The sequence below is a fragment of the Helicoverpa zea genome, chromosome 12 (assembly GCF_022581195.2).
Source record: "Helicoverpa zea isolate HzStark_Cry1AcR chromosome 12, ilHelZeax1.1, whole genome shotgun sequence".
Taxonomy (NCBI): domain Eukaryota; kingdom Metazoa; phylum Arthropoda; class Insecta; order Lepidoptera; family Noctuidae; genus Helicoverpa; species Helicoverpa zea.
The window spans coordinates 2671617-2815795 of NC_061463.1; the positions used below are offsets into that span (position 1 = coordinate 2671617).

At 34.7% G+C, this 144179-nt stretch overlaps 1 protein-coding gene across 1 annotated transcript; it reads left to right on the forward strand.

Moving 5' to 3' along the window:
- Positions 1–32066: 32066 nt before the first annotated feature.
- On the forward strand, positions 32067–117362 carry LOC124635245 (prolactin-releasing peptide receptor-like). The gene is made up of 4 exons (XM_047171102.1): positions 32067–32451; positions 67609–67645; positions 112778–114227; positions 116935–117362. Exon 3 carries the CDS (start codon positions 112827–112829, stop codon positions 114222–114224), a length of 1398 nt encoding a protein of 465 aa, XP_047027058.1. The 5' UTR covers positions 32067–32451; positions 67609–67645; positions 112778–112826; the 3' UTR covers positions 114225–114227; positions 116935–117362.
- The last annotated feature ends 26817 nt before the right edge of the window (positions 117363–144179 follow it).

Below are 144179 nucleotides of genomic sequence, written 5' to 3' on the forward strand. Positions count from 1 at the left end.
CAACATAATTTTGGGAAACGCCTTTGTACTTACGATAATTTCTGAAGTTATTTGTGTAAACGTTGTTCGTGTAAACATGTATTATTACCTGGCTTTAGGGCAGTAGAAGGGGAAACATAGCTTTTGTGTGATGTTTGTGTAGTATTTAGAATTGCGTGTTTGTGCTAAGAGGTGCATGTGGTCGTGGCTAAGTAACAATATGGGCCAATCGATCGAGTTAAGCAACGCTTGGTTCGGTCGTTTCGTGCATCTATCCGCGCATTCCAATACTCCGTGGTAAGGGCTGGATTTTGACCATCTGAAAGAAAGAAAGAAAGAAAGAAAGAAAAACCATTTATTTTACACACAAATGAGAACTGAATATCTGGCATCAGTCTTGCTTGATGTGCCTTTCAAGGTATGTCAGTAGTCTCGCTATGACTTCATTTATCAAGGTACCAAGAGTAGCAAGTGCAATTAGTTTTTTTATTTTATTACCATCTATCTATCTGTACAACAGATTACAGGAGTATCAATTATAAACAAAGTTGTGCAAACAGAAATCATTCTCAAATCATCAACATTATACAACATGAGTTTCTTTTATGTGTGTGTATTTTGACGGTTTGTTAGGTCCTTTCTGTGCTGCCTTCTTTTACCTAGAAGCTTAATATCCAAATGACATGTGTATTTTAAATCGGCACCTACAGTTGCCAGCAGAAAAAATATGGCCAATGAATCGAGTTCAAGGCTGATCTAAAAAAAATCTTTCTCTGCCATATGTTTGAATGATTTAAAAGCTCATAAAGTACACGTGAATATTTCACGACCTGAAAATGTTTAGTTTTGCTTTGTAAACAAACATGGTGGACCACTTACGATTTGTTTGTGAATGTAACGCCTTGCCTTATGACTGTTTGTTTGGAGAAAATGTACGTATTTCTATGAGAGAGGATAATCCGATTTGTCATGAGAAGTACGAGTATTTTTGCCTGCGATGGTATGGCAAAGGTATACGCTTTGGAAAAGAAGTGTTAGTCTCTGCAATCACTGCAGACAGCTCGCTAAGTCTATTTTTATAAAGGGAATTATTGTTTTACCATTTTACAATAAGGTTTTAATGAGCGTAGGTTTTTTGTGTAAAAGATATCTTTCGTTTTTACATAGTATCGCGTTTAAGTCCCGATTATTTATAAATATTTGTGTGTTATAAAATTTTGTACATATTGCCAGATACTTAACTTTTACCTTGCTGCTTTTAATCTGAATAATAGTTAAAGGTAACTGAAATAAAAATATTTCATGCTATCAAAATCTCTTGAGGTATTTTAATTACATATTTAAATGAAAACAAAGGTCTATTTTTGGTTCCCGAACAGTCCACACAAAAGATTCACTGTTATTGAGGAATGAAAACAGATATGAAGATACAAAAATCGTTACACAAAAGTTTTGTAGCTGTTTTCATTGTTTTACTGTTTGGAAATAAATATTTTAGTCATACAAAAGTAGTGGAATTGATAACAATTTATTATTTTTATTTCTGTATCTCTTTAATTTCTAGGAAGTATTGTTATTGTTTTGTTTTCACCGGGATTTTACCAAACCATTCGTCAATGTGAGTATCTACACGCCCCTTTAGATACAAAATATTATTATGCTTTTCAACGCTATCGTCGGTTAATAACCGAATGAGTCAGAGATAAATTGTATGTTTGTAAACATTTTCTGTTCCTTGACTGCCACGATGTGATAAAGTGTGAGTACTATGCACGCGGTCACAGGTTCAATTCCCGGGGAAGGTTGAAATCTCTTCATCATCATCATCTTTCTGCCCTGTTCCTAAGTCATTTAGAGTCGGCGCAACATGTCTTTTTCTTCCATTCCTCTCTGTCAGACGTCATACTTACATCCACTCCCTTCTTCTCTCTTCAGGTCGAAATCTCTTCGTGTGTTTTAGGTATATAACTTTCATAAAGCAACGCGAAGTCTGGAAGTTACGTCATAATGTCAATATAATTTTTCGCCGTTTCACATACATCGCAGGAGAACCATTTCCCACAACCGCGTAAAACGAGACTCCTTTCCCAGGCTCTGGACTCTGTTTACCAAAAAAGACTGTAGTTTTCAACAGAAAGATGAACACATTTCACATTTACATATTAAGTTCATATGTGTATCTATTTTACATATTAATTACGTGCCTAAATAATGAAATATCCATCTCTTACAAGAAAATTGTAATTAAAATGGAAACGTGACCAATTTCTATAGAAAATCATTCAAGTAGATATAATTTTATCTTTATCATAATATTTCATTGAAAAGTAGATACGTTTCTTAAATATATAATTTTCTTGAATTTCAAACCTAAGTTGAGTTCACTGTTTTGTATAAAATTGATAAATATGAATAAAATATTTGAAGAAGAAACCTTTTAAAACTAAAAGTGACGGGTCGTTGAACTTTTTTAACCAATTATCATCCGATAAAAAAAACATTTATTTACATACATAGTAGGAAAAAGCCTAGGCAGATGATGAAATAAGATTATTAGCTGCGCGCGATTATTATTATGAAGCGGCTGAAACTATAAAGCTTTGTTCTTTATTTTTGCTCATAATTTCTGAACTGGCTTAAGCATCATCTAGCTAGGGAAATCACTTGAAACCTTATTCCAAGGTGCCAATTAAAAATTGCAAAAAGCTGGTTCTATTCAAATAACTATCACCAATACCCTATATTTCAAACCAAAGGCGATGGAGATTAATATAAAAAATAATAAATAACTACAAGATCAAAGTTTCAGCCACAGGAGCTAGGCGATCGGAAATTGCTGCATATTTTTAATCAGCTCTCTTCAGGATTGCAAGTTTTGTAATGCATACCAAGTAACAAATAGGCTAGGTGCTAGGGAACTTGCCTTTAGAAATATTCTTAGTGAAATATTTTCTTGTAAAATTTTGTTGCTTACGCTTAAACGCTTCGTAAAAGGTACTAACTACATAAATCTCATGTCTTTTACGCAAATTATGGTCGGCGCAGCATTTTTTTCTTCTTGTATATTTCTCTTTCTGACATCATTATACAAGTAACATTTCTAGCGGATATCGTCATCCACGCAATCCGTACATTGTTTTATCAGTTGCCCATCTCTTATCCATCCAAAAATAATGCAGGTTCTTATGTATTTTCAACCTGCCAGCTAATAATGGTCACGTTTTCGTCTATTTTATCACCATATTCTTAGACATAGTTAAATAGCATATAGATATGTGCTCTTTACATATAGGAAATTATGATTTGAATCTGTCGTTCCAAATTAAGGCTTTAATTTATCGTTTCAAATCGAATCTCTCTCAACTGTAACTCAAGTACGGAACCAAATGAACCAAATTCACAGATATTTACTGGAAATGTCTAGAATATCGGGCTTAAAGCCTGTACGTGAATGCGTATGCAGGCCGGTTGACACGAGGCGACTAATGTGCGCTTCATGTTTAGTGCGATCCGTTTAACGCAGTAGTTCTTATAGTTCGGCCATTCAGAGAATGCGTTCCTGACACGTCGCGATTGAACTGACGACGTAACTACATTCATTGATTATTGATATAATAATGTTGTTTTAATGCTCCTCAATTGTTAAAACGGTAAACAACCAGCAAAAATATTTTTATCGTAACTGCAACGCCATTGCAAAGTTACGTCGTCAGTTCAATCGCGACGTGTCAGGAACGCATTCTCTGAATGGCCGAACTATAGTGAGCAATGTTTGAGCAGGCATGAAAAAGGGGATTTTGTTGATCAAAAAATCTAATAAGAATTTGATGAAATTGGTATAAGCGATTTGAAGCTAACAGTGACATCCTTACTATTATTCTGATGAAAAGTTTGTTTTTCTGGTAAAAGATCGATTTATAAAAATATCTCAATGTACGATAGCCCATTCATCAAGAAAGGATATTTTGCTTACTTTTCTTGGTATTCAAAGAGGTCCCTTAGAAACAGCAATAATAATCAGTTAACATACATATTATTATGAGACTTCAAAACATTAGCACATAAAATAGAATGGCATAGATACCTACGCCGTTTCACTAAACAACCCTTTTATTGACAAAAAAAAATAACATCACAATGTTCCAATTTCAAAATGTTCCGTTACAAAATAAAACAGTAATGGCGGTAATAAATTCAAATACCAGACTTTACTTGAAACCGTAGCTTCATTAATCATGATTTTAAAACCAATGGTGGCGGGAAACCTGTCTCCTATTTCGCTATTAATTACCAACAATATTCCTGTAAGTAATTGATAGATTGATGTTTATATTCTTCTCAACCGTTGGAAAGAATGAATTAAATTAATTTGTTGTTTGGTTAATGCGCTTTTCTTTTTTTGAAGGAAAGAAATCTAGAAACATTTTGTTCATTTTCCAAGTCGCTTTAGATGGAGGGAAACGTGTTAAAAAATAAATAAATATACAATCGTTGCGATAAATAGTCTAAAGTGTCATACATTTCTCCATATCACATTTAATAGGTATTAATCGAATGATTAACATCTCATGATGACCCTATTATTCGAAAACAAGAATTTAAAAATTAACTTTATTATGTAACGAAAACATCTCGAGGAAACCTGGACTATAAAGTCTGAAATCACCAATCCGCATTGAGCAAGCGTGGTGATTAATGCTCAATCCTTCTCCCTGTGAGAGGAGGCCTGTGCCCAGCAGTGGGACGTTAAAAAGGCTCTAACATTAACATGTAACGAATCCCACTTGATAAATAGATTAACGGACCTAGACCATTTCTACCTCAAAATTAATTTCACATATTATTTAAACCATGTTACTAGTGGGTTGGAATTCAAACAATATTCATGAAATGCTTTATGAATAACCGCTATTAAATAAAATCAGACTCATTAAGGTAATGTGACAATAATCGTAACAGTAAAACAATAAACCACAATTAACTATTATTTAGTTAATTTAATACATTTTAATCAGTAGTCATAGTAATTAAGTATTGTCATACATGATTATTCAGGTGGTTGTTTAATTTTGATGGAGTTTTACAATCAAAATATGACTTTGGTTGAATCGTCATTTTCAGTTGCCTTATGTAAACAAACCATTCTGTATCTACGCACTATGCTATTTGAAAAAAGTTTGCTAATAACTCTCTCTAAGGAGATCAGTCAGCGGCGCAGTTCATATAACACTGCACAAGCATTTGCGCAGACACAGGTGCACTCAGCATTCCCTCACGCGAATCTTTCATTATTTACCTAATGATGACAAATCTAGAGTGCATTTTATCGTCAAAATGTTTTGATCAAAGATGCAGATTTACGTTCCCAATATTCTAATGTTTTGCTTACTGCTTACTAGAGATAGGAATGTGTAATTACTTGTATGAAGGAGCTATTTTAAAAGTTTTATCCCTAAGTTCTTGTATAAAAGGAAATCAACAGATAGATTAAGTATTAGGTACGTAAGTTAGAAGTAGAGCCTCTACTACAGTTCTGTACCTATGTCCGTACGAATAAAGTGTACCTTAATATAGCACCTGCTTGTTATTCTGTGGGAACTGTCAACTGAGTGGAAACATTTGTAATGGTGTTGGCGCCTGAAGGCAAAGTATATTGACAATATATGTACTTGAGTTATTATAGCACGTGTTATTCTTAGGTTATGTCGTAGAAAGTTGAAAAGTTACTGTGTTTTTTGGTGATGATTAGGTACTGTTACTAGGGGTTCAAACTTAGGCTGTGGGATTGTTCGAAAGTTCGAACATGATGGGTTTTAGTCAGTGAGAGTCTGACACTCTCTCACGCTGCTAACCCACAGGAGTCATTTGATGATTTCCCATAAAAAATATATAGGTAAGAGGGATGCATAAGTATTGTACAATTTATCCTCAAAACATACTTAAGTGCTCAACCAACCATGAATTTCTAAAAAGCAGTAGACCGCACCAAACCAGTAACAATTTTATCAAACTCCGTTCGGAAAATTTGCACGATTACCATAGATAACTCAATTATCATCTAAATCCTTGCTTTCTAGACAGTTATCGGTGCCTTTAATCTCCCGTATAAAACGTTTACTGCATGGATTGTTTAGCCATATAGTAATAAAACGGTATAACAAGGCGACCTCCCTTTATAATCAGCGCAATATTTGCACACTCTACGAACCACTTGTTGATAGCAGTCTCGAAGCGCGATAATAATGGCGCCCATCACTCATGCCTGTACTTAGTAGTACAGCTGCTTATCAATAGATGGCGCTGTTTCTAATGTTCTATTTTATTCTCAGGAGGCATCTTTCAATTATAGTTCAGAGAATGCGTTCCTGACACGTCGCGATTGAACTGACGACGTAACTACATTCATTGATTATTGATATAATAATGTTGTTTTAATGCTCCTCAATTGTTAAAACGGTAAACAACCAGCAAAAATATTTTTATCGTAACTGCAACGCCATTGCAAAGTTACGTCGTCAGTTCAATCGCGACGTGTCAGGAACGCATTCTCTGAATGGCCGAACTATAGTGTGAAAATTCTTCAGTAAGTAGTTAAACTTAAAATTAGCAAACAATTTAGGCTACCTAAAGATAAATCGAAAATGCATTTGTGTTATTATCAAATTAGGCAAGGTTCTTACAAAGCATTTTCTCGTATACTTGCCTACTAGCTTAAAATATATACTAAAAATGCATTTTATAAAATACTAACTAGAATCTACAATATACAAGAAAATATATCAGACAAACAAGCTTAGTGACTTACAAGCAACTTAACAGTTTTGGAACACGAAACAAAATTAATAACTAAGGTGCTCTTCACACTGCCCCGCATCACGCTGCATCTTGCGTGTCGACGCACCTACGCGCGTTCCTGCGGGAGTGCAGATCTGCATCATCGTGCGGGTTTTTCACGCACTCACGCGCGTAGGTGCGTTTTGTAAATTCACGCACAGCGAGTTCCATTTTCAAATATACACGTCATGCCCATTCAAAATCACGCGCGGCATTGCGGAATTCAGTGTGTCATACCTTGCGTCTCGCCCCGCACCTACGCATGTATGTGCGTGATCCGCATGAACGCGCGTGGATGCATTTTCAGTGTGTTGGACTATGTGTGTTTTCCATACAAACGGAGATATTTCCATACAACGAAAAAAAACGCATCCACGCACTACGCTGCATCATGCGGGGCACTGGGCAGTGTGATAATCGCCTAAGTAAGTACAAAACAGCGACGAAGTAGCTCAGGTTTCCAACCTCCTTAGTGTTACTCTGCAACTTAGAGTACCCACACACTACAAACTTTTAGTCGGCCGATAGTTTTTGGGGTCATAAATCAATATGAAGATTAATGGTAGTACACACATTACAAAGACCACGTATTTGAAAATACCTTGAAAATTGATTGGTATCAATTTTTTTTTTTTAATATAAATTTAGGTAATCTGTCGCCCGACAGTGTAGTCTGTAGTGTGCCTAAGAGTAATCTGCAACTTAATATACCAACCTCTTTAAAAGGCAAGCCATGCAATCACAGGCAGGAGCAAGTTTCTAAGCTTTTCAACAAATCGTTTGAAGTACAAACCGGGACAATCCTGTGTTGATTGCTTTACGAGAGTACTACTTATTGTTCAGAACTCGTATAAGTTTAATACGTTCATGTGGTTATAAAACTGGCTGCGAAGATATGCTGCGTTAGAAATGAGTTTGTGGTGTTATGCAATTTGCAGCTTTAGGCTGATGGTTTTAAAGTTGAGAGTTTAAAATTAATTAGGTTGCGAGAAATGTTAGTACTTACTTATGTTGGAGCCTTGCCTATGTTTTGTTTTTCTCACTCTGAGTATGGGTAAAGTCAAAGCATAAGGTATCTGTTAAGCAGGTTTGAGCTGACTCCCCGAAGCGCCTGTTTGCGAAACCTATGCAGTTATGCAGCACCTCTTTTTTACCCGACGAGTAGGAAAGGAGTCAGTACAAAACCTCTAACTGAAGACTTAGTAAGGTTTTGTGTAAATAGGTATAACCTTGCCTTTCTGAAGATAAATATCTACCTACATTACTCTACTATACCTATATATAATATGCTATAGGTAAGACAAAAGTTTCTTCTAAATTCCAACAATTTATTCCACGCAAATACATTCGTAAACTTAGAAGAACTTTTCAAAAAATAAAATATATAGTTTGGACACGTACTATTTCTGTAGTCCTTTACGTCAAAATTATGGAGGCACGTATCTCTATTTACCAAATTGCCGAAATGTAACATGTTTACAGCCGGGTTTTATTGGTAGAAAACTACGAGAAATTGGCCATCAGTACTGCAAATGTTGAGGGACAGTAAAAACTACATTTTACTCTCTTTTGATGTTTTTTTCATGTTTTCTCTGTACATATCTTGGCCCTTCGTACATTTTGCTAGTTTGCTTGAATTTTCTAATACATGTTTCTATAAAATTCTTGATAGATCCATATTTACACCAAATAAGTGCTTACCAGGCAGGTAAACACTTATTTACCTGGTTCAACACGTTTTTTTTTCTTTAGTGGCAGTAGTCCATTTCATATAAAAATATTTTACCTTTATTTTACGCTACATCAAACCTCATGGAAAAACAATTGTTACGTACAACTTGGGAACATAAATATGCTTGCACGGACAATCTCAACTACAAAATATTAACCGATGTAAAGGGCTCCAATACAAGCCTGAAACTCCCTTCCCCAGCAACCATAGCGGCAAGGCACCATTTGACGCTTCCCTATTTCCACTAAATAAAAAGCCCCCAAAATAATCTCTAAAGAAAACTCAAGGTAACTAAACAAACCTTATTCCCTCACAATCAGGTAAAACAGGAATTAAAATAAACAGCCAAAGCCGGGTGAAGCAGTGACGTAAAACTAACGAATCCTTCGCGCGCACCCGTGCGTTATGAGCGCTTGACAACGTGTTAACCGGGAACCAGAGGGGTAGCCATGAAATTATGGTTAAAGAAGGATTTTATTTGTATAAAGAATTTTGCAAAAAAACGTCTGTTTTAGAGGACTTTATGTAAGTTTCAAAGGCTTGGCTTTACATGTTTCGATGATTTGCAGATAAAACGGGCACTTTTTAGTAAATAATAGTTTAAGGCTTTAATTGTGTAAATTATTTGGTGGTAAAAACAGCAGTAATTTTTGGACAATTTCAAAAACTTAAACGTGTTTGCGCAATGTAAGAGTTGTATTCATGATAAATCGGAATAGTTCGGTAGATAATAAGACTGTCATTTCAGCTATTATTACAAACCACTGTTGTTTACGTCTTTTTTAAAGGTTAATGAGGAATACATACTATCTGCGATTTACCAAACTCATGGCCACCGTAACTTACAAAAGTAAAATGAAATAATATTGAACATACTCGGATACGTCACTAATGCGTTTGACATCACGTGTAACAGACGCATTTTATTATTATTAGACAATTCTTATGATTTACGTCAATTAATACGCACAAGCTTATGTGTGCCTTTTTCAGGAGATCTTATTATGAACAAGTATGAACCTAAAATTGACGGAAAGGATGACACGAACTTTCTATTCTATTTTTGGCTGATGGCAAGCGAATCGTCAATTTCAATGTTAGATGTAAGATAAGAAAGCAAGTAATTTTTATAATCCACGACAAGCAAAAAATAAACTAGGTATCTTTAAAATAAAGAAGAAAGAACTGAAATTGCTGAATTCCTTGTGGAACTTGTCGACACGAACCTCGTAAATGGAAATACGGATATAGATGAGCATGGCATGTTGACAGACACGTGATGTGAAATTAAGTTATTAATGGGTACAAAGGGGTATTAATAGAGTCATTAAGAATTTAATGAAGAAGTTATGAACTGTTGGAAAGTTTCAAAGTAGAAGACAATAATAATTTGAACTTTTTAATGGATCCTAAAAACAGAAACGATTAGTTCTGCTCACGGGTAGTTTTTAACTTTTGCCTTTCATATTCTGCTATTGCTGACTTTGATGTCTTGCGGCTTTTGTAGTTTTCTTCCTGTGTGCAATTTCATTCCCTGTCTTCACCAGAAACAATTTTCAGTTCGTTTTTTTTTAAACTACAATTTAGAATTTTATGTTAGACTTTTTACTTCATTGCTGTAGCCCGCGATTATACATTAATCCCGAGGGAACTGCTTCCCGAACATGGCTGAAAAGTAGTCTGCCTACATGCTATTCGGACATAAAAAACTGTAAAACGTAACTATATAATAAATTAATTTTACTTGATACGTATTAAAGTATGTATGTAAGGTCACTTCTAAGAGACGCTACTCCTAGCGCGGTAATTGTGTCATAGTAATTACTTCCAGCCTGTTGACTCTAACAAATTCAGCTGAAAATTAAGTTTTATGCACTGCCTTACGAGTTTATTTTCTTTGCTAGTTTTGTTTTTGTTATTCTATTATTTTGTTATTTTTTTATGGAATTAAACATTTGTGCGAGAGCGTTAATAGTCTTCCTTTTGTGGTTACTGTTCATATTTATATGCTTTATTTGCTTAACACAAGTTTTAACAGGTGTTACATATGCCTTAAACCTGTGAACAATAAAATTTTGGAATTGTCCCAACAGGGTAGGACACAGCAATAGTAGTATTAATTTTATTTGTGTTCATTTTCATCGTATGATAAATGCATTTAATTCGATGGTACACCTATTAGTAAATTAATTTTTCCCCCACTATGTAAGTGGAATAAAAACAGCTTTATTTTTGTCTCCCTTTTCCAACTTTTTGATCTCAGCACATTCTGTTTTTTCTCCATTCTTATTTTTCTCACAGCAATTTATAGGCCCAAAAATAAAAAGAATCGAGTCAATTTTCATTCAAACAACTAGGTCAGCACACAATCGATTGAATCGTTCGAAAATAAAATCATAATCGAATGGAACCGATTTATATAACCTGGTGTGGCCCTGGAGAACAAAATTACTACCGGAGATGTCATAATGCCAAATCTCTTCGCTGCAAAACAGCACTTTTTGGACGTGTAAAAATTACAAAAGACAGCTCCTAAGTCGCTCTTTCACCACTTCCTATGTGTTTTAAAATGCTGGGACGAGGAACATTACTAGCTCCACCTTCATAGACCCTCTGTGGAATCCGCCTATTATTTTCAAAATAAAATTACGAATCAAACACGACCAATCTTTGACAGATTGTTCTTGATTAGACAAGAAACTGATCTGACAAGATACTGATCACGCTAACCGTTTGTTACTTGACCTACAAGAAGGCGCCTGACCTACCTGCTTTATGGTATCTCCGTTCCTCTTTCCTTTCTCCGTGTTCACAATCGATTTGCAAGTCACGGGATAGAGAACGTGATTGTGAATAATTTTGTTCAAGCGATACTTTTCCTGTTGTATAGGATTTTTATGGTATTATGATGGTGACTGAATTTGCATATTTAAAAGCGATAATACTGGTCGGTAATGTTAACTGGGGCAATTATTATGATTATTTTAATAGATAAAAATATTATTCATTGTTAAGTGTTTTGCCTCGATTTAAATTATAACTGCAGAACTTAGACATAACGTAGGATCCCAATACTTAAGGATTTATTGCCATTTAATAATTCCATAGATTATATTTTTTGTCACTACTATACATGTACATGCCTACTTTTGCCTTTTTAATACTAAAAGTTAGAGATAATGCTTTAATCCAAACTGGGAAGTTTAATCCATTACGTCAAAGAGTTTGCGGTCTGTCTGATGCATTTGCACAGTGTGACCACCCTTACCGCAACACTATCTGTTACTGAACGCAATGTTTACCCAAAAATGCATCTAAAAATGCTCGTACCTAGTATTTACACAAGATAAATTTTAAAAAGGCAAACTAACTAAATATTGTGTCAGAAGCAGAAAATAGATCAAAGAATAGGGCTGATTAGGAATCTATTAACTTTGACTTAATAATTTCCTTCTTCAGTAAATTGCGCCCTTTATTAAATTTTTAATCTGGATATAAAAAATATGTAGGATCAGGTGAGCCGAGCGATACACCATCAGGGTTTGGAGTCCCCATTTTATTGGAATGGACAAGACTTGAATACAAAATAACAATGTTTAATTACACAAAATAATAAAGTTGTATAACATAAAATAAATAAAAACCTACTAAAAAAATAAAGCACAAATACAGATGGATTCCACATTCAAACCATCCACTACTTCGTAGGATTTAAAACCACATTATGAAGTTGGCCGTACATTCGCATTGCTGGAACACTTTTTATAAGCACATTTTTAGTTTATAAGCACATTTTTAGTTCTATAAGTTCATACTTAACCATTTCCCACAGCTGCGCTTTTAACTACTCGAGAACTCGATTTTTAGAATCGCTCGACTGAAACGGGGAATCTTCAACTCAACATTTTTAATTTTTAAAAGTTCCGCACTTATAGTCTAGTCTAGTTATTATAAAATAAGTTACTATAAAAATAGTCATTGTACTTTCGAGATTCTGTCTATTGTTTTTTGATAAACGAAATTAACAACACGTTGGATGCTGTGGTCTCCTATAAGTGAAGGAGTTCACCGACAATATTCCCATTGTTTCATCATACCTATGTCATGTTATGTAAACATCTTTTGTTGGAGATCTATACATATAATAAATCTGTAAAAAAACTTGGTCTGTACATTGAATATAATAAAAAAAAAAAATAATTGAGTGAGATTTAGAAACAGTAATAGAACACAAATCCAAAAAAAAATTCTGTCTGTATGTCTGTTTGTTCGTACACGCTAATCTTCGGAACTACTGGACTGATTTCAATGATTTTTTCTTTGTTGTATCGGTATAAAGTCTGGGCAACATATAGGCTATAATTTATCTTTGAAACTTGAAGACCTGGTGCAGAACTGCAACAGATCAACAAAACTATAAGAGATACAAAAATGGTGCCATAGCAAAAATTGTTCCACGTGATGAGCATTTTCGGCTGAGAGAATAAATTTGAAGATCTGGAACACCTGATGTGGAACCCCAAGAGCCCAGCTACACTGTAGCATATATGGGTATGACGTTTTAGCAAAAGTTGTTCAATCTGATAAGCACTCTCTGTTGACTTATAAAAAATGAAGATCTAAAACACCTGATGTGGAACCCCAAGAGCCCAGCTACTCTGTAGCATATACGGGTATGACGTTTTAGCAAAAGTTGTTCAATCTGATAAGCACTCTCTGTTGACTTATAAAAATGGAAGATCTAAAACACCTAATGTGGAACTCCAGAAGCCCAGCTAGACTATAGCATATAATATAAAGGTATGACGTTTTAGCAAAAGTTGTTCAATCTGATGAGCACTCTCTGTTGACTTACAAAAATCGAAGATCTAAAACATCTGAAGTTGAACTCCAAGTGTCCGTCATTGGCATATTTACGCATCTACATCCATATCTCTAGCTAGAGAACTTCTCAAGTAAAGAATATGCTACTCATTGTCTCGCGAGTCGGAGACGTTCACTCATACAAATCATACAAAATGAGCATGGTGAATCAAAGAAAGTAATAGTCCGTCTTTTAGATAGCCCTAAAATAATGGACAAGTATTTTTTCTTTTCTTTCACAAACAAAGAACAACGAAGATACAAAACGCTTGAATTTTGTGTTAAGTCACTTCTTAGTACAAATTTTACATAGACGTGACATCACGAGCCCCCACTGTCCGACTTTGTTGCGTTAAATCTCATTGTTATTATTGTTATTACCTCAAGAGCCTTTTCCCCTACTATGTTAAGGTCGGCTTCGATGCAACTGAGTACCAGTGTTTTACAAGAAACGACTGCCTATATTGACCTCCACAACCCGGTTACCCGCTCAACCCAATACCTCTTGGTAAAACTGGTCACACTTACTGGCTTCTGACTGCCCATAACGACTGCCAAGGATGTTCATTGACAGCCGGGACACACTAGCAATGACAGCTCCTCCAAAAACCGGTCATTGGTGTCCAAAATATTCTTAGAAAGTACATACGAACTAAGAAAAGTTGCATTGGCAAGTACTTGCCAGACCTGGAATCACAGTCACACACTCATACTTGAGAGATTGGTTCTCTAAACACTAGGTCACCACTACTTTGTTATTTAAGGGTCCGTTCAGAAAAACCACTTAAATGCGGACTAATTAGAATCACTACTTTTATCCCTATGGTCACGCCTATTGCGCTTTAGTTCTTAGCGTTTTGTTTAGTCTGCTGTGCTTTTGCCGTTGACGTACAAAAGTTAAATGTATGGAACGTTTCGAATGATTTTGCGTATCCCGTTGTTTTCCCGTCAACGGGCCCTTAAAATTCAACATTAGACGATTCATCATCCTCCGAGCCTTTTTCCCAAACTATGTTGGGGTCGGCTTCCAGTCTAACCGGATTCAGCTGAGTACCAGTGCTTTACAAGAAGCGACTGCCTATCTGACCTCCTCAACCCAGTTACCCGGGCAACCCGATACCCCTTGGTTAGACTGGTGTCAGACTTACTGGCTTCTGACTACCCGTAACGACTGCCAAGGATGTTCAATGACAGCCGGGACCTACAGTTTAACGTGCCATCCGAAACACAGTCATTGGTGTCTAAGATATACTTAGAAAGTACATACAAACTTAGAAAAGTTGCATTGGTACTTGCCTGACCTGGAATCGAACCCGCGCCCTCATACTCGAGAGGTTGGTTCTTTGCCCACTAGGCCACCACGACTTGACATTAGACGATTCAGATCAGTAAATAAAATAAATAAATAAAATAAAAGTCTAATAACAGCCTTACTTATAAACGTGAATTAAATAATAAGTAATACTTAAGGGCTGTTTAAGAAAATTCTTATTTATAAACGTTGCTTAAGCATGTCTTAACTAACATTTAATCACTACTTAAGACCTTAAGTAGTGATTAGTTAAAATGTTGCTTAGAAGGTGATTAGAGATTTTTATAAGTAAGGCTGATTCAGCCTTACTAAATAATATTTAAAAGGTTAAAGGACAGCATCTTTAATCTAACCACGTGTCTAAGTTAAACAAAACACAAAAGATAAATAGAAAGTGAATCTTAAGAGCTTTGGTTTTCATACAAACACACAAATAAATATCCATAATTAAGTATTCGTTTATCCTTTTAATATAAACCCATGTACTTTATCAATGTCTTCAGAGAACAATAGGCCTGCTTAGTCAACCCCTTGAAAGAAGTAAAATGCACTTAACAAATGTAAATATTCCATTTGTAAGGAATATTTTAAAGGTTTTTCGTGATGTACTGATAAAGAAAGAAAAACACTTACTTTAGAAAAACACGTGACTGTCATCAAAGAAACCGTGGATTGTGATAAGGCCTCCCATTGACGTTTGTAAAAGCCTTTCTGATTTCTGATCATCATCATACTGCAGCGTGATTATCAGCTTTTTTATTTGCATGTTTGTCAAAAAATATAGACAGGTTTGGTTGTACATGGAGATAAAAATGCGAGCCTTTAGTAGAATCAGTCCTGGTGAGCCTTAATATCCAAGCTGATGAAAAAATAAGTTATCTAATCAGATTTTTACTTTTATTTCTAGAACAATTACCTCATTTTCATGGTAAATCAACAGAATAAATAATTTGTTTTTATATATTTTGCTAAACTGCCTTTTGCCTCAGAGGTTATGATTTTAGGTGTCAGAAATCTGACGTCACACGACAATCAAGAAATGATTTAAAACCGTAGCCAATATTTGATGCCATGGATTGATAAGTGGCCTTAATGCTTAATTGCTGCTGCTGTAATTTATTAGAAATTCCTTCAAAAACAATACCGATAAAACTAAAAACACCAGACATTTTCAAATGTTCAACAAATCCAAGCGTACTAGTTTTTTTTTGAATTTTTTGCTAACGCCTATCGGAGCGCTATGTCAACATGGGAGAGTGCTAACGTGCGTGCTACATATGGGGCTCGTCACACGGAGTAAGGAATGAGCGGAGATGCCATAATGCAGGTAGGTCAGGCGCCTTCTTGTAGGTCAAACAGTCAAAAAACTTATGCCAAAAAATTTTGGTATTATGTACAAAAAATGTACGGGTCCAAAGAAAGTTGAGACAGAAACGTTCCTCGTCCCTCGTACACCCACATTTTGGCGCGGTTCTTAAGAGATTTTCCGTTATGGCACCTTCGCTAGTAATTTCTAGCTCCACGGGTACACATCACATATCACACGGATGGTGTTTTCAGCATAAATCTACATACATTGGAGACCTAGATCGAGTGAACTGAGCTTTTGTGCAAACGCTGAATTTCATGGTTTCTACACGTGCTTGAGTTTTGTTAGAATTTTTTGGGATTGAACGTATTGTTTGATATGAGAGAAAATAAATTTTATTGCGCAACAATAGACGCATACATACACTTAAAATTAGGAACATTATACAGAAAGCCGTTTACTTACCTTTCCAAAAGAGTATCTAAGCAATTTCTTGATCATTAAAAATTGTATACAGGCATCTAGCTCTATTTTATTTAACTTTATTTAGCCATTTTACTTAGTGTTATTCTAAGTACTATATTTATTTACTTAAAGTGCCCGTTTATAAGTGGCTTAGCGTTTTAGATGTAAAATGGCATTTGAAAGCTTAAGCTGCATTTGCAATGGAAGTAGTTCAGATTTGTAGAGGTTCAATACAAGACTGAACTCGGTAAAATATGGCCAGAATTACTGAGTTAATGTACTGCTGGCTCCCATTATAGTTTTCTGTTCTCCAAAGCGTTTACCTCTGGTATTTCCTACGTGAGAAAATAATCTGTATAATATAATCTTGGATGTAACATGCCTAAAGATTCCTAGAATTGTATGAGACGAATTTTTTAATATATTTTTAAAATATTTATAGTAAGTGTACATAATAGGTGATAAGTTGTGAATATATAATTTCATTATTAAGATTATGTAAAAAGTTATTTATGAATAAATGACTTATCTTTACAAAAAAAAAAAAACTCTTCGATATCCTTTTTTTCTCTGATGACATTATTGTAAAACTGCGATAAAATACTCTTTTCGATTTTATCCATGAAAAGCAAATAACCTAGTTATTCGGCGAAAATTTCCGGAGTAAATCAAAAGAACGCATGCATTCATAAAGGAATGTCATTAATTTTCGACTTTCATTGTTATCTGGTACAAAACTCTCGGAAATTACATGTTCTAGTGAAAACCTTTAAATAGCGTTTCTGCAAAATATTAAAAGTGCACATACTACGAATATGTGCAATTTGGTTATTTCGACAGCATGAAAAGATTTGTATAGCTTCATTGGCGTGCTTTCAAAATAGTTATTACCTAAAAGTCTGTTTCGGTAAATTAAGTCTTTTGAATAGCTTTTGGAAATCTATTTTTTGGTTACCAAATTATTGGCTAAAGAACTAGGAAATACTTATTGCCAACCTTATAAAAATGCGATACTTATTTAATCTTGAATATTCGAGTCAGTTTTTCATCTTACGTCTTCCATTTCTTGTAAAATCGTAGCTATCTATAATTTACATACCCAGAAAAATATCTCACATAAAGAATATGATTTAATATTACATGAATATTGTCTTAAAATAAGTAACCTATACGAACCTTAGTTTTATCACGAAGTTGCGTAGTATGGTCACGTTTTAGAGACGGCTACAGAAAAAGAGTTCTGAGAATTCGTGGTTTCTAGGAAAGCGAAGAAATGAAGCCTTCCCAAGCAGCAAAATAGTCGAGTAAGAATTTGTTTACTTAGCCTTTAATTGTATAAGAGCCGAGTAACCGTTCTTAAAACACTCATTTATCGTATGATAGCGGTAATCTCGACTATTTGGCAACAACTGCTAATGTGTGCTTTATGGACGTTGAATAAACGTTTACAGCACTATGTTTTAGCACTTTTACTCCACCTTTTAGCAGATGCTGAATTAAAGTGTCTAAAATACTCGTTACTCGATCGTTTGATCTATAGCAGTCGTATAATAGCTGCAGAATAGCTGATTCGCTGAATTGGGTGCTTTTATACAGCCACTACTCAGCTCTCTTTTATGTTTCTATAAGAGCTCTATAAACGTAATCAAAATGCTTATGGCAAGATTGCTGCTGTTACTGCACACTTATAGATTACCTCGTATAAAAGCTTTTATACGATATTTACTCAGCTTAAAGTAGAATTGTAAAGTTCTGAGAAACAGTAACACCACAAGTCCGTCCATTGTGAATTTCCAAGCGCGAGTCCGAGTACTTTAAGTGGTTCCGTAGACTCAAGTAACAATAATTTACAATTTAAATGACGACGGACAACATTAAGAACTAGGGCCGAGTCATACAAGTGATGTTGGAATAAGTTCAGATATTGAATGTACTGAAATCAGTTCTGATTCAGAAAGCAGTGAAAATGACAGTTTCGAAGATAATAATTTTCAGATGAATTTAAGAGAATGGGCTCTTCAATTAAATATATCTCTTGCGACATTTAGACACCTGGCAACTGTTTTAAATAAACGCCTGCCACATGTTCTCCCTAAAGATCCACAAACCTTATTGACTGATTTTCTTCGGTTTGACTTATCGTTTGTGCTAAGGTCACATCCGTTAAATTTATCTGATAGTTTCCTTCCAAGCCCGTCCCAATTTTTCAAAAAAATAATCTTAATTAAAATGATTTTTTTGGTCTCGTACCAATAAGCGAACCCTAAATCCTGTTATCATGGCGATACCTTGTGCTATAAATGTGGTGACCAACACTCTTACTCGACTTTTAATCGAATAAGTTCGCTGTAATTACAACTGGATTACCAATATGGCCACAGCATTTAATATAATTAATTAAAATATATTTAATTTATTAAATTAGTCGTCCAAATTTAAGAAAATAGACAGCGCATGAAAGTTTATGTAAAAATGCCTTTGAGTTTAACAATAAAGCTTGTTGCGCATGATGTTTTGAAGTAGCGACATGAACAGTAAAAATAAACATATTGATTGCTAAAAACTTAATATAAATGTAATATATTATTCCTTTTTCTTAGCCTTTGAAATGTAGTTTACAAATAATGATTTGAACTTTGTAATAAATTAGGTAAGAGCCTCCGTAAGATCATTAACAGCACTTATTGGTCGAGTAAAAGCATTTTATCTGCTGTTATAGAACTAAAATGGCGAATAAAAGCAATTCGGCTTCGCTATTATAGCACAATTTACCTGTATAATAGCAAATCGAATGCGTTTATTGAACTAAATATCCTATATACCACTTTTACTCAAATCTTACCGCATGTTTTAGTTGCTTACTCAGCGCTTATTCCACTTTAATAGGACTTTAGTCTGAATAATTTGCGCCTTTTTCGCGTTGAGTAAACGTTTCGAGCACTTTTACTCGACTGTTTTTAGGATTTTTATTGAACTTAAAGGCGAAAATAGAACGTGCCCTCGACCATTATAGCACGTCTATTTGCTGCTTGGGTTATAACAAACTTCTTATAATATTTTTCTTGAGTATATGTTTGTATTCGTACTTACGAAATATTTACTTGGTTCATAAGCTAGTCTGATTTTTTGCGATAAGTGTAACCAAAGAAAATGAGTTACCACTTCGCTTGTTTGTAAGAAAAATCTTAAAAGCAAATAATAATTGCAATTTAATTATAAAACTAAAGTAGTTTGCAGGAAAAAACAACCAATGGAAGTTGTTCAAACATCAATGTTTTTTTCACTCTCGGTGTAATTTAAAGGGAAAAGTGTTTTTATTTAAGTTTGATTTGAACCGTTTCAGTATTTAACTATGCAATAGCAATTCCTTTGGCAAGAAGAAAAACTATTTCAAAGCGTTACACGTGTAAGTTGTAAAATGCAATGTAAATGGCGTTTATATTGCTTTGTAGACCCATTTATTTTGGCAGAATGCGTTCATAAATTCGCTAAGCCCACTTTTGACCTTATGTTGAAAGCATCGCTAGAATAATCTATAGTTAATATTGTGAACAGACTTCGGAAAAGGCTAGGCAAATGATGACTCAATATTGTGAAGCTGAACACTTTATTGTTTTAACGTGTTAATCCTAGGATCAACTGCCAATTTTAATGAATGATGTCAGTATTGGATAGCCTACTATTTATCCAGAAAGGCCCATCATATGATGAAGGCATATGCCTAGCCTTTTCCCAAGTATATTATTGACGTATCGTATATGTGTGTGCCAGGGTAGCTAGGTTGAGGACGTCAGATAGGCAGACGCTCTTGTAAAACACTGTTACTCAGCTGCATCCAGTTAGACTGGAAGCCACCCCAACATAGTTGGGAAAAGGCTCGGAAGATGTTTGTTGATGTATCGAAAAAGGCAACATTTTTGACGTGATAACGTCTTTAAAATCGTTTTAGTGGGGTGACATGTTCAGAAACTTGTGTCACACCAAAACCTCACGAGCGCGATCGCAGGTATAACGAGAGAGAGACGGACCGATCTCCCGTCTCATCTCGAGCGCTGCCAGTCATTCCGTGAAACTTGTCACGCGGAATTCTCACGAGCGGAGGCTAGCATAGCGTTCGAGTGAGTGGACCGATCTTCCGTCTCTCTCACTCTAGCGGCATACAAACGAATGGAGATTTTTACACCCGAAATTTATCATCAAAAGTGTGAATAAAACGATTGATGTAATTTAAAATTTGAAAAAATTGTTATCTTCATTAATTCCTTACTTCCCAAAAACTTATACCACCAATAAGACGTTATCACGTAAACATCTCGATCATAAACCTACTTTACAAACAACCAATTTTTTTTCCCTCAGGATGCAGAAGTTGCTGGCAAAAGCTAGTAAGTATACATAACTATTAGTAGGTATAAGACCTAGATACAAACATCTAGTTATGTTTTTATTCACATCCGATTCCTTTACGAATATTAAGTACATTCCACTTGACATTTAAATCGTAAACGTGACGTTTATTTATGCTTTTAATAAGTCTTCTGTACCGAGAACTGGGCATTGATTTCAGAAACCTTTGTCAAACTCCTTTGTTGGGAAACACAATTGTTTTTTTTTTATTCTTTATTCAGTAAAAATGTTCATTTTGGATTTCTATAAGATCAAGTTTTTGAGAAATATGTAAATGTTTTAGGCACTATAGAGATGTGACCTAATCTTTTCAAATATCAATTGTATAATATCCCATTACAGGCTGAAATACAAAAATTAAACAATTTATTTTATGCCAGATTTTATACATATTAATGAGGTATTTAAAGTTACGTTTTAATATAATTGTATCTTGAGTATCACACGCTAGTCTCTTCATGACAATTTTTATATTACATAGAGGTTTAAATATAAAAAAATGATACAAATTATGAACCCTGATGGGCACAGCAAGCTAGTATTTCAAACAAAGATCCAAGAAACAAATGAAGCCTTTGTTTAAATAAACAATTAAAACAATATTCAAGTCGTTTTAATTGCTTTGTAAAAGAAGTGATGGATGGCCAAACGTAACCAATATCTAATTATTCACAAGAACGATCAGCCTTTAAATACCGGAACAATTTCCTTTAATCTATCATTAATTTGTTTCTTAAAGCCATCAACAATTTGTTCGCCCATTATTTATGTGGCTTTGTGTTTTATTTGTATAGATTTTGTAATTTATTGGCTCGTATTGAAATAACAGATCCATTCATTTTGAAACTTAGATTACAAACAAAATATATTTGGACAGTTAAGACACCCAATTTCAATGCATACTTGTTAAAATAGTATCTACTTTACCTTCGGTTACTTTACAAGGACATCGCGAAAAGGCTTGTCGACGCTTCGCGTGACCAGAGGGCTTTTTTTTTTTTTAACGACGTCAGAAATCATCAAATGACCCCTCCCGCTATGGGTTAGCAGCGGTGAGGGAGTGTCGAGACTCTTACTGACAAAAAAAATGACCCCTCCCGCTGTGGGTTAGCAGCAGTGAGGGAGTGTCAGACTCTTACTGACAAAAAACCGTCGTGTTCCGTCATTGGCCTTTTATGTACCAGGGCCGCGGTATCTCTTTCGAACAAACCGCAGCCCCAGCAACAGGCCTTGGCCGTGCTGGGCTCCGCTGGGGTTGCTGACATCTTTTTGAGGAGCGCGTGGAAGAACGCGCGCCGTTGACACGGGTCTGTCGTCTAAGCAGACAGAGGGACGATGAGCCACCCGAACTCACCGCCCACAGACCCACGCCTACGGTGGCCGGGAGTCATCTCGCGACACCCGGCGCCCGTGGTGTCTACCTGGCCCAGTGCGGCGGCCGGGATGAGAGGTGCGGACTTTCTGGCGTTCCGCCTCCTCCTTCTCGAGCATGACCGCTTCGCAGAAGGAGGCGACGGCATCCCATTCCCTCTCGCCCCGGACCATGGCCTGAACCAGGGCCGGACGCGAGAGGTCGCCGCCGCCTAGAGTGACCAGAGGGCTGGCTTATTCTTTGGACAAAGAATTAGCATTGCCATTCAGCGTGGCAATGCAGCCAGTCTTCTGGGCACGTTTCCGGACGACAGTGATGCGGAGGAATACTTCGACGCCTGATCGATGTTCTTTTACCTATATATGTTTTATGTTTATATATATTTTGTATATAGGTAGTATTTTATTTTTAGTTTTGTATAAAGATAAGTAGTTTAAGTTTGTATATGTCACCGTAAGATTACAAACATCGTTAGATTACAATCTATCTCGAGAGATTGTAAACTGTCGAATTATTGTAAACCGTAACACCTGATTGCAATTTAACGCATTATTTTTCGCTATATTATAATCTATCGATGAGAAATTGTCAAATTGTCAACTGTCCGAAAGCTCTCCCTGATTGGTCAGTCTTTTTGTAAGATCGAGAGCGATGTAGAGCGGTCAAATTGTCAACTGGCGTAGAACGGAATGCATCTTGCGCGCTGATTGGTAGAACGTCAAAAAAGACAATGTTCTTTGCAACTCCCGGTGTCACAGCTCTTTGACGTGCAAAAATAAGTGACGGTTTAATTTTTTATAAAATCAAAAATTGTACTTAATTTTTAAGACTCAAATTACACACAATTAAAAATTGTATTAAAAATTGAAGTTAGTGACGAAAACGAATCGCTGCAAAACCGACTCCACGTAGTCTTGTCTGCCCTACCCCTAGAGTGCAATTCAAAACCGCGTAGGCGCGGAGGGGCGAGGCGGCCTGCGAGCTGAGGCGCAGGTAGTTTCAGCGCTCGCCGCCGCGGCTGAGGCTGGCCGGCAGAGCCGGCCAGCAAGCCGAAGCTGCGGTGGTGAGCGTGAAAACCATCTGCGACGATAAGCTCGCATGGGACCGCCGGAGCCCCGCAGCGCCGGAGCCGTGACAGAAGTTATGCTTGCTGCATGTTGCATGCTTACTTCCATGCTGGGTCAATTAATATGGGATGTGTTATATTTTAAACAAAAAACTCAGTATGTACGAGTTAAAAAATTAGAAGGTAAATAAATATTTTTATGATGTCATTTAATAGTATTTAAGAAGTTTACTGTTAGAATGCATGCTACAAATTTAGATGCAAAAAAATAACCATCATGCTGAGTTGTATTTAGAGTGGAAGATAACTCGTGGCTAAGATAGTATTATTTAGATGCTCGACGCTTTATTAATTGTGGCTGACTTAGTAATTTAGAAGGCAACATACATTTTTGGGGGCGAATAATGATATTAAAAAGAAGCCTGTATAATTAGCACCCCTTTTATTTTATTTTTAAATATTAGTTTGTATTTGAAGACAAAATACCTAACTGTATTTTTATAAGAGTTATTTTTATATAAATTTAATACTTGAAGAATTTTTGAAGAGCATTTATTTTATTTAACTGACACCTCTATTTCATTCCTAACTCTACGGGAACTCCATGGGAACAGAACGGCTGGTCGTGATTGGTCGATCTTACAAAAAGACTGACCAATCAGAGAGAGCTTTCGGACAGTTGACAATTTGACAATTTCTCATCGATAGATTATAATATAGCGAAAAATAATGCGTTAAATTGCAATCAGATGTTACGGTTCACAATAATTCGACAGTTTACAATCTCTCGAGATAGATTGTAATCTAACGATGTTTGTAATCTTACGGTAACATATATATAGTGTGTATATTGTATAAAATAAATAAAAATCAACTACTAATGTTTACCTTCTGAATAATTACATCAATTACAAATATTTTATCAGGAGCTATAAGTATGTAGCTTCTATATAACAAGCGATAACAAGCTTCAATATAGTCATTCAATAACAGTGACAGGCCGTAGTAATCCTATATATGCCATTACTCATATAAAATCTTAGCATACACAAAAAAGACACGAAAAAGCACAAACACACTTATCTCCGTAACTTTCCATCGACCTACCGAAACATTAGTGATGTGACGAAAAATAACGTCAAATAGACCCTTATCATCACCACCCGGGTGCCAAATATCCCGCAAAAATGGGGACATTATATCCCTAATCGAGTGTGTTGGGGGATTAAGGCCCTCTTTAATAAGGCCCACTTTACGACCTTCAATCCTAAGGTATAGGCCACCCGTTGGCTCCTTACGACCTACTTAATTGCGTATAAAGTTCAACCACTAATTTAGACCGTATAAGTTACGGTCCCCATTTATGAATTATTATATTAGTAATAGCGGTGTTAATATAGTTTTAGGCGTTTAATTTTGATGATGGTGTTAATGTTTCAGTATTACGCTAGGCTATTGTAAATTGTTTGATTCATCTTTAGAGGTTTAAGCCTATTACCGTCCACTGGTGAGAGAAGTCCTCCCCCAAAAAGCGCTAATAATCCCTGTCTTGGGAAGCCCAAATCCACTGACTGCTCACCACTTTCAATCGTCGGTCCACCGTATACCAGAACGTCCTACACTTCGTTTGTCTAAACGCGTTTTCTCCAACGACCGACTGTTCGTTCCTCGAATTAAAGCTTGCAAGGTACAAGTGTTGAAATATTTGCTTGGTTCTATAGTTGCTTCGATTATTGTTAGTATTTCTCAGTAACAACCCCACGTCTGGCTTTGTTTTAAAAGGTCAGAATAATCGCTCTATAGATAGACTAGTCATCTCGTAAATTATTTGCACGAAGGTAAGGTGATTAATTACAACTGAATTTCAAAAGTCATTGGAGTAGACAAAACAATTCATTGTTTTAAACAACGTTAAAGTTTAAAACACGATACTACAACGCCCACATTTTACTTCCTAGTTTAATTAATGAACAATGAAATAATTTAGTTTATCCAAACTGTAAGACTATCTAATAGAAAAGATTCAATTACGCTCGTTGCAGTCATCATCTGTCTAGATTTTGCGCTTCTGCAGTTCAAGGCAAGTTTAAGGCTACCCTATAAACCATCTCTAGTAATATTGTTTGATTGACTTTGAAATAGACCCTAACGATCCTAAGCATATAATAGAAAAAAATATTTCAAGTCAACTCACTCGCATCACAGAGCAGGAAGGCAGTGTGAGATCCACCCAACGGAACTCAACAACAAAATTAGGCAATCTTCCAAAGACAGAATAGCAGTATCCTTCCCAAATACTTTCAAATAATACTCCCCTTCTTCCCTATTCCAAGTCCGTTACCATTACCATAAAGCCATATTACGTAGAAGTGGCTGATTTACGTCAGGCCCCCACATTTGCTTACAAATACCTCGTTACTCGCCCTTAGAATAAGCCTTGATAATTACACAGTGTATTTACAGCTTGTTTTTCTTGCTTACGTAATTTGCTTGGTTGTTTCTTTTATTTGGCAATGCTTTGAGCTGTATACCTACGTTTGGAAGGTACATACAAACCAGTAGTGCAGCTGTGACCGACTTCATCCAGTCGCGGCATTGTGCGGACGGCAATTGCAGTCGGCACAAGAATTCAAAGCGTACCTTAAGTAAATATTAACAAAATAACATAACAATATCGACGAATCTGTTATTAAACCGTTTCAAAAAATAAATAAAACAGATTGGTTAAAACAATTGACTGTTTTATTTTAATATTTAAGTACTGAATACTTAAATATTAATTAAACAATTGACTGTTTTATTTATATAACATATTCAGTTATATAGTAGTAGTAGTATAGTAGTATAGTAGTTATATAGTTCATTTATATAGTATTCAGTACTTAAATATTAAAATAAAACAGTCAATTGTTTTAACCAATCTGTTTTATTTATTTTAATATTTAAGTATTCGGTACTTAAATATTAAAATAAAACAGTCAATTTGATTGAAATTGACAGTAGCAGAACTATATTTAAATCGGCTCTACATGCATCATAGATGTAGTATAATAAACAAGATTGCGCACGCTCAAAATATATATTTACGAAAATGAACCCTATTCCAACGCACTAAGGTACTAAAGTTGCATAATACACAGAGGCAAATCCGAGCCGAGAGGGATAGTTAGAACGGAGGCCGTTTGTCTCTTTCTAACACCTTGCCAGCATAAAAAAATGTTGTGATCAACAGTTTTGTCTTCCCAAAAAAACAATTGAATCACATATATTTTTATCTTATATTAACAATTGTAAGTCAACAAATTAATAAAAATCGCATTAATTTATTATACGAATAAATTATTTATATAAATTATTATTCTTAAAACATAAACAACATAAATTTTTATTTTGTTTTTTTTTTTTATTATTTATTTTCTAGCGGTAACCCTGAACATTCTTGGCGCGTAATCAGCATTTAAAATTTTGTGTATATTTTTTGTATTAAATCAATTTAAAATATTTAAATGGTGAAAAAGTGTTGCGTTTATACTTGTAAAAGTGAATCCTATGGTGGTTGCAATATATCGCTCCACAGGTTAGCTAATAATAACATTTTCGTAAACCAAACAACTAGGGTGCCCATGAATTCTTGTAATGAGTGAAAATATGGGTGATGGATTTTAAAACTGTTGTACTATTGTTATAGCTACCCAAAAAATGAAGAAAGGCGACATAAATGGCTCAGCAATCTATATATGAAGTAGAAATACAAAAAAAAACAGTCTTCACTTCGAATCTTCCTGCTTTTATACTGCTAATTCCCACTAATTATTAAAAGCCTTTATAAGTTTCTTAAGGTCACAAACTGCGTAAGTTAAAACTTCAATACCAATCTGCGTTTAATAATCTTAGCAAATTCGGATTTGTCTCACATAGCTTAATCTCATAGTCACGCTATTAGAAAGGGACAGACAGCCTCCGTACTAACTGTTTCACTCGGCTCGTTTTTTGGGTTTATGTGCGCAGTCCTGTTTACTAATATTATTTATATGACATGCATAAACCGTCATAAATTCAAATTCAGTTCTTTAAAAAAAAAAACAGGCATAGACACATACATGCGTTCATACTGAGTTTCAAAATTGTTTCAAATGTTCACGAGTCGATCTAACACGCACTCGAAAACTTTTTTCCCCTTTGTTCATAAATGATTGTAGTGCAGCGAAAGCGGATATGCAAATGTATCGATATTTTATTTTTCCATTTTTTTTTTCAAGTTTGAAGGATGGCGCTGTATTTGTTTTAGTTTTTCTTTTCTATGTGCTTTTTTATTTTGACACGCTTGCTATTCTTTTGTATGGATGAAACTATGGTGGATGGAAATGTCAAAAAAGTAGTCTGAAAACTACTAGAACTACTAGCTTGATTTTCAAACATAAAATTTGATTTTCAATCAAAAAAATATTGATATAAACAAATTAGTTTTTTTTTTTTTATATACAGGAATGAATTTTATCCAGTTCGCAAACTTTGTCAACTTATAGTTAAATATGTTTTATAGATACGTATATTTTCATTTTGTCGTGTTTTAGTACAAAAAAGAAAAGTTATTGATATCGAAAGATGATTATTTTGCAACCGATTGTACGGTCACAGTCGTCATAGTAGGCACGGCGGCAACGCGATACCGGTTTAGTGACGCGAGCGCTGCTCCAAGCGCGTAAGAATAGTTGGTATCCATATTTTGCTGATTTTGGGGCGGACAAAAGAATGAAAAGTTTTTTTTTACTGATGATGCAGATATGTTCTGTTAATGATTCTGGACCACCAGTTTTTTTTTGCGCACTGCTTAAAATTCATTCCTGTATGTAGCGTTAAACACAATTTCGCTAATTCCAGTTCTTTGGTTCTATTTCAATACTATCGCACGGTTTGAACATTTCAACTTTTTCGACTTTGCACTTTTCCTTTACATCTAACTCTACCACACATACTCTATACTTGAGGAGGTATGTGACACCAATCTCCCTGACAATAGTCTCATTTTCCCACTTGTGGGAATGTAGACGAGATCATGAGGTCTACTGTTATTCAACGAAGTTAAATATCGATATTAAACGTATTATTCGAAAAGTAAGTTATCTCCATTCCCATTTTTTTATTTATATCTGTTATTTTGCTTAGCTGCTTTCAGAAGGATAATAGGATTTAGACATTACTTGTTGGGGACTTATTTCGAAATGACACGTTAGTAAACTAATCATCAGATAATCAGTCAACGATTGTCTAATATAGTCGGGGAAAAAATGACATATAATAATCAAAATTAATAATTAAAGCTGAGTACTGCTTTAGATTAGTCAGAAGTATATTCTCATTTACTCAAGGTGATTATTATCAATCAATAGAGTTGCCGCGACCCTGGTACACAGGTGGGTTTTACTCAGCGAAAGTCTGACAATCCCTCCCGATGCACCAATCTGATAATTTTCTCGAAATCTCGTGAATCAAAATAATAATTTCACACGTCGCAATCTCGTGAATCGCGCGTTTGTTTCTCGTCAACATAAAGTAGACCTCAGACATATCCTGGTGTATATTATATACTATTGTATAGTAAAGTGGTTGTAAGATAAGTGTAGCTGTCACCGACACTGCTCTCGAGTCGTGATGTCGAATGTCAAGGCGCCATCATATCTTGTAAAGAGGTTTATATTTTACGACCTACTTCGTTTGGTAGTTGTTTGTGTTCATACTTTGAAATTGTCACATTCAGAAATAATGTGAACGTCCTCCGTGACGATTGTCGGCCACGGTGGTTTTTCTCATATAGGTAAATGCCTGAGTAGCTTGGGGATGGCCTTTGTCCAGCAATGGACATTATTAAGGCTGTAACGAGCTCTATGCTTGGTACGTATAATCTTAAAAGTAATTGCAGTATCAGGAATCTTCACCCACGTACATTCAAACCAATCATTGATTAAATATTTAATTTTAAATTCCACATTTAAATCATTTCTCGAAACCTACACTGCGGTATTAATAAGTTGCTTTGGAATATGAAGAACAGCCTACGCTATTTTAAGAAATAGAAATCTTTTAAATTAACTGCCTTTTAAATTAACTGACAGCGACGAGGATCAATTTTTCGCAAACCTTTATTAGTTTTAAGTATTATTTTTTTATTTGATTTAGTTTATTTTAAAACACACACAGATTTTAATTTAAATAAACCACAAGTACCTATATTAGACTGAAGAAACAGTAATTTAAATTACAAAATATACATCTTTTTAGGTATCGACGAATCAAAGTAGGTAATGCGCTAGTTTGTACCGCCCTGTGCTCGGAAGTTAGTTGCAAGTTGACATTAAGTTTGGCGCCAGTTATCCAAATTTTTGTAAACCCATTTATTTCGCGAAAAAGTGTGATATATATATTTTTATCTTTTAAAAAGCATGCAAAAAGTAAAGACCAGCGATAACGATATTTTGCACTACTTACTCAGTAAAAAGATTTTTCAAACATTCTCTTACGGCCGCGTCTAAGTTTTCTTGACACTACCATCAATCTAGTGTTGATAAAGTATTGACTCAAGTTTTTAGCTGCTAGTAAAAGCTACTATATGATAGATTTCTGCAGTTCAGGATAGGTCGTCGTTTTAGTATTAAAACTATCTCTGAAATTGATAGGATAGATCTTGATTTTATTTTCTTTAGAACCTAATTAGAATTCAAGTCTAAAAAGACTACATTGAATAATAATTAAACGTACTTAAACACAACAAACTGTCTTTTATATCGTATTGTATGTCCGTTTTTTGGTACAGTTGATACTCACTCAGTATAAAAAATGATATTATCCATTGAAAACTGACAGCCGATTGCACATAAAATACAGTGGCCCTGTAGGAAACGATAGGTCCGTGAAGTCGTTAACTGCATCTACTGAATGTACCTATTCCGAAAATTGAAAAGAGGTAACACTGGCGAGTATTTTTACGGTTGTTTTAAAAAGAAAAACGTTATTGTAAACTTTTTACTTCGCGAACAAAATAATATTTTGTGCGGGTTCTTTTGTTTTTGTTGAATTTGTAAACGAAACTGGTTGTTTCCGAAAAAAATAATAACAAAGAGATTATTGTGGGATATAAATGATTGTTGGCTTGTAAAAAATATTCTGTATACAGAAATTCAGTGAGTTTCGCTTACTTCATAAAAAAATAAAACTTCCGTAGATTTTCGTAAATAAAACTTTACGGACAGGAAAATTTGATATTATGGTGACTTATGTTTTTATTACTTGCCTTTATTTTATGTGAATGCATGAATTTTTATAAGAATCTTTGTAGCCTAATCTCAATCATAAAATAAATTAAAGCATTCTGGCAACACCTTTTTTTCACCTTTCCAAATTTTTTTCTTCACAGTACAGATGACTGTACATCAACCTACCTCAATCCATCAAATTTCTTCAATAGATTTTCAACCTTATTTCAATAGTGGAGGGCTAATGTTCGATTGGCAAACTCTGCTACATAGCGTACATAGCATCCTATAACATATGTAAGTACATTATTCGGAGTACATAAAGATTACATTGCGTTTATTTTTTATCTAGAAAGCAAAACTATAGATAGACATAATATCGGGAATGGTGGTTTCTGACGATGGCTATGAATAGACTACTTTTCAAGAAGTAGCTCCCCTGGAAACTGGTGAAATCGTGGGTGGAAGCAGGCTTTACTATAAAACGAGATGTAGAATGTTCCATGAATGGCAAATCATGAAAATAAACTTCGATAAGACTATTTACCACATTCGGTATCTATTGTATCTACTACATTCAGTATCAAATGCAATATTTTACGTTAATCGTAAATTACCAGTAAATTATAATAGTTCGAAATAAATAATAATTATCTACGGAGAAAATAATCTTCTTTTTCATTATTGATAATCAAGTCATGCCCCTATGTATGTACTTAGCACTACAAAAATTGTTTAAACTCAGAAAGGGTTTATGCACTCAAACATTAAAACTAAAAAAATGCGACTATTCATAGTTGCAACAATTAATTAATTCATTATAATACCTCTTAGGGTTGAAGATTTATATAAATTTTTATAGTTCGTGAGACAAAAACATCCTAAATCCCATTCAAAGATGACTGAACTATCAACAAAGGAATTTAAATAACTTCTTAAACCGCAGACTGCTTCCAACAACAATTTATTGCACCGCATTAAACTATTTCAATCAACTCCAAATGCTTCGAATCCATCTCATGATTGATTAACTTAATAACTCTCAGATCTCATTGTAAAACTGATTTCTTTTTACAAACTAATGTAGAATATGGCAAACAGCCAAGATTTCGAAACTCCGTGTCGGGAACTACTCTTACCAAAAAGTTTGAATAGCATTATCAAACCGCAAATAATGTGATAAAATTATATTGGTGTTAGTTCAAGAATTTGTAAGTTTAGTTACCGCATTTATAAGTCTAAAAATGTACGCAAATATAGCTACTAATTTATGATTAGCTTAAAATCGTCGAATGATAAGACAAAAATATACCAAAGAGGCTTTATTTATGTGTCTATTCCATGTATAGTATTAGTAAAGTATGTATTACAACGCAGTAAGTTAAGACGTGTACACTCATATTTATGGTTTTATATTTTGAAAATAACATCGTAGGCTGCGACGGACGGCGTAGGCAAGCGTTTGCTACGCTCAGTCTGTATACAGCCAGCGTCCGATGCGAACCTCTATACCGGTATCAGTCGACTACTACACGATAAACAGCAAAACTTAGCTGTAACCTCCTTTCTGCAACCAAAAACCACAATTAAAAAAACAACGTTCAAAAAATACCTTCCACATTTAAAACCCAAGTTTAGTTCATCGACGTTCTATATTCAAATAACTTTGACAGATTTGAAAATAAAAGTGCGTTATTTTTTGTTTGTTTGATTGAAGTTGCGTATTTTATTTCCGTGATTGTTTTGAATAAAATATACAGACTGTGGGATTTAGTTGTCAAAGAGAACTGAACTTTTGTTGTTTGTGGCAGTTTACGAGTGTTGTAGTGGACCGTCAGAACGAAAGAGTCGCCTCGTAAAAGGTTTGTGTATTTTTATTTTTCAATATTTTTATACCGTATAAAACTCCGTTTATTGTTTGTTTGTGTATATTTCAGTGTTGTATGGACTAAGGTGTATTTTATGATTAAAATAATAAGAAATAAGGAAAGATTAAATGAAGCCATCTAATTTGACATTATCTATATTATCAATTGCCATGTATTTTTTATTTTGAGACGGAATATTATAAGTACCTATTTGGAGGATTGCAATTTTAAATAACGTTATTTATTTAGATAATACAAGGTAATTACCTATTATTTATTTAATAGGTAAATTAAAAAAATAATTAAGTCATAATTTATTTAGTTCCCTATGTTGAATGAGACATTTTTTACAATAAAGGGATTCTTACTGAAAAAACAGGGAAGTAAATAGTGTAATAAAATAAAAAATAATTTGACAAAAAGTAGTTTAGCTTATCTATCAAGATTACTAATTAATTGTTAAATTACTTCTATAAAACTTAATATTATCAAAGTTTTTTTATAAAGCATCATCATTCAATAAAATGCCAACTTTATTTGGGGTCGGCGCAGCATGGTTTCTTCTTCCATACTCTAATCTGACGTCATCTCATAAGTTACGTTACTTCCGACCCTATCAAATTGAACAATACTATCGAAATCACTCATATTTCACAAAACAACTTTGTAAACTTTAATCAAAATCAAAATGTCGCCTTCTAACAATTAGTAACACTAAACCTCTTGAAATTTTGTCCAAATTCCGCATAAGAGACCAACTTTAAAAGTTTTAACGACTAAAATCTGTTCGGAATGCTTTAAATCTCTAATGTCATTACAACATTCAAAGCGAGCTTAATGTCAAAGGACGCCATTTTGAAAAAAAGTCGTCATTAACACTGTAATGTCAAAATTTCGCATACAAAGTCACTTTGGGCGTTAAATCCGGAAAAATGAAGGAATTTTCCTGACATTTTTAACCCTTTATTATCCGGTCTTTGTATAATCGTTTTATATACACTTCCTATTATTTTGTAATGAAGATAATGATGAATTATTTAGTGGCAGTTCAAATGGATTAATTATGATTATTATGTAAATAATAGCAGTTATTTAAAAGCTTAAAGTGGATGGAAACAACGCATTGTGGCTTATTATTATTAGAGTGTTATAAAACTACGATATCACATTACTTAATATGAATTATCTTGGATCTGCGTAATTAAACAAATTAGTTTATTATTCATTACAATATTAAAACTATACTTCTGTAAGAATAGATATTTACATAAAACCTTTTAACCAAGGTTATGCATGGAAAATTTCAACTTCATCTATTTTCCAAAGACAATTTGACATATAAGTTGCAACCTATTTGCAAAAAAAATGTCATTTACCTTTTTTGTGGAAGCGGCTTTACCCATACCTATATAACAAGTACTTAGTTAGTTTATGATAAAAATATATATCAGAAGTAAAACTAAAAATAACCCCAGTTATAGTTCGGCCATTCAGAGAATGCGTTCCTGACACGTCGCGATTGAACTGACGACGTAACTTTGCAATGGCGTTGCAGTTACGATAAAAATATTTTTGCTGGTTGTTTACCGTTTTAACAATTGAGGAGCATTAAAACAACATTATTATATCAATAATCAATGAATGTAGTTACGTCGTCAGTTCAATCGCGACGTGTCAGGAACGCATTCTCTGAATGGCCGAACTTTAGTAACACCAGTACTACAAAGGTTTATCAACATAACTAATAAGTACTAATTGAAAGCGTCGATAGTCGTGATACGCGTATCTGGGTCACTGAGTTGCGGTAGTTAAATTATTTTATTGCTTACATTACGTTATTACATGTGTTACGGGCTTCGGTAACAATGTAGTGAGGAAATATACAAATTAAATAAACATTGTAGACTGTGGTGTATCAAGGAGTATCGGGTTACTCGAGTTGAGGAGGTCAGATAAGCAGTCGCTCCATGTAAAACACTGGTATTCAGCTGAATCTAGTTAGACTGGAAGCCGACCCCAACATAGTTGGGAAAAGGCCAGACAGAGGAATAAGATATACAGATATAAAGACATAGGGCAACTTTGAAAAACCTTTTTAAATTTTGAGATATCCAAAAATTGCACTCGCCTTTAGTAAAAATATTGAACTTTTGCTACTAATATCTTCTACCAAAGCGTGTATTGATACCCTTGAGGGTTAACACGAAAAACGAAAACTAAGCAACAATTTCCAATTTTGCATAAAATTTTACGGCAAATCGTTGCATTTTCTTGGAAAGTATCCATAATTTTTGATACAGCTAGCTGTGTAAGTTACAATTTTGTACAATACACGTATTCTGTAGAATATATTAATTCTACGAACGGTCAACCGTAAGAGTGCACTCTCAGCATATTTCAGGCAATCTTGCATAGCTGGAATATGTTTCCACAATAAATTCTAGTATTCTGAAGTAGTTGAACTGGGTGGTTTCTTTAAGTAGTCTTCATAGCAACAGCATAAATTACTCATTTCCGCCAGGCGACCTGAATCCTGTGGGTATTAGTTTGCGCACCCGAATAAAAAAGCCTTGCTCGATAAATAGGCTAACTGATAGTAAAATAATTTGTAAAATCGGTTCAGTACTTACTGAGATTAGCGCGTTGAGTAATACCTAGTACCATAGATACCTATATCAGTCACTTCTTCCTAGTTCTATGGCATAATAAAGTTTAAAGACAAAATCTATCAATTGGCAATTAATAAGAACATGGTATCTGTGGCTGCAATATAAATAGGACTAGCTTATCCATTTAAAACTTACTCTACTTTTACACTAACAGACTAATTTCAAAGGAAATCAAAGAAACAAGGTAGTTCATTAGTCACATGAATGTATCAAAAGCATACATTAAAACGAGCTATAAATAGAAAAAATTACACGGAAAGATTATTTCTATGACCATCATTTGACATTTGATATCGTGATTAAAAAACTGCAATGCGATCCGACAAATGTTGCAGTAGTAATGTAAAAATATATTCATTAGAAATGTATCGAGATCCGATACAAAAAATCATGTATTTCAGGCAGATAAAATATAAAATATAGCTTCTGCCAGCGGTTTCACCCGCATTCCGTGGGAACTACTTCCCGTACCGGGATAAAAAGTAGCCTATAGCCTTCCTCGATAAATGGGCTATCTAACACTGAAAGAAATTTTCAAATCGGACCAGTAGTTCCTGAGATTAACGCGTTCAAACAAACAAACAAACAAATAAACAAACTCTTCAGCTTTATAATATTAGTATAGATTTGTATCAATTTTGGGGCTATAAAAAACTCGAAACAATGTTCTTCGGAATAAAAACGTATTTCGTCGTTCAATTTAATTTTTATTCAACAGGATTAATCCTACTAATATTATAAACGCGAAAGTTTGTATGTATGGATGTATGGATGTTTGTTACTCTTTCACGCAAAAACTACTGAATGGATTTTAATGAAACTTTACAATAATATAGCTTATATGCATCAGAATAACACATAGGCTACAATTTGTAAACATATTGTTCGAAATACTAAACCTGCGCAGACGAAGTCGCGGGCACCAGCTAGTAAAAAATATTTTCAGCGGCGGATACTAATTCACGAGAGAGTAAAAAGGTCTTTTAAGTATTGAAATAGTTTTGTTTTAACATTCAAAAGTGACATGCCATTTCTTCATAAACTTTTTTACTTTTCTCTCAATATTGAAAAAAACTCTTTTTGCAAAACCTTATCTAAATATTACATAACATGTAATATCTCCTTGCAATCATGTACAACATGCATGTGCAATTTAAAAACGTACGTCAGAATCTTTTATCAGTATCATATCAGGCCCTAAACTGAAGTACTCACATTTTGAACACCACACCGCCTATTTTTAGATAGTAACGTATCAAAAAGGTTGCGTAGTTGGGAGTCACGTGTGTATTAATATTAAAATCTGCGAAAGAAATAAAAATTACATAGGTACCTAGTATTTCGTCTTTTATAGTCGTAAAGCCTATCGGCAAATACAAAACAATAGACGTAAAAAATTATAAATACTTACGGTGAGTTGCAGCATTTACAATTTACGCATAAGGAAACCAAAACATTTTGTTGTTGCAGTTGTTAAATCGCCAATTTAAATAATGGGCGGCAAGTATACGGCTGGTTTTGTTCATCGTGATAGGTCAATAAATGCTGTAACTCATCATACTCTAAGTTGCACACGTTGATTGATCAAAGGTGAAAATGGTGACCATCGATCATTTCGAGTTCCTCCGTGTTTCGAACTTGAAATTCGGCTGCCATCTGTAAACCTTTTGGCATAATCTGATGTTAAAAATTCACCAACAAATAGAAAGTCTTAAATCGTGAGTAAGGTTAAAATATAATTAATAATTTATATCCGCCGAAGCCGGCACGTATCGCTGTTCAAATAAAACACCGCAAAGATAAAAATAATATTCCGTAAATAAAATAAGTTGGCGGATAAAGATAAAGCGGTTAGGAACGACCTTTAGCTATCTTTTCTGAGATTTTTCAGTGTCATCGTATAGATATAGTTAAAAATATACTTTTGTACTGGAAAAGTGTAACCTGTAATCGGTACCTATGGAGAACATCCCACGTTTTTAAGGTAAAAACGGTACCAGTACTTTGATAAAATACATATACTGCCTGTTTATAAAGAATGTATGTAAATACAAGCTTATTTTCCTTTTTTTTCTTAGAAAGTAAACTTCCTTTAATATGTGAAAGCCAATATTATTATACTGTAACTATCTAAGTATTAGAATCCATGCATTGGAAGATATATTAATGTTTTCTTTTAGACAAATTCAATATTTTATACAGTAACATTTTCTCGTCTGCATATCACGTAATGTAATAACCTTTTCAAAAATTCTGTTCCAATATTTTGCATATTACAAGAGCTCTGTAATTCCTTTAAAAGCAAATCTGACTCAGTTATTAATATCGGGAGAACTAGAATTTCAAAGGTAGAATAGAATAGTATTGAAAATATTTCCTTAGAATTCCATTTCGGAGAGCAATTTGCGTATCTGTGGTTCTCTATCGATGACAGATTTGGGTTCCAAGATTTGGGTTCCGTAGGTAATATTTTTTATTAGTACCTAGTCCCGATTTCGAAATGTTACTGTGAATTTTTCTGACAGCTTCACGGATGATCGAGGTGTTTATTGAAAAATATTCAAATATTGAAATGTGTTTTGTATGAGATTGACTTATCATTTTGTAGTTATAGGTATATTTTTATGTATCTATGGAATGTGAATATTATTATTTGATTTTGGAGGTACTTAGGTACTTTGTTTGGGAATTCTGTGAAAACCTACTTAAACATGCACTTGAATATTTTGCTGCCCTGGCAAAGATTTACCGGCCTTTTCATCAATTCATGGCAAAAAGATTAAATCATAAAATAAATAAAAATGCAAATAAGACTCAACAAAAGAATTACTCAATGACTATGCTTTCACACTAGCGGCTTTTCCTCTCGGTTCGTAAAGACGTTGTCGTATGTATAGCAACTACAAACAATTGAGAACTACCAGTACAAACAATGACATTTGAAACCACGTGATAGGTTTTTGTTCCGCACATAGAAAAATCGAGACTATACGCAAGACTAAATCCGCCATTATGAAAGCGCTGCTATGGTACTAATATATTTCGGCGTAGGTCCTCAAATTTCCATTTTATGATAAATAACAAAAGGAAGATCTGAATTGGTTCCCCGTCGTTAATGTTCGACCTATAGAAAGGCAGTCTGCATGCGATCGACAATTGTCTGAATTAATTTGGAACTGATGGGAAGGCATAAATCTTAATATCTCTTTCTTACACCTAAAGTTATCCTCTTCTTGTAGGTACGGAAACGGATTTGTTATAAGTAGTATCATCGTCGAAAAGCACGTACGAAAAAAAAATAGCTTACGTTACGAAATGCGAACTTTCTATTGAGTAAATCAAACATTGTGAATCGTTCTTCATGTAAGTAGGTACATATTGTAGAATATAAGACACAGGTTTATTCACCAGCTCAAAACAAAATATGTAGGTTTATTGCTAACTCTAGTTTTTTTTCCATAACGTGATTTTATTTATTTCGCAAATGCGCTAACTAACGTGATTTTATTTGTCTTTTGAATAATACATTACAAAAATGTTCCTCTTATTTTGACTCAAAAAACACCAAAACTTCACTACTTAAACTTCAGAATTACATCTAAAATCTAGCCAAAATCCAAACTTATTGTTTAATACCTGGAAAAGTCGACGTGCCTTCAGGCTAAACATGCTACCCTGATAAGCGGTTGCTTATTACAGCACAGTTCAGCTGATTTTCCGCGTACGTTCTCATACACGAAACGTATATTATTAAAACTATATAGCTCCTGCCCACGGCGTCGTTTGGGAAAACAAAACAAGGGAGGATAATGTAGCTTCCTGTTTGTGGAACGTTATTTTTTTGAATTTAGGTATGCACCAAGTAGTTTCGGGAATTAACTTCCTACTCAGCTACAAAATATAGGTAGGTAGGATATTGTAAAATAGACTCTTATATTGTGGGTAAAGTTCGTGACATTTAACTTATTTATTTATTTAACCAATTTGTTCCTCCTGTTTTGAACAGATTCTATAGCCACATTTTTCTGACACGTATTAAGTTAAAAATAGATACCTAATATTATATAAGTAAGTGTGTAAATATAGAAAAATACGCTTCAAACTAAAGGCAGAGAGGATGAGAACATCGATGCTTGTTTACTAAAAGTAGGCAAACATTTTTATTGCGTTGTAAAACGGTTAAGAGTGAGTTAAGACTTTTAGGAGAGGGATTTAGAAACGGATGTCAAAATATTTACTGCTAGCGAGCTCGTTTTATTTTATCAATGTTGTAAGGTTTATTAATTTTATGTGATGTTTTTCACGTACTTACCTAATATGTACTAGAAAGTCTAATAAGTCTTACCAATGTATCTGATTTTCGGAGTCACTGGGTTGAGGTCAAAGAAGCAATTGCGATTTTTAACTAGCTTACATTAGCTTCACTTGTAACTATGTATGTAAGAATATCTTGGAATCTTAATTTGACCCACTTACCGGTTTTCGATTACGATGAAATTTTGCACACTCTGAGTTCTGATGACAATACATAACAAGCGTGTTTTTTAGCCTTTTAAACTATTATTCCCACAAATAAACAATCTTCTTGATGAAAATTCATTACAGTAATAAATCATTCATTTAGGAACCAAAATGTACACTTAATAAAAACTCCGACAACTCTTTCATTAGCATTTCAAAAGATTTCTTTGTGATGAATCGTGGACCCATTTCTTTTGGTCAGAACATCAATCAAAATCTTATATCTTCAACTTCTAAATGCAAACGAAGCTATAATGTCAATTTATCTAAATAAAATAAAAATGATTTTTTTTTACTATCACTAAAGTAGGAAGGCGCCTTAGTAACTTCACTATTAATCAAAAAATGTGTAAAATAAATAAAATTAATTCCCTAAAGTAACCGTGACCGTGATCTCTGGAATTTTCTGGAACCTCTCAGTGACAAAGTTATATTCAATAAGAAACCTAACAAAAAGGTAGTGACCTTTTGGCCAGACTGTGACATGAAACCTTTTGTTTTCTGAACTGTTGTCGCCGCCAGAATTCTGAGAACTGAATCTATACTTAATAGGTACTTAATATTACAAAGCTGAAACAGACAAACTCTATCTGTTGGTTTGAATACGCTAATCACTAGTTCTATTTTAAAATTATTATTAATTCCGTGTGCCAGAAGTAGTTATCATGAGACCCATGAAACCACTGGTTAAAGTTATTTGGTAGAGATCCATACAGCAGGCCTTATCTTCATGACTACACTAACAAATCGAATCACTAAGTACATGTGCCACAAACTTCAATTCACAATACTGCAAGAATAGATGCCTTAGAGACAAATAGACCTCATGTTGTACAAGCAGATGTACGAGAAGCTATTTACATGCTAGAAGGCAATAGCAACAATCATTAAAACTCTGGCTCTCTGTGACAGAGAATAAATATACCTAGGTATTATCTATGTTATGCATTGAGTTTCTGCAGTTCATCCAGTTTACATAGTTTATCTGTGTTCATTGGAGACTAGATATACTAGTAACCAGTATAAGATTTTAGGTATAGGCTGGGTATATATGTTGGTCTTTGCCTATCCATTTAATCCTGTCATTGTCCATTTGTCCTAGCTCCTTTTATTCCTCCTCCTCTCTGATTTTTTGTTTTGCATGATGTAATAAATAAATTAAACTGTTTTACATAATATGAATAATTATACACTTAAAAATAATTTTAACTTCATTTTACGCGCTGTTTAAATAGGACATAGTCTTTTCTATTGACTGCGAGACAAATTACAACGCTTTAAACAATTTATAATAACAAATAGCATTACTATCGCGATTCTCTTGTTATAATTCAAACAAACAACTAACAATCCACGAATCAGACTGAAGATAAATAAAACACAATTTTAGAACATGGGATCCCAAAATTCTTCATACATAAAACTGAACAAAAATATCAACCTCCAACCGTGTAGATCCACATTGCCAACCCATGTCAGTAAGTCCGTATAACCGCGGTAAACAACAAAGTCTTAGCTTTAACCTTTAATTTCACATTACGCTCGCGATACGCCTAAATCCCGTAATACTGTGTCATGATCCGAGATACCTTATCTAGCTGACAACCACGGCATTCTGCAAACATTTTGTCATTCACCGAATATTTGATAAGAAGTGCGTTTTTTTAATTTATTGTGAGAATTTTTCAAGAAAAGGTAACCATTGAAATCTCTCAAGGCTGCATTTTCTTCTGTATAATCATGGAACTAATTGACTCCTTTTTTTAGAAGTACACATCAAATAAAATTAAGTAGTTAATGACGGGTATAATTTAGGCGATCACCAAAAATATTTTTAAGACTCTAAGCTGAGGCACCAAATAAAATAAACAACTCCAAAAAAAATAAATTGACATTATTAAAAGGGCACTAAAGTATATAATATTATGATCCAAAAAAAATAAAATAACATCAGAAAAATCGCAAATCTCGCACAAATATTATTTTTGGTTTCCAAAATGGATTAATGGTCACCAAATTCTATCCAACTAAAAGATTAATATTACTACCAAAATCAAAGTTAGTGACGAAAACGAATCGCTACAAAACCGACTCCACGTAGTCTTGTCTGCCCTACCCCTAGAGTGCAATTCAAATCCGCGTAGGCGCAGAGGGGCGAGGCGGCCTGCGAGCTGAGGCGCAGGTAGTTTTTAAGGCTCGCCGCCGCGGCTGAGGCTGGCCGGCAGAGCCGGCCAGCAAGCCGAAGCTGCGGTGGTGAGCGTGAAAACCATCTGCGACGATAAGCTCGCATGGGACCGCCGGAGCCCCGCAGTGCCGGAGCCGTGACAGAAGCCATGCTTGCTGCATGTTTCGTGCTTACATTTTACTACTGAGTTACACACAAATTCATATAACAATAAATAAGCGACGTACGTTTGGGAACCCCAGTATATTAATTGGTATTTGGGAAATATTCTAGCGATCGTTAGCTTTTTTAGTCTAACAAAAATGACCAAATTAGGAGTCATGGTATTACATAATTGGTAACATCTAAGTAGTGACAATATATAATATTTGGTCTAAAGTGTATTTTAAAGACGTCCATTTATTTTTTTAGTAGTCAATAATACGAAAAAATGGTTTTACCTAATAATATTTTTGGAAACGTTATTTGGTGACCATTTATCCATTTTGGTAACCGTTTAGAATTTTTTTGGTAGTAAAATAGGTACTTTTTTGGGTGGTGTTTAAACACAAGCCGTTAATGACGACTGAGTGGCTTTAAGATAAGCGAAAATAACGTTATTAATCTTAATAAGTACATGAACAAAGCTTACTTGTGTGTTCTCAAAAAGTGGTTTACATACATTTTAAAATACATAGATTTAATACTGAACATACATTAATATTCCCTTAGTAAATCAACCTCTACTTTCTCGTACTTGAAGCTAAATATAATATCCCAAGAACAAACTATTATTAACTTAATAACATATTCAGGACATAAAACGAACATTTTAGTAGCTAGCCGAAAAGCCAGTGAACCTAATTATAGTCCCCTACTTGGAATGCGTCCGAGTTCTGTGATACTAGTAAATTCTAAGACAAAGGATTACTCCATTAAGACCACACTTCAAACTTTTAGTCGGCCGATAGTTTGTTTTTGCTCATAAATCAGTATGAAGATGACTGGTAGTCCTGCCGGGGTTGCGAATTGTTCGAAAGAGATACCGCGGCCCTGGTACATAAAAGGCCTATGACGGAACACGACGGTTTTTAGTCAGTAAGAGTCTGACACTCCCTCACCGTTGCTAACCCACAGCGGGAGGGGTCATTTGATGATTTTTGACGTCGTTAAAAAAAAGATGACTGGTGGGGCCTGAACATATTACAATGATCAGATATTCAGCCGGTATCAGACCAACTTGAAAGCAAGATTTTACTTTTAAATTTTTTCAACTGTTTTTTTATTCAACTGTCGGCCGACTATTTAGTCTGCAGTGTGTTTGTACTCTTAACAGTGACAAACGTACTACATACAAGTTATTACCACGACTTTGCACGCGTAGATTTAATAATTTGCATATCACGATGCTGGATAATAGTACATGTATGATACAAGTAAATGATTCCATTATAGTGCGAGGTAAAAGCGGATATTTTGTCATATTTTTATTTAATGATGTTATATATTTTAGTCGTACTTATCTGAGAGTAAATAGAGCTACTCAATTATATGTCTCATAAATGTGTTACTTGAATAATAATGGAGAAGGTTTACATGGTAAATTCAAAACTCAAACTCAACAATAATTTCTTAAAACAAAAATAAACTAATTCACAATATAACTTACAAATCTCAATTCACAAACTCACCGACATTCATCATCGAATACTCCGAAAACAATAATACGGATTCTAAATAAACATATTGAAAAGGCTGAGCAAATATTTGTTTAAAAATATATCTCTATTCATAGCTGTGTGAAACTTAACAGCTGTAGAATAACAGATCTATATCAAGGGTACAATGAAATTGAAAGAGGAATCTGTAGGCGACTTTGTATTGGATGAACTGACCTATAAAGGTTGTGCAACAAAGAATTCTTATGTATATATGTACATAGGTGCATACTTGCTCGTAGGTTGTTTCGTGATAGGTAACCTAGCTTCCAACAGCGGTTTACCAGTGTCTTGTGGGGACCACTTCACGCATCCGGACAAAACTTAGCCTTCATTTTAAATGGCTATTTAATACATACAGATTTTGTTTATGATCGGTCCAGTCCTGAGATGTGTGTATTCAAAAGAAAAACTCTTCAGCTTATTTATAAGTATAAATAGAGATATATTGACAAATTTTTACACAAAGGTTTCCAGGAAGCAGTTTATATTTCATTTTCACATATTTAGTCTATTGTTTCCTTTTTTGGTAAATCGAAGGGATGTCGGGTTGCCTGGATAGGTAACTGGGTTGTGGTGGTCAGATAGACAGTAGCTTCATCTAAAACACTGGTACTCAGCTACATCCAGTTAGACTGGAAGCCATCCAAGATGATGATATTTTGATATATTTTCACAGTGATTAATATATTCAGGTATTAATTCAGTCTTCGGCGTCGGAATATATGTTTAGCTCGTCTAGTAATATAGTTGGTTCCTAGTTCCATAGACCGCAAACACGATTTCGTAGACAATTTGATATCATGATTTAATCAACGCGAGCCAAAATTCCTTGTCTGTGAGATAATACATTTTGCGTAGATAGTACGCAGATGATATCTAGTTTTGGGTGTGTATAATTTAGTCTGTGAATACGCCGAAAATTGTGATTAGAAGTAGGTAGGTAGAATTACTATTTTAATAGTTTCATTCAGTACAAAAAGGGATCCTAGTATATCTCAATACATTGTTATTTAAAAACTCGAAAGAACAATATTAGAAAGAATTTTCGCCTCATATCACTAACATTAATTTATATGTTTTTTTTTATTAGCCTGTGTTGTCCCACTGCTGGGCAAAGGCCTCCCCCATAGCCTTCCATTTTTGTCCGTCCATCGCTGTTTGTGGCATGTATATTTCAACAAAAATATTTCCCTTGGACAATTTTTCTTTTATCTTTTAGGACTATTTTAGTTGATTTGCCTTAAAATTTTCAGGGACCAATGCCTTTAAAAATATAGTCTGTATTCACAAAACAGATAAAATATTTAATTATCTCCCTAAACAAGTTGTGGCGGGCTTCAATCAAAGTGATGCAGCTGAATATTAACGTCTTTCAAAATGGCCGCAGCCTAACCTCAACCTCACTAATAGTTAATAGGCACTGTTGCTCTGAGCTAGATACATTGACAGATTTTGGACTTCATCTTGATTGATTTATGTGTCTGATTTCATTTTGTATTCAGACCACAGCAACTGTGGGCTAGTCTTGTCAGTCTGACCACTTTGTTTTGTGCATTTATTTATCTTTCAACATATCATTTATATTTTTAAATATTAGATTATTAAAAAAGTAAAAAAGCATTTAAAAACCACTTTGTTTATTGTTACCAGCCCCGGATCTAGGGGGGGGGCAAGCCGGGGCCCATGCCCCGGGCGGCAAATTCAGGGGGCGGCAAAATCAGGCGGCTGCCTGATTTTAAATCCTACATCACAGATTACCATAATAGTTACCTACAGGGCCGTCTTAACCTATGGTGCAGGGTGTGCGGATAACCCGGGCGTCTCGGTCTCAGGGGCGCCGCGGGACGCCCCACCACCAGGAAATTTCGATGAAATTACACCCGTTTGATAAGGAAGTTCCATTGTATCATGATGCTGACAAGCAAAGTTTCTTAAAAAGTCGCTTTCGCTTTGTTTAATTGATTATTTTTCACTTTTAACATCCTCCAACTAAGTGAAAAAATTCTCGCTCGCTACGCTCGCGGCTAAATGACAAATTGTGTACTATTTTTCTGATGGTTTATCATTTTTATTGACGCACCGAATCAACGATCACAAATGGCACGCGCTCTAATCATGGTTTCTTTTTATTTGTACATAATTCCTAGTTTAATTTGTGAGTCTTCAAACAAATAACATAAAAAAGTTCGCGCTCGCTACGCTCGCGGCTACTTATTGCTTGCAGTAGCGGCCCAGGGTACCATGTCTAGGGGGGTGCCATCTCGGTCGGCACATATCTGCACGACCAGGATGGCACGGGCAAAAGGGACCATTCACGGAGGGCTTCCGTAATCTGCAAAGCCTAGGTTCACTACCAGTCGCAGTGCAGGCCCGGCCCGAGAAATCGCCAAGGGATTGAGAGGAGTGACACAGTCCGACTGTCACCCCTCTCTTTTCCACTTACATCCTTGCCACACCCCACTCGCGCCAAAATCACAATAAATGAACTGATTACTTAAATGAATTCCTTAAAGTTAAAAAAAAAACTTTTGTGACCCAAAACTCCAAAAATTTCGCGCTCGCTACGCTCGCGGCGTTTCCACTTTACACTACTTTCTTTTAACTCCTTCGAGTAGGTACTTTTGTGTCCCATAACTCAAAATATTTCGCGCTCGCTACGCTCGCGGCCATTCAACTTTACAGTATTTTCTTTTAACTGCTTTGGGTACTTTTGAGCCCAAAACTCGAAAAATTTCGTGCTCGCTACGCTCGCGGCTACAAAACTTTGCAGTACTTCATTTTAACTGCCTTAGTTCGTTTGTGGACGTTGCGATCGGCGCTGTTGCTCTCGCATAGGCCTTGTTAGTCATCAGCGCAAGTGCCAAAGCCAAACAACTTGATACGGATGCAGCTTAAATCATCTTTTATAGATGTAAAAGGCCACTGATGAGGGTACTTTTGTATCCCTAAACTCAAAAAATTTCGAGAAAAATTTCGGCTTTTCAAGAATTTACAGTGCTCCCTTTTAACCGCTCTGGGTACTTTTGTGTCCTTAAACTAAAAAAAAATTCGCGCTCGCTGCGCTCGCGACTTTTACTCTATACGCAAGTTTCTTTGAATTTAATTGGGTATTTTTGTGTCGTGGTGGCCTAGTGGGTAAAGGACCAATCTCTCAAGTATGAGGGCGCGGGTTCGATCCCAGGTCAGGCAAGTACCAATGCAACTTTTCTAAGTCTGTATGTACTTTCTAAGTATATCTTAGACACCATTGGCTGTGTTTCGGATGGCACGTTAAACTGTAGGTCCCGGCTGTCATTGAACATCCTTGGCAGTCGTTACGGGTAGTCAGAAGCCAGTAAGTCTGACACCAGTCTAACCAAGGGGTATCGGGTTGCCCGGGTAACTGGGTTGAGGAGGTCAGATAGGCAGTCGCTTCTTGTAAAGCACTGGTACTCAGCTGAATCCGGTTAGACTGGAAGCCGACCCCAACATGATTGGGAAAAAGGCTCGGAGGATCGGAGGATGATATTTTTGTGTCCCAAAAACTACAAAACAAATGCACACGGTATTGATGGCAGGTATATGTAGTATGCGTTTAAAAATAATCCATTAAAGAAATTTTGGGGTGCTCAATAGGTAGCCGCCCCGGGTGCCATCCGATGCTACGCCGCCACTGATTGATTGACAATGTACTTAATCCGGTACTTTGGTGTCGTAGACTCAAAAAATTTCGCGCTCGCTTCGCTCGCGCAACATTACACAGATTGTACCTAGTTGACTCCATAAGTCAAATCCACGCTGTCTTACCTTTTATAACTCAAATGTAGCAAAAAAAAAATATTTATGGAGTCCTCAAAACAAAAAGTTTGCGCTTCCGACTGCTTGTTACTTTACAGCGCTTTTTAAAACTTATAAATTTTTTGTATCCCAAAATAAAAAAAATGGCGCGCTCTACATTAATCTGTCTCGACTTTTATAACTTAGACTTGGCCAACATTTTGAGCCTACAATGATTTGGACACATTTTTTTAAGTCTTTTACCTACCAAAAAAGTGACTTTCGTTGGTGAAAATAAACATAAGTAGGTAGGTAGGTGGGCGGGGCGGCATTTTTCAGTTTTTGTCCCACCTAAAAAAAATTGAAGATCCGGGGCTGATTGTTACTGTTACTGTTACAGCCTTTTATCGTCCCACTGCTGGGCACAGGCCTCCTCTTACACGGAGAAAAATGTTTTGTTAATTATAGCTTTCTAATATTATACCAGCATTTGTGTGCTGTTTTAGGTACCTATATTCTGATGTAGCTACTTCCCTTACTGAATAAAAAGTTGTCTATACGTCATTCTGATATCTATGTTACTTAACAGTTGTACCAATTAAAATACTTTCAGTTTCTTTTTGTGTCAAATATTTAGTTACTATCATAAACATGTCCATACAAAATATCAGGTTCATAATATCAGAGTAAAATAATTATGAAAAAAAAATCTTTACTCTCATACCTAATTACTTATAAAAACAAAACAAGATGAGACATTGTCTATCAATTCTATCATAACACCAAAATTAACCAAGGACACTTCCAGACCTTGGAAGCTTACTTAACAAGAATAACAACGCTCAATTAGGCTGTAATAACCTAAATATCCCTATAGACATCGAATATATTAGACGAAGCCACCAATTTGCTTCCAGAACATTCTTCACTTGATTTTTCTTCGCCCTTTTGGAGCCACGGGATAATTAATTCGTTTTCTGTTGTGTCCCTTTCTATAGTCACTAAATACGTGTGTACAGAAGGGTAACTATGATTTAATGTGGATCCATCTAAACATTAATTGGAAGTGCGTTACATGTTCTTTTCATTGGTCCTACATTTTAAATGTTTTTACTATTTGGTATATACTTCTTTCAATATCTGCCTTATTTTGCTATGCGTTTACTTCTCGTTATTTATCACCTTGTAACAAGCAGAAAAATAAATACTAGAATTTTTAACGGAATTATTTTAAATAGGTATGCCGTGTAACATAAAGCTTTTCTTTCTTTCTTTGTAATCAACGCATATTTTATGACGTGTGTCATGTACTATGGTTCTACTTATTACACCAAACGGGCCTTTTGTTCTCCCTCTATTACGTACCTTTTCTCTTGTCTGAAACGTCGTGTTAACATCTGTAGCTTGATTGGCAACGTTATAGGGGCCCAATATGTCAGCCGTTCGAGATACTATACCTTTTCATTCGATTAAGTTTTACGATGAGCGAACAGCTCGATGCATTTTATACGTACGTACCTTCTTTTTTCTTTTGTTCTTTGTGTTTTTTTTTCCTTTTCCTTTTGTGCAAGTTGAACGACTACAGGGAATTTTACTGAAGTTGACCTATTTTGGAAGACTGTTGGATGTATGTTGCTTTTGTCGGTTTGGACTTTTGAATACGGTTTATTTAATGAGTGGAAGTTTGCAAACGGTGATGAATTCCAAGGATATGGTCAACTTCTTGGATGTCAATAGCGACAATAAATAAAGAATAAGTTGTATTAGTTTTATGTATATTAATATTGTAAATAGGTACAGGTTTAGTTTTAAAAATACCTATTTATTTAACGTACTCTTACATTTTTAAATATTAATTTTTAAAAATTAAACCGACTTTCAAAAACACTAAAAAGCAAAAAAAAAAATGTCTCATGGATGTTACTAAGTTAATTTTGGCACCGACTTCTAGGCCGATGCACCTAAAATTAGTTTTTTTTTTGCTTTTTAGTGTTTTTGGAAGTCGGTTTAATTTTTTGTAAAAAAGTTTTTTATTTACAGCTTTTCAGTGATACGAATAGTTGTCACTATCTATATGTATAAGTGGAAAGTTCTCATCAATATACAGAATATAAGCCCAAATACGAGGTATTTTACATATTAAGTTGTCGAGTTCCCTCAACCTTCTCTGGTCTCCATCATCAGGTCAGCTCCAAACCTTCACTGTTGCAAAGGTCTCGTCAATTCAAATAATATAAGCCCAAACACGAGGTAGTTTACATATTCAGTTGTCGAGTTCCCTCGACCCTCTCTGGTCTCCATCATCAGGTCAGCTCCAAACCTTCACCGTTGTATAGTTCTTTCTGGCATACACCCAAGTGTCAAGTTTTTACCCTATATATGCCTACAACTTTCGAAGGTTCATCATCAGATCCTGACATGATGACTATGGGACCAACTGGCAGCTATTCCCAGTCGAACAAAAAAAGAATCACGTCAATCGGTCTATAAACCTCGGAGTAATCGATGTAGGTACACACATAGAAAAAAAAAACATACCGGCCGAATTGAGAACCTCCTCCTTTTTCGGAAGTCGGTTAAAAAACTATTATGGATATAAAAATATCGTATTGGTAACAAACTAAACAAAAAGTAAAGTAAGTTTTTAAGTACAGTTCTATTGTCGTTCAAGCTTCTCATTGATAGCAACAAATTGTAAATAGGTACTCTACAAAATTGCTAGGTAAATAAACATACATCGCTTACAATGCTTATTCAAGACGATGACAAACTTCAGTACCTATCTGCTATCCCAAAACTTAAGATAGTAGACCGTCAGTAATTGCAGTTAAACAAGTTAGTAGTTACAAAGCTAAGACTAGACTAACTAGCCAACTTAGTTACAGCTTAATCTGCACTTTCGTCCATAGTCCATTCATATCTGCTAAGTTGAAAATCTACGTGAATTTCTGATAACACAATTTAGTTTGAGATAGTGAAAATAGATTCTTCTAACAAAAAAAGTTTCTTAAAAATCTATAATAACACTTCAGGGAAAGTAACAGTTTTCTCGCTACTTAAAAAGTAAGAGAAATAAAAACGTCGATCATTTTCTCAAGTAACAAAATGTTGGTACAGTATTAAAATTAAGAAACTTAATAAGACTAATTTAAATAACGAAGGTTCGGACCAAGATCCTAAGAAAAATAATCCTTGCGAACCGTTTTCGCATACCGAATTACTTTTATTAAAATCTCAAAATTATATTGAGGGGAGATGAAGAATTTGGTAGGCACACATACCATCTCGATACCACCTAGTCACGCGATTTTGAACCTTATTGCCAAGAACATAAGGTGGGTCAATATACCGGAAAAATTACGAGAAAAATTTCGTAAAACAAATGAGTGTTTCCTATCTTAAGAGTGCCAATCAAATAGTAATGAATAAGCTCTTCGATCACCTATAAGCCATGATGGAACTTGGCCAATAGCCAAGTGCGATACATACGCGATTTATTACAACAAATATTGTTTTAGAGTGATTGGCGTTTGTTTGTACTTAATTTTTTATGAATAGTGTTTTGTTTTCTAGGATATGAGATTAGGAAATTCTTAAGCAATTGTGCCTGTTAACTTTATTTTTATTACACTGGAATTTTCCTATAATAATTAGGATATATTTGTGTAATCAGATTTCAGATTCAAAACAAACTAATTAATGGCTTCTAAATAGTTTAATATGTTTGGAATAATATAAGCAATTTTTGATTCTTATCCATACATGGTAGATACGTCAATAATAAATATGCACTTATATATGATTATATCAAAAAACTTTGTAAAACAACTTTAATTACGAATGAGTATCAAACAAATCACATTAATATTTGAAAAGTTCTCTCATTCCGGCTTCTGATGCTACCGAATCCTTTTACGAAACTTCTCTGTAGCTACAAAACGAAATAATAATCAGTATCAAGCTATGCAATGTTCGTACAGTATCTTGTATGGCTTTCTAAGGATGTTCGTGAGCCTTATTGTCCTACTGCTGTAAGGAGGAGTAATGATATGTGTATGTCAGGCTTCGGGTTCGTGTATCACGGTTTCTGTTTGACAGTAAGTTTATTTGCTTCATTTAATAAATACATACATTACGAAAGTCTAAATGAGAATATGAAAATTATTTTAACAGTTCAAGCTTTGTACCAACATCACTTCCCTTACCAGGATAAAACATAACCTAAGTCACCCAAGGATAGTGAAACTTCCCAACTGTGAAATATTTAATTTTAACAAACAAACCCAAAAAAAAAATATTCAAACAGTTTCTTTTGTTTCCAACAGTGAAAGAAGTTTTCAAATCAGATCAGTAGTTTTGCAGCCTGTAGGGTACAAATAAAGAAATATAGAAGTGTTGACAAAATTGAATTAATTAAATTCACAAGAGACGACACATAACTAGTGAATAATGACGAGCCTAAACCATAGATAGGTATACATATATACTTACCTACTCCTTATATACCTACAATTCTGGCTAGCGCCAACCGCTTGTGCTAATATCATAATATAATGCACGAACCATATTTGCGCAAACACCGACGCCAATTAACTGAGTTTGTGGCTAATTACAACTTCCCTAATGTAGCAGTTATGACAATTTATTCTATGAATTTCATATTTTCAGCACTCAAAATTAATATTTTGACTTCAATTTTGAGTGGAAATACATTTTATTTTAAAATAACGTCCATTTATGCGGTTGAAATCTCTGGCTGTAATTTACGTGTTAAAATATTATAATATTAATTTATGGTTCCAACTAAATCCTAAGTGTTTACGTAAAATATTTTTGTGTCAGCATCTATCTACTAGCATATTTTGACAGTAGATAAAAACTATGAAAATAAAATAATATCACTCCATTATAAAAAGAATATACTTTTCTCCAAATGGCCACAGAATTTTTTGGACTGAAAAACACATCACAAAAATTATTCTCAAAAAGTGACATATTTGCACATTGACATTGCATCACCAAAATCGATCAAGGCTAGTCATGTTACAATTTTGGTTCGATCACCGTTATCTTTTCGATTGATGCAATATGGGCAGATAACGACATTCTGATAGCTGTCTGATATTCTAGACCGATTTTATGGATCAGCCTGCCATTGAACGAGGATATTAGAATACCATCATACTATACTTTTATCTATGACTAATTTTGGAAGAACAGGAAGCCGGCTTGCATTAGTGTAGCTAAATAAAGTTATCGATAAATATTTCGCGTCTATTCTAATCGTTTGAATTTGATATGGTGGTTTGATATAAGGATATGGTGATATTACAAATAACAGTTTTGAATAACGATTTAGATAATTTAGTATTAACTGCAAATGTATATTAACTGCATATACTTACAACGTTATTTTTTGTTTGTGCGAAACCTGAATATAGTTTGTTCAGAATCAGTAACTGAATCGATTCCAATAGTTTTTACACCATGTTATATTTTTTCCCAAAATTATCTAAAAAACTTTGAATGTTGGACACCACAAATAGGTATTTATTCTCGCACAACAAAGGTCACGGCGCGATAGCACTGTGCGCAGGCGCCCGCTATGAACTATAGCGGGCGCGAGCGCACAGTGCTATCGCGTTGCGCGGCATGTGTGCGTTTTGTGGTGATTATGTATTTTTAAGGACAGTCCCGTAACTTAACAAGCTTATAACTTTGTGATTTTTCATGATACGGTTTTGAAATTTCGTACATAGATTCTTTACATAAAAATACTAGATAGGTGTATCAGGTTTTGCATAAACGAAAAATAACGTTGTATATGGTAGTTAATTGACCCTTGGCACCCGTTAAACATAAGAACCTTTATAAGAAAAAAAAAACAGAAAGTACCTAAAACAAAAGATACGTAATTCTGAAGTATTGTGATTATAGTGTTGATGTTTAACTCCAAAATTGTGGCTGTTGATCTCAACTGTAAACTCGACAGAAAACTACTACAAATACGTTTAAAATTGAGCCGTTAATACAAATCATAGTCTAAATTATGTAACATGGCACCTACCAAAACTGTTTGAACTCAAAAACATCTCGAAACACCGACTAATCACCACAAAATATCTCTATCAAGCCCTAAACAACTTTCAAACGATATAAAAATCATAGTTCAGATTATGATCATAATCGTTTACTGCTAGCATTAGACTCTCGTATATCTAATCTGGGAAATCTGTCATGTTTTATGTCTGTGCAATTTGTAGGAAATTATGTTTGATTACAGTTAACCCGCTAATATGAAGAGGTTGGTAATTTTATGTTGGTTCTTAGTGAGGTGGTTCTTTTGTTTGTTGTCTTAATCATCCTCAGTTATAGTGAGAAGTATCTCTTCTATTCTTTAAAATAGAAATGTTAGCAGAGGTACAACATATGTAGTCTTGAAAGTTTGATTATATGGGCATTTTATTTTCTGAATCATAACGGGAATGTTTACTGTAATAGGACAATGGTTGACGATATAGTATATAAGTAACCTTTTAGGCGTCGTCCTAATTGACAGCGATCGCGCGATGGCGCGATGCGTTCTCGTCGTTCGATGAGTTCAAACATACAGATTTCATCAGAGTGTCCTCGCAATCATTTGAACCTCGCAAGTGAGATAGTGAGATCGTGAGATGAAAAACGCATCGCGCCATCGTGCGATCGCTGCCAATTAGGACGACGCCTAAGAGTTTGTTTATGGATTACCTATGGTACGGTCAAATGTTTTTTTTTTCTGTCATTCTTCTAATTAATGCATGTTAATTAGTCAAATAACTGGCATTTTCAAGAATTTGTCAATGTTTTTCGAACTGTTCGAAAGTATTCCTCACAAACCTTCAATAATTTTATTTTCTCCATATACCTAAGTAAAAACTTTCTCACAAACTTGTTAGGCCTACGGAAAATAGGGAACCGCGAATAAATTGAGTTCGCACACAATTTTGTAGCAAATCACCCTGTCGGAAGTTACTCGAAACATTTTGCCCACGCGTTTTATGCCAAATTGAAGTTCGGAGGCTTATTTATTGTTCCGTATTTTCATTTCTACATCAACATTACTAGCACCTTTCGAATCGTATTTCGATAAAAAGACAGGTGTCTGTTTTTTTTTCAGTACTGATATTATAAAGAGGAAATTGTAAAAACTATTGGACCCATTTAAAAAAATATTACTGTTGGAAAGATACACTTTTCCCGAGTAACATAGGCTACATTTTATCTCGGTACGGGCAGTAGTTCCCACGGGACGCGGATGAAACCGCGGGGAAACGGCTAGTCAATGAAAATGCCATCATTATTTTAATTTTGAGCAAAAATCTATGATGTGGGTACCTGATGGTTATCTGTATTTTTTATATTACCTATTTATTTATTTAGAAACAAGCACTGCTACTGAGTTTGAAGTGAAATTGCGACCATATTAAAACGTAATAGAATTTATTTAAAGAAAATATAGTTTAGGAAAGGATATACGATATGTATATTTAAAACAAGATCAGGGACTCTAATAGTCTCAGTGTCCTTCATCTAACAACCAAAATGTTAGCATTATTTTACTAGGGATTCTATTTGAATCCTGTTCTCAATGTATGCAGATAATAGATAAGTATTTTGATAGTCAAGCACTACGTCTGTTTCTCTAGAGATTGTGGGAAGATTGTGGGCGTCATTCATCTAGGTTTTAAAATGTTAATCATAATTGGTCCTTGGTTTCTTTTATAATATAGTTTGAATATTTTGTTACTGTATATATCGTGTAAGTTGTAAGAATGACTATGATGAGTAGTTTGAAATACCTAATTTTAGTTTCGTAGAAACCTAAGCCGCTAAAGTATACAAGCAAGGTATAAGATACATTATTAACATTACCTTGTACTGTAAATAACAAATGAATTCTAATAAAATGTTGTTCAGGGCTAGCCAAGGAAAGAACCAAAACTAGCTTAAACATTACTTATTAAGATTTTCAAGAAATCATATCTAGGTTTTATGTTCATGGCACCAAAGATCATTAACGCCAGTAAAAACAGAACGAAAAGTTATCCAAACACGTATTGTAGTTTTTATTTACTCATGCTGAAAAAACGATGTTATTTTTTTATATAGGAACCCCTTTCATACATGGTCTATTAGCCCCGTCATCCTCCGAGCCTTTTCCCCTACTATGTTATGTTGAGTTCGGCTTCCAGTCTAACCGGATGAAGCTGAGTACCAGTGCTTTACATTCTAATATTAGCCCCATGATTAGATATTAATTAACTTGTGTTGTGTGAGCTAACACGTCTTATAAGCTACGTACACAATAGGCATGATGACAAATTTTTAAATTCCTTTGTATGATGTAGGTATACGTCTATTTTATATGAAAAATTATTAATTTTAAGAAAATGCGAAGTTTTTTACACGCTTTTTATTAGCTTCACCTGTATGTTTGTATGTTTGTAGGTTTGTAACCGACTTCTTTGGGCGCGATTTTGACCCACTTTAAACGGCCAGATTTCGTTCAAACTTTGTAGATTTATTGAGGACCGATGACAATACACTAATTTGATAAAATTATTCCATTTTTAACCGACTTCCCAAAAAGGAGGAGGTTACACATACACATCGATTACTCCGAGGTTTATAGACCGATCTACGTGATTCTTTTTTTGTTCGACTCGGAATAGCTGCCAGTTGGTCCCATAGTCATCAGGTCAGGATCTGATGATGGAAACCCTGAGAAATCGAGGGCAACCTTCGAAAGTTGTAGGCATACATAGGGTAAAAACTTGACACTCAGGTGTACGCCTAAAAGCACTATTCAACTGTGAAGATTTGGAGCTGACCTGATGATGGAGACCAGAGAGGGTCCAGGGAACTCGACAACTGAATATGTAAACTACCTCGTGTTTGGGCTTAAATTATTTGTATTGACAAGACCTTTGCAACAGTGAAGGTTTGGAGCTGACCTGATGATGGAGACCAGAGAAAGTCGAGGGAACTCGACAACTGAATATGTAAACCTCGTGTTTGGGCTTAAATTATTTGTATTGACAAAACCTATGCAACAGTGAAGGTTGGGAGCTGACCTGATGATGGAGACCAGAGAAAGTCGAGGGAACTCGACAACTGAGTAAATAAACAAATAAACTGAATATGTAAAATACCTCGTTTGGACTTATATTCTTTGTATTGATGAGAACTTCCCACTTGTATGGATAGTGACAACTATTCGTAATATCACCCGTGTCGTCACGTTACGCACCAAATCCTCAACCATCAAGAGACCAACATCCAAAATATGTATTTTACCCGTAGTTGAATAAGTTTTATGTTTTACGCATGTTATTTTAGAAGAAATTTACACTTTACATATGTTTAAAATCAAGTAAGTATACAACAAATATTTACTACTTTACTTTTAGATCAAATGTACAAAATCACAATATTGTTAAATTGTCTTTCCATATCTATGTTAATTATTTTAAGATAATATTGTTATTCATATTTAAACTTTGTTAGTATAAGGTCAAATTGTTATATTTATTATGTATATATTCATTGTATATGAGTCATAATGTGTAAATTTTGTTCGAATTTAATGTATACAGTACAAGTGCAAATTATGTAGTTCAAATGTTTTTAAGTATAGTTCATCCTTAGTTCATTTTCGCCCACCAAGGACGTTCTTTCAGTAACGTCCTTGGTGGGCGGTATGTTTGCGACCTCGATAGATGGCGTTGTCGCGTTTAAATGCGCGCTATGGTTTCGTTACAAGCGATACTCTAAGACAAAATGTTTTTTTGTAAGACTTTAATATACCAGCTTAGAACAGTGCACAGAGGAGGTTTTATTTATCATCACCCCATCTTGTGTACTAGTAGGTCAGCAGATCACCTAGTAGCTTAGCTAGGAAACAACAGTCGATAAGGCAGGACTCGTTGTTAATTTTTATTTCCAATAATTATCTTTAGCCGTTTTCTCTAATATTGTCAAATTTTTGTATACTAAAGAGAATTTTAATTCTACAAAACAAATAATAGTTAAAAAAAAAACTAAATCTACTTTAAAAAAAAAAAAACAAACTAAAAAACAGAAAATGCAAAATATCTTGATTCCTTTAACTAACAAGGCTATAATACTAAAAATAGTTGCCAAAATAAGGCGAAAAATTTTTTTCGATCGTAAAGCACTCTCTGATGCTTCGCATCACGAGTCGTGCAATAGTTTAAAATTAAAAAGCTATTATAAATAATCCAAACTAAAAAGTAGAAAATAAATAATAGTTTAAAAAAAACTAAAAAACACGCTTTTTATAGAAAACCGAACTAAAAAATAGCAAATAAATTTTAATGAATTTAAATTAAGAAAATAGTGTTCAAAATTTCAATGAATATAAATTAATAATAGTGTGAATACAAAAAAAAATATTTAAAAAAGCGTGGGGTGCATGGTGTCAATAGTTATAAATATTTTATTGACAGATATGAGTAGAGTGATTTTCATTTCGATATGACCTTAAAAAGCACCCCACGCTTTTTTAAATATTTTTTTTTGTATTCACACTATTATTAATTTATATTCATTGAAATTTTGAACACTATTTTCTTAATTTAAATTCATTAAAATTTATTTGCTATTTTTTAGTTCGGTTTTCTGTAAAAGGCTTGTTTTTTAGTTTTTTTTAAACTATTATTTATTTATCAAATAATTGCATTTTTCTCTGTCCACTTTGAATCCGGCGCGAAAACGCTTGTCAGTGTCATGTCGTCACTTGTGACGTCACGACTGAAATTACAAGACGCAAGTAAACAACGCTCGTGCAATAATTAAGTTTTTTGTGTTATTAAATATGAATTCGAAAGGGCATAGGTGTTGTGGGGTCCCCCAGTGTAAGAACACATCCAAAACAACTCCTGATAAGTTATTTGTGTACGTTCCTCACAATAAAAAAATACGAAACAAGTGGCTTAAACTTGCAAGGCGAGATTCAAAAGCAATATTGCCCAGGGTACAACTTTATTTTTGTGAATCTTCACACTTTGATGTAAGTTATTACATAGTTCTCTAGATTCTAGCATAGTTTATAATGTTAATAACTATTTCGAGGTTAGGTTTCATCTCTCATTGTTTTTTAATTAAACTAGTATACTTACATGGAAGTTTTAACATTTCTAAATTCAGCTGAACAAAAATCTTTATTTGATGCCAAAAACTTTCCCAGCATTATGATATCAATTTTAGGCAAATTAGCGCTGTTTGCCTTGATAAATCCGGGCTCCATAACTCGTGTTATAAACAATTAATTAATTAAAAACAAAGATCGCAGTGGAAGTTCACAATAACGAAATGTGACGTTCGCGCGCTTTCGCGCGAGTTGCTTTGAGAGATGACGTCACGAGCTCTGATTGGTGTTCAAGATATCATGGCGGATTGCCTTATTTCGTAATTTTATTTTATAAAAATACATATTAATCACATTATTAATAAAGAAAACAATGCGCGTTTTATATTCCAAGCTTCAAGTTTAATTTAATAAATATATTATTTTAATGATTTTTGATTACTGTCATCATGCCTATTATAGCTACTCAAGTTCGGCAGTCCGGCATGGTAATCATAACAGCCAGCGGGGTCATTAGACGTAAAGAATTCAAGTCAATGTGCAGAGTTTAAAATTGTCTGCCATCAAATACATGACGAATCATCAATATTTGATAATGAAAGGCTTCATAAAAGTCGTTGCCTCTAATTTAGCCTACTCTGATTGCTGCAAACAACGCTGATTGCAGTACGAATAGGATTTAAAATCGTCCCATAGTCCCGAGTACTACCGAGTAACGAACGAGGTAGCATTTTCTGTTCGTCCCCAATAGTTCTAGAATTTTCCATCCATTGCCGAAAATCTGCAGGTACGGAAAGAAAATTTTCGACAAATCCCCGAGCTTGCAAAAACGTCCCTTCAAACAGTTACCTATTATTGAATCGGTACGATTGTATTTTGTTTTTAATGGACGTAATTTAGATTTCTCTTATGAACAGATTTGGACCGACATGCAATTACAATAGTGATTAGGAACGAAAATAAGTTTTAGGAAATGCTAAAAATATTTTTGAAATACAATATCGATGAAATGTAGTTTGATGAAGCAGTAGTAGGTACAATTTTAGTATTTTAGTTTCGGCATATCTGAAATTGATCAAAGAAATTTTTTGAATAAGTACTAAAAAATATATTTCAAACTGAAGACCTACTGAGTATCAATCTATTTTTTTGTTGACTTTATTTGGCCGCAGCACTATTCCGGAGTAAATTATACTCTAGAATAGCTTTAAAATACGTTGCTGACTAAATAAAGTAAAAAAAAAAATTATAGCTACTTAAATTGATACTCAGTAGCTTCGATTTGAAATATGTTTTTTTTTTTACCTATAAAGTGTGTATAGGTAAAGGTATAACCTCATGCTTTGTCGCATAACAAAGAGCGTGAACGTCACGTGAAAATCCTGAACGTTCGTACATTCACGGCGTGAATCATTTGATGATTTCTTAAAAAGGTCTGCAAAATTCGTAATCAAAGGACACGACTTACGACCTCATCAAAAATTTGTTATGTTATTATTATTATTGTCGAAAATGAGACGAAACGAAAACTTTATAATACATACATTCACTTGTAACGAAACCATAGCGCGATCTAATTCGACGCCAACGCCAACTATCGAGCTATGAGACAACTTTGACATGTACTGTTGCACAAATTTCATCATCCGTTTAGCCTTATCCCAACTATGTTGGCGTCTGCATCCATTTTAACTGGATACAGCTGAGTAGGTACCATTACATGGAGTGACTGCCTATCTGACCTCCTCGACCCAGTAATCAGGGTCACCCGACAACCCTTGGCCGGACTGGTTGTCAGACTTGCTGGCTAAGATATTGCGGAAGTTATGTCGTCAAAATATTCTTAGTTAATTCAAACGTATGACTAACTGGTGTTTTTAATTAATGAGTTTTTGTCTACAATATCAAGAATTTTGCACTAAAACTAACCCCCTAAACCCTTCAGTTCTTCTGTTATACGTCAGCAGTTTCATTTATCATAAATAGCGAATTCAAACTTCTGTAAATAAATAACCGGCTGTAATTGGCACTGCAAAGAGTTAGAAGTATCAATCAAAACCACTTAAGTTCACATTACTACCTACCTACAATATTTTTTTTGCACAATAGTGGAATTTAATAACCCACACGAAGAAGGCACGGGGAAAATAGCATATTATACCTAACCTAAGGGTAGGTAGGTACATTTAGATGAAACAGACGAGGTAGCCTAATGACAACAGTACCAGCTTCTAAAGTACGCGTGGGTTACGGGAGTAAGTACCATTGTTACTCCTCTGGGTTATCGTTTGAATCGGTACTTGTAAATGGTTTACTACGTATTTCAGGTAAAAAAAAATCAAAGTAAAATCCCCTAATTTTAAAGCGCTGGTCAAAATAATAATGATAGAATGGGGATAGAATGAGCATTATCCCGTTTAGTTTTATAGCTCTCTAAGCTACGTTAATAAACGATAGAATATGTTGAGTATGCAAGGACTTTGCAATTCTATGAATGTCAAGCCTCCATTTGATTATAAATTAGAAGGAAAGGACCATTTAGTTCTAGGAATGCAAATTGGTTTTCGTAACTGCTGTTATCCCTAAAGTTTTAAATAACTTAATGAATAACAAACTGTTTAATTTTATGGAAACTGCTTTTAGAAGTTTCGCTTTTAATTGAAAGTTTTGCTGGTGTTATGTTATTTAAATTAGATATTTAATGTCCCGGTCAAATTAAGGTTTTTATAGTTCGGCCATTCAGAGAATGCGTTCCTGACACGTCGCGATTGAACTGACGACGTAACTTTGCAATGGCGTTGCAGTTACGATAAAAATATTTTTGCTGGTTGTTTACCGTTTTAACAATTGAGGAGCATTAAAACAACATTATTATATCAATAAATCAATGAATGTAGTTACGTCGTCAGTTCAATCGCGACGTGTCAGGAACGCATTCTCTGAATGGCCGAACTATAATGGGTTACACTTTTTGTTTGTTTGACGTTTGTTTAATATGAACAGAATTTTGTTCAATGTTGACTTTAGTGAAGTCATTAGCTGCCAACTTCGGAGAAGTAAAGTTATTTAACGAGAACAGAAATATGTAGGTAGGTATAATAATAACTGACATTTCTGGTAGGAGAAAATTTTGTAGCTAGAAGAAAAGCAAGAAAGTTCAAAGTCAGATGAGTCTGTGATACTATTCATAACACTTTAATAATTGTATAATCTCTTAATGATCAAATTCCAGAAAATTGGCATGTCTTGTAACCTAAAAGAACATTTTACCTGAACTTTAGAGTCTTATGCTTGTTCGGGTTTGCTCGATTATATAATGTGCTCATGGCATTAAATAACTTAATGAATAACCTTTTACCTATTGTACTAGCTGTTAGTCTTCATTTATATAAATGATTTACTCCATATTAAAAACAAACAAAAAAAAACAAGTCCAATGCACTATTGAATCAAGTCAAATCACTGATCCATGAAATAGATATCGTCGCACAGAATATAGAACATTTCTTTCACAATCAAGCGAAATTGGTTCTCTAACAGCAAAATACGGGCAGATCCGGGGCGGTAATTATAGGCTGTGTCGAAGACAGAACAAATTCAATGGATTACTGACCTCTATGAACTCCCGATCTATTTTGCGGGGTCCCTGTTTTAGAAAGGATCAATCATGATTGCTTTAGGAAGTTAGTTTTAATCCTGTTTCAACTTTCAGGCTTTTAACGTTCCAAAATAAGTTTTACATAAAACATTTTAATTTAGTGTGACATAGTGACGGCTTTTGATGTTAGTGTGCTTTTAAAGGTTTAAATTCATTATTAATTTTGGTTATGTAAATAATTTTAAAATAGACAAAAATAGAATTGCTCGAAAAGTTAATAATGTTATCGTTTTATGTTCTGTAGAATGTCCAAATGGCAAAAACCCGTACTGACACCTTCGAAATTTTTCAGCGTAGGTAATTGTTGCTTTCTTTATATTTTCTGATATACAAATATATCAAATATAATATTATTTGTTAAGGAATCAAATGATACATTATTTGAAGCAAATTAAATAATTATTTATATTCTACAACTATGCTATTTCTCCCGTAAACACATAAATCTTCCTTAAACATTTCAGGCTACAAAGTGCTTGTAATGATGCCATTAAAAACAATAAATTAGCAACGGTTTTACTAAAATTACTCAATTAATTTAATTAATGGACTGGTGCTAGTTTCAAACAAACATTTAAAGGTGAAATAAGTCAGACCTACTCAGGGTTTTTTTACTACTACCTTTTTTCCATATTATGCATGTTTAGTATAGCTACTTATTAATTTACTTAAATAGTTCTAAGGGGAACTCCAAAAATTATTAGCAAAACAACAATTACTTATACTTACTGTTCTTTGTTCACATGTGCTGAAACGTGAGCGCTACTCGTGTTCCCACGAAAATGGAACATAAATACATTAACAAAATGAAGAAAATAAGCACATGATTTGCAGCCTTTTCGCGAAACCTTTGTCGTTTATTACCAATTATGTGGGATAAGGAAAATCCTTTGTACTTTAATGTAGGTGTTCTCAAACGAGGCCACGTATAAGATCTGCCGTCCCCATTTGAGTACAAAATCTCATAATGCCAGTTCACGAACCTGTGCTCTAGTTTAGTAAACAAATTGACGATCGGACGTGCTGCCTCAAATGGAGCCAGTAAATTCAATTAGAGAATTCGACGGATTCTAAAATCGAATAGTTATTATATAATGAACTGTAGATGCAAACGTTGCATGTTGTTTTACATAACTTTGGGGTTTCAACTACAAATTAAATTTAACTAGAAAAAATAAATAAAAAGAAGAAACATTAATTTGATAACATCAGAAGACAAACATTACAAGGAATGATAAACAGTAGGCGATTGTGCCAACTTAGTTCATTATTAAGCCTGACACTGGTTTTCTTCTAGGCCTGTAACCATTATATGCTATAGTTACACCAACACATAGCATCTACATATAGATATGCATAGTTTGAGAGCACGTTGCGAGTTCACCACCTATAAACCAGTAGAAAATATTTCCACATATTCCTACATAACGACCCTGTTTGATTGCACGTTACAGTATGTTGTACCCCACTAATGATTACACGGCTTAAAATAACCCAGTTCTCGTATTTTTAGGGTTCCGTACCCAAAGGGTAAAACGGGACCCTATTGTTTTCGCTCCTCTGTCCGTCTATCCGTCCGTCCGTCCGTCCGTCTGTCACCAGGCTGTATCTCATGAACCGTGATAGTTCGAGAGCGTGAATTTTTCGCAGATGATGTATTTTGTTGCTCCTATACTTAACAACAAATACTGAAAACTAGAATTGAATAAATATTTTTGGGAGCTGCCATACAACAAACGTGTTTTTTTTTTGTCCGTTTCATAAATAATGGTACGGAACCCTTCGTGCGCGAGTCCGACTCGCACTTGGCCGGTTTTTGTTTCAAGATTTGTTGCTATACAGCGAGAAATTGCACGATGAAAGAGATGAAATATGATCATGCTTCTTTGTTTTGACAGATCATTAGTTATTATATAGACGGTGAAGCTTTATTCTACTGACGTGCTATTGCATTTTAATTTAATTTGAATGTAATTATTCTTTGTTTCTGAACTATGTTCTACTTACCTTATTTTTACCCATTATTTTTCTGGTTAAAACAATTTCTCGAATGCTGTTGAGGTTGAAAGCAAAAAGCTTTAGAATACTAATATTATACAGCAAAAAGGTTTGTTTATTTGAACGCGTAATATCAGTTTGATTAGAACAATTATTTCAGTGTTACATACCCATTTATTAAAGGAGGCTACAATATTATTCTTTTTTTTTTTTCAATGTATATATCTAGTATACAATATTATCCGGTTGCACGAAAGTTTCCACGGGAACCTAGGAAACATTAGTATCGTTGAGTTTATTCAGTACGACATCAGCATTGTTGTGCCCATTTAAAACCATACTTTTGCCAACGACTGCTTTAGATCAAACAAAAAATCTGACTATCGTCAAGACTGATAGATCTGTACTAGAGTACGTACATGTAGGTATGTTTGTCGGTATGTTACATAAGAAGGTACCTATAGATTGAAATGTTCCTAAAGATTGAGTCATCATCCTCCGAGCCTTTTTTCCCAACTATGTTGGGGTCGGCTTCCAGTCTAACCGGATGTAGCTGAGTACCAGTGCTTTACAAGGAGCGACTGCCCTGCTTGACCTCCTCAACCCAGTTACCTGGGCAACCCAATACCCCTTGGTTAGACTGGTGTCAGACTTACTGGCTTCTGACTACCCGTAACGACTGCCAAGGATGTTCAATGACAGCCGGGACCTACAGTTTAACGTGCCATCCGAAACACAGTCATTGGTGTCTAAGATATACTTAGAAAGTACATCCAAACTTAGAAAAGTTGCATTGGTACTTGCCTGACCTGGAATCGAACCCGCGCCCTCATACTCGAGAGGTTGGTTCTTTGCCCACTAGGCCACCACGAAAGAAAAGATTTTCCTAAAGATTGAGTGGTTGGAACTAATTGCCATCATTTACCGTCATTGGTCCCATCCTGAGACCTATTGAACGTTCGTTTTCGCTATTGTGGGCCTTAAAATAGATAGTTCGAAATAGACCTAGTGAGGTACTCTAACGACCCATTCAGTCAGTACGTATGTCTATTACAATCAAATTAATAGGGTATCGTATTGCTATTAGTCTAGAATTGGAGCAATAGTTTACTATTTGGAGGTATTCAAACTTTGGTAAATAGGTGAGGATTGAAGAGTGATAGTGTTATTGTTCAGTAATTGGTGGTTTTAGTTTATCTGCTTATTAACATAAGCCAATTATGTGATTAGTTTCTGGATTGTTATTAATATATCTTTAATGGAAATTCAAAGATAATGATGATAATTATTATTTTTGAATATAATCGAATCTGTTGTTTGTTTGCCTTGTCTTTTTTGCAACAGAGATGAGACAAAGTTTTGTTTATTGAAAAGAATAAAATCTGCAAGGTAAGCCATAAAATACCTAACTTACTAGAACAAATACGCCTAGGTAATATAATTTATACTTGTAAAAAAAAAACTCAGAATCATCTTTATTAGACAACATTATACACACGGTAGCTTCGTTACAAGCTCATTAGCGAGCCATTAGGCCGTTACTATACGTACCAATATATGGGAGGTGCCTTCTAGGAAATAATTGCTTAATGTGTCATATGGTAGGCGCGTATTTTGTAATCGAATTTGGTGCCTAGCGACACCGACGTACAGGGGACAATAATAAATATGCGAAGTGGGTGTGCTTTTCTTTCTTCAGAAATGAAGTGATACGAGTTTGCTTGCTTTAACGGGTGACTGTAATAATTTTAGTTTGAGTGTATGTATTTTGTTAGTTTTTAATCCAAAACAGATGTTTTCTTTTAAGCGCTTTGTATTATTGTGACATGAATAAAAATACCTCTAAAGTAAAAGTGCTACCTTCTGTCTACGGTTTCAACTCATCCGCAATCCGCATAAGGATACAAAATAGAATTATAAGTGATTCATATAAATAAGTTACCTGCATCAAACCCAAAGTTTTTGTTTTTTTTTTACTAGGTTAGTTTTTTATACGTATTGTAAATATCAAACCCATCCAGTGACTTTTGCGCGATAGAGGAACAAACACACATACAAAGTGTCGCGTTCATTATATTAGTAGGATAGTAGGATTTAATTATAGGTAAATTCAACCCTTGTCCGCGAGTCACGTGTGTAGTCACCCTTGGTCAAGATGGCCAAATCGGTTGTACTACATTTACGACACAATTTAGTCGGTGACCCGAGAAGCGGGTCAAATGGTACGTCATTATGTGACTAGTCTATATAGAAATAGGTCCTTCCCTATTCCTGAATCTTTTCAAATCTTTACCGATCTTTATACTGAGCTTATTGTATCAGGATAAATTTTCAAAATTATACAGAAACAAAGCAAAATTATTTTTTTACAGGTTTCTTAAAAACAAAGATCTCTACCTTGTTACTTAATTTTTATTAAGATTTGAACACTTTAGATAGGCACTCCAAATAAGTAAAATATCTCAAGTATTAGGTATAGTTGGTAATTTACTTGCGATTATAACTTTTAACATAAAACATTTTCAAAGAACCTGTACAGATACCTACATGTTTTTCGTCTTTATTACTAACATATATAACCTCATTTTACAAACTAACACACAAAATTTTCATTCATATTAAAACCACATTATATGGTATAAATCATATACTAAGGTACACTACAGGTACCGTATGTTATGCAGGAAATCAGACCCGATGAACATTGATGTCAATTAATAGGACAAATGACGGAATTAATTTTGTTAAACAATTACCTCTAGTATTACATTTTATTTTAGCCTACCTATCCTTTGCAATTGCTTGCAAACGAAAAACGCAAAATAAAATATTAATGCAAATATACAAGGTCAATTGTATTTCGACATAAGTTTATATCTGGAATGAGCTGTTAGAAAGGCCCAAGAGTACCTAATAATTAAGAAAACCTAACATAAGGGCCGCTTTGCCCATACAGAAGGACCGCTTTATATGTTGCTCTTGGGCCTTTCTATCAACTGCTTCTGGATATACCTGCATAGAATAATAGCCTGGCCAGCTAGTCAGTGCATTGTATACAAATGTATACATCAAACAATGTTTAAGGTTCTTCTAACCTACAGACAGACATGTGTTGCTTGGGAGTTTGTTGCGCCACTTCTTCTTCCCAGCAAAAACACATAGGAAGTGGTGAAGAGGGCGTTTTGGGTGCACGTTTTGGGGGCTGTCTATTGTAAATTTCTGACGTTCAAAAAGTGCTCTCCTGCAGCCAAGTTTGAATAAATGATTTTTGATTGATTTGAGTGACACTACCCTGGGTCTACGTGAGGAGTGGGTAGACAGTCTTCTCAGTTGTCACCGTCCCTGGTGCTCTCATCATCACCTCCGCTACGCCGTACGTCCTGGTACCCGCGTTGACCAAGGGTATGTCACTAACGAGCTGGTCAGGGTGTACCTAAAGTAACCCTGCATACGTCTAGATGTAATATGTTTTATTGACCCCTCAATACATAACTAATGTTACCCTCTTTTTCCAGATATCGAAACAGCACCACCAGTGACCGCCTACCAAACGTAAGTTCCAAAAACTATTTTCCAAAAGAATAAAACTCGTATCATTTAGTTACGGCTGACCGCCGTCACGTACAATCAAAAAGAAAACAGTTTGCCCAATAAATATTACTCTCACATGATAGATTTTCTCGATAAACGCCTGTTTCTATTACGATTCGTTTTCGGCTGTAATAAATAACCTAAGTTTTGTTCTCGATTATTTCTTAAGTTTTTTAGTAATGCTTAGAGTCTCACACACTGAGGAATAAACTGTTGGCCCGATGGGTAACCCAAATTTTTTTTTAAAGAAAAAATCTTCATATTTCATTCCAATCACAGTTTTTAGTGGGTCTGATACCGGGTATATACCTGATCTTTCTAATCAAATCATAGCATTTATTCGCGTTATATGCGTACTACCATTCATTTCCAAATTGATTTATGAGCCCGAAGAAACTATCGGCCCACTAAAAGCTTGTAGTATGCAATTTACTCTTAAGTTTGTGAGTATCACAATGCTTAAATTGCACAAATATACCAATTGTCAGGACAGCTGACCACCCGTTATCAAAGATAGATTATGCGACATAATATTTCGGGAAATTGCACTGTGGGTAAATTAAATTCAGTTGTTATCATTGAACTGTATTCATAATTCATCTGAATGGATTTGGTAAATAACCTGAACCTCGTATTCGAAACTTTAAATAGATTCTGGTTAGTGGTAACATATGAATCGTTGTTGCGGGAATGTGCTCAATAATTCTCAATAACAAAATAAAACATAAATAAATGTTCAATAATAAAACCCACAAGTAAACAAAATACATAAACATTAAATCGGATTGGAGATAAATTAAAAATAATTGATTCAACGATTTCACCTGATCCCGCATAACACATAGTCTCAAATTGCACGTGGCTTTATATTGGTAAAATGTTATTTCAAAATCGATTCAGTACACCCAGAGATTACTTATTTCATGCCCATTATAATAACAATAAACTATATTTATCAATCAAACAAATGACCATAAAAATTTTACCATAGAAAGGACCCCTATAAATTCAAAATGCCATTGAGAAACAGGCACCGTAAATCATCGTATATGACGAAACTACCCCCCTGAAGACAAAGGATAAACAGCTTGAATCGAACACTGATATAACTATTCCCCAAAGCATAACCGGCGCAGGTCCAATCAGGGTCCAATTGGACCATAATTCGGGTTCAAAGCATGGACCGCAATGAAATAGTGGAGTAGAGGCCAAACCTAATTGATACGGTCCACTCAACTCTTAGAGTATGAATATACTACTTGTAACGTGGTATGGACATTTGTTTTTGGAATATTAGAGGCTGTCTGCTTTGTTGGTTACTGTTAAAAAATTGGCTTGCACTTTTGGTCTGTAGCAATCTTGTCTATTTTTTAAGTGTTGCAGCGCCAGCTCCTTTTTAAACGGTTTTATTTAGCTTACCCCGTTTGTTTTATTTATTCATTCTTGGGTCAAATTTAGTAATTCAAATTTCACCCTCTTCCTGTCAACCGATTAATCTGAAATTTTGTATACACCTTTAATTCCGATGACAATACAATATAGTAATATCAATAACATTGTAAATCCAATATGGCCGCCGGCACAAAATGGCGGATAACGTAGATTTTATCAATCCCATCAATATGGGTATCAAATGAAAGGGCTCAACAAGCAGAATACAATATACTATAAAAAATTGAAATCCAAGATGGCGGCCGCTACAAAATGGCGGATAACGTAGGTTTTATCAATCCCATCAATATGGTATCAAATGAAAGTTCTCAACCAGTAGAATACAATGTACTATATAAAATTAAAATCCAAGATGGCGGCCTCTACAAAATGGCGGATAACTTAGGTTTTATAAATCCCATCAACATGGGTATCAAATGAAAGGACTCAACAAGTAGAATACAATTTACTATAAAAAATGAAATCCAAGATGGCGGCCGCTACAAAATGGCGGATAACGTAGGTTTTATCAATCCCATCAATATGGGTATCAAATGAAAGTTCTCAACCAGTAGAATACAATGTACTATATAAAATTAAAATCCAAGATGGCGGCCTCTACAAAATGGCGGATAACTTAAGTTTTATAAATCCCATCAACATGGGTATCAAATGAAAGGTCTCAACAAGTAGAATACAATTTACTATGCAAAATTGAAATCTAAGATGGCGGATAACGTAGGTTTTATCAATCCCATCAATATGGGTATCAAATGAAAGGGCTCAACAAACAGAATACAATATACTATAAAAAATTAAATCCAAGATGGCGGCCGCTATAAAATGGCGGATAACGTAGGTTTTATCAATCTCATCAACATGGGTATCAAATGAAAGGTCTCAACTAGTAGAATACAATTTACTATGCAAAATTGAAATCTAAGATGGCCGCCGCTACCAAATGGCTGATAACAATTTTTTATCAATCCCACCAATACGGGTATCAAATGAAAGGGCTTCACAAGTAGAAAACTGTCAGTAACTCCAGCGGGGCCCAACAGGGCCAAGGCCTGCCTGGGCTGCGAGATTGTTCGAAAGAGTTACCGCGGCCCTGGTACATAAAAGGCCTACGACGGAACAAAACGGTTTCTAGTCAAGAGTCTGACACTCCCTCACCGCTGCTGACCCACAGCAGGAGAGGTCATGTGATGATTTTTGGGGTTGTTAAAAAAAAAAGTATCTGGAAGGGCTATGTATTGAGGAATTAGATTGTAATAAATTGTCAGGTAAGAGACCGTGTAATAATGATACACTAAATGAATTAGATAGAATGAGGAATATTCGGTACGCATTTTCATTAAATACTAAAAACTAGAAAATAAAAAATCGGTAAAAAAACTTTTAAGTTAAACGGTTTTATCTTATGTGCACTGAAAACTAGAAAATAAAAAAATAGTTACTTACCTGTCAACCTACGTAGGTGGTCCCGGTCATATTAAACTAAAATAAAAACGTGGGGCCCCTGTGAAATCCTACCTATGGCAAAGCATATCTTTATACTTTGGTAGATCATGAGCTCGGCGTTCGCTGGTGAAGCCGCTACGGCTGATTATTGATTGTCAAAATCTCCAGTTACGATTATAGTAAGTCGATGCAATCCACACCTATTATACCTCTAGAAGAAAGTACTACAGCAATAGTTAATGGGCCCCACGTTTTTATTTTAGTTTATTTGTTTTACAATCAAATACTGCGCTTTATTTAGTGAACTCGTGGGTAAATAACTGCCACATAGGTTGATCGATCATAAAGTGAAACATCTCTTGTTTGAGACAGTTTAGTTCCATTATCAAGAGTTTTACACACGCCTTTTTGGCGCGATGTAGTGGATGAAGATGGATTTTATATCATGACAATACCTTACGGCGAAAATTGCATTATTCATACTCAAAGGCCAACATATCTACTGTAATAGTCCGACAACTAACTTATCTTGTCACGTTCGGCATCATATTGCCGAGTCCCGTCACGTTGTTTACACGCCTATGTTAACGAATCTTACTTTTTCTTCATATTTATTTTTCTTCAAAAAATATCTTGGAAAAACTTCAGGTGAGAATTTTAAACAGAATATATTTTTCTAATATTTTCTGTCAACAAGACGTGACACAGTGTTATTTTACAATAGAAAATTACTATCATAGATGAATTGAAAGTACTCTTCATTTTCAAGCCAGTACAGTACAGTACATTTTAATGTATAATAACTTATATGCGCTAGCAAACTTCAAAGATAAAAATGTCAATAAAAAGTTAGTTCTGATATATAGCTAAGTATCTTAGAAGTCATAAATTGTCTGATAAAGTTAGTTTTCTAAACATACGCTCTATATCTTTAAAGGAAAAACAAAAAGTTATCGTTGTCTAGAAATTCTTAGTACAATGTTACCACGTAGTTTGAAATATTGCTTTTGAAAACATAGATGAATATGAGTTAACAAAAATGTCTTTTACTTTTATATATGTTAATTATTTATGTATAAGTAAACACATAGTATTTCTAACACATTCGAATGATGTCTTAGTTAAACTTGAAAAGAGCTTTTAGTCTCAATTTTCAATTACTATTGCAATATTTTTTCCTCATTAAATCTTCAATCTATAATATAAAAATGAATAGCAAAATGTGTTGGTAAGCGCATAACTCAACAACGCCTGGACCAATTTGGCTAATTCTTTTTTTGTTGTGTTTGTTATTGTCAGGAGAAGGTTCTTATGAAAAAAAATAGGGTAAAGTAGAGAAGTCAGTTGACGGGAGCGAAGCCGCGGGCAAAAGCTAGTTTAATATGAAAAATAAATAAGCAAATATTTAAAACGTTATGTAAGTAAATGCCACAGGTTTCCTTGACTATCTATACGAGTTTTAACCATGACTCTGTGGCTTGCCGCCATATGCAAGATAATGTCGGTAGTAAAACTGATTTTAAAGCCCATTAAACTTTTATATCGGAATAAATAAATCTTAAAATCTTGTCTTTAAAATTCTAATTACATTCCCTTTGCCAATATGTTATGTATGAACGGATATCATAAGTTCATATTTATTCATAGGTGCATAATCAATTGATTACTTTTAAAAATGCCCGTCGCACTTGTTGCAAAGACTAGTCAAATAAAAAAAATGTAAACCGATCAAATAGTAATAAATCTTACCCCACCTGAATATTGTTTAGATACAAGAAAAACAACCCATTTTCTCTAAAGAGGAACCACGAGAAAAAACAATTGAAAAACATTCGCGCCAATTTCCCGCTCAATTACATTTGGTCAAGATGGCCGCCTCTCGTACTCGAGTCGAGTGATCGTGAACTGAGCATTAAGTATGTTTTTCCTGGTGTATTAGCACATATTGTGTATTGATTACAAAAGTTAACTCATAAATGTTTGCAAAGGGCCTTATTAGGGACGCAATAATAATAATAAATATTGTGTTGGCTAAAGAATGAGTTTGTTTGGTAAAAAGTTTATATAGGCAGTTTGAGTGGCCAGTATTCCAATCGTTTTATTTTTTTTGTTCATATTAGATGTAGTCCCCAGGCCGGCGAACAAATTTTTTTTTTGATACATATACATTTAAGACTTTGTGAGTGCCTTCCTTACGATGAGTCCGACAAACTTTTCGAATGCGCAAATTTTGGTGACGCCGCGTTTTTTAATGCTTGACTCCTGAAATTGTCGATATGATGTCACTATGGCTCTTCGTACATACACGTTTCATTTTTTTAGATTCGTTTATTAAAGGTTACTAGAGAATGGTGGTCAACTTGTCCGATAAAGATCGTGCTGCGTTCGGAGTGTCCACCATCCCGAAAATGTCGGTATGACGTCACTACGACTCTTCGTACATACACGTTTCATTTTTTGAGGTTTGTTTAATAAAGTTAACTAGAAAATTGTGGTCAACTTGTCCGATAAAGATCATGCTGCGTTTGGAGTGTCCACCGTCCGAAACATGTCGATATGACGTCACTGTGTCTCCCCATACATACATGTCGGTCAAATACAACAATGATAGATAATACTATTCTTATTGCAAATATCGACTTGTCCGACAAATGTAGTGAGGCAAATAGTCAGTTCGACAAGAAAATGAGAAAAAAATATTACAATTGGAAGAAGTTTATTCTTTTTGACAATTTCTGACTTAAATATTCACGTGCATTATTTAAGTATATTAAATTGGCATACTACTTACCAATTTTAATTACTATTTTAGAAAAAGTAGCCTGACTAAGACGTATTGTTGATAGTTTATATTATGTTAAGGAATAATATCCCACATCTATTAATTAACTATATATCAATCAAAAGGTCTTTTTAAGTGCAACATTTTGTCTCAACATACCACTTATCAATTCTTAGTATTTTAGAAGATATAGCCCAAATAAGGCGTATTATCGATAGGTTTTACTATGTTAGGGAATAATGTCCCACCTCTAGGTATGAACCATATGTCAATCGAATGATCTTTTTAAGCGCTATATTCCGTCTTAACATACCACTTACCGATTCTTAGTATTTTGGAAGACATAACTGACCTAAGGCATATTATTGATACTTTACATTGTGTTAAGGAATAACATCTCACTTGAAGTTATGAGCCATATTTCAATCAAAAGATCTTTTTAAGCGCAAGGTTCTATTAGCATAACTCCGACAAATTGTTAGTACTTTAAAAGCTAGAGCTTTTCTAAGAATATATTAGCGGTAGGTTCTGTCAAGCTAATCCATTACTTCTTTAGTAACAAATTGTATATTATTTGAAAAACCTTTCCAAATGAAACATTTCGTGTTAACATACTTCCGACAAATTGTTAGTAGTTTAGAAGCTAGAGCTTATTTAAAATTATAATTATTGATAGATGTTTTCAATTAAATAAATCCCATCTCTAGTAATGAGTTATACATAATTCAAAAGACGTTTTTAAATGCAACATTTCATATTAAAAAAACTTCGGCGAATTGTTAGTATTTCAGAAGCTAGAGCTTATATAAGATTATTTTATCGATAGGTGTTTTCAAATTAATAAATCCCTCCTGTAGTAATGATACATATATCATTCGAAACGACTTTCTAAATGCAACATTTACTATTAACATACTTCACACCAATTGTCAGTACTTTATACCAAATCTTAAAATATATCTATATTTTCCGGACGGTGGACACTCCATATGCAGCATGATCTTTGTCGGACAAGCTTACCACAATTTTCCAGTTAACTTTATTAAACAAATCTCAAAAAATGAAACAGGTATGTACGAAGAGTCGTAGTGACGTCATACCGACATTTTCAGGATGGTGGACACTCCAAACGCAGCACGATCTTTATCGGACAAGTTGACCACCATTCTCTAGTTAACTTTATTAAACGAATCTCAAAAAATGAAAAAGGTATGTACGAAGAGTCATAGTGACGTCATATCGACATTTTCAGGATGGTGGACACTCCAAACGCAGCACGATCTTTATCGGACAAGTTGACCACCATTCTCTAGTTAACTTTATTAAACGATTCTCAAAAGATGAAACGTGTATGTACGAAGAGCCATAGTGACGTCATATCGACAATTTCAGGAGTCAAGCATTAAAAAACGCAGCGGCACCAAAATTTGCGCATTCGAAAAGTTTGTCGGACTCATCGTAAGGAGGGCACTCACAAAGTCTTAAATGTATATGTATCAAAAAAATATTTGTTCGCCGGCCTGGGGACTAATGATTTTAGTTTTCAAGTGCCAATTAATGCAGTACTATTTATTGTTATTGTAGTGAAATTCAATATTCGGAACACCGAGTTGTTAATGAAGTGAAATTAATTCCGAAATGGTTACTGAAAATCAGGGAAAACAAAATGACTAGCGGAGATGTCATGACGCAAAATCTCCTAACGCGGTGTCCTGCGTGAGCGACGAACGCGACGCTGCGAACGCGACGAACGCGATCAACTCAACTGCATTCCCTACATGCGGCCTATGTGACAGTATGCGGCGAGACGCGACGTAACGCATACTTGTTTTGCGCCCGACCAGATGCGACACCACGAACTATTCAGAAGCGTTGATCGCCACAGTGCGTGAATCAAGATTGTTGTGGGACAAAAAACATAAATGTTGCTGTCTGTACTTTAAATATGAACTTTCAAGCAAAATTGTACTGAACTTCTCCATGATTTGAGAAGTAATGACCAAAATCACGTAGGACATTTGTCGCGTATAGCATCGCATCGCATTACGTCGCGTCGTGTTGCGTCGCGTCGCGTCGCGTTCGTCGCTCACGCAGGACACCGCGTAAGAAAGTAGCGCGACAAAATGCGGGTGTTCGGGGGACGAGGAATGTTACTATTTTTTTTTTTGTTGTTGTTGTGGTCAATGCATAGTACATTTTAAGAACACTACTAAAAGCTTATATTTGAATAATATTATTTTTGAGTGGGAGCGAGTCGTATATGTAGTCCATGACATTTGGTTTGATATATCAAATCAAAGAAAGAATTTTCAGAATCAAATCAGCCTAATTTAGTGTATAGGTAACCAGTAAAATAATGTCATACAATACCCAGAACTAATAGTATCAAATATTTCATATGAACGTGATCAATTTCAAACGGAATACACGTACCTACTCGCATAAAATAATAATAAAGCTTAAATAAATGACCAGACACCAGTTATCTGGACTATTGTCTAAACTTAATTTACTATGGTAGTATCCTACTAATATTTTAACGCTTAATCGAATTATCACACTTTATATCACATCACACTTTACACAACATTACATCATACTTGACACTTATCACACTATCACATCACACTGAAACAAAAAGGCGAAGTATGTATTTATTTTTGCTACGTCCACGCTCAAACGGCTGAATGAGTTTTGATGAACCTTGACAATAACATAATAAAGTATAGGCTTTTTATCCGGTTGCGAAAAATAATTCAGTAAAAAAGCGGGTGAAACCACTGGCTGAAGTAACATAGCTAGACATAAATCCCGAACAATTTGACGACAGACTAACCGCTGAAACAAGTCGTGAAGCGTAACCTTTGTAAGTAAACAGTGACGGCTAAGCTTATGTTTGTGTAAGCCTCACCTTTCCGACTGTGTGTCAAGGCTTTACTGCCAGTCAGCAGTTTATCCACGTGTGATTTTTGTTTGACTTAGGTACCTAGTATGGTACACCTATGCTATAACTATGGAGGCTAGTTGTGAGTTTGGACTTATAAATATTATACACGCAAAATCCCACTATCACACTTTACATCACATCACATCACGCTTCATATCACATCATACTTCACTCTAATCACACTAAAACAAAGGCGAAACCTTTTCAGTTTCATATGTTCGTGTGTATGTTTGTCACTTCTTTTAAGTATAAATGGCTGAAGAAATTTTGATAAAACTTGGCAGTAATATAACTGACACATCAAAATAACATATAGGCTACAGTGAAACAAGTCGTGAAGCGTAACCTTTGTAAGTAAACAGTGACGGCTAAGCTTATGTTTGTGTAAGCCTCACCTTTCCGACTGTGTGTCAAGGCTTTACTGCCAGTCAGCAGTTTATCCACGTGTGATTTTTGTTTGACTTAGGTACCTAGTATGGTACACCTATGCTATAACTATGGAGGCTAGTTGTGAGTTTGGACTTATAAATATTATACACGCAAAATCCCACTATCACACTTTACATCACATCACATCACGCTTCATATCACATCATACTTCACTCTAATCACACTAAAACAAAGGCGAAACCTTTTCAGTTTCATATGTTCGTGTGTATGTTTGTCACTTCTTTTAAGTATAAATGGCTGAAGAAATTTTGATAAAACTTGGCAGTAATATAACTGACACATCAAAATAACATATAGGCTACAGTGAAACAAGTCGTGAAGCGTAACCTTTGTAAGTAAACAGTGACGGCTAATCTTATGTTTGTGTAAGCCTCACCTTTCCGACTGTGTGTCAAGGCTTTACTGCCAGTCAGCAGTTTATCCACGTGTGATTTTGGTTTGACTTACCAGACTTTTAGACGGCGACAATTAAGTTGAATTATTACCTAAGCTGTTGTTTGTATGAATTGGCTTATTAATTTATACATATTTATAATTATTTCCATTCTGATATTTTTTTCATAAAATAAAGGTGAGCTTAACCCAGATATTGGTTCTTTTTCCGCAAACCTTAGAGTGATAGAAATATTTGATCAATATAAACTGTATACTTGTACATATCAAATAAGAAACTGACTGATTGATTAACAGCTGTTTCGATAAATAAGCCTTTTTGATACGAAATAAAGGAATACCTAACTACATTTTACATCAAAAAGGCTACATTTAAATACTAATTAATTTATAAATCCGAAACTCAAAATAAATGCAGCATACAATTCACAAAATTCAACCATGCGAAAAGTAAGGTAGTTGAAAGTTCATTGAAAGTAAGTACTTTACTGAGTTCAGTCAGTCGGCTGTGAGGCTGCGTGGGGGTAGGACGGCTACCGACTTTAATTTTCGTTCGCGTGCATTCGAAATTCTGAACTGGAATTGATTTTCAATCAAAACTATTCGAATTGGTACTTCATAGAGCAAGCCAGCTCTTTGAAGTTTTTTAAGCAAGACATCGGTAACTTATTCATAAACAAACATAGGAGCCTACATGTAATAATCAAAATAATATAATACTATATATTATAATGCTTACTTTTAACGAACTACAATAATTACTCCTATCTACCTACTTTAGCTATCTGGTACTGCATATAGATAAATAGATAACATTATTTTGTATCACTAAACATCCTATGCATAGTTATTGATTGATTACTCACTGTTGTACCTACTGATAAAAAAATAACCAACCAACCAAGTTCTCCTACATTTGGTCTCCCTACGATAAGTCTTCCTTTTAACGTCACTAAATTCGAGTAATAGTGTCAGATATAATAAACATAAGCATAAAAAACATATTTTTTTAATAAAATCAGTGTAAATTATAGTCAAAGTTTCAAATTATTTTCATTCATCAGCTTAACCCTCTTCCTAGAAACTAGACCGCGAATCCAAACAAAAGGTAGCTTAAAGCATTATTCGATAAATGGGAATTCACTGAAATAATTTCTCAAATCAGCCTTGTAATTCGTGGGTTAAGAACTTGAGTAGCGTAAGGCCAAAATGACAACTTCTCGGGAGAGCCCGAAAACAACTCCCTACTGTTATGTTATAGCCCTTTTTGTGGCAAAATCTATAGTAGTTAGATATCTGATTTTTACTAACAATAAAACTTTATTTATCGGCTACAGAATAATGTAACTTTTTGGTCAATTAAAATACGGTTTCATTTAAATAAAATTTATTTTTCAAAAACTGGTTGACATACGTCATTTTGGCTGTTACATAAATTAGTGCCATAGTAGCGTATCCCACCCTTACGTTTTTTTGGCAGGAAGAAAAATTACGGAAGCTTACGAAACAATAAACATGGACCCATAAGCAGTAACTTTACGTTTATTTGGCACGAAACAAACTAAGCCTGCATAATCAAACTTTCTGCGTTAATAACGTATGGCAAGATACGTTATTTAAGCGATTAAGTACATTGAAGGCATATTTGGTGTCTTATTCGCTCTGTAAATCGAGTTACGATCGTTGTGCTCGTAATTTTTTTGAGAAAATAATGTCAAGATTATTGTAAGTAGAAATACTTCATTTTGGCAATAAACAAATATCTTTTTTTTAAACGTTATTGTTGTACTAAGCAATCAACACACACACATCGTTCCAGTTTTTCGGCACATAAAAATATGGGGATTAAATAAACAAATGGTGAAAAAAAAAATATTTTGTATTTTTGCCCTTACGCTACTCTAGTTCTTAACCCACGAATTACACACTCAGATTAGTGCGTTCAAGTTAGTAAAAGAAATCTTATTGACTACAGTCAGTAATCATCGGCTCTAAATCAATCGCTATTTTTCTCAATGAAATTCTGCTTGGATGCATCATACGTCGGGGATGTTAGCAACAACGTTATTAAAAAAAAACTCAACATAAACTTTCACAAACCATATTTATTTATCCACGTTAGCAGACACGGGTTTCCCGTTCAGCGATGAATGAACATAATTCTTCCTCACTTCTAAGAACAAAAGAATATTAAAAACAAAACTTTTACGAATGGTTTCCATCAAAACGTGGAATGTTCCAGTAGTTTTAATAAGAGTACCGGCACACTGCAAACTTTTAGTCATCCAACAGCTTGATCGGGCTCTTGATAAGTGCGGAGATGTATGGGAGTACGCATAGAACAACGATCAGGTATTTGACCGGTATCAGATCGACTAAAAACTTTGATTGAGCTCACAAGTGTCGTCACAGTCGTGGTGGCCCAGTGGGTAAAGCATCAACCTCTCATGTATGAGCGTGTGGGCTCGATTCCAGGTCAGGCAAGTACCAATGCAACTTTCCTAAGTTTATATGTAGGTACTTTCTAAGTACCTATATCTTAGACATCAGTGGCTGATGAAAAGGTGAAAACAACTTGAGGAAATCTAAATATAAAGTCTGAAATCACCAACCCGCATTGAGCAAGCGATTGGTGAGCATTGGTGAATCCTTCTCCGTGTGAAAGGAGGCCTGTGCCCAGCAGTGGGACGATAAAAAGGCTGTGACACGAGTGTCTTAACAAAATATTTTTTCCTACCATTGGACCAACTGTCGACCGATTATTTAGTCTGCAGTGTGCTGGTAGACTAAAAATAACAAAATAAACGTTAACTGCAATAAATCATCGTTTAGCATTCAAACGGTTTCTGTACCAGTGTTTATAAAAACTACGGATACTATGTATTTGAAAAACTTATTTATTTCCTTTACCTTGTATACTAACGAATGGATAGAAAAACAGACAAAGAATATTTCTTATTTTAATGTATTTTGTTAACTATTCTTTATGACCTAACCAACGTGTTTATTAGTTTTTAAAATGCAACGATAAAGCGAAAAGGTATTTTTATTTTATCTCAATTTTTAATAATTACGATGCAGATCTCTAAAAATGTTTATTTTGTGGCACCTTCACGATAAAAGAATTTGACGCGCGTACCTACTTATATGCTCAGTTTTGACTAAGTATGGCAAATTCGGTCATGATACTCAGTTTTATGAATTCAAAAGATTTTATTCCATCACTTTCCTTAGTGATCCCCTGTCTTTCTATATTTTAGTAGTAGCGAAGTATTTTCGTTGCCAACATGGAAAAACAACGTCTATTTAGTACAAAGAGACCGAATTGCCTGATTGATCTAGCCGCATCAATTGCGGTCCGAAACATTGACTATAGTTCGGCCATTCAGAGAATGCGTTCCTGACACGTCGCGATTGAACTGACGACGTAACTACATTCATTGATTATTGATATAATAATGTTGTTTTAATGCTCCTCAATTGTTAAAACGGTAAACAACCAGCAAAAATATTTTTATCGTAACTGCAACGCCATTGCAAAGTTACGTCGTCAGTTCAATCGCGACGTGTCAGGAACGCATTCTCTGAATGGCTGAACTATAATGTATTGACTACTTTAGCACTAACATTATTCTGAATTGTTTTCTTTGGCGGTTTTTACGGTTCGATACCAAAATAGTTGAAAAAAAACTAAATAGTTTTTAAGATGCATCGGCAGATAAAAGCCGTAAAATATGACAATCAGTCTTACCATGGGGTATTGAGTTGCCATAGTAATCGTTAAATTAAGAAGCCAGATAGAAAATCGGGCCATGTAATAAACACTTAGCTGGTTCTGGTTTACTGCAAACAGACCCCAACACGAAAAGTGGCAAACATCCGGTACTGATAAAGTAAATGCAAAAGTAGCACCCTGTCTTTCTGCTTGACACGCTTTCATGCCAGATGTACTAAAAACTAACACACAGATAGATTGAAGTCTTGGAAGGAACATAGGCAACTTTTTATCCCAGTGCGGCAAATAATTCTCTTGATACGCGGAAAAAACCGCAGGGCACAACTAGTCTTTCAAATAAATACCTATTTTGACACCAATTATCCACAAAGCTTTACTAAGATACCATACAACCTATTTACACAAAATAACAGTCTAGAATTGAAACCTTACTCCCTAAGATGTCTATCACAAAACCTTAGGGAGACAGGTGAATACGTCTAGTCTGAAGATATTTTTATTTATATTCAGATGCTAGTCTAAATAGAGGTTTTTATTCAGTTGGGAGTGCTACATTGAGGTTTCTTTTATGTGCTTTTTGTAGCATAATAAGATGTAGCTCTTTTGTGTGACTGGCAGCACTAATTTCCGATGTTAATGTTTGCAATGAAGAATTTGTAGTGAAGGGTTTTGAAATTATAAAATTGAACTATTGATAATTATTTCTTATATTTCAATGGCGATGAGGAAAGTATTTATATTATAAAAGGGGCATGATTTTTGAGCATGGCGAAAACAAATCATTCGAAAACTAATTTAATCAATCATTCTGTACGAATATTTATTAAATAAATTGCAATTTGTTTTTAAAAAATCTCAAAATTCCAAACGTTTTTTTTTTTTGTAAAATTCGGTGTAAGAATTCCCCAAAATCCCTCCATAAATATTTTAAATGGTTAAAATTCGAGCTGTTGAAAATAATAAATAAAATAAAGCAAAGGTATGCACATTCCAATAAATTGTTCCTATACAAAAGTGTGGCAATAAATCTTTGGCAGGAAGCATTAGTTTTCTGCAAACACCTAGGAATGTTGTAAATGGTCGGATACATTCTCTCAGTTTCAAACTGGCTAACTTTGAATTTCCTTTTTAAAATATCGCTTTCTTTTCCGACTAATGTTAGTATTTTAAAATAGGAAGGTGTTGCTCTTTTGTTTTTACTTTTGTTAAGTTATGTTTAAGGTTTTATTTTACTTTTCTGCCAGTACGAAGTCTCTTTTTAAATTATTCTTCTTTTATTTTTTTAAGTCTACCTAGTGTTTGTGTAGTATCTGTCTGTTATGTAAAAGATGTCATTCTATTGTTTGTACTGTAGATTTTTTAATTAGAAGATGAGATAGAGTGTTTCAAAAGTTCTTGGGAACAAAGCCGTTAACATCGCAAACTTCTGTGAGTAAAACACTGTAATATTAAAATACAAGGAACGAAGCGCCTACAAACTATAAGTGAAAATAAATAAAAAATAACAGCTAATTTTTGCCTTCCTTAAACATGATAAAAGTAGCTAAACAAACTGTTGAAAATTTTATTTCATTACTTTACAACAAATTATGTTACAAAGTTCGTTACCTGTGGCATGTTCCAAAATGAGTTACAAAACAAAGTTTTCCGTCCTTTATGGCAAAATCTCATAATATTTTACTTCAACGTAACAAGCAAGTTTTAGACAAGGATATAGGAATCCATTTACAGGGCAAACTAACTTTCTAAGATAAAAAAACTTTATTGAATTGACAGAGTTATCTGATTTCTTGGAACTGGTCCAATCTTTATACGTACGATATAGTCAGTTTGGGTTTTTGTCAATGTCCTATCTAGTATAATCTTTCGCCCGCAGTGTCATTCGTGTCCTGGGTTAAATATGTATATCTATCATCTGGATAAAAAGTAGCTTATGTCCGTCTACACTTATCTTTGTGTGCAAAATATCATACATATTATAGATTTAAATATAAAACTGTCTTTAACGTGATTGCATTACTTACAGAGCTACTTTCGCATTTATGATATCATTAAGGAACCAACCCAGTTTGTGGTTAACTAAAACCCTATTAAGCATAAATATGTACTTGTATAGCAGCTTTATGTATATTCTGGTTGATAAATAACTTAGGCAGCTTCAAGCTAGAGTTCAAATCGATAAAAACTAGCGATTTCAGTAACCAATTTAGGAATATGTTTTCCTTCAGACTGGCAGAAGAAGAAGAAGTAGTAATATCAGTCATCATCATCATCTCAGCCATAGGACGTCCACTGTTGATACCGGTTGGAGGCGACCTGCATCCAGCGCCTTCCGGCAACCTTTATAAGGTCGTCTGTCCACCTTGTTGGTGGACGTACTACCAACAAGGTGGACAGACGCTGCGCTTGATAGTCCGTGTCATCAGTACAGTATTTTGTATATACTTATATTATGCTTATCTACTTCATCAAAATAAGTTTATTTTGAAAACACGACTGTAACAAGAGGTGTTTCAACTTCCGAACCATAAAATTGCCACGTTGAGAAAATTTAAAAAAACTTCAAAGATTGCGTTACTGTTATCAAAAAAATACTGTTATTTTATTAGGGAAATTGGGTTCAAACAACCTTCATACAACATGATTAAATTACTTGATTTTTTTCATCAAAATTTTCAGAATTATAATTTGTTTTTGCATCGTTATTTCTGAAGCAAAGTAAAGCTTGGGTTACACTTGACGGTTTACGAAATTATGAAGGAAAAATTGCGTGACAGTGAATTTAATTTATTGCTAGCCATTGCTTGAAGTGGTCTCGTTGTTTTATTTGAAAAATTGCGTTTACTTGAGTCACGAAAATGGTAATAATTCTTTGACTGAAGACATGGATGGCTAATGTAGCGAGTTATGACAGTTTCAATATTTATATTCAATTCAAGCCTATATTTTTTTGCAGCTGGACTAAAAATTTTTCGTCCTCTTCCCATACCAGCCAACTCGTGTACTTTCCCAGTAGCAGTACAGGAAAATATGTTTTTTATTGAGAAGTAGCTATTTATAAGTGTCTGGCCTCAGTGTCAGGACTCAGAGTGAATGTGGAAAAAATCAATGACCAAAGGAAAATTCTAAAATTACTTCAACAGTTCCAAAGATTCTAAGAAAAAGATTTCTATTCTAAAAAAAAGGTTCTAAGAATTATGCACTCATAAAAACAAATGAATTTTACATGACTGTGGAATGGAGTGCGACTTCTAAAATGACCTAAAGAATTTTAATTAAATTCAACTCTGCTTTGATCTGTGAAGTGTAATAAAAATTGAATGGATTTCGATTGAGCAGTAGTTCCAAAGCAATTATAAGTATTTTAAAAATATTGTTTTTATCTGAAGTTTGGAACACGAAATGTGGAAATAATGACAGTGGTATTTTACTGCGTAGCACAATGCTACGATCTTTTCACTTTCTGGGCAGCTTTCGTAGCTAAAGCTATCTCTTTCTTATGGATTCTCTCACATTACTTTGTCTTAACTTTACATCACTTCAGTATCAGGATAAACAACATCACACGAGCCTTTCCCCAACTATGCTGGGGTCGGCTTCCAGTCTAACTGGATGCAACTCAGCTCAGTACCAGTGTTTCACAAGGAGCGACTGCCCTATCTGATCTCCTCAACCCCGGCTACACCCCTTTGGGTAGACTGGTGTCAGATTTACTGGCTCCTGACTACCCGTAACGACTGCCAAGGATGTTCAATGACAGCCGGGACTTACAGTTTAATGTGCCATCCGAAACACACAAATCCTTGTAACTAACCAGAGCTATAATTAATGGTTGATAATTATATACTTACTTACCTAATTAACCTAGATTGTAGTTATGCGTGAATGGGCCTAAATTATTGTATGCTCAAATGATCTGTTTGATGTGCTGTAGCTACTTATTTTATAATACAGTCGACTCTCGTTAATTCAAACCTGCGATAAATTCGAACCTCTCTTTAATTCAAAGTTATCACGAGTTCCCTAGAAAATCTCTTTATATTTCGAACTAAATCAATACATTTTTATACACTTGGTAATTCAAACGAAAAAATCATTGCTATGTAACAAAACGACACGTTATTTCGAATTCCTAGTCGTCCAACACTTCGACAATTCAAAGTAGCAGAGAGAAAGGGGCGGAAAGATTCTGAAGTATTTCTGAGTAGCAGCAATCTGCTCTGAAGAAACCAGTATGACGACGGGGTTGTTTCGAAATTCATATTATGAATACATGTGTGTACACAAATGTATTTTTAAACTTTTGACATTGTTATACAATAGCAGTTAATAAATAATAATTGCTCAACCCTTGATAATTCGAAATTCTATTTATTTTCTCTCACAAATTTCGAACCATTTAATATTTCAAAACTTCGATAATTCGTAATATTTTTAGAGTCCCTCGAGTTTCGAATTAACGAGAGTCGACTGTACCTATATTTAGTCAATCACAGCAATAAAGATTACTTTACTTTACGGAACAGGTTATTTTTTCTTATCAATTTATAGATGCGAAAGTAACTCTGAAATACGTAACAAATACCTACAAAAGTACCTAATTTAAATGTTTGGTACACAACTATTTGTATTAAAGAGCCAGAGAAATGACATTATGCCAGTTTTTATTCGGGTACGAAAAGTAGTTCCCTAGTCGGAACGAAAAGTAGTCGATGCAATAATATTTGGATACTATTAATCTTGGATTTTATTGTAATTAACATTTAAAGACAGGAATCGTTACCTGTTCCACAGATAAGAGTGAGCACAGATTAAATAGGTTTATAGTTGAAAAGTCTGAAATCACCAACCCGCATTGAGCAAGCGTGGTGATTAATGCTCAATCCTTCTCCATGTGAGAGGAGGCCTGTGCCCAGCAGTGGGACGATAAAAAGGCTGTAACAACAACATAACAACATAGTTGAAAGGCCCAACATTTTCCACAGACTATACAAAAATACTTCAAGAAAGGTAATGCTTATCTTAGCATTTACTCAACCACACAATACTAAGCCATTAAGATGAGTATAGTACGGGAAAGTTCGTGGCCGTTTTACTCTCATAGTGTTCTATGAAATTGGAGATTATACCGCATCAATTTCGTAAGTTCCTGAGTTCGCCAATTTTGACCGCCATTACTGTTAGCTAATGCAGTTTAGTTCGCAAACCGGTTTTAATGTAGTTAAATATTGGTTTAGCAGACTTAAACTGAGTTTAAATGTAACTTTCCCTTTAATTGGAAGCTAAATTTGACTGTATAAGTAGGAATGTTAAGCTTTTACTGTTTTGCGGCTGAACAGATTTGGTAAAAAATTATGAAGGTAAGTCAAAGTCTGGTTTGTAATTTTCTCTAGTTACGAAACCGCAAAAACAAGCCTTCTATTATTTCATGTATTTTAACCAGATCTAAGATCAAAAATGTAAAATTGGTGTACCTACCTAATTTTACCTAATTACCTAATTGGTGTACAATGTATCTATCTAAGAAAAAAAAAATGATTAAAGCTCTTATAAGGCAGATACAGGAATTCAAATAAATTGAAAACGTTTCTAGACGAGATCAACATTCGTGATCATTCGACCGCTGAAGAGAATATATGTAAAACCGATGGCCATTCCATTTTACATTGCATCTATGTACATATTCCGGTGACCAGGGGCTCGATTCTGCTAAGTTAATAGTGTGACAATTGGATAACAATTGAATCTCAATAGCATTTTTAACCCTGTCTGGCATTTTGCTACTAATATAAGACCAATCGTATTCCAATGACATGTCATTGGTTTGATATTGTTCTGCCATTTGGTCTATAGGGTAGTCTGCTCCACAATCATATTGTAGTCGTAAATCATTTGCAGACAATATGATTCATTATTGAATCACAGAAAAGGGTAAAACCATTTATTTAAAAGAAAAAAATAGCGGAATGCACCATACGCTTCAATCGTAATTGAGTCGTCATTAGATCTCAGTTGGATATCAATCGTATGTCGCTTAGCTAAAGTTCAGTTCTCTTAGTTAAAGCAGAATCGAGCTACTGATTGATCGATACCGAAGAAATTTTAATCGTTGGCTTCTTAAGAAATTATTCAGCTTGTGGTTAAGCACCCTGGGTATTCAAACTTTTCTTTCTTCAATTAGGTACCTACTTAGTTATAAAGCTAAAGGGTATATTTGTTTGAACGCGTTTATCTCACAAACTACTGAATCGTTTTGAAACATTTTTTTAATCTATCAAGGAAAGCTAAGCTTTGTATTTGGATGTGGAATTATTTTCCACGGGATGCAGCTGAAATTGCTGAAGTAAGGTAGTTTTAAATAAGTTATTATAAATCTCTTGTAAAAATGATCGAGTCATAATAAAGGTTGGCTTTAAATATTTTTGATAGGAATTATTTTTATTTCATTTACCTGATTATTTTTCACCCTATATACTGAAAGCAAAGGAAATAATTTTATTGTACAAAGTTCCTATAGATACAAGTAATAGCTTACAACATCTGTTTTCTTTTAAGGCATGACTAAAAAGAGCAAGGGTTAGGAGAGAATTTAAAATTTAAATAGGACCATCACGGTCGCGTCGGCCATTAAGTAAATTAGGAATTGCGTCACAAGTGTTACAGTTATTAAATTAATCTACTGGTTTATCTTTTTTGTTTTTGTTGATCTATTCAATTGTGCTTTGAGGGGAATTTCTTTCTATATAGTTGGTAGTTCTTGTTGTAGACAAGGGTTTCACCTACATCCCATTGGAAGCATTCAGCGCATCCAGATAAAATGTAGTTTATAGCCTATGTTGTTAAATAAGCTATCTAGCACTGAAATATTTTTTCTAATCGGACTAGCAGTTCCTGATATTAGCGTGTTAAAGCAAAACACAACACACAACTGATCCCTGATTAAGTTGTAACTCGAAAGTATTATGCTCACTAAAGCTAAACTGGTTTACATGAATCGAGTTTGAAGATAGCGAAAGAACAAAAAAGTCGCAAACTGTTAAATAAATATAAATTGCTAAAGGATTTAACCAGAAAGCAGAAAATAAACACAGAGATTCTAGATCCATATAATATGTTAGATCCTCTTTAGATCCGTAAGGTTAACTTTCTCGGCACTACAATTTTTCTCTAGAAGTTTAGTGCTTAGATTCCAAGTTTCGGGAAATCTTTGAACCGAGATCAACTATATTTATTTAGAGTAAATATTGTTGATTAACTTTCAACCTTATAACAACTGGCACAAAGTTTACAATAGTTTGAAAGTTCGCGTATAAAAAATAAATAGTACATTTTTATGTTTACTTGTTTTCAAGCGACTTGATATAATCGAGGTATACAAAAATAGCTTTTTTGGTACAAATGTGACAGCCTTATTATTGTGAAACGTGTGGAATATCGATTTTAGAAAAGTTGTTGTTCAAGCCTGGTATTTTAAGTAGTTTAAGGATACGGAAAAAGTTTTGTATGTAAGTATTTAAATATTTGAGAAAAGGAAATCCAATCAAGAGCAAACAAAACACAAGATTGATTTTTTATTATTTAAGTATTAACAATTAATGGCTACCAACACAAGATTAAATTTTTTAGTTTGTTATATGGTAACCTAAATTGTAAGATTTAATACATATTTCAAATAGAAACATCACAATTTATAACGTGATGTGTACTATGTTTAGTTATAAGCAAACCTTTACACTACGCAATAAACAAATAAAATAAACACCATTCACCACAACTGAATAATCATGACAATCTGAAACATCATATAATTTTGGTACACCTGCCTGCGTCCAACTATAGACAACAAAATCAATACTCATTCATACGCATTGTACAGAGAGTTATCAAGTTTCGAACGTCAAAAGCTACATACAACGAGTACCCTTCAAAACGACAACGTATCAACCATGCAGAATAAAATGACTAGCGGAGATGCTAAAAGGAAGGTAGGTCAGGCGCCTTCTTGTTGGTCAAGCAACGTACGGTAGGCGTGATCAGATACTAGAACTAACGTGACGTTAGGGTTGCTTGTCAAATCAAAACCAATCTGTCAAATTATTGGTCTTGATTCATTGGTGATTTTATTTTGAAAATAATGTGTGGGTTCCATACAAGGCGTGTAAGAGAAGTACCTAGTAACGTTCGTCGTCCCCCGAACGCCCGCATTTTGGTGATTTTGCATTATGAAATCTCCCTCCGCTAGTCATTTTGTTCTCCATGGCATAAACATTTTCGACTTTTTGAAACCACCTAACGTTGTTTTCCCACTCTATTTTGACAGCATGAAAACTGTTTGGCGCCCCTGACCTGAAAAGTTATTTTCTTTACCTGAAAGTGTCAAATAACTGCCAAAAACCTTTTCTGATGTCAGTTGTAAGAATAACAGTGGGATATTAATGTTGGGTATAAGTGTCCATTAAGGTACAGAGTAACTGACATATATTGAGCTTTGACGTGTCTGGTTTTGGAGATATCTGACAGAATTATGTCATCGTCGATACAGTTATGGTTGATTTCTGGGCACTATTATATCTATGCAATTTTTATATATTCTGGAAATAGGCACTTATGAGAGAAAGTTTCAAGCATTTCTTTAAATCCTGAATCGTTGCACCAAAATACAATATTTTACACAAACTTTTTCGGTAAACACATTGGCCGTATTTTTTATTGTACCTATACGTTTTTGTTTTTCTTCTACTTTTTCCTTATACGACTATCATTTGTTTGTGATTCTTTTACGAGTCTCCAACATCGTATTTCTACACAGCAAACGCTTTTCAGTACAGTTCTTTCTCCGTGCTAGTATCAAGACATGGTGGTCGGTGAAGTTTACACAATTTGACGTGAACGAATGTCAACACTCGTGAACATCGATTCGTTATTGACATATCCATATCATATCGTAGCCATGAATGTGGGAACATTTATTTTTTTATGTGACGTCATTTATCAGTCTCTATGGATAACTCAATATTGCTAGTGATTGTATTTTGTTTTGTAGATATAACAACACGTGTTTTTTTACGCAATGTTGCGTCAATGTAGTAATTCATGTTCATTTGTGTCGGAATTATTATTTTATTTTTTGTGGAGGCATCCTTTTATGCTTATGCTTGCTGAACTTTATGGTCTGTAAGAGTAAACAACGCTGAGAGGAATATTATACTTCATTGCCTTAGATAGAAGGTACTCATTTTTGTATTATGTCGGTCTGTTGGTTCCTGCGTTAGTTGTTATGATAATAATTCCGACCCATCAACTGTGCTGCAATACGTCCGACATTAACTAAATAATATTGAAATTGATTACTTTTCTTTAGGTACTTGTATCAATTTAGAAAATCTTTATGAAGAACACACACACACTCTCACACTCACACACAAACACACACATTGTCTTTTTATTATAATTACTTTAAGTCTTGTATTTGTATTTTGATCTCATTAGTCCATAAGGAAACCGTGGTGCCTAGTGGGGTTGTCATTGTAAATTATTAATGTATACTCTGGAATGCCTAATAAAGATTTATTATTATTTTCGTGGCAAAAAAAGGTGTTATAAGATACTTTAAAAGACCTATGTCCTATAAAGTAACCCTAAAAGAATCTCCTATAAAAGTCCACGCAGAAGCAAAAAACAAAAAGACAGTCGCCATTTTGTCCCAAAAAGGCTGAATTTTACGAGCAACCTCATTCGAACGTGTGTAGTAAGGCACATGTAATCACAACTAATCAGGGTTGAATTACTAATAACATGTTATTGGAGAATACGGATTTGGGGATAGATGGATGAAATTGTTATTTCTTGTAGGACATATGTAGTTTGTCTTTTTGCTGTGTTTTGTGGTTTATCTCAGGTATTCCTCATATCTATTGATCATTGGTACAATATAGGGCGCTATTGTTTGTTTAGTATCTACTAGCGACCCGCGCAGGCTTCGCACGGGATAACACTATTTTCCCACTATTTAATGGATGTTTTTACACATGTAAACCTTCCTCTTTAATCACCCTATCTGTTTAAAAAACCGCATGAAAATCGGTTGCGTAGTTTTGAAGATTTAAGACTACAAAGGGACATAGGGACAGAAAAAGCGACTTTGTTTTATACTATGTAGTGATGTTTAATGCCGTTTAGGCAAGCATTCGGTCATGACGGCTGTCTTGAAGAAGATCAACCATCTGCAAGGACATATTATAGTGCACAGGTATTTGAGCATACACAGGTGTACTCTGTATTCCCGCTTTCTCTCTTTCTTTCTCTCATAGTCCGGATTTTTCAAAAAAAATTCACATCGATCAAGCATAGTAAGTACATCCGGCTAGACTGGAAGCCGACCCCAACATAGTTGGGATAAAGGCTCGGAGGATGATGAGGATGGATCAAGCAAAGTGAGAGTTTTATTTTAAACTTATTTTTTTTTTTTTTGTTTACCAGTACACATCTAGTTTCCATCCAACAAACTTCATATTTAACAGACTCGCCCGTTTAAATAATTACACGTACCTACTCGTGTAAGTAAAGGGTGAATATATTCGTTAGCGAAGTATTATTTACAGTTTGACGTCATCAACACGAGTTTATGTTATCCTTTTTACGTCATCTGATATTTACAGCCGAGAGATAATAATCTCTTTTGGTTTAGAAACCAAAAATGCTTGTAAATATTGCGAAGCGATGAGGTTGCGAAATGAAAAAATGTTATTTCAATAGCTATGAAAGAAAATAGAAAATTGAGAAATAAATAGGAAGATGGTTTCATTCCTGTTTTTTTCAGTTCCGATAATATTGACCATTTTAAAACTCTTTGGAAACACGCGACTAAAGTGAATAATGAGTAAGAAAGTTCTGAGTATTATCACCATTAGAATTCTTTAGTAGGCTAACTTCTTTCTTCGTATAATTTCAAAATGAATTTTATTTACTTTTCCTCGCTAATGCTGGGGCAATAACACATGTTACATGGTTTCTTATATAACACAGAACATGGCCTTATTCGTGCCTTCCATCAAGCAATCAAGAGAAAGCCCTACTTATCGTATTTCTAAGAGACTTAGCATTTTGTTATCTGCGAACAGGCCTTTTCTCCTCCATGAACAATATACATATATCTTGGAGTAACAACAATTGACTAAGATGTGTGCTCACTTCTTGGTTTTGCTTTCATTTACTTTTGTCAGGCTATCGTAAGGATTAAGAGCACACTGCAAACTTTTAGTCGGCCGATAATCGGTTTGGGCTCATAATCCAGTGAAGATGAATGGCAGTACTCACATAACAAAGATCAGGTATTTAGCTTGTTTCAGATCGATTGAAAACTTTGATGGAAATCAAGACTTCTTCTAAAAAAAATATTACCAACCAGTCGGTCAACTGTGGGCCGACTATTTAGTCTGCAGTTTGCGGGTACTCTAGGATAATTATGTGCTCACTTCTTGGTTTTCTTTCATTAGCTTTTGTCAGGCAGGCGTAAGGATTAAGCCTACTTAGGACTTGGTTCATTTAAGAAGAAGGGTAATGTATGCTGTCGACGTTTTATCTTAGCCGTGTTTTGTTTGTTCTTCCAATGGTGACTCTTGTAAGAAAAGTGATGTGAATACATCCTACTTATATTATAAATGTGAAAGTTTGTGAGAATGTATGGATGTATGTTTGTTATTCAATCACGCAAAAACGGCTGGACCGATTTGATTGAAATTTGGTATGTAGATAGGTGATACCCTGGATTAACACATAAGCTACTTTTTATCAACATACCATGCGGGCAAAGCCGCTGGCGGAAGCTAGTAATCTTATAAAGCAAGATGGTTTGTTTGTTTGAATGAGCCATTGGGCCAATTTGAAAAATTCTGTCTATGTTAGATGGCTTATGTATTGAGGAAGGCTAGAGTACCTTTTCTCCGGGTGTGCCAATAAATGTTGAGGCCTAAGATGTTGTATATAATGTATGCTATAAATTTGTTGCGAAGTTAAATGCATTTTGATACTGTAAACGGTTTTTAATACGGTGACTATTAGGTACAATACAACTTAATTAAAACATGAAACCCCTGAAAAAAAATATCCTTAGGTATATCCCTGTGATTTCAATCACCACAGATACTGTTTTTGCTAATTATAAATAAAGCTAAGGGACATTTTCGCGATAAATTTATCCGTGTTTACACAGTGACTCATCATAATGACATGGCGACCAACAATATCCTATTTCAGCTAAGTCAATAATAACATTCGATTGTCTTTCATGATTGATTGAATTGTAAACGAAATTGATTCCGCGGATTAATTTATTATTCTTTTTTTATACTCCTAAGTTTGTTTACCAACCAGTAATATTAACAGCGCTTTCACACAAGTGAATTTTCCACACGGTTTTTCCGAGCGACATTGCTCGGTTCGAACGAAACATTTTTGCCGCTCAGAATATTTATTCTAACATACATATTTACATGTTTGCAATGAATATAAAAAACTATCTTAGTAAAACTAAAACTAAAAAGGCTTCAAAAAATTCATCCCCATCGCTGTCGACTGGGAGCGTACCCAAAAGGCTGGCAGCATTACCTCGTTGGATGACCATGCTGATCCTGGCCTTTTTGTCACGAGAAGCGTCAACCAGTCGCCTAGATAGATCTTCAAATAGGGTGTGAGCATTCGGACCCCATGACCCGAGGGTTTCAACCCTAAACGGTTAGAAAATGTAGTTGCTGACAAGGCCGTTTTGAATATATGCTTAAAAAATATAATTGTTCCTAATTTAACGACCTGCATAAACGAATGTCCGATGGTCGGCATTTTTCCGGACACGCTTAAGGTCGCCAAAGTTAGCCCGATTTTCAAATCGGGCTGTAAGACAGATCCAGGTAACTGCAGACCAGTGTCTGTTTTACCCGTTTTATCAAAAAATTTTGAGCGTGTTTTATATACCCGTCTAAATGCATACCTTCTTGAGAAAAAGTTCCTGATCGACGAACAATACGGTTTTCGTTCGAAATCTAGCACACTTACAGCTACAGTAGACTTGGTAACGAAAATCAAAACGCACATAGACCAAAAGGACGTTGTATTGGGGGTATTTATTGATTTAAAAAAAGCATTCGACACCGTATGCCATTACAAACTTATTCAGAAATTAAACAACATAGGAGTTACAGATAAAGCCCTAGAAATGTTAACATCTTATTTACAAAATAGGCAACAAGTAGTTAAAATAGATAAATTCACTAGTTCTATAAAAAACGTACCATTCGGCTGTCCTCAAGGCTCAATTTTAAGTCCGTTACTCTTCTTAATCTATATAAATAATATTAATAAAATAGGGCTAACGGGTCACCTAACTTTATACGCGGACGATACATGCCTCTTCTATTTCGATAAATCTATCCATACTATCATAGCAAATGCTCAAAAAGATCTTGATATACTTGATGAGTGGCTTAAATATAATCTACTTACAATAAATACATCCAAAACAACATACATGATTTTCACCGCAAAAAAACAAACCAATACCAGACTTTCCACCTTTTACTATAAACAATGACATAATAAAAAGTTCAAGCCACGAAAAATATCTCGGTCTGAGGGTAGACGATAAACTCACATGGAAATTACACATCGAACATGTAAAATCAAAATTAGCTTCATTACTCGCATCATTACGCAAAGTCTCAAATTGTCTTCTTCTTTCTCCTGCCCTGTTCCCAAATATTACTTGGGGTCGGCGCAATATGTCATTTTCTTCCATTTTCCCCTATCACTCGTCATACTGACACTCACTCCCTTCCTATTCATATCATCTTTCAGGCAATCCATCCATCTTCCAATCATTCCAAGAAAAATACGTACTATTATTTATAATTCATTAATTAAATCACACTTCGAATACCTTATTGAAATATGGGGATCCGCCGCAAAAACTATACTAACACCTTTACAACGAACCCAGAACAAAATTATTAAAACATTATACCGTTATCACTACCTTACTCCAACTAAAACACTATTCGAAAAAACCAAATTATTAGATCTGAAACAACTATACACACACGGTACCTGCATTCTAATAAAAAAAAATATCACAAACAGCGTACAATCAAACTTAAAACTGCAAAAAAAAAAACAATATCACATAACTTAAGAAACAGAAATAAATTACAACGCAGACAAGCTCGGACAAACTACGGTAAAAAAACCATACTATTTGAAGGTGCACAGATGTTTAACAGCTTACCAAATTACGTAAAAGATTGTGATAATTTAAAATAAATAAATAAATTTATTAAAATAAATAAATTTAAAACGAATTTAAAATAAAACTGAGAAACTACGTTCACGAAATGTAACCATACCACATACTTATTACCTAAATGTTAGCAATTATAAACTTTCATTTATATTATTTGTTTTGTATAACTTCACCAACAAGAAGGCAGAATGAATCAATTTAGATATAAGAATACTCTGTATCTCATTTTAAGTGAACCTTTGTATTGTTCTTATGAGAATAAAAGTCTTTAAACCGATATAGCGCGTAAACGCTAGGTTTTGCTATATGCGACAAAGTCTGCTTGTGTGAAAGTGGCGTTACCTCCATTTTTCTCAAGGAGATTTTATTGTGCATGTTTTCGATGTTGGTGAACTGATTTTATAGCGATTCTATATTCAAATATACTGTATACTTCAAAGCGGTTTTAAATATGTATGTGTATCCTTATATGCGGCTTTCTATGCGGCTTTAAAAGAGCGTATATTTTCCGATACAAAGATAAAATAAAATACATTAAAGTAAACTCTTACCGGAATAAAAAATATCCTTACTTCAGTAAATATTAATATATCGAATTCTTATTATTTAAATCGAAGATTTTATTCGCATTTCGTGTGAAAGATACAAATAATCTTGTACGCCTGTTGGATATAAATATATTCCGTAGAAAAATGATATACCTAGCACAATGTAGCTCAAAAATAATATTAAGATTCACGTCGCGTACGAGTTCATATAAATAATTTTTACTCTACTGGCACAATGGTTTGTTGGTTTGGTTTCAATGTTTATGATCTTTCCTATAACTGAAAAATCCCGGATTCCCGTAAAACAACTAATGACATTGAACTAATCTCTCGTATTTTTAATTACCAGTTAGATATTTCCATACATTATTCTTAGGTCATCATCATCATCCTTTATTTGGGGTCGGCGCAGCATGCTTTCTCCTCCATACTCTTCTATTGTCGGCATCTCATAATTAACATTCTTTCTTACCATATCGACTTTTACAAAATCCATTCATCGTTTCTCTGGTCGTCCTCTTCCACTATATTCTTTACTAGCCATTTTCCCGCGGTTTCACCCGTGTCCCGTAGGAGTTACTGCCCGCACCGGGATAAAATATAGCCTATATTACTCGCAAATAATATAGCTTTCTAATGGTGAAAGAATATTTAAAATCGGTTCAGTAGTTTTTGAGTTTATCCGTTACAACCAAACAAACAAAGTTTTCCTCTTTATAATATTAGTATAGATAGATAAACTCCTAAGTTTACCTGTTTTATATTATTTATAAAAAAAAAAAAATATAATAATCAATCGGGAATGAATCAGTCTGGATATATTCCCGGATTACTAGTACCACTGGCAATAAATCAGCTTTGTAAATCATAATCGGCTTTTTGCCACAAATTGACATTGGACAGTGGAATGCGATGGAAAATATTTAGGTTTATGTATTTAATTATGAAACTTGACCTGAAACACTAGAAGATTGAAGTGATGAAAAGTTCTATGTAGGTATTAATGCTTCACAAATCCGCCTGGCGGTCTCTGACGTGAGATTCTAACGACATGCAGGTAACCGACGGGAATTCTATGTACGTAATGTACATACAGTCGAGTCTCGTTAATTCGAAACTCGAGGGACTCTTAAAATATTACGAATTATCGAGTTTTTGAAATATGAAATGGTTCGAAATTTGTGAGAGAAAATAAACAAAACTTCGCATTATTAAGTGTTGATCAATTATTATGTGTTAACTGCTATTTTATAACACTGTCAAAAGTTTAAAGACACATTTGTGTGCATACATGTATTCATAATGTGAATTAATTAATCATTCGAAACAGCTTCGTCAAACTGCTTCAAAGCAGATTGCTGCTACTCAGACTGCTCTCTGACTCTGACTTACAATCTTTCCGCCTCTTCCTCTCTGCAACTCTGAATTCTCGAGTGTTGGACGACTAAGAATTCGAATTAACGCGTCCTTTTGTTATATAGCAATGCCTTTTTCGTTCGAATTACCAAGTGCAACAAAATGTATTGATTTAGTTCGAAATATAAAGAGATTTTGTAGGGAACTCGTGATAACTTTGAATTAACGAGAGGTTCGAAATATCGCAGGCTTGAATTAACAAGAGTCGACTTACAAATAAAAATGCTATATTTTTTACACAAAGTGAATACTTTTTAGGTGCAGTATTTATGAATTAGCACCTAGTAAGAAATAGTAATTTAAATACACTTAATTTTGTTACATTGAAAACAGCCAACACAATAAATGATTGATATGATTTGAGTTCATTTTACCGACTGATTGGTTCATAGAGGACATTATTGACTACATGGTTTATGAATGAAATCCAGTCCGTTTATCCCTCTGTATTGTGGTTTTCGTTAACATCAAATTGTTTGTTTGCATAGTTCTAAAATATTTCAGTTTCGTGTATCAGGTATTTGTGGGTTGACCTTCATATTGATCGTATTTGCGGCTTCAAAATGAATATTTTAGTATTGTGAATTTCATGAGCAACATTCCATTTATAGACCTTATCTGAAATGTTTTTGTCAAAGATCGGCAAATGAAATAAAACAGAACACGCTTTACAAACCAAAAATTACAAACTCATAAAGTGCATGAAAATAAATTTTGTAATAATAAATCACAGGCAATAAAAATAGGAAGTTATTTTGGAGATTCCAAATGCTTACGTAATTCTCAAACAAAAGCATAACCGACAATAAATTAAATATTCTATTAAAGAAAAACAATTCAGAACAAAAACTCAACAAATTGCCGAGGAAAAACATTAACCGATTGTGGCTACAATTTAAAATTCCAAATTACCGTTTATGTAACAAACTTTTCGCGATAAATTTTATCTGAGTACGAACAATGTATTGGTGTGTTTCATAAATTAAATACCTAATTATTTTGAGTTAATATTACATCATTATTCATGCTCAATCCTTCTCCGTGTAAGAGGAGGCCTGTGACCAGCAGTGGGAGGATAAAAAGGCTGTAACAGTAATATTATATCATTAAAATGATTTTATTATCAATTTACATTTCAGTCCAGCAAAAATATAACGATGACTTACAATTACATGAAGAAAGAGTTTATTTGAATTAATACTAAAATTGACTTTTAGTTCCACGTTTCATCTTCAATGTTAAGGATTATTTTTTTTTTATTCTAAATATCCTTATCGGATAGCTAATTCCTGGCTTTTCATCCAATAAGGAAATAGGGTAACTTTTTCTAACAACTTAAGAAATTACGCAATTTTTGCGTAGTCACCATAAAAATTAAGGAAATATAAAAGACGTTAAAACCTCTAATATTTTATCTTTTTATAGGTACCTAGTTTATTGTTAAACAAAACGATTTTAGTTTACAAAAGATAATATTCGCCTCCGTCCGTATGACGTGGGCGCTTTCATACATAACATGTAGGTGTGTTCTTAGAATTAAACTCATAATTTTATCATTTTAATAAATACGTATTTAATATTCCCTTGAACATAAAGCTTCATTAAGTAAACTTTGCATATTGCATTCTATAAAAAGCGGTTCGGTAAATAGAACATCTATACTAATATTATAAAGAGGAAAACTTTGTTTGTTCGTTTGTTTGGTTGTAATGGATAAACTCAAAAACTACTGGACCGATTTTAAATATTTTTTCACCATTAGAAAGCTATATTGTCTGTGAGTAACATAGGCTATATTTTATCCCAGTGCGGGCAGTAGCTCCTACGGGACGCGGGTGAAACCACGGGAAAACGGCGCGTGTTTAATATAGAAACCAAAGGAAAAAGAAAATACCCAGGAGATTTGTACCGAGTGGCTATTTTTATTCAAAGTTTAAAATGCTATTTCGATCTACAACTTTTAATCATCTTTCCATTTATATACAAATCAGAGAAATCCTTTGACAGTGAAAGCGTATAAGTAGTTTATTTGCTTGTAAAAAAGATTTATAAAATTCCGTGGCGACAAAGACGACGGTTGGTTTTACACCAACCGTAGTCTTTGTCGCGGCACGGTTACATTTCTAGTCTAAAACTAGAAATGAAATGAAATTCACTGTAAGTCTGTAGTCGTTACAATTGTTTAATCCTTTAAAATAAAATGGAATTTATATAATACTAGTTTCCGCCCGCAGTTTCACTCGCGTCCTGAGATAAATGCTTCCCGTAGCCAGATGGTGACCAAAACTGTCCTTTATTCTTTTCCTGGGTCTAAGCTACCTCCCATTTAATTAAATTTTCAGCTTAAGCGGATCAGCCATTCTTAAGTTATAAATAGTGTAACTAACACGACTTTCTCTTATACAATAAATAAATACATTCTAAGCTGCAGTTCCTCTACGTATAATATCTTATAGAGTAGATTTTTCAAGAGGTCATAAAGTCAATTAGTGTTTTCCATAAAAATACTTGAATTTTATTACATGCAACGTTGATATTTATATTCTTCCCTTCTAGTCGGTATTTTTCATAAAATATGAGTTAAGTGGAAATCTTGACGCCTCGCGCTGCTTTAATATAGCCGTAAAAGTGTATGAAACTTTGCTTTGAAACATACCCTTCATAACTTAAATTATTACAGGAACATGCGAGACAGAAATGTTAAGCGTAAATAATATTACACAATGTAAGCATTCTACATTCTACTAACTCTTAATTTAAATAAAGAACGAACTTATAATAATCCTATATACAAAAAAGCCGACCCCAACATAGTTGGAAAAAGGCTCAGAAGATGAAGACGATGACGATAAAAAAAAAAGAAAAACCTATACAGAGTGACTGTTTTGTCTCTGACGTTTCTGAAATCGACTAAACCATCTGGGACGAAAACCTGAAATATATATTGGACAGTTCACAAGCTTATTCACTCAGAATTCGAGTAAAACCATCAGACACTTCTTGTAGATTTTTTAATACAATTTCTGCAGAAATAATCTCCAATATAAACCTAATACTAAGCCACTTTGTATCTACCCAATTGAAAACTTCAATAATAAGTAAAACCCAAGCTCGACTTTAAAATAAGCAAGTTTATCTCTAAATCCCACTACAGACATCATTACAATATTCATTTGTATCTGTCTGCATACGGCTACCAGTGTTTTCTAAAATCTAAGGGTGCTTCTACACGGTGCATGTAGCTGGAGCAAGTTAACATGCGCAAGTGACAGAGCATGAGGGTAGGTAGCTTGCTTTGGTCGACTACCTCGTTGGTCTAGTGGTCGCAAGCGCGACTGCTATGACTGAGGTGTCGGGTTCGATTCCCGGATCGGGCCGAAATCGCTATGTGATTTTATATACTTTCACAAAGCAGCCTGTAGTCTGGAAGTTGGTGATTGATACACCCGTGCATCGGAGAGCACGTTAATGTCGGTCCTGCGAGTGATCTCTCTCCGGTCGTGTCGGTTTGCAAGCCCAACATCACAGGGTTATGAAAGTAAAGGAATAGTGTATGCACAAATGTTTGTGCACTATATTATGCCCCGCGCAGCTCGCTGATCTCCTTAATGATAACAGCCACCGTGGCCGAAATCGGTCTTGGACGTATTATTGTATGCGCGAGTCGCTGGACCTTTTTTTTTTTTTTTTTTTTTTTTTTATCGACGTAAAATCATCAAATGACCCCTCCCGCTGTGGGTTAGCAGCGGTGAGGGAGTGTCAGACTCTTACTGACTAAAATCGTCGTGTTCCGTCATAGGCCTTTTATGTACCAGGGCCGCGGTATCTCTTTCGAACAACCCGCAGCCCCGGCAGGCCTTGGCCCTGCTGGGCCCCGCTGGGGTTGCTGACATCTCTTTGAGGAGCGCGTGGAACAACGCGCGCCGTCGACACGGGTCTGTCGTCTAGAAAGACAGAGGGACGATGAGCCACCCGAACTCACCGCCCACAGACCCACGCCTACGGTGGCCGGGAGTCATCTCGCGACACCCGGCGCCCATGGTGTCTACCTGGTCCAGCGCGGCGGCCGGGATGAGAGGTGCGAACTCTCTGGCGTTCCGCCTCCTCCTTCTCGAGCATGACCGCTTCGCAGAAGGAGGCGACGGCATCCCATTCCCTCTCGCCCCGGACCATGGCCTGAACCAGGGCCGGACGCGAGAGGTCGCCGCCGCCCAAAGCCTCAACGAGGACCCGGCGGTGCCCCTCCCATGCGGGGCACACCTGGACTGTGTGGTCCACCGTGTCCTCGGGGCGAGTCGCTGGACCTCACGTTTTTAAAATGCATGTAACTTGCGCAAGTGACTCAATATGCGCAAGCTACTTGCACCGCGTAGACGCACCCTCACTTCATTTTGCTGGCTCACTGCCAACGTCCAGTGGCAAGAGTGTTGACTTTCAACTTATGTCGAGAGCACTGACCTGCTTATGTTGTTTAGAAATTTTCTTGCATTTTTCTATTAACTGGTTTATTAGATGGGAAAGTTTATTTTTTAAGCTAAAGTTATGAAGTTGTTAGTGTTGTAGTGTTTTTGAAGATAAAACTAATAACGTCGTGTAGCTAAAGTGAATGGTAAATATACCTAATTTTTGAATTTTTGAGAGACATTTATGCGATAAATATCAACAAACGAAATTTAAACTGAAATAGCTACTTCTACTCCAATTTAAAAAAATGATATTTCACAGCTATCCCTTCAATAATAATGAACAAAACTTTAAAGTTATCAGTTCATCAGTGACATTACAATATATCACAAATATAGGTCACAAATATACTAATATCCCTTACGGAATAAACTAAACATATTTTTTAAACGGAATTTGTTGACAACTAACCCTAGAATGACAACGGTCACTTGATAGCCATTTATCACGCGAACATCCAACTAAGAGACTATAAACTTTTCTTATTAAAACTGAAATTCTATTCATTTCAGTGTTAAGTTTTTATTTCACTTTCGTTTTTTAATAAGAATTCCTTTATCTCTTTATGTAGGTTAAAATAGTGGTGATAAGGTCACAAGAGTAAAACTGTACGTCCCGGCCGTCATTAAACGTCTTTGGCAGTTGTTACGGGTAGACAGAAGCTGGTCGCTTTTCTTTGGTAAACATTGGGATACCTAGTTAATTTGAGTGGCAAAAAGGGGTCGTTTTTTGACTTCAATATAAGTTGAGAAATGTGTATTGTATGTCCTATGTAAACTCTCATCTACCAACACGAAATTTTTTCTTCACCATTTTTGCAAAAGTTTTAAACTCAAATGTTGCCACGTTCTGGCTACTCCTATCTCTCAAAATGGCCACGATCAGTATGCTGCACACACTTTAAGCCCTCTACTGGATATTATGCGCCCGTGCACTGAGGATTAAGATTCAAATATATACGCAAACTTCGCGCTAACCAACTTTAAGCTCATGATATATGTAAAGTTTTAGAATAATCTAAGATGCATCAAACACATAGTATATCAGTTTTAAGCATGGAGAACAAAATGACTAGCGGAGATGTCATTACGAAAAAACGCCTAAGAAAGTAGCGCGCGCAAATACGGGTGAGCGGAGGACGAGGAACGTTACTGTTTTCGCCCTTATACGCCTTCTTTGGACCCGACCATTTTTTTGTTCTATCTAAATTCGTTGACATATGTCTTAAAGAACCCGAAAGCCTCGTACTTAAGTGATCATTTTGGTCGTAGGAATTTGATCTACAAGGCGCCTGACCTACCTGCATTATGGCATCTCCGCTCATTCCTTACTCTGTGTCTAAGACATCAAACACATACTATCAAGTTCTAGGCTATTTCAGTATCGAATCTATATTCTATGAGCAATATAAGTTGAGGGTATCTTTGAATTTTATTAAAAACTTTACGATGTTTTTCATGTCTGTTGTATATGTAACAGTTTGTCTTTTGTTTTAATTTTTTAGAATGTGACTTTTACGATGAGTCGTCTAGTCGTGGGGGTTAAAGAACTCTCTTTTTACACGACTGTCAAGAAGGGTAATTTTTTTATTAATTTAGTTTCTTTGCCGTCGCTTGTTTGTTTTTAGTGCTGTGGTAGCTAGCTATATGAATATTTGACATTGAATCTAAGCTTGGCATGTTTTAAAACACAAATATATGAAAGTTAACGTTCGGAAAATTCTATTTGGAAAAGTCTTTAATAAAATCTCGTATTCGTATAAGAGATTGATACTTATTACATTACTTATTATAACAGTCAGACAGCCTTGTAATCTTTTTTTAATCTTCCAAATATATATGTTATTTATTATTGTTCAGTTGTTTACCGACCTCTATAAAAATAGTCGTACAATTATTCCAAAATAATTCAGAATAATAAAGTAAAAAGCTTAGTATTTATTTAAATATATTCGAGGAATTTCAGCTTACCACATGTATCCTAATTTACATAGCTTACGAAAAGATATTATAATAACGTGAGTATTTATCTGTTTATCCAAGTAAATATTATTGTGAAACATTAGTATTTTTTCAGCGTACCTAAGTAAACATTTTTGCGATTTGCATTTGTTATTTTTTGGGTAAACTTACCTTGTAAAAGTAATAGAAGCGAGTATGAAAGTAATGTTCTGTGCTCAAAATATTTTAATAAGGTACCTACTGTAGTGGAGGATGATAAAATGAGATAAAACATGTGTTTATAAAACTGCATCTTATTTACATCTAAGTAGTAATAATTTTTAATCGAATTGTAACATCTATATCGACAAACTTTTACCACGATATTATTATTTTCCGAACAAGTTTTTCTTTGATTCCATTTTCTCCTAGAAAACTGGTTGACCTATGACTTATAAATACAGCCAGAGCTTCACCCAGGCCTAATTCTTTTATTTCCTATCATGGCACGCCCGATACAAGTCTCCGAGCAGTCCATTATACGTATAACAAAACTAACTGTTTTCCCCCGGTTTTACTCGCGTCCCCTTTGAACTACCTACTGCTCGTACCCGAATCAATATAGCTTATGTCACTCGGAGATAATACAGCTTTCTAATGGTGAAATAATTTTTAAAATCGATTCAGTTTCGGAGCCATTATCTTGAAATCATCATACCATATCAACAAACATACAAAAAAAAATCCTTTTTACTGAAGAAGTATGACGGAAAATCTTCTACAAATAATAACTTTTATTATATTTACTTGTGTTTCACACATTCTTTTAGCAAACGTTAAATAGAGCCCAAACAAATAGAGGGTTATAGACAGCTTATACGATACCAGCCCTTGCTCGCTTTTTCACCAGCTTCCTGAAAAAGTACCTACTCCTCACACCATGATTAACCTATAGACTTACAAAGTGACTTCTAGAGTAAATATTTAAATTCAATATAAAACTAAGAAATATTTCATATAAGACCCTGAAAGCTGCCTCATTAAAATCAGTACTAAAATAGCTCAAATCAAATACGCGAACTCATCAATCGCGTCAACCGTTTTAGTGTGATTGTGTGCGTTTATTACACTTTTTAAATGTAGGTACGAAGGTAAATGACTACTACGTCTTGTTTCCGCTCATTTTATCAGCAACAACTTGTCATTTGATAAGAACAATTGACTTATAAAAGTCAGTATAACGTCATTTCTGTGATTTTGTTCCGTGTAAGTACTGCGTTCGTTCGTGTTGACAGCAAATGGGAATATAATGTCCTGATCGCTTAGGATCGTGGGTAGTCTGAAGCCGTATGGGGTTTGAATGAAGAGTATGTTGTTAAAGGTAGTTATTAAATGTCAATTTACATTGGAAAGGGTAAAGTTATAATGATCGTGTTATTTTTGAGTATCAGTTAACCTTGCCTACTAGATAATCAAAATAATATATTACTGTAATAGGTTCAAAAAAAAGTTTTATTTTAACGCCGTTACAATTAAAAAGAATATTATACGTTTTATCGCTACGTGCAGTGTTTGTGACACCGTAACTCTTAAACAGATGAAAGTAAGGTACTAATTTTATAGCGGAATGCTCAAAAAAGCAAGTTACGAAGATAACAATTCTGACATCTTTATACAGCTCTAATTAGCTTGTACCTACATTTATAGATAGATAGATATACTTTATTAGGTACACCAATTTTACATTTTTGATCTTAATCTAGTTAAGGTAGGTGACATAATGGGCGGTCTTATCGCTAAGAGCGATCTCTTTATATTTATCTTATTCTTCACGCTTCACGAATAACAAAAATAGATTAAATGCCAAAAACTCCTTAACATCAGTACTTCACGTGGGTGGTGTCGAAACGTACGGCGCGTAGGTGCTTACAGGTTTTGCGCATCACCTAACATCGCCCTTTGTCTTCTCGTCCTATTCAAATACAGAGTAAAAGTTAGAAATAGATGTGTCTGTAATGAATTCGTTTGGATAAAAATAAGGATATTAATTTGTAGTCACTTATGGCGAACAATACATTCGCATCGCTTATGTGTCGTGTATTCGATTAATTAAATTATTTGAAAGGAATTCCATACAGAAAAAGTTCTTGGATCTGCTAAATAATCGTGAGTACATTCAGTGTTTGTATTCAAACCTTTAAAATAACTATACCTTTCAACCAATAACTTTACGCAAGATTTAGTCTTGACATTCTTTAATGTAACTTATTTATAAGCCAAACTTTCGGAATCCGTTACAATCCTGACTATATCAATAGTATCTAATATCAATTATTATTAATTAATTAGCAGAACTAAAGCCATAAGATATTATCCGACGATTACATTGATAAACAAGTAGATACCTATAATTAATTAGCAGTGTCAACAAAATAAGTAGGATTTTACTATAATCTCTTTTACTACGTAAGTAATTCGGCACACGCATTCATACTTGGAAAGGCAGATTCATTTTAATAATCTTATATTTTAAATCCTTTACGAAAAGTTTATTTTTCCTCTGCTACATTCGTGACATTCCCAATAAATATAAGATATATTTATTTTAAATCCTTAAAGGTAATATTAAAATTTCCTCTGCTACATTCGTGACATTCCCTAGAAATCTGAGAGACATCAACTGGCTTTTTCCATTTAAAATAACTCTCGATTCAAAATGCAGAACCATCAAGCCTGTTAAGTTTTACATTGAAACTGCAATGATAACTTCAACTCAAGCGATCTTACCACAAGCTGTAAAATTACCCAACAACAACAAGCACTTAGAAAGTCGTAAAACAATTATGAAAGCCTAATCCCCCAAGTTTGGGGACTGTCGTTACCCTTATGGCTGATACATTTGTCTTGGCAAACTAAATGTTCTAATGGATTTAGAACATTAAGGCGGATCACACACTATTACGCTTGGGTAAGCAGGGATTTTTTTTAGATTGGCAGTGAGCACTCTCTTTTAGTACCCGACTAAGCAAGTCAGGGCAATATTGTGTTTTCTAATTTTGCATGTTATTGCAACGACTAAACAGCCGTTCCCCGCATTCTATTCCTGTGTTGTTTTGCTTACTAGAGGTAGGAATTGGATATTACTTGTATGGAGCTAATGTCAAAATTAATTCTATCTCTAGCAGGCAAATCAGCACATAGATATAATATTGGTAACGCCCGTACGGCGGCTCTATCAGATTTTGTACTTCTTTTTTGAATGAATAAAAAACGTAACCCTTTTTAACAGACGGGAAAAACCAGTGGACAGAACACGGTTTCACTCGCGTTCCTTATGCTACGACTCTCAAAAATAACGTCGTATTTCATTGCTACAATACTACAATACTTACCAAAATCAGTTTCAAAAATTAATCTCTAAAATGTCCCGAACTATACTTCTTCACAATAATATTATGTACATTAAGTTGATAACAGATTTTCACAGGCGCCGAATTTCCTCGCACACAGTGTGAGATCCCTGTAATGGATTCAGAACATTAACTGTTAAGCCAAACGGTATTACTGGCCGTATTGGAGGTAATGGCAGGTACTTATGGGATTAGGCTTAAGTAAATGGAATACGATTGGTTATGTCGGCCAAGTATTACAGGAATAAGGTGTTGTATTGTGGTATTTTTATTGGTTTGGAAGATCTGTCGATCATAAGGCAAAACAACGAATAACGTGAATGGGTGACCATCTTATTGTAACGAGTTCTTCTGTGTTTCGGATGGCCCGACGATAAACTGTAGGTCCCGGCTCTCATTTCGCAGTCGTTACGGATAGTCAGAAGGCAGTTAGTCTGGTAACCAGTCTTACCTAGAGATATTGGATTGCCCCGGTAACTGGGTTGAAAAGGTCTGATAGGTAGTAAAACAACACTTGTAAAACACTAGTACTCAGCTGCATCCGTTTAGAGTGGAAGCTGAACCCACCATAGTTAGGAAAAGGTTAGCCAGATGATGAATTATCGTTTGGTAATTAAATAGAATCGTTATGGAACCCGAGGGACTCTTATGTCATAGCATACATTTCAGTAGCCTAGTTCTCCTTTGCCAACAATGGATTATAAAGCTTCAACTTCTTTTTGTTTGCAAAGATGAGACTTTTCCAATGATTAATTATTTACACAGTAGGTATAAAGAGCAATACCAAAAATAACTTGCTACTTAAAAAAAATAATCATTGATTATTAATCAGCAGGCCATATTACAACATGTAACCCAAACCTTACAACCAGACGATACATAGGTAATCAAAAAGTGACAACAATCAATTATTTATATTGATTTCACAATAATTCATTCTATCAACGACCCGCTTATCGCCAAGCTTTGTAATTAAAATTGACATGAACATATTATTTTTCAGTACTTTTAACTTAATTAATAATTTCTCGTGGTCAGTAACTAAGTGCGTGTTGGCTATCCATTAGGTACAGTCAACTTCAGGTCAGTGGTAACAGTTTTATAGGAAAATCGTACTTATTACTATTGAGTTAAGGTGCATGATAGTTACCACTGATGTCCAGTCTACCGTACCTGTTGATGGAAAAATCCATAAAATGAATGTAGTTATCCATCAAATTGTGTTATAAGTAATGATAGGATAATGGCAGTAAAGTTTTTTTATTGTGACTTAATGGTATTTGTTATGTGGCAGTATTATGCATTATGCGGACCTAGTTAAATTGAGTGTTAAATTGATAGAACATAAAAAGCATTTTCAAACTATTATTAATTACCCCCAGGTAATTACCCTCAGGTAATTAATAATAGTCATGCAAAATACCTCATTAGTAGTAACAAACCACTAATTCATTCGTTTATATTTAATTAAGCCAAATAATTAGCTTAATAAGGATGATCGCTACAATTATATAAAACTATTCAGTTATCACTATATAGTATAAAACAAACTCGCGTTTTCTGTCCCTATATCCCTATGTATACTATCATATCATAGGGATACTATGTCCCTTTACGCTGTACGCTTAAATCTTCAAAACTACGCAACCGATTTTGATGCAGTTTTTAATAGATAGAATGATTAAGAGGAAGGTTTATATGTATAATAACACAGGTACATGAAATAGTGGGGAAATGCTGTTATCTCGTGCGAAGCCGGGTCGGGTCACTAGTGTTATTATAATTTATTGACTTAATGCTAAATACCAATTATTCCAGATCACCTCAACATCCTGTTACTAAGACAGAAATGTTACGTCAATGAAATCCCAAAGATTTTCGAAATTAAAATAACGAACAGTCTTTGTATTACATAACATGCTCTTTCATTAAGAATTCTATTTTCAAAGCAAGAATTTTCTTTTAACACAACCCTTTGGAAACCAATTCGAAAAACAAATGAAAGTCCGAATTCCAATCTTGTTAATATCGGCGTGTCCTTGCAAAAGGACGAATAATGAATTTCGCAAAGGATTGAGTCTACGTTAATTTGTGTCGTCATTAATTCAGTTTTAATGACCCTAGATGTTTTCGTGTCGTGATTACGATTTTAGGTTCGTACTCTGATTTTGCTGTGGTCTAAGTATAGAATATAAGCGGTATATTTTTGTCAAAATAACTTTTAAGAAGTCATAGGTAATTATAATATTTTTAATCGAATTGAGATATAGACTTTTGACGAATTAATGCCCAAAAATATCACTCCTATATACGAATGGCTCTATTCCTGTATTCGTGGCATTCAGTATACGTATATATTCAGTAGTAAAAATCATAAAAACTGCTAAAACAACATTCTCGCGAAAAAAATACAGGATGCCGTTTTTTACACATATTCCTAAGACATCATAAAACAAACACATACTGTGTATCGTAGATCAAAATAATAACATTCCACTTATAATAAAACGCAAAAACAATGACTGTTGTTTGCCATAGCGTGGCATTTTTATTTCATTGATGTTTATCTAAAACTAGGTACACACTGCAAACTCTTAGTCGGCCGATAGTTTGTTTGGGCTCATAAATCAGTGTGAAGATGAATGGTAGCACGCACATTACAAAGACCAGTTTGCCGATATGACCGACTAAAACTTTGATTGAAAACAAGATATGCATACTTAAAAAAAAGTCGGCCGATAGTCGACAATTGGGTCGACTATCGGCCGACTTTTAAGTGTTCAGTGTGAGGGTACTGTTAAACATAAAAAAGGTTGGACAATGAAATGCAATGTAAATATTTGAAAAACATAAAATAAATATCAGTTGTTTATTGGTCAAACACTGTTCCATATTTTACGCCCACTGAAAATATTTGTGCAACGTTTAAAATAAACATATTTTCATTTATTTTTATAGAATGTAACAGGCACTGTTATGAATAGATTATTACTATATGTCAATAGTGGAAGTTATTAATAAACCCGCTACTAATTTTAGCACCAATTTTCAAACAGAAAACTGAATGAATGATTTATTTAGTTTCAAATCACATTGTTACTCTCGGAATCACTATTAGTATTTCTTTTTAATTATACTTTTTTTTGCGTTTTGAAAAGACCCCATTGATTTTTTCTTTATTTTTAACTTTAGTACGTCTGAAAATAAACTCCAGTCCTTTACTTAAACCACCTAAAAAGGCCTTAAACAAAACACCTTTTAATTTTCATTTCATTCTCCAGAACACCTTAATTCTGAACAAACAATAAACAAACCATTAGGACGAATCTTCGTAATAGCCTTCAGAAATAATCCCATTTATTTTGTAATGCCTTACAAAATTGCAAATGTTATTATAGTTCGGCCATTCAGAGAATGCGTTCCTGACACGTCGCGATTGAACTGACGACGTAACTTTGCAATGGCGTTGCAGTTACGATAAAAATATTTTTGCTGGTTGTTTACCGTTTTAACAATTGAGGAGCATTAAAACAACATTATTATATCAATAATCAATGAATGTAGTTACGTCGTCAGTTCAATCGCGACGTGTCAGGAACGCATTCTCTGAATGGCCGAACTATACATAAACATACCTACATAACACGGTTTTAGTCTTAAGAAAATTACTTTTAAGTAAATATAGCAATGTCAAAGAGTTCAACTCAATAATTAAGTAGGAAGTTTGAAATTTCAACTTGTTTGACAGACAGGAAATTTTGTAACGTCACGGTATTAAAGCGCTTTCGCACTGGCGGATTTTCCGATCGGTTTTTCCGAGCTACACTACTCGGTTTGTACAAGAGCAAACAAATGACATATTTTTGCCGCTCGCAATAGGTATAGTTATCGGCACGAATCTTGAGCTCTGACCTTCACCTGTGCAGAAGTAATTTATTGGGTCCCTTTTGTGGTATGAAGTGAGGCACGGGGGCGGGCTAAAGCGGTGATTGGCCCGCAGTGCATCGCGTCATAGCCGTCACTCGGGATTGGTTCTTTGCTAATAAATCACTTCTGCGCAGATGTAGGTCAGAGCTCAAGATTCGTGCCGATAACTATATGTCACACTCTTTTGCTACGCGCGACAAAAATCCGCCAGTGCGTAAGCTATGTTTTATAATACTTTAGGAGTCATATTCTCATTAACGTTAGAACATACATTTATACACCTACTCACCTTTGTCAGAAGTATTCAGAACATTCCCACCTATCACGAAGTTTGTTCATTTCTAATTCTAAACGTGTCTTTAAAGTTACTGTTTCTGTGTAAAATGATACGCGTTGAAAATCTATATTGTGTCAACTGACTGTTTGATTTTGGTATAATTAAAGATTCAGGAAGTTTAGACTGTGAACGTAATTTGAGTTCACAAACAATGAATATTTACTTTGATATGAAAGTTTTGCTAAGAGTCGAATTTTACAAGAGTAAAATCCGGACTCTACCTACTTACAGATCACTTACAAACGTAATGTACCTATATAAAATATGTATATGTATAACGTCAATAATTATATTTTTGACATCATTAAAATATTGTGAAGATTTATAATGGATAAAATACCATTAAAAACAAAATTGTAAACATGCATAGTTTGATAGTTTTTAATTTTTACATTGGAAATATTTTTTAACTCAACTTAACTTAAAAATAAAGAAAAAGTTGCCATCCAATACGAAATTTAATCTTCCGCATTCTTCAACAGTAACAATAATAATCAATTTAGTCAAAAAATACTTTAATTTCAAAATTACCAGTAACAATGATCCAAACTAGCTTACATAACTTACCACACTCGATTAACAAAGTTAAATTTACACTAAACATAAGCCCATATGTTTTGATCAAACATAATAGGCTTAGGGGTATTTAGTACCCCGATCCAGTCATGTTGAACTGTTGTGTAAATCCCTATGTAAATACAAGAAGTTTTACAAGAGGATTAGTCGACAATTACAGGGTTATGACGCTAAGCGTGGCAAGTTTGGGGTATTATTGTCCCTTGTTGTAATTTTAGGGTTAATTGGGATATTAATGTACATTGATGTTATATTTTTTAAATTTGTAATGAAATATAGTGACAACCATAAAAATTGTAATAATTACTGATGTACAAAATAAATTCTTATTCGCATAACAAATGAATATTTTTCAACCAAAAATATAATTTAAGCTTATAAAAACATAAATCAGTACAGCTGTCCACTTAAAAATAAAACAGGTGATAGTTATGCAAAATAAAGTGCTGTTTGTGACACCTGAAATTAAGGACGGTAAAGTTTGTAAGCAAAATTTAAACAAACTGAAATAGTATTTTAGTGGCTGAAACATACGGTGCCGAAACGTATGACGTCATGTTATATGGCCCATCCACAATAAAGTTTGAGTTTATAGCCATCGTTTCAGTTGCCATGGCAACACCGACACATTATCTTGGAAACTGTCTAATCAGTCAAACGATATTAATCTTTACGTAGTTGTGAGAAAGTCTAAAATTAATTGCTGATGTGGCAAAGTTCAATTAGGCGTTATCTTTGAAGTGTTTCCTGAAAATACTGTGAGCGTCGTTTATATTTTAAGTTTAGTAGTAGTTTAAGCAACACTTATCTCTAATGATTTCAGCCTTAATATGAAACGTGTCTACGACCAAACTAGCAAAACCCAGTTTTGTACTGAGGCGAGCGTACAAAGATCCCGTTTTGCATAATCATTTCATAAAATGAACCTCGATATGTTATGTATCAAATACTATTAATTAACAAGTCCTTTCCTTGTCCACAGATGGATTGGGGAACATCTGAAGTTTTAAACAGAAAGATAATTCGCTAACATGCTGTCAGCCTATAACACCAGTCCCGACGATGTGGCGGGACTAGCCAGCCGATATGTTCCCGCGGCGATGTCACTCAACGGGACCACCTACCTAGGTGGAGGAGTTCTCATACTCACCAAAACCCTCACAGGAGAATCAGTCGAAGTCATAGACGAACCCAAAGCCAACAAAACCACAGATATCATCGATGTCAAAATAGTACAAGTTGCATTCTGCATTCTATACACCGTCATCTTCGTTCTAGGTGTGTTCGGAAACGTCCTAGTCTGCTATGTCGTGTTCAGGAACAGAGCAATGCAAACAGTCACCAACCTGTTCATCACGAACTTAGCCCTCTCAGATATATTGCTTTGTATTTTCGCTGTGCCTTTGACGCCTATGTACACGTTTCTAGGAAGATGGGTTTTCGGAAGACTCCTTTGTCATCTCATGCCGTACGCTCAAGGCACAAGTGTTTACATATCCACACTCACCTTAACGTCGATAGCCATAGACAGATTCTTTGTCATCATATACCCGTTTCATCCAAGGATGAAATTGAACACCTGTATACTTATTATAATATTCATATGGGTGTTTTCCCTAGTCGTAACTTGCCCGTATGGCCTCTTCATGGGAATACAAACGACAAACAATAGGACTTACTATTGCGAAGAAAGTTGGCCTTCGGATAAATCTAGAAAAATATTCGGAGTTTTCACAACTGTTTTGCAATTTCTAATACCGTTTTTAATAATAGCGATTTGTTATACATGTGTTAGTATAAGATTGAATGACCGAGCGAGGTCGAAACCCGGTGCTAAGAATACCAGGAGAGAAGAAGCGGACAGAGATAGGAAAAGACGTACAAATAGAATGCTCATATCCATGGTGGCTATATTTGGCATATCCTGGCTGCCTATAAACTTGATCAATATATTTAATGACTTCTACGCACAAATGACGGAGTGGAACTATTACTTTGTGTCATTCTTTCTCGCCCATTCAATGGCGATGGCGTCGACGTGTTACAATCCATTTCTATACGCATGGTTGAACGAAAACTTTAGGAAGGAGTTCAAACAAGTGCTTCCTTTTTTTGAGTCAACTGGTGGCGTGAGGAACAGTTACCATTCTGGACGCATGCCAACGCACAAAACTGACAAAATCTGTAACGGTAATGATACGATACAAGAAACTTTGTTGGCTTCGTCTTTCAACAGAGGGCCGTCGATAAAACAGCGAATCTTAGATGGCAATGGAAGAAAAGATAATGGGGTGGAAGTGGAAAATATAATTTTAGAAGATAAGACAATATCAGCAACTTTTCATACGAAAAGCGAAAACGTTAATTTGCAATTAATAGATGAGGAATCACAACTTAGTGAGCCGAGAGAGACCAAATCTCCTATATAATTTGTAAGTATGACACATACTATTTCATACCCATTATAGCATATGCGAAAACATTTAGATAAAAATCCAGAACATCATTTACACATGTTTCACATTTATGAGTGTCAGTATTGCCGAAACATTTAGCGATACACATTTCGAAATACATCTTATCTGTTACATCATAAAGACAGATGTTATAGAAAATATTCTTCGTATTTAACAAAAGAGTTCCGTGACATTCTTGTACAAGTTAAACGGAAGTTAAAATCTTCACGTAAACTAACTTTGCAAGTTCAATTTTCACCTCTTTCCCTTTTATTTGCGTAATTGAGAAAGTTTCTTGCTAGCGTCGCGGGAAGTTTCAATAAAACCAATTACAAAGGTGACTGCTTTCAACTCGCAATTTAAAGAAAAAGTTTGGACATAAAAACGGGGTGATAAAGGCGTGTTATTGGAAGTTTTGTGGAGTCTAGAATGTTTGATTTTGTGAACCGATACGTTTGCAGTCAGCGTGCTGGTAAACAACATCACCTGATTTGCACTTTTTGTTATATGAGCTTGTTTGCTAGTTAAATAAAGATAGTTCTTGAAATTACAACTTGAAAACAAATAAATTTTGATACTAAAATTTATTGGAAAAATACTAGGAACGACAGCTCAAAACAACATTATGACTTCAGGTACGTAAGTATTAAAAATATCAAATGAAAATAAAATCTTCAGACAAGATTCTGAAATAAAAGTTTCTGCAAAAACTGTAAAAATCTGACTGTAGGTAATTGCTGATTTATATATTTATCGCTGTATTTATTAAAAAAAATAATTGATTTTCTGGCACTATAATTACCACAAAACAAAGCCTCAAATCTAATAGTTCCATCACTAATAATTATGGTCTACATAAACAATTCAATTTGTCAACTATACACAACACCGGTTAACACGATACCAATTTACATCGGAATCCATCGGTATCCAAATTAGCATCGTTCCGTATAAATTATCGTGTCACTGGATATGAATTAAGTCATCGCAAATTTTACTGAAAACCACTATGATAACCGTTAAATTGAAATTGACGAGTAGACCTTTGCTAATAATTTCTGTCATAGTAACATCCGTATTGTTATATTTATAGTCTTGTATTCCATAGCATGGAGAACAAAATGACTAGCGGAGATGCCACATCGCAAAATCTTCTAAGGATCAGCGCTCCAAAATGCGGGTGTTCGGGGCACGAGACCTATGGAACCCATCCATTATTTTAAAAATAAAATCACCAATCAATCAAGACCCAATCTTTGACAGATTGTCTTTGATTTGACAAGGAACCTGAGCCTTATTACTTGCAATAACTGATCACGCCTACCGTACGTTACTTGGCCTACAAGAAGGCGCCTGACCTACCTTTCTTATGGCATCTCCGCTATCTTTTCTTCCTCCGTGATTCATAGCTTTTGTAATATCTATAGATATGTACTCGACTTTAGATTTATTAGCCATGTCTTCGGAATTTTTAAAACTCTTATTTTTATTGCCTTATGTGTTTTCTCAGATCTTGTTTACTTATTTAAGAATTTAGTATCGCATAAAATCGGATTTAATGCAAATTAATCTCTTTGTCAGTTTAAGAGTTTTCGATTTACAACTTAGCATTTTAAATCTTTCGTTAACATTAATGTCAAGAGTATTTTATTGGTTTTTAATAGACGAACCACATGCTTTGTTAGTTTCTTCCAAGAAGACTTTTTTCCAATGTATCGATCCTCAAGTCTAACAACCAGTCTTACGTAAGGGTATTGGGTTGCCCGTGTAACTGGGTTGAGGAGGTCGGATAGGCAGTAGCTCCTTGTAAGACACTGGTACTCTACTGCATCCAATTAGACTGGAAGCCGACCCCAAAATAGTTGGGAAAAGGCTAAGCAGGCAGATACCGATACTCAAAATATAATAAAAAATTTCGTAATTTGAGATCCCGTCTAGCTACTCCAGTTAATAAAATAAAAATCTATTACATGATTATTTTCTTTTCAAAATCAAATTAACAAGTCTTTATATACACTGAAAATTAAATTCCTATCTACCACGCAAAGACAAGAGGAGGCTTTAATTAAACTAACGATCCGTGATAATAATTTATGAGAAACGCGGCTCATATTTACATATGAACCGAGCCGAGCAAATTATGGCATTGTTTGCCCAGATTCAGTTAGTACAAGTTCAAATTGATTTCTCAACTTTCAGATGAACTTTTTAATCTGGTTTTTATGCGATATTTCCCTCTTTATTATTCCGTCAGCTGTTTTCGTTGTTATTTCTTTAATGGTTTTAGTCGTATTAGTGGGAATGGAGACTGCGTTTTTCTTCTGGCAGAGTTGGCCAGTTTTTGAGTAGCTTATCAGTAGGTATAGAGAACTCGGTCTTAAATCAAGTTTTTTAATACAAGTTTTTGCCAGAGGTTTCACTCGGGTTCATGGAAGCTACTCTACCAACCTAGATAAAAAGTGATCTATAGCCTTCTGTTATAAATGACTTATTTAATACTGAGATACATTTTCGAATCAGTAAAACAGTTCCCAAAATTAGCGCGTTCAAACGTTACTTTGGAAGAAAAAATAAATTAATGATTACATAATATATTATGTTTAAATTATGCATAGATAAAATTAAAAAAAAAAAAGTGATATTTAAATATTTATTTTAATGTTATAATTCTCTCTTGTTACAGAACCAATTTCGTGACAACGATTTTGAAACGAAGAATTCATGTTATGTAATATAGTATAAAGTAATGTTACAAGTGTTGATTGTGTGTTTTTTTACCATTTTTATGAAATATATTGTATAGATATTTAAATTGCTTTGCTTACTGTGATCAATGTGTTAAATAACGCTATTATAATAGACTTAGTTATTGTAAATATTTAATACCTACTGTAAAATAGTTTAACCTTTCATATTATTAATATAAGCTAGTTAAAACGAAGCGAGTATCCAAAATGGCCTACTATTAATATTATTTTCTATCTCAATGACAGTAAAACTGTCAGATTTATGTAAATAAGTAATTCTTTCTTTGATTGGTGTTTTTTGATTAGACTGTTGAGCCCAGTTTCAAACATCGCATTTTTTTGTTGTTGATTCCGTTGCTTACATTAAATTTTTAAGTTCATGTTTAAAGTGTGAAATAAATATTGTTATATATCTCATAATTTTTTCGCTGACTTAGGTATGTAATGACAGTATTCATGAAAAATGTAAGCATCAGAATTGTGACTTAAGCTTGATAAAAATTATTTTGAAAAATGTCGATGCTTGAAATTATGAGTTTATCGGGAAACACAAATCAAGAATCCGTAGTAATTATAATTATATCTCATATAAATGAAATTGTACAAACATTACTCTTAGTATTAAGTAGAGAGATTTGTAAATAGGATTTGCTGTAAAATCTAATTTTAACGGAGTATTTCGTAAATTGCTTGGTAGTTAATCGTAAACTAAATAAATCAATGTTTTAGTACTTAGTATACATGTTTACTGTTACATTGTGAGAATAAATGAGGGTTGGTTGTTTTGTAAATTGTCGTTTAATTTGTTCCTTTTGACTAAAGTGTGACGATGTTGTTCTTCCAAAAACAACCTGTAGTTAAGATCCTGAGAGTCCAACCTAAATTAAATACCTTGAATACCTTGCAGGTAATTGGAAAAGACTGATATTTTTTGACTCACAACACTAATTGTTTGGGAGCTTAAAACAATTGAGTAGGTTACGTTGTAGGTACCTCGAGTAAGTATAGATAAAACAGAGGTTTTTAATACCACAAACTGTTAACATCAATAAGATGTGAGAAAGTCATCATCTGCCTAGCCTTTTTCCCAAATATTGGATCCAATTAAACTGCAAAGCCACCCTAAGGCTTTGCAGTTTAATTGGATCCAGTACTTTACATGGAGCGAATGCTAATCTGACCTTCTGGCTTCCGAATGGCAGCCAGGATCCCCCATTTAACGTGCCTTGCAACATGAAATTAGATGTTCGAAAATATAACGGTAAATTAGAACTGTGCACTTAGCTAATTACAGAGCAAACATTTTGCTAACTACCTACATGCTTTCACAAAAATTATGGCAACCCGAGTATCTTGTCTCTAGAGCGCCACTGTTTTGAAGAAGAAATAAACAAAGATTTTTCGTCGAAATGAGTCACAAAAATGCTAATATTTTCAAGTTTTGAAATCATACTTTTTTTTATTATTTACTAGCTTCTGCCTAAAGGGTCTTTGCCTTTCCTAATAATGCATCATGCAAAGGTAATGGGAGAAAAAAATCTAAACATCAAGGGACATAGCTAGCCATATCATAACATGAAAGACGACACAGATAAATCAAGGACCAGATATTAAACGTTCAATTTCCAACAAATTTCAATATTACCGTTATTTGTCGCCATCTCAACCAGTTGCCAAGGTACTCGCTATTCAATAACTTACAATTTAATATTAAATCTAAATTAATGGCCGCTTCATACTTTCGATTGTCAACCACATTCCAAAGGATTAAACTGTCTGGAAAATGGAATTTCAATTACAATATATCTGTTTAATAAGTTTAGTTTGTGCTCAAGCTTAATCTCATTGAAGTGGATTCGTATTGCTTTCTCGAAGGAATAGGATGCAGTCTTTATTAATGAAAATATTTTCAAATTGAATCGAAGTATTGAGGTCGAATATTCTTGCTGTTATTAAGTCCTGGAGATCTTGGTATCAGGAATTGCTAAGCGATTATTGCAAGACTGTCATCAAATACAGTTATTGAAAATTGTATTGGTTATTTGGAATTGATAGATTGTGAAGCTCAATTATGAAACTTAGACGGATGAGATTGTGGTGGCCTTCTGATGTTTATTGCACTATAATTTACAACAAAGAAATTTTAATAAGGTATTCATCTTTCATCATCATCGTCATCATCATCATCATCTCAGCCATAGGATGTCCACTGCTGAACATAGGCCTCCCCCTTAGATCTCCACATTATCTTTACTACGTAATAAATATACGAGAAAAATCGAAGAACGATTAGATACAAGACGTCTTTAGCTTTATTTATTTTCAAGATCTAATGAACCTACTTGGTCTTCCCATTAGTCACTGCTGTGGCAATTTTTAACCATCAGTTCTGCACTTAATGCCCATAATTAACCACAGAAGCTGGTGATGTGGCTATCTTTGAAAGTATTCTCAGTCTGGAATGAGCTAAGAGTAAATAATCCGAAAAGACTTTATATACTATATATGTAAATACGGAGGTATTAAGGGGAATGGGTTCTTTGTTTAGTTGCTAGAAGAAAATATTGCAAACAACTTGACTAAATATATATATATATATATTGTGCTGTGCATAATGAAAAGCATTTTGCAAATTTCAGAAGGTTGGTTATTTTTTTGTAAACCAATGACACAGCAATAGTTATGATACAGAAAAAAGTATGTATCTACATTGTCCTAATTCAGTCGCACTAAAAAGTTAAATTACATATTTTTTTGTTTTACCATAAGAAAGCTTGCACCATGATAAAAATTTACATAAACACATTACGCTTCTTAATGCCATCAGCACTCTTTTTGACATCCTCATAAAAGCGACACACACCATGTTACATACAACGTAAAAGCAAGTCTTGTATACAAACATGCTTCGTCTAAAGACCAAGCAACGAGTTTCTGAGAAAGGACAATACTATAAATCGCAGCCTTCACGACTTCTCAACGAGCTAGAGAAAACGACCTCTTGCGGCAGGGGTGGCCAAACTTTATTGGGTTGCAGGTCTGCGAAAAATATTGCAGTAATACCTAGTTGTGCTTTGAGAGGAAAATAATTCACATGATATAAATAGATGAAAGGTACCCCGATTAGGTAAACAAGGTATATTTTATGTACAAAATTGAAAAGTTAGTTGACTGCCTTGTTGGTCTAGCTGTATCATTGCTAGACCAACAAGGCAGTTGCGAGGCTTCTGGGCACGATTCCAGGGGCGAAATCGCTTTGTGAGTTGGTCCGGAAGTTGGTGATTGAAACCATGCATGCATACGTTAATGTCTATCCTCAGCCTGATCTTTTCGATCGTATTGGATTTCCGTCCCGTCGGGCTATACCTATGATTGTGCACTATAATATGTCCTACGCAGTTGGATAATCTCTTTATATGAGAACAGCCGCCGTGGCCGATGGTCATCTAGGAGGACATCGTCATCAATTGAAAAGTTATTGCTTATAACTGCAGTTTCGGGCTCAGAGGTTTGCCACCCCTATGTTAGGGTGTTCACCCGAGCGGGGCGTATTAGCGTAATGGCAAATTGCCGAGACCAGGTCAACGATAGTTGCTGCCTTATACATGAACAACTTTCTTAGAATAAGTGTAAGCTCCTCGATGTTCTAGAATCCTGGTACTTTATTATTTCACAAAATATCCTGAACGCCGCATCAAAATCTTTTCAGCTAAACGTGAGATAATTGCATGCACACATGCATACTTACCACACAGGTTAAACGGAGAACCTTTTTTTGAAGTTGGTTAAAAATTACATTTTCTGTATTTCTGTAGGAAAGTAATAAACGAGCTATACAAAGTCTTTTTTACCCACAATCCTTTATAAATCAGAACTATAAGTATACAAAGATAAAACAATATTTAATTCAAGCCAGTCTGCATTCGAGGCGAGATAAAATTCCTTTGTCGCTTTTGTTCTAAAGGGTTGAAACTCAAGGGAAATCAACTGCTTGACTGAGAATACTTTCATTTTGATAATTTTGTAATTAAGTATTGATTCAGCTTAATATCTTAATTTGCTTAATGGAAATAATCTTTTAATGGAGTACTTTAAGGTGTTCGAGATTTATGGAGTGAACCAAGGCGATTGTACTTGGTATATTATTTAACAAGATTTTTTTCATATTACTCCTGAAAAACCTGATGGTTTTTTTTTTTGTAATGGGTTTGAGTAGTATTGATATTGAACTCTGTTTTTGTGTAAGGCTTTCATATATTTATGATACTGAATCGATTACGATAAAAAATATTTTCTCAGATTGTCACCACTACCTATCTACATAATGAATTTAAAGTAGTTTTTATCCGGGTGTGCTTACCATCGAAACAAGGGCAATAAAAATAAAAATCGGCCACGTGCGAGTCGGACTCGCGCACGAAAGGTTCCGTACCATTATTTATAAAATAAGCGAAAAATTCACTTTTGTTGTATGGGAGCCCTCAACATATTTATATTATTCTCAGTATTTGTTGTTATAGCGGCAACAGAAATACATCATCTGTGACAATTTCAACTCTCTAATTATCACGGTTCATGAGATACAGCCTGGTGGCCGACGGACAGACGGACGGACGGAGGAGCGAAAACAATAGGGTCCCGTTTTACCCTTTGGGTACGGAACATTAAAAACCGCGCCAATATCTTATTATATAGAAACCCCGTAGTACACAGCCATTTTTACGGAAGTAAATCATCTCCTTCATGTTGCCTGGCAAAGGTATCAATTTATTCCAATATTTCTCAGTAATGTCACACACACGCTTGATTTTATCTTCACATGTACTCACACTTACTTATCTTGGCTCGAATTGAGTTATGTAATGGAATCAATCAGAATATATCAGGAGAAATTACTCTCAAAGAAAGTGACGCATTTTACGAAGTGTTAATAGATTTTGGAAATGCGATCGAAGGTCATGAAAGCGTGACGTCACGGCCGACTTATGAAGTGGTAGGTATGATGTTTTTACTCGTACACTGGTAGAGTTTACACTGGTCATATGGCACCTAAACGCGTGAAAAGCTGAAACTGAGAGACGTACTAGTTTAAAAGTACTTTTTGAGATAAATGGGAATTGTTTTTTTTTTTTTACAATCAGCCGCTCTATTATTTATTTTTTACCTTTATGGTCAGATTTTATGGATACAGCCTTTCTTTCAACTGATCCACTCAAGATATTGAATAACAAAAAAGGCATTTTCCATGAAATACAATCAAGTTTTACATCAAGAATACTCCAGGTACACTCAGTTTAGATTTTGTTTAGAATTTAGTTTATAAATCCATTTCTCAGGTAACTAAATCTTCATTCACAGAAAACCTGACTTTAAATCTCTTACAAACATATTTATTTCAAACTAAACCCCACATTTTCTGACGACGTTCCTCTCAACCTAACTTCAGCGTAAATACATTTGAATCATAATAAAACGTCATTTGCTTCGAACATTACGAGGTTGTGACGTCATAGTGATGACGTATGCAAGTATGCTGTAGTTACGGTTAAACTTAATGATCTGTTACGTTGAGAGATCATGTTTATTTACTTAGGTGTATTTGGTAGATGCTTGGTTGTAGAAAATTTTAGGAAAATAGTTTACAAAGCTACCCAATAAAACAACAAAAAAAAGCCACAACGAGAATAAAAATAAACCTATTTCTTTTTCAAAGTCGGTTAGAGACTCCACACTAGTGGATTTTCCGCTCGGTTTTTCCGATTGACAAAAATCTGACCCGCGTTTTTTAGGGTTCCGTACCCAAAGAGTACAACGGGACCCTATTGTTTCCCCTATTGTACCTTATTCCTATTGTACCCTGTCCGTCCGTCCGTCCGTCCGCCCGTCCATCCCTCCGTCCGTCTGTCACCAGGCTGTATCTCATGAAACGTGATAGTTAGAGTTTAAATTTTCACAGATGATATATTTCTGTTGCCGCTATATCAACAAATACTAAAGACTAGAATAAAAAAAATAGTTTGTTGTATGGGAGCCCCCATACAACAAACGTGATTGTTTTGTTCATTTTCTAAATATTGGTACGGAACTAATCATGTGCGATTCCGAATCGCACTTGTCCGGTTTTTTTACTTGCTGTACCAAACGAAAAAATGCTCTATACTCACTCTATAAAAGTTTAAAGTGAGCAACGAAAGGTCTGTGTGTTTACATTACAATACATGAATGTTTACATTACAATAAGTTGATACAACAATGCCAAACTACTGAGAAAGAATACTCTTATTCTAGCCTTCATCATTTTGTCTAAACGCACCCCTACTCACGTCATCAACACCACTTAATTAGCTTACTCCCAGCCTAATCTAATACCACATTTGCACATCTCCATCAAAAATGTTAGCTCTCTCTAACACGGTCATAAATCACATCTTTACACACACAGACACACACCCACTCATACATTTGATTGATTGTTAGTCACAAATATTGCTCCATAGTACAGGTCTCATTCATTTAGAGTACTGAATTTTATTGGAATTTAGTTCGTGGTTAATTGATGAAGTAGATAGTGCTAATTGTCACAATGATGCATTGTGATTTGTTTGTTTTTAGAATTATTTTTTTGGAAAATGCATTTTTTTTTTATTTATAGAAAAAGCTTTTTATTTAATTTATAAAGGTACCTTTTGAAAGCAAGTTTCCGAGTAAGCTTTAAGGTTTCTTGTTTTGCAAGAATTATGACATTTAATGAACGGGCGTAAAGCACAATTAAACGAACAATATTAGGTCTAAAAGAGATCCATCAAAAAAGATAAGAGATTATAAATGAAAAGTGCATATTATAATTTTTGACATACTTTCTGAAAAATGTAACTGATTTATAACATGCATGCATTAGAACTCTTTAATACAAAGACATACAATGTTATGATGTAGTCTGTTGGCACACAAAACAAAAGATGAAATACAGCAGATAGGCACAACATTTTGGCGCGTAACTTTATATATGAGAATCAAGATACCCTAGAAACTAGATTTTAATTTAGATCACAAAACTACACTGACAGTTTTCAAAAAATTTGAAAGTGGTTTTACTACAGGTACTACAAAATATATGACTGTGCCATCAAAAGCCATCGATCTTGACATGTCAGTAAGGTTGTAGGCTTTGTCAAGTCTTGTATTTTTCGTTGATACTACAGCCTACATTTATCATGTTTGATGAAGACTTCAAACGGTGAAGGAAAACATTGTGTGGAAAGCTACATAGGAGTAGATACTTTTTATCATGTTGATACTCTTTAATGTTTATGATAAAAAAAAACGGCTAAGTGCGAGTCCGTTCCGTACCATTATTTAAAATAACATTTGTTGTATAGGATCCCCCAAAATATTTATTTTATTCTAGTTTTCATGTATTTGATGTTATAGCGGCAGAAATACATCATCTGTGAAAATTTCAACTCTCTAACTATCACGGTTCATGAGATACAGCCTGGTGACAGACGGACGGATGGACGGACGGACAGAGGAGCGAAAACAACAGGGTTCCGTTTTACCCTTTTGGTACGGAACCCTAAAAAACCAGCTCTGTTAACAGAATTTATGTCATATAAATGTTTCTTCGAACTTCGTATGTTATTGTCGTACTTTTGCAGTATTGTACTAGTAGTAGGAACTCGATATTGAGTTTAAAGATAAAATGTTTTCTGTAATACATACGTAAGTACTCAGTAGCAAACTGTTTACTTCCAAAACATGAGCTTTATTCTTCTTTGTTTGTTGATGCATATGAAAATTTAAAATCCGATAGCTATCATATTTTCTAAAACTGCACTAAGCAAACATTAACCTCTGTACGTCAATTTTATAAACACTAATTTCATGCACAATATAAACGAAGGTTTAAACATACTATTTTGTACTTTTTCAAGGCGAAGAGAGAGCTTAATGTAAGCTTAAAGATCAAGTTAAAGCAAGATACGCGTAATATATTTAACGTGTACCAAGCATCCAGAAAGGAGTATTTTAATGAGACTCATGCTCATAAAGTATCACGTTTACCTCTCTAAATATAACTCAGTTAATTTCGAAACATAATGAACGTGCAATCATGGCTGAATTCATTTAAATTTTCACGAATTTTCGAGGAAATTTTCAATCAGAATTTAGTAACAATGAGTTGAAATACTTAGTTGTATGGTCAAAGTCAGTGTTTATTAAGTTTTATAAAAATACTAGTTATTCCCTGCGGTAACACTCGCATCACAAAAAAACTGCCTCCCAAACTCAGACAAAAAATAATTTATGTCCATTCTGAGGTCGACTTAAATGAAATTTCAGTCCAGTAGTTTTTTTGTAAGGACACAGAGTTACTTACGTAGAGCATTTAAAATGTTAATAAGACCTTTACAAATGTAGCCAATTTTATAACTGTAATTTCTGAACACTTTAATTTCAAACATCTGTTGACACACAAATCTAATATCAGTACTAATTTCGGTATCAAAGATGGCCTAAATAGCAAAGACAGTCTAAGAGACGCCCTCATAAATACCTACTCCGATCTAGCAAATTATCCTTTGATTACTATACAAGATATTAAGACTAGTAATAATAAATTAATTTCAGAGTTTGATTCGTGGAAAATTTTCAAAAACCTTACCTAACTTGTGAAATACCTATAATAACAACATTAATATCAAGCTTATCAGTCTGTACTGATATTTTTAAATAAAAATCTTGAGTTTGTTTCTTAACATTAGAAAGGTATATTGCCTACGTTTCTACTTATTTCTCAACGTTCTGAAACTAAATCATATGTGAAAGCCGAAATTAATACGCAGAATAATAAAAATTAATCATCATATAAAAAAAAAAAAAAAAAATTAAAAACTAAATAAACAAAAATAAACCCAAGACATTTTTTCAGTCGCTTATTTTGATACATAACAGACTCCCCGCTACGCAAATCGCATGCGTAGAGTAGCTCAGTCATTTGGTCTAACCCCAGACTGATTGCCCAATTACTCACAATTTGGCAGCCTGGCACTTATGTGGCGGCGTGCTTATTCTGGTTAGCTTTTGAACAATATTTTTGGCAGCTATTAAAAGAGAATTGGACAAAGAAATTATGTTAATGGAGCATGTCCCACTGCTGGGCACAGGCCTCCTCTCACACGGTGAAGGATTGAGCATTAATCACCACGCTTGCTCAATGCGGGTTGGTGATTTCAGACTATATAGTCCAGGTTTCCTCAAAATGTTTTCCTTCACTTTTTTATCAGCCATTGGTGTCTAAGATTACTTAGAAAGTACATACAAACATAGAAAAGTTGCATTGATACTTGCCTGACCTGGAATCGAACCCACACCCTCATACTCGGGAGGTTGGTTCTTTACCCACTAGGCCACCACTTTTCAGTATGAATTTGGATAAACGTAACGTGTTTTGTTTGACAATAATACCTATTTATGCTATAACTGATTATAGAATTAGCATAATCGGTGAGTCTAATAGATTCCGATTCCTTCTAGCGATGTGATGCAATTGCTTTAGTTATAGGTAAATCTAATTGAAATGAAATACTGTCTACCTAGTTAATACCTGAAACATTATGTAATTTGTCATCAGTCAATGAAGTTAAGCAAAGCTTAACGAGACCACTGTATGGATGGGTGACCTTATAAATTATTCTTTTAATAATTTCCTGAGTAAGGCCGTATACAGAAAGAAAGCTGGAAGAAGCTGGAACTTGTAAGCGCTTATCGGCGCTTGACAGCGCTGGTAACCCGCGCAGGAAAATATATGAACCCGCGCCGATAAGCGCCGGCCGGCGCCGACAAAAGCTGGAAACGCCGACAAAAGCGGGTTCCCAGCGCTGTTACTTATAAGCGCCGATAAGCGCTTATAAGTTTCCAGCTTCTTCCAGGTTTCTTTCTGTATACGGCCTAAGTAAACAAATTAAGATTATTTTTGCCAATAACAAACATTATTATTGTAAGCATTGTATGAAATAAAATGCGTATTATTTTGGTTTACAAATGAGGCTTATTTTTCGGGTCACTGGTTTAACGTTTAACTAAGATGAGAGGTGATTGTTCACATTTTACGATTATTAACCTAATTGGGAGAACTTTTCTTGTTAGAAGTTATTGGGTCAGAGATTTTGTTCAGTATTTTTTCTTAAACTTACGTTAATTATATGGCAATACATTATGTGGCAATGACTTGATAAGGTCATGAATCCTGCTAAACTAAAATACTATTACTGGCGTTGTCAATGATATAATTGAACTAGAATCAACCTTATTTATAATTGTTGACATTCATAAGTGCTTTTAAAGGCCTAAATGAAATAAATGATCTGACTTTGACTTTGACTTAGGTCTCGACACAATAGACGCCATACAATACAATACATAAAAATAAGCATTATTATTGTTTACTATCTTTACATTTTGTATACGCGCAAAATAAGTATGAAACAGAAACTTTATTACGTTTTATCATAGATTTAAATTCCCACTATCGTTCTTGAGAAAGGGGTAATTTGAAATATTTGAGCAAAGCAAGCTACGTAATTCGAAATTAGAAATGCCTAAGTATGATTATTATCCTTCTAAAAATAGTTCAAACGAAATAAAGGAATATCACCGTGGGTTATCCATCGCTAGAATTTTCTAATATAAATGTCAAACTCTACTCAATGAAGGGCGAATTGTGATTACCGCTTCAAAAAGACAATTTTTCCTTTTATTCCCAATTCCTTGTATTGGCTTTTACCAATTATTTGAATCTAATGAAAATCGATGTGGAATCAGTGGAAAATTGGTCTCATACTTTTTTGTTGAAAGTTATATTTTTATATACGTTTCTCAGAAAAAACTTTAATCTAGTTACCAACGCTTATGCTCTGTAAGAGATCGCTTTTAGCATAAGACCGCCCATTGTGTCAACTAAACTTTTTTTTTGGTTTTTGTTTTATTATTATTTTTATTTAAAATAGGTACATATAATAAAGAATATATCTATCTATCTGCTCAATTAATATCAGATGTTCCAGAATTAAAATCCACATTAAGAAACCTTTTGTGTACATTTTTATGTAAAGCCTACAATCCATTTATCTAATGTATTTATCAAAACAAAACATGCGCCTTTATGCAACATGATCCATTATCTAACCAAACGCATTCAGAATATTAGTTACCTTTGGTGAAAGAATCCTTTGTAAACACAGCCTAAACATCCCATGAGCTTTTACAACAGATGATAATATAAATGGAGAACTCATGGTTTTCAGACGTGAGTGTCAGGAACAATAACAACAAGAATTGAAGCTATTTTATGGCAGGTGCGCTAAGTAGTTATTTCCTGCAGGTTGTAGTAAAATCCACAGAAAACCGCAATAATGAAAAGTTATTACCCAAAACTAAACTTCATTCCCTAATTCTGGCCAACATGACAGAAAACTAACGCAGGTACTTTTATTTTAAGTTTATGAAGAAAGTAAATAAATAAAATAAATGATTTATTTCGTCAACATTTCAGTTCATAAAGATATCTCTCGTGGATCGGATACCATGGCTTTACGAACAAAACACGCTGGCATAATAATTACACCTTCATACTCCATTTCTTACTTCTCAATGTCGCGAAATCGATCAATGCTCTCATCAGTCACGTGGTCACGTCCCTGTTGACTCGAATCTATTTACTTGCGCGAGTTTCCCTAAGAAACTTCGCCAAATTCCCTTTCCTTGTATGTTCAGTTTCAGTTGCGTTATACTGGTAAAAATACCTAAATGGAAATGATAATATTTGCATATACGAAATCTAGGTTTATAATGTTGAGTTTTCGTAAGTCAATTGGCGCAATACTACCCAAGCCATTAGGTTTTTTTTTCGATTATGGATTTATGTAAATCCACAAAAAATAGGTCGAAACAATTCATCAATATAAAACTTTTCCGTTAATGTATTTTTATGAAAATCTTTTCATGGAAAAGCTAGTTTTCTTAGTAAGATCGGAAGATTTTGTACAAGGAATAATCACTTAAAACATTCTTGGTATAAAATCCCAGACTAGATAGTTTACATTACACGTGCAAGGGCTCAAGGTGAGATTTCACCAACAAAAATGAGTCCACAGCTAGCATGTGTTCGCGCACAAAGATTGCAGTTGATACTGTTTGCCTTACTGAGTAGACCAGAAGAAACATTTGCGTGCGTCATAGTACCGCGCTGTAGTGGAATCCCGCCTTTACGATAAATACGATAGATTTCCTACGAAATGCTTTTCAATTTTTCTTACGATTTCAAGGGATATCTGTATTTCCTTTTGATGGGCGTTATTTACGAGCGATACGTATTCTAAAAAATAACTCTTGCGCTGAAGGCATTGATCTGTTTTTGTACAATGATGAATTATGTAGTGTAAATCTATTTAAATTACAGTGTAAATAGGCATATTATATTATTTACAGTAAATAAATATTCCACAAAAGTAATTTCAAGTTACAAGACAATTTAACAATAAAGGTTTTCACAGTATTTTTCATTTCACCACTTCATCACTCACGTAAGCTCACGTCATGACAGTAAACACAAACAATTTCTTACAAATCCATCACGTGTCAAAGAAAAAGAACTTCTTTTGTTATTGCAAAGCCCAGTAAGCGTGTCACATTTACATAAAACGAAAAAAAAGACGGGAAAATCCCTCTTTACAATACTCGTACGAGTAATCCTTTAACCCGTTCGCAGCCATCAAAAGGGGATTTTCAAACAAACTGTCAATCCACGATCATGGCCGAACATTCCCGATTGTCCCCGAGCGGATTTAGGCCCACTTAACCATCACACGGGGCAATGTAGGCCAGTTTTACCGTAAATATACATTACGAGTAATTGCCTCGGCCGACAACCATTTAATTTCGTGCTATGTATGCAATTTTCTGTGTGTTTTGATAAATAAAAGTAATCTAGGGCGTGGGATGAAAAAAAGGCTGATTTGATATGTATTTTGGTTGAAACAAATTATGTTTGTTTGTACTGACTGTACATATTTTAACGAAGTTAACACGTTCGTACTTGCCTACATGTTTTTGGTTTACCTTTTCATGGGCCTCGAGCAACGATATACGTGATATATATTTTTTTGTTGAAAATATATCCTTGTAATATTGTTCTTTTGTACGTAGGTACGTGACATTAGATTAGGGATAAAAATATTTTTTTTGCTATGGTATATTTATGCTTAAAAATGACATTAAAAATATATATTTTTTAAGGTAATAACCCACCATGTTCCTTCTTAAGCCCTTTATGTAACAGAGCCGCGGTAACTCTTTCGAACAATCTCGCAGCCAGGACAAATGATACCTACTGTTGTCTTCTCTATCTATCTCAATAGATTAGAATCAATGTCAGATTAATCTGAGATTAACGTAAGGCTAATCTGAGATCAAGTGTGACAGCCTGCAGTGTCAAGTATTAATTAGTTAATAAGCTTTCATTTTGCATTCCGTTTGACGCTAGATTATGTTAAGTGCATTGCATAATGACCTAAGGTAATTATGTACCTAAGTATTCTCACTTCTTCCCCACAAGAACATAATTATTCAATTTTTTAAAGCCTTAGTGCTACTATTTTAATGGCAGTCGCTCCTTGTAAAGCACTGGTACTCAGCTGCTTCCGGTTAGACTGGAAGTCGACCCCAACATAGTTGGGAAAAAGGCTCGGAGGATGGAGTGCTACCATTTTAATTTACTAATTAACTTCATTTCATACAAATTAAAATCAAAATAGAGCTTAAAAGTATTTATTTTGCTACACGTTAGTCTCAGTTCGATTGAAAAAATGCGTACCTGGTACTTGTGTTAGTTAGCCCACTTATCCGTAAAAGCTAAATGCTACTTCTTATCCATGTTCTGGAAGTGGTTCCCTCGTAACACAGGTGAAACCGTGAGTCAGAACTAGTTCATAATTAAGTGGCGTATCCCACTTACCTGCCAAATACTGTATCAAATCATAAATCTTCCCACAGAAATATACAACTTATAAACTCGACACTTCCAACCACATCGTCAAGATCCGTCCATATTACAAACCTAACGATGAAAAATGGACTTTCTGTGTAAGACCATTAGTTTGTTATTACATCGAATCATAACTTCGGGTCTTCATCTTTCTATAAAATAATATTAACCTACTTTTGACGAGTTTGACCTTAACTTATTAAGAACAGCAACAGTGTGTCTTATATTAATACGAAATTGCTTTTTGTATTTCATTTTGTTTTTCGAAATTAGATTCGTAATGGCATTTATATTTTTGGCAGTCTTGGAAGTTTAATGTCAAAATTAAGTCCATATACTGAGACATTTTAGGTCCATTTTCAACGATAATATAAACGTCCGTTTTTTCATAAAACCACTGTTTACCTTCTTTGAAAATTGTGCATAAAAAACACTAGTTTACAGTACATTTGTTGCCGGGATTTTTTAAGCTGTTGTTGACTACTCATATTTAACCATATTTAAAACTATTAGTAGTTTTTTTTTATCAGCTCTAGTTTTTGAGATTCAGCTAAGTGCGGTTTAAAGAGAAAAAACGTGGATTTACCTTAAAGAATATTTGTTTAAAAATTATATTAATTGTTAAGTTCCAAAAAACTTGGCTTTAAAGCTCTTCTCTTATGTGTAGACTTTGGGAAATGGCGTATCAGAGACCAGCAATAGTCAGACATCATATTTACATCCCAGAAACCCTGATAACGTTCTTCCATGACACGTTAATCTTGATGCATACGTTCTCCCCTGCTCTTCGCTCATATCTCCTAAATTTTCTGGAAATCTGTCCAGATGACTGAAGAGGAAGTGACTTTATGCTCAAATTGCATCCCATACCTCTTATTTGTAAAAGCAGGTCTTCGACAAGTTCAACATAATTTTCATTATAATTTTTCAAAATTCAATATAATTTTTATTCTCTGAAAGTTCAGGTGAATGCTACACTCTTCGCTAAACACATGTTCTACTTCGGTTTTGCCATTTAGCTCGATTTTTGGTGTTTAAGCTGTTTATGTTCACGCTGCAAAAGTAAGAGCCGTCGAGATGATTTTTCGATTCTTTCCAAATAGTTGGTGTTTTAAGTTGAAAAGTACTTCTTTTACCACTTTTCCATAATCTTAAATATTCAACGCACGATTTACAAACACAATCAGGAGCCCAAGATTTGTCATTTTTATCTAACAACATTCCAAAATATAAAAAATAAGTATTTTTAAGCGTCTCTGATGACATTTCTACTCTTCTCAAACACATATTCTCCACATAAGTAACAAACATGGTTTGGATTGTTCAAACAACGCCTCCTTGAACTACTCGTGTTGTAAAAACTTCACATATTTGTATAATTACAATAAAATACGTACTTCAGCGACTGAAAAAGGTTCAGAAAAGAGAAAGTCAATAACAAGTAAAGTCGAGCTACAAAAAAATTTTTGCGGGTGTAATTAATAAAAACTAAACATAAGTGAATGTTACCAGCCATTAAATCCACGGCAACAGGCAAAAAGTTTGATTTTGTAAACTAGTGAAATCTTAGTAAGCAGAAAGTTTTAAGAAAACTGACGTTATGTTCTAAATGACTTTGGGCCTAAAGTTTCTGAATGTATTGTGATTATGATAAGAAAAATCTAATAAATTAATTAAACGAAAAAAATCATTGCTTCTATTGGCTTTTCATTATAAATTCCTGTCGATACCAAAGAGGACTATAAACAAAAACGTCGACTGATTGTTTTCTACCACAATTTAAATTGCGAACTGCCATAAACCGCAGTCAATTACTATTTAACCAGTATTTTAATAGCACCAGCAAAAATAAACACCTACTATATGTAAATACTCCTTTAAATAGGTAAATATATAAGGTGTCGATTTGCATTTGTGCAATATTTCAGGAGGTTGACATAAAATACGTAAATAATCGATTGCATTTACAGCAGACGGGAAATAGCTAATATGCGCTGCTTTTTTTGTCATTGTAATATCATAGTAGATTAGAAGTAACCCAATTTTATGAATGAACGTTGCATATGCTTTGTGTTTGCGTTTGTGTGGCGCATCACGGTTTTAAGGCCAGTGACACACGCGCCGAGTTTAAATAAGGCTAGGTACATTAAGGAATTTTCGAAAAAAAAAATACGTAGGTACTAATTTTTTTGTTGATTTTGGGTTGAGAATCATTGGCATAATTACGTCCTTGAATATTGCACAAATGCAAAAAAACACCTTGTATTCCGAACTATATATACGCCTATATTTATACCTACCTATATACATATACCTATATATTTATACATCACCCGTGTTTTTCCTGAAGGTTAAACAAGATATAAAATTTAGTATACAAACGTTCCAACAGTTGTAAAGTCCTACGCAATTGTAGTGTAACCTTTTGCTTTAATAACCAGCCACAAAATGATACTGGCTGATAGTAAAAAAATATATTTGGGAAACTAAGAAACAATATCGTGACTTTCAAGGCTTTAGGCTGCGGCTCCACTGAGGCGGAGACGAGCGGAGCTGAGAGGAGTAGAGCTGAGAAAAGAGGTACGTGATTCCACTGAGGCGGAGACGTGCGAAGCGCTTAACTATTTCCATCGGCAGTGAAGTGGAGCGGAGATGAGAAATGGATTTCATGTAATGTGATCCCCACACGTCTTCTCTCCGCTCCGCTCGTCTCTGCCTCAGTGGAGCCGCAGCCTTAAGCAGAAGCATTTTGCCTCAGAACCACAAAGCTGTAAACATATTGTGATATGTATAGATATGACTATCACAACCTACATACTTATTATAAAAAAAAAACATAGACATATGAATTCTGAATACCAGTTGGGAAGTCGGTTAAAAAAATTGTACATACCAATTTTGCAAAAAAAATGCACCGATTTTCAAACATGCAGTAGAAAAAGTCATTCATAGCGAATGCTTACTTATGTTCATAAAATTTTCCTAACGCAAGCAGAACTGCAAGTTTCTTCGTAACTTAGCTTCTAAGCTAGATATAACAATTTAGTCTAAGTATACTTATTAAGTTAAGCAAAACTGCAAACGCAAACGTAACCTGTTTCGACACTATTTGATACTAAATGCAGTTCAAGTTTAAAAGGTAGTTTCGAAGCGAAGTTTAACTCTCTAGTTGATTAACTCTCTAGTTGTTTCCTTGCTTTGGTATTGGTTTATTTACCGTTTTCAATACGTTAGCTTAGAGCAAAATTATTTGTAATTCAAACGTAATAGCCGAAGTAACTCCTTGTAAGTGTATCTGATTTCTTTTTCAGTCCTACTGGTAAAGAACAATTTGGCAATCAATATATTATATCATCACATCAGTTATGTCAACTTGTTTTATCTTTGTGATGCAATCCGGATCTTTTTGTTTTTTTCGCATCTCTCTTCTTATTTCAAAATCTTAATGTCAAAAAAATTGTAAATGACAATCAGTACATAAAGACATATGTGTCACCAAGTCATCAGAAGGTTAGAAGGCAATTGCTTATCATATTAAAGTCATTCACGTAGTAAAACATACTCTCTGATGATTTACATTCACAGCTCTTGACGGGTTAAGATCGCAAGCAATTTTCCACTCGAATTCCTTAGAACATACGTCTATGCAAGCAGCTGTAAAAACCAATAAAATGTCCAAAAATATTTGTGTTCTAACAAAAGCAACTATCTAAGCGATGGTGTCAGATATCACTCAGTTTGCTATTCCATTATTTTCTTTGGTAACTCCATTTTCCTTATTGACTCTTACTTTACTGTCGCCCTCGTCATCGTAAAGGGTGAATACCATAGACTTAACAAGTTGAAGACATATCAATATATCTTTTAGTTACGTTTAGTAATTCCAATTTAATGCTAAATCCATATAATTAGTTATATTTGGAAGATGTTCTGATGCTGTAGATCGTAAAGAGCAAATTAAAGAGCAAGATTTAGTAGAGGCTGTTCTTCTAGCTGCAACCAAAGATAGCCGCTCTAGATTAAAAATGATGATTTCTCATACGATAGATCTCAGGTTTTATTGTATGCCAACATATCAGGTATTGAATATTATTTGAATTGAATTGAATATGTCGAGACAAGTCATTGTGGCATTTCGATATACGCCGATAGAGCGTCAGTTGTCAACGTGCCTTCTCTAGACTTGCCTAAGTCTATGATAAACACTAGAGAGTGTTATCAACACGAGTATGGCCGTAAGCAGTGCTTTGTAAGCAATAATATATTGGAGTCTCTACTCAAGCACTTTATGATGTATGATAGTTTGCTCACTTTTGCAGTTATTTTCAATAGTTTATGAATAACTCACAAATATTTCGAAGTGTTTACTTAATGGCTGCACGTCATAAAATTGAAATTTCAAAATCAACACTTTCGAATCTAATTTTTATACAGTTTTATTTTTTCAAATGTTTGCTCTAGTTGCGTTATACTCGAAACTCAATTTAAGCTGAAATAAATGGCTGATGAAATTTCAATATCCATGAAAAACTGTATATATTCGTCAAAAATGGCCAGCGTTTGGACCAGCCCTGGCTTTTTACGCGCCAAGTAAAAGGCTTTTTATTGCACATAAAATTATTTTCGTATGGGGCGCCCGCGCTTCTGTGGCCCGTATAATGTAATTGAAGTAAGGCATAAGAGACAGCGGGTTTCGTAGCCTGCTCAAAGTCGGAAGATCAATATCTTCCAATATTATCAAAAAATACTCCAGATATCCAATTAAGTTTATTTTGACGTATGTTCATTATATAATATAAGTATGTATGTTACGCTTGTTGATTCATCTCAGGAAACAATTATGGTCACTAACTAAACAGATTGTCTAACTTCCAAAGCACCATCTGCTGGGAATTTACACCTGCGTTTACATAATGAAGCTATGTACTCCTAACCAAGCCAACAGCTTAATAAACTATAATAGAGGAGAGGGCAATTTTTTTTTAAACAATATTTCTTACTATCTTTTCAAAGGGAATAATTTCCCACAACCTTTATCCTCTCTAGACTGTCGTGTGTTTATAAGTTCCGTCATTTAGGTGTGAAAACGCAACACTCAGACGGACAGAGTAACTTTTGTATATAAATTACTATATAAGGATCTAAACTCTTTTGACTTAGACCACACCGCGTCACGTCACGATATATTGAATTCTTTTCGTTAAATGAGTGAGAGTAGACCTTCATACGTACAAGTACGTGTCTTATGCTGATGGTAAGCCTTACTGAGTTAATACTGGAAGCTCTTGGAATAATTTGTTTACGGAAGTAGGAGAGGGTTCAAAGAGTTTATGATCAAGAAAGGTCATGAAATTGAAGGTGAAGTAGAAGTGTTGACTGACACAAATAATGTACTAAGCGTTATCTATACTGCTGTACTCATATAATGAAGAGGAAAAATGTTTTAGTTTGTGTGTAGCCCAAATGCTGCAAAACTACGGAACCAATTTGTAAAATTTCATGCTGGGTAGCTGCATTATTCCCAAGCAGCATATGTAGGCTATATTTTTCCACAGGTACGGGCAGTTCTTTCCATAGAACGAGGGTGAAACTGCGGGAAAATAGCTAGTTTTAAATCCTAACTAATATTATAAATGAGAAAGTAACTCTGTCTGTCTGTCTGTCTGTCTGTCTTTTCTTCACGCCTAAACTACTGAATCGATTTGTGTGAAATTTGGTACAGATATAGTTTGAAACTTGAGAAAGGACATAGGATAGTTTTTATTACAAAAAAATATAAAAATAAAATTTATTCCGGACATATAGCGCCACCTATTGGTCAAACCAAAAATCTACCGGAAGTTACTATTCCACGCGAAAGAAGTCGCGGGCAAAAGCTAGTACATTAATAAATGAATAGATTAAAATACCTACAAATATCTATATACAACATATTGTACCTACGTCTGAAACGGTAGGCACCAGTTACATTTAAGCATACCTTGTGACAAGTAGAACGGTTGTTAAGACTACAAACAGCCTTATATACAACCGTCTGCACACTAAGCTCTTTGTACAGTTGGGCACAGTTTGTGAAAGGCTTAAAATAGACGAATCACAAGTGTTATTGCACCTTAAAATGATACAGAAATGGAATCAGATGAATAATATTATTCAGTGGTTCAAGGTTATTTAAATACGTGGCCTTTTCAAGTATAAAATAAATATTAAAAAAATTGCCAATTTACGGTCCTTTGAGTGCAAAAATTCCTATACCATCCTTAATTAACATGAAAAATGTTAGAAAAAAAATCTTAATATTTTTATAGTCAAAACCACCACCATACTCAATAAAGAACTTTTTTTTTAACGACGTCAAAAATCATCAAATGACCTCTCCCGCTGTGGGTTAGCGGCGGTGAGGGAGTGTCAGACTCTTACTGACTAATAACCGTCGTGTTCCGTCATAGGCCTTTTATGTACCAGGGCCGCGGTATCTCTTTCGAACAACCCGCAGCCCCGGCAGGCCTTGGCCCTGCTGGGCCCCGCTGGGGTTGCTGACATCTCTTTGAGGAGCGCGTGGAACAACGCGCGCCATCGACACGGGTCTGTCGTCTAAGCAGACAGAGGGACGATGAGCCACCCGAACTCACCGCCCACAGACCCACGCCTACGCTGGCCGGGAGTCATCACGCAACACCCGGCGCCCATGGTGTCTACCTGGTATGAGAGGTGCGAACTCTCAGGCGTTCCGCCTCCTCCTTCTCGAGCATGACCGCTTCGCAGAAGGAGGCGACGGCATCCCATTCCCTCTCGCCCCGGACCATGGCCTGAACCAGGGCCGGACGCGAGAGGTCGCCGCCGCCCAGAGCCTCGACGAGGACCCGGCGGTGCCCTTCCCATGCGGGGCACACCTGGACTGTGTGGTCCACCGTGTCCTCGGGGCTGTCCGCACAATGGTGACACCCGGGCGCCTCCTCACGACCGATTCGGTGCAGGTACCTCCCGAAACAACCGTGTCCGGTGAGGACCTGCGTCACGCGGTACGTGAGGGCGCCATGACTCCTTCCGAGCCACTCCACAAAGAAGGGACTTACCGCCACGATGGTGGCGTGCCCTTACTCAATAAAGAACTTATAATTGCTTTATTAATTTTCATAGACTGCTCGCGTTTTTAATTTTAAATCAATTGAAATTTTAAAATTCACTACGCAGGTTGTTTTTCATGATAAAAAGCCAATCTGAACGTAATCGAATTCTATGGGCGTGTACTGGACTTAATTAAAAAAGGTATGAACCGACTTGCCTGTTAGTGAAGGAGATATTTTTAATGTTTATGATACGTACCGTCTGAAAAAATTAAAAATGTATTAATTTTTAGACTTGTAATTTAGTATTCAGAGACTGTTGGTAGTCGTTGGTAGGTCGTTTTATATTTGAGACTAGATGAACCAAAAAAATATGTCTAGTTAATTTTTTATTTCGATTTTGACCGACTTATAAAAGTCCATACTGTAATTGCATAAGACGTGTCAACTGTTGAGGACAGCAGCAATGCGGTACATGGTCAATCAAAGGAGATTGGGCAAGGATGTATGAAGTTTGATCCAAATGTCCACCACGAACGAGACCTATATAATTAAAGGGTCCACTTAATTTAGAGTTACTTTTACTAAGAAAGTTAAACAAAAACAATGCCAAAAAAAAAGTTATAGCCAAAAATGTATTCTTAATTTTCGGTAGTTTTTGTATGTTATCACTATTATTTTTATATTTTATTCCACTTCTATTTCCACATTTTATCTAAAACTAAGATGAGTAAAACACATTAAAATTTGCATATAAACAGCCCATATTTTTTTGCCCGATGGATGTACGAATCACTAACCAATTGAGGCGCCAGAAGTATAGATCCAGGAACCGCTGAGTATATTCAAATACCCAGCGGTTCCTGGATCTGAGAAAGTTCGATGTAACTGGTGGTGTCTTCTCTCTAATAATGAACAATTCTATTTTGTCAGAAGTTACAGAAAGTACGAAAATCGAACAGCATGAAAAGTAATTGAAAAAATCTATAAAATGTTTTATTTGATTTTGGTATAACTTTTTTCTGGCATTATATTATTTTTTACTTCCATAACAAAAAATGTTCTATATTTAACGGGCTATCTGGCCATATAGGTCTCCTTCGTGGTGGACATTTTGACCGGAATCGCCCCCAAAATAATTTTGAAATTAGAACTGTTTTGAATAAGTTACACCTGTACTGGGATTCTATAAAACTCGATCAACAACTCGCATTTCACTTCGATTCGTAATGTCATTTCATACTTTAGGGGAGGTAGGGGAGGGATGGGCACTTTTTCACAATTTATTGCATAAAAAATCAGATTTTACAGATCATTATCAACTTTTATTGCCATTTCTTATATTCGGCTAGATATAATGAAAGAGCTTTCCTAAAAATTACAATCAGTTTCAACATTACGAGATATTTAAACGGTTTTATTTAGCTCACCCCGTTTGTTTTATTATTTATTCTTGGATCAAATTTAGTAATTCAAATTTCATCCTCTTCCTGTCAACCGATTGGTCTGAAATTTTGTATACACCTTTAATTAAATCCAATATGGCCGCCGGCACAAAATGGCACAGCCCCCTCAATATGGGTATCAAATGAAAGGGCTACACAAGTAGAATACTGTCAGCAACCCCAGCGGGGCGCAACAGGGCCAAGGCCTGCCTGCACGTCGATTCTATAAAATTCGAACAACAACTCGCATTTCACTTCGCTATTCACTCTCACTTCGCATTCGATTCAGAACGACCTTGATTTTGCATTCTGTAAACATCACCTAATCACTTGCGAAGTGAAGTGAGCTCGACATCGACCAATGCTGTGCTAGTGACTTCCCCACTCGACAAAATGTCAACCGAGATTAATCAGTTTTTAATTTTATCAGTTTTGACACAGAATTTTAGCTAAATATGATGTTTTAGTTATAATTTGTTATTGTAAGGAATTTGAGGCAGCTTTTAAGTATAAAATAAACGGAAATCTCTAAATTCGTGCTGTGAATATAATCTATGCTTACCCTACGAAAAAAAATACAGACAGCGCCAATACCATTATTAATCTGTGGACAATATTTTCTTCTCTTCTGTCATAGAGGAAAGTAATATATCGGGTATCTTCTGTCTTCATATTGTGTTTAAGCTTGTTTGTTTTCGCCGGTTTTCGCCGTAATTGTGATAAAATCATGAAGTAATTTTATATTTCTTGTTATAAAGTTAAAAATAATATTAATTAAAGAAGTGTTTATTTTATTAATCCAACAATAATTTCAGTCCAAATGACAGGTCGTCTCACCCTTCGTCGGCTCAGGTTGAAACTCTGGTTGAGTTTATGGAGCAAAACCCTGGCCTGGCGAAGGGTTTCGTGAGAACGCAAAAAAAATGTAATACCTACTTTATCTGGATTTAGTGAAAACAAAATTGAGACCAATTTGGTTATTTTCATGCTTAAGAGAATACCAATATTATAACTGAAGTACAGAGGCTTTTGAAAACATATCAGCTGGCGGGGAAACCACATAAAGGGAATACTCCTTATTAAGAACTAAGTGTTTTTCTTATTATTGTGTGCTTGATTACAATTTTTCAACTATAAACTGTGTCAATACTTACTTTTACACGAGTTGTAAGTCCTTTGCCTCGACGTTTTGTGGGCTTTATCAGGGGCAGTAAATCAGACTCCAGTTGGTCAATTAGCTCCTTTGACAATCTATATATGCTCACATAGTCATCATCGCGAGTTAATAAAGGTAAACTACGAATTCTAGCAGATTGTTGACGCTTTTCTAAATTATCTAAAGCATGAGCTTCTTCTAATAAAGATTTAAGCAAAAACATTCTAGCCATCGTTAAATGTAGGCACTTAATCACTTTAAAACACTTAGAACTTTATTTAAACACTATTTTAAATATAATAGTCTCTAGATCAAGTTGGCAACGGTACCTGAAACAAGATTCTATAAAGGATTTTTCGCGCAGATTTATAACCTCACAAATTTTCACTGACGAAGAAAAGCCTCCCTACCATAGAGAGCATTGGACACTTTTGACTTAGTTTATGAAAAAAAAATCGGTAAAAAAACTTTTAAGTTAAACGGTTTTATCTTATGTGCACTGAAAACTAGAAAATAAAAAATAGTTACTTACCTGTCAACCTACGTAGGTGGTCCCGCGGTCATATTAGACTAAAATAAAAACGTGGGGCCCATTAACTATTGCTGTAGTACTCTCTTCTAAAGGTATAATAGGTGTGGATTGCATCGACTTACTATAATTGTAACTGGAGATTTTGACAATCAATAATTAATAATAGAAAATACACATACCTTTCATTAGTTTTCTCTTTATAACGATCCGAAACCGCAACAAAATATTTAAGTACTTTTACGAGTGTTTGTTCTTGACAACTCACAGAAATGACAGATAGTCTATGGATGAACACCGTTACCAGTCGGTAACGTAAACTACCCAATTAAAAAAAAACAAAACTATGATCAGAAATCAGAATAAAAGGACCCCCCTTTTATTCTGATTTGATCATGTCTCCCAACTGCCCATCTCTCCCCTACCTCCCCTATAGATAGACAGATTTTGACAAATCTGTCAAAATCTCGACTTTGATTTAGTTCAACTTGTCAACACGCTCGATAGTGAAGCGCTAGTGTAGTTTGACAATGTCAATCACGAAACTTTAAGGTAGAATTCCGTGGGTCGCGATTGTCGCAGCCGCGCGCGACAAAAGTCAACCTATGAAAATGTATGGCACCGCTGCCGAGGGCTGCGACAGTCGCGCGCGGACGACGAATTTCGTGAGCCGCTCGCGGCCGTACGCTTCTCAACATGGTCTAGCGCTTAATAACATCTATAGAATTTTAGTAAAACCAGAATTAAATTTTTGACAATGCCGCGAGCAGCTTACGAAATTCGTCGGCCGCGCGCGACTGTCACGGGCCTCGACAACGGTGCCATACATTTTCAAAGGTTGACTATTGTCGCGTCCACGGAATTCTACCTTTAGATCGAAGTCGAAGTGAGAGTGATGTCGAAGTGAGTTGTGATATTTTATAGAATCGACATGCAGGTCTTATGTATTTTTATAACTTGAGCTACAAAAAGTATTTATTACACATATACCTAACTATCCAATGAGTACTGGCTGGAAATGAACAAAATAAATACAAACCTATTCTTATTTCAAAATTATTTTGCCTCCGTTCTAAAACAGAAAAGAGTTTATCATTAACACATTGAAACTCGTTTGTAATTATACGTTTGTAGCAAAAAGTAGAATAGGATAGCCAGAGTAATGTGCGCTTCGCTAAATAAACGTTTTTTAGACAAAAGGTCTTCTAATTAGAAGACACACGAGTGGTTTTAGTACTCGTATAACCCTGAAAATATTTAATAACATACCTACATGGTGGTATGTTATGAAAATAGATGTGTGGATATTTTTATACCTTGACGATTTTATCATTTACAGCTGCGCCCGCGATTTCACTCGCGTACAATGGAAACATGGGATAAAATATAGCTTATGTAACTCATAGATAAGCTATATTAAGAAAAAGCAGCTTTCTAATGGTGTAAGAATTATAAAATCGGTCCAGTGGTTTTTAGTTTATCCACTACTTACAAACAAAAAAACATTTACTTCCTCTTTATAATTATGTCTACAAAAATACAAAAGAATACATAATTTTCATTATTTTTTATTATCTACTGTTAATATCTTATTACTATCTTTTAATAACGACTAAAGGTAACACATTAATGAAAGTATAAATTGAATTTAATTATTTCCCCGACGCAATAAAGGCTCTCTATACTCCACCTTTTCGTATAATGAAGTATTCAATTAGCAGACACTCAATTTTGTTATAAGTAAGGGTTATCTCTTACAGTATCTAAGAGTCGTGGTGGCCTAGTGGGTAAAGGACCAACCTCAAGTACGAGGGCGCGGGTTCGATCCCAGGTCAGGCAAGTACCAATGCAACTTTTCTAAGTTTGTATGTACTTTCTAAGTATATCTTAGACACCATTGGCTGTGTTTCGGATGGCACGTTAAACTGTAGGTCCCGGCTGTCATTGAACATCCTTGGCAGTCGTTACGGGTAGTCAGAAGCCAGTAAGTCTGACACCAGTCTAACCAAGGGGTATCGGGTTGCCCGGGATACTGGGTTGAGGAGGTCAGATAGGCAGTCGCTTCTTGTAAAGCACTGGTACTCAGCTGAATCCGGTTAGACTGGAAGCCGACCCCAACATGATTGGGAAAAGGCTCGGAGGATGATGATCTCTTACAGTATCTATTTCATACACCTACTATATTGAAATAAATATTTTCATTATAGATTTATAAACACCAAGTAAAATTGATGAATGATTTATAAACCAGTAGTATTCCCGCGGTTTTACCCGCGTCCGCGAACTTCTTTCCGTATGCAATAGGTTATTCATTATAGCGATATTATAGATTTTTAGTTTATCCATTATAAACAAACAAACAATAAAACGTCCTCGTTATAATATTAGTACAGATAGACACATAAAATTAATATAATTTCTGTTTATCTTAAAACGTGTTTCTAATGTAATAAATACTAATGAAACATTAAACCCGTCTTTGTAGTAAAATCTATCCGATTTAAAACAACAGTAAATGATGACCAAAATGTTCGTGAGACAGATGACTAAAACACTCTCCCCAAAGTAAGTGTTACCAACAAAATTAATTAAGCCTTAAGAATGATCGAGAACTCCAATTCTAGTTAAATTAATTTGTTTAATTAGAAAATTAAAACAAACGCCGAGACTGGCCCGTGGTGTAAAATTATTCCGCTCTCATTTATAAAGTACAAAATAAAACATTTTTATTACCTTCCAGTTTCTACCCGCGGTTTTATCTGCTTCCTAAGGGAATTATAAAGGTCTGCCGTCAGTGTAGTATCGGGGTCTTAAACTCGGAATCCTACAAGACTAGAACATGTGTGGTGGGTTGCACTATGTAACTATAATGATAACTAAACCATACCCAGTCATCAAAGTGCCCAAAATTGGTCTTTCCAATTAGTTGACTTTTTATGG

What these genes read in the sequence shown, in the direction of transcription:
- LOC124635245 (XM_047171102.1), top strand. Translation starts at nt 112,827, where the DNA reads ATGCTGTCAGCCTATAACACCAGTCCCGACGATGTGGCGGGACTAGCC.